Source organism: Pseudorca crassidens, chromosome 3, assembly GCF_039906515.1.
Source record: "Pseudorca crassidens isolate mPseCra1 chromosome 3, mPseCra1.hap1, whole genome shotgun sequence".
Classification (NCBI taxonomy): Eukaryota; Metazoa; Chordata; class Mammalia; order Artiodactyla; family Delphinidae; genus Pseudorca; species Pseudorca crassidens.
The window spans coordinates 162,172,966-162,317,144 of NC_090298.1; the positions used below are offsets into that span (position 1 = coordinate 162,172,966).

General features: G+C 44.1%; 3 protein-coding genes, 1 long non-coding RNA gene and 1 pseudogene across 5 annotated transcripts in view; 2 read left to right on the plus strand and 3 right to left on the minus strand.

Annotated features, from left to right (window-relative positions):
- Nucleotides 1-24,202: 24,202 nt before the first annotated feature.
- On the plus strand, nt 24,203-98,406 carry LOC137221063 (mucin-16-like). Its single transcript, XM_067730261.1, is given in 22 exon segments — nt 24,203-24,482; nt 43,824-43,934; nt 45,017-61,423; nt 63,062-63,166; nt 71,211-73,151; nt 73,250-73,948; nt 75,049-75,173; nt 75,267-75,334; nt 78,816-78,988; nt 81,115-81,150; nt 81,372-81,437; nt 83,853-83,888; nt 84,828-84,893; nt 86,118-86,248; nt 86,604-86,671; nt 87,497-87,645; nt 89,183-89,343; nt 90,261-90,328; nt 94,651-94,817; nt 96,551-96,592; nt 96,796-96,914; nt 98,241-98,406. Coding segments are annotated over 22 exon segments (21,123 nt in total). The 3' UTR covers nt 98,346-98,406.
- Nucleotides 98,407-100,071: 1,665 nt separating this feature from the next.
- MBD3L1 (methyl-CpG binding domain protein 3 like 1) lies at nt 100,072-100,644 on the minus strand. Its single transcript, XM_067730262.1, is given in 4 exon segments — nt 100,072-100,183; nt 100,185-100,556; nt 100,558-100,608; nt 100,610-100,644. Coding segments are annotated over 4 exon segments (570 nt in total).
- Nucleotides 100,542-103,642, minus strand: LOC137222334 (protein LRATD2-like; annotated as a pseudogene).
- Nucleotides 103,643-108,185: 4,543 nt separating this feature from the next.
- Nucleotides 108,186-110,584, plus strand: LOC137222335 (uncharacterized). 2 transcript variants are annotated; one of them, XR_010942412.1, is made up of 3 exons: nt 108,186-108,499; nt 109,339-109,577; nt 110,027-110,584. It is a non-coding gene; the product is annotated as an uncharacterized lncRNA (long non-coding RNA). The 2 variants fall into 2 exon arrangements; XR_010942413.1 differs by having other exon boundaries at nt 108,186-108,471.
- Nucleotides 110,585-139,041: 28,457 nt separating this feature from the next.
- The window catches only part of LOC137221065 (zinc finger protein 709-like), a 12,973-nt gene continuing 7,835 nt past the window's right edge, over nt 139,042-144,179 (minus strand). The window contains exons 2-4 of the mRNA XM_067730263.1: nt 141,523-141,649; nt 141,258-141,318; nt 139,042-140,860 (exon numbers count right to left, since the gene is read on the minus strand). Coding sequence (XP_067586364.1) covers nt 139,042-140,860; nt 141,258-141,318; nt 141,523-141,649 — 2,007 coding nt within the window. The remainder of the gene's footprint in view (nt 140,861-141,257; nt 141,319-141,522; nt 141,650-144,179) is intronic.

Consider the following 144,179-nt stretch of genomic DNA (forward strand, 5'->3'; position numbering starts at 1 on the left):
ATTTTCACTTTTCTAAAGTCACACAGGTTAGGAGACCCAAGACTCTCAGAAGAGGGGCTTTTTCATTTCACACAAATGGTCACTATCATAGTTCAGAGGAGGAAGAAAAGTTTTCTGGGTTAATGACACAGGCTCATTTTGACTATTTTTCTTCACCTGTTGAATAGAGGTCTCCATTCAAATGCACAACCCTAAAAGTATTGTCACGTATTCACTCAGCAAATGGGTACCGAATACTGAGTGGACTGATTCATTTATTCATTCAGCAAGCAGGTATTGCACCAGGCACTCAGCTCCACCTGGGGTAAGCTCGCCTTCAAGGAGTTTATGGAATTGAAAATCTAACCACTAAGAGAGAGGGAAAAAATCATAACCACACCATACAAAAGCAACTGACTGCTCTTACTTTTTATATTGTTCTTTTGTGGGTATTTACATCTTTTGGGTATTTGAGAGTGTCTTATTTTTCACCAAAACATTTACATATTTGTAATGATATTATAGAAATCATTCTGCATTTTTTCCTTTTACACTGATGACACAACTTTTCAAATTTCTCATCAGAGTTGTAAGGTACCTCTTTCCAATTAAAAATTAAACAGCTGTGGTTGCCAAGGGGGAGGAGAGGTGGGAGAGGGATGGATTGGGAGCTTGGGGTTAACAGGTGCAAACTATTAGATATAGAATGGATAAACAACAATGTCCTACTGTATAGCACAGGGAACTATATTCAATATCCTGTGATAAACCATAATGGAAAAGAATATAAAAAAGAATGTATATTATATATATATATATATGTATAACTGAATCACTTTGCTGTTCAGCAGAAATTAACACATTGTAAATCAACTATATTTCAATTTAAAAATTAATTAATTAAAAAAATTTAAATAGCAACTTTGAGCTTTTCCCCTGCTCCTCCTAAATGCATGAGGGTGAGCCTTTAATTACTCTGATTGCTGATCAGACCCTTTCTTCTGAATGAAGGAAAATTCAGTCTATCATGATCTGAAAATGATACTGATAATTGATCAAAACTGACTTTATTTCTTTTGGATGTATACCTGAAATGGGATTGCTAGATAATATGGTAGTTCTATTTTTTAATTTTTTTGAGGAACCACCAGACCATTTACCATAGTAGCTGCATCAATTTACATTCCCACCAATAGTGCAACAGGGTTCCCTTTTCTCCACATCCTCACCAACACTTGTCATCTCTTGCCTTTTTGAGAATAGCCATCTAACAGGCTTGACGTGATAGCTCATATGTGGTTTTGATTTGCATTTCTCTGGTGATTAGTGATGTAGAGCACCTTTTCATATACCTGTTAGCCATTTGTATATCTTCTTTGGAAAAATGTCTATTCAGGTCCTCTGCCCATTTTTTTTAAAATTTTATTTATTTATTTTTTTTGCGCTACACGGGCCTCTCACTGCTGTGGCTGAACTCATAGCAACAGAGAATAGACTGGTGGTTTACCAGAAGCTGTGGGATGAGGAAAAGAAGATTAAAAAAAAAAAGTAGCATGGAGGTTACAAGGGGCTTGCGGGAGGCGGTCATGGGGAGTTAGCGTTTAATGGAGATAGAGTTTCAGTTTTGTAAAATGAAGAGTTCTGGAGATGGATGGTGGTGATGGTTGCACAATAATATAAATGTGCTTAGTATCAATATACTGTACGCTTAAAAGAGGTTAAGATAGCAAATTTGTTACATACATTTTTAAATAAATACAATCAATAAAACATTGAAAAATAATTAACAAAATATTTTTAATATTTTGTTGTATTGAGCAGTGACTACACACCATATGAATGATCTCTCTCAATCCCCACAGACACCTCAGGCGATAAGCATTACGTGGAATCCCAGGAAATTGTCGATATTGGTTTTCAGCCACAAAAAGGACAATTTAATAAGGTTCCACCTATTACTATCTTCATTTTAAAGATAAGGAAAGTGAGTCATAGAGGCATTATGTGATCTGGTAAAAATTGCAGAATTTAGGCAAGGAGAGAGGCCAGGGTTTCAGCCCAGATTTGACTGATTTTAAAGCCCAAACTTGACCGTCTCCATGGCCTTTCTGCCAACAGCTGTTAGGAGGAAAAAAGGCATATATTTTTCCACAGAAGGGACAACCCCAAGGGCCTCCTACGTAACTAAGGGGTTTCACTGTCACATGTGACCCCAGCCTGGGGCTTGCTAGCTGCCCATGAAGAAAGGCTTGGGCAACACCAGGCTCTTCATTGCTCTGAGTGTCCTTCTTTTCAGTTTGCTCTGGACAAAATACTCACCCAGGAGTTTCCATTTCTCAGCTGCATGCTTGAGATCTTTTTTTTTTCTCTAGGTTTCTTGAGCTACAATGGACATATAACATTGTGTATGTTTAAGATGTGCAATGTAGTGATTTGATACGATATATTACAAAATTATCACCATCAGAGTTCAGCTAACTCCTCTATCACATCATATAATTACCATCTCTTTTTTTGTGTGTTGAAAGCATTTAAGATCTTCTATAGCCAAAAAAAAAAAAAAAAAAAAAAAGGAGTGGAACTTAATATACATTTTTCCAGACATACAAATGGCTGACAGGTGCTGGGCATCAGTAATCTTGGGGAAAATGCCAATCAAAACCACAGTGAGGGCTTCCTTGGTGGCGCAGTGGTTGAGAGCCCGCCTGCCGATGCAGGCGACACGGGTTCGTGTCCGGGTCCGGGAAGATCCCACATGCCGCGGAGCGGCTGCGCCCGTGAGCCATGGCCGCTGAGCCTGCGCGTCCGGAGCCTGGGCTCCGCAACGGGAGAGGCCACAACAGTGAGAGGCCCGCATACCGTGAAAAAACAAACAAACAAACAAAAAACCCACAGTGAGATATCCCTTCACACTTTATTTTATTTTTATTTATTTTTTAAACTTACTTTTGTCTTTATTTCATTTATTTATTTGGCCGGCAAAGCATGGCATGCAGGACCTTATTTCCCTGACCAGGGATCGAACCGGTGCCCCCAGCAGTGGAAGCGTGAAGTGTTAACCACTGGACCACCAGGAAATTCCCCCTTCACACTTTAGAATGGCTGGTATCAGAGACCACAAGTGTTGGCAAGGATACATGTTTGAGAACTTATCCTTTAGGGAACATTATGTGCCCCATTCCTGTGGCTTTCTCAAGGGCCTTGGGGGCCCATTCAATTAAACATTGAATGTTTAATTTTTTAAAAGCTTTCCACTTCAAAGCAGGCTTCTCTGTGTCTGCTGAGCCCATTAACCTCCCAGGTGTGTGTGCATGACCCTGGTCACTCATCTGAAGAGGAAAGTGGTGAGTTAGCCCCAAGTCAGGAGGGGCCCAGCCCTCTGGGGATGCTTTGCCCTAGAATAGGTTCTTTTCTTCTGGGCACTCACACCTGCTGTTTCCTCCCCCTCGGGTGTCATCCCAGCACTTAGCAAGGTGTGGGATGACCTGTCTGGGAAACACCTTTCCTCTGGTTGCAGGGAAATGAGTCTTGCTGGCTTTGAGAGATGGGCACTATATCTATTCCCCACATATTTCTGTATCATCAGCGTGGAGTCTGTTCTATTTCCTAGGATATGCCAGGCTGATCTGCAACTGTGATGCTTTTCTGGGAATATTACTATGTTACAAACAGCACCCTGACGTTTGCTAGCTCTGTGACGCTGCCACACCTTCTCCCTGAGCCTCAGTTTCCCTACCTGTAAGGTGTCTCTGGGTAACACCCACCTTGCTGGGTGGTTATGACAATTATTATAATTAAACAACAAGAATGACCTTTACCCAGATCCTGCTAGGCAGCAGGCAGGCCAGAAGGCTTTTCAAAGTCATGCTGGCGTTTAATAACTGGCATTTAGGAATTCCTGCATTAAAATTTTCTTTTTTGAGTAGGCTTAAACTGAGACAGGCTGGGACCTGAAACCTGGGACCTGGGACCCTTTGCTGCAGTGCTTGCACCTGGACACACATCTCCTCTCCTCCCGCAACAAAATACAAAGAAACTATAAGGGACTAAAAATAACTGCGTGCATGTGCAGTTGGGGCAATTTCTGGACAAAAGATACAAAAAGACCAAAAAACCGAACTGCCACTTCTGAGGAGTTGGGAGCAGAAGCAGGGTACTGTGCATGCACACTGCACACAGCACCACCAGAGGGTGGGCAGACCACCCCTCTGGCCTGACCCCTGGACCCACCTCTACCCTCACCCCATAAAAGGGATCAGCTTGCCCCCCTCAGCGAGCAAGGGAACCTGTTACCTGGTTTCACTCCAAGCCTTGCCTGAATTTCCTGTCTGGCCTCTTATCAATTTCAGTTAATTAAGGAGTGTAAGAACCCTGGTCGGTTACAAAACCATTTCAATAAATTCCCTATGGACTCAAATGTTTGGTCCTTGGTGAGCCTAAAATTGCACTCTGAGGAAATTACTGAAGAAAAAATGGGGAAGGGGAGAGAGAAAGAAAAATAGAGGGAAAATATTGGCCTCATCTTGGGGTATTCCCTTAGGACAATGGAACATATAAGCAGGTTACATTTCTCCCTTTACATTGGCTCAGAGTCAGTTATACCCAATGTTGACTTAATATAAGGCGCTTTGTTAACATGAAAAATAGGCATAAACGTTTTTAGACATTGCTTCATTTTTTTCCTCTGATCTCACTTAAGTTTTAGCTTGCTGTGTGTAACTCTATATTCCTTTTTCACTTTGAATGAGGAGGGGTCTACATGCATAAATACTATATTAATGAGAAAAATGCCTCAAAGATGCACAGACCATCCAATTTTTTTTAATTAGGGGTTTTTAGACTGAAGTCCATAAACTCCTGTGTAGGGTATAAATAAGACTACAGATGGTCAGTAATCTTCCTGAATATTTAGGAGGGGCTTGGGTATCTGTGCATCCCCTCTCTGCACCCAGAGAATTAATAGATTTCATCAGATTCTCCAATGGATCCACGACTCCCCTAGTTATTATGCACCTCTGCTGTAGATAGGATAAATATAATTCTTGGATCAAGCCAGACCACCAGAAAGTAACCTGTATCCCTCATTGGTATGGCCCACCATCAGCAAGCTTTAATCCATTGGGTCCAAACTGGGCTGATTCTGCCCCCAGGGGACATTTGGCAATGGCTGGAGACATTTGTTTGTCACACCTGGAGAGAGGGGCAGATGCTATGGCATCTAGTAGGGAGAGGCCAGGGAGGCTGCTGAACATCTTACAATACACAGAACAACCCTGACAACAAAGAATTATCCAGTAAGTTCCAAATATCCATAGGGCAAGTTTGAGAAAACCCAGCTTGAACAAAATCTTCTGTTGAAACCTCAATCCTGGTTTGCAGCCAGGGGCGTTACAGAATCTAATGCTTTGAAAGGCAACATTGCATTTATGGTACCAATGTCTCGGTGCACACGATCTGTTAGGCATCACTCAGCACCCCATCTGGCCCAATTGCAATGATCCATCTGAGAAATTTCTTTCAGAATCGGCGTCAGCCAAAGCTTGGGCTCTCTTGAGCAAGAAGTGTTACTAAACGCAATTTCACGTGCCTGATGCACAGTGAGCCCAAACAAACCTAAATGTCAGAGTTTGGAGCAGAGAAAGGTTTATTGCAGGACCAAGCAAGGAGAAAGGCGGGAAGGAGGGGTGTTGGGCAGGGGGGTGCTTATGTTCCAAAAAAACTCCCAAACTCCCCGAAGGATTTCAGCAAAGCATTTTTTAAAACATCTTTATTGGAGTATAATTGCTTTACAATGGTGTGTTAGTTTCCGCTGTATAACGAAGTGAATCAGCTATACGTATACATACAGCCCCATATCTCCTCCCTCTTGCGTCTCCCTCCCACCCTACCTATCCCACACCCCTAGGTGGTCACAAAGCACCGAGCTGCTCTCCCTGTGCTATGTGGCTGCTTCCCACTATTTTACATTTGGTAGTGTATATATAAGGCAAGGTGAGAGAGAAACGTGGTTGATTGTTGCAAACTTCTTGGTTCAGGAATCCGTTGTTCTTGCAGCTGCTCATGTAGGTCAGGTCATGATGTTCCTGTAAACCTCCCACAAAACAAATGCTATTCTCTGTTCTGCAACTTTTTTATCTCTACATGAATGGGAAAGTGTTATACCCTTGATGGTCAGAGCCTTGAGAATGAGCTATCCTGTATATTTCAGGCTATAGGCACCATTCTTAACTCAGAGCAAAAGCCATGGAATACTAAGGTCAAAGTAAAAGAAACAGATCTAATATGGAGTCAGATTTGTTCTATGACAGAAGTGTGACTGTAATTTCTAAATACAGGGCATTTGTTCATTCAATAAGTATTTACTGCCTTGCCTGTCCATTGCCAGCCACTGTTTGGGCTCTGGGGACAAGCAGTGAGCAAAATGGATACAATCCCTGCCTTCCTGAAGCTTTCACTCCAGTGAGAAGACAGACACTAAATGAGCTACATAATGTATGATATAATTACTGGCTACAAGGGAGAAGGAGTTACTTGGGTACAGAGAGACCAGTCTGTGCAAAGACCCTGGGGTAAGAAGGAGCACTGCAGCTTTAAAGAATCACTGGCTGGCAAAGTTGTGGGAGCCCTGAGAGCAAGGAGGTAAATAGTACAAAAAGCTAAGAAAATAGACGGCAGCCAGACCATGCACCCTGGACCTGGCTGGCTGAGGCAGGCTTTGATCTTTGTCCTGGAAATGGAACGTTAAGAAACACCTTAAGCTATTAGAAGGATGCACTGTGGAGGGCAAAGTAGATATAGAGAAAAAGGAGACTTTGCAGTTTTTTGGAGCTAATGATTGCTTTGGCATCCATCCATCCATCCATCCAAATCACTGAATGTCAGTTTTGCCTAAATACTCATGCTTTAAATCTGTGCAAGGACCGTGGAGAAGCAACAGCATCCGGGGGCTTGTTAGACATGAAGAATCTCAGCAGGACCTACTGTATTAGAATTTGCATTTAAACAAGTGATTTCCATGTGGATTAAAGTTCAAACAGCCCCACCATTAATATTACCAATACTGACAAGGGTCGTCATGAGGCGTGGGATTTAGCATGGCCAGTACCTGGCATAAGCTGGCAACTCAATAAAGGGTAGTGCTACCATTTTAAAATTTGTAATATTGCAGCTTCAAGAATTGGGCTGCGGGGCTTCCCTGGTGGCGCAGTGGTTGAGAGTCCGCCTGCCGATGCAGGGGATGCGGGTTCGTGCCCCAGTGCGGGAGGATCCCACATGCCTCGGAGTGACTAGGCCCGTGAGCCATGGCCGCTGAGCCTGTGCGTCCGGAGCCTGTGCTCTGCAATGGGAGAGGCCACAGCCGTGAGAAGCCTGCGTACCGCAAAAAAAAAAAAAAAAAAAAAAAAGAATTGGGCTGCAACTCTGGCTGCTTCTGGGTAGTTGTTTGCCAGGCTCACTTGTAATGATGGGTATTTGTTATTCAGGGAATGTTTATAGAGGAGTGCCTCATTTAAAAAAAATTTTATTGAAGTATAGTTGATTTACAATGTTGTGCTCATTTCTGCTGTACAACAGTGACTCAGTTATACACATATATACATTCTTCTTTTATATTCTTTTCCATTCAGTTTTATCACAGGAGACTGGATATAGTTCCCCGTGCTATACACTAGGACTTTGTTGTTTATCCATCCTATATATAATAGTTTGCATCTGCTAATCCCAAATTCTTAATACTTCCCTCCCCCACCCCCATCCCCCTTGGCAACCACAAGTCTGTTCTCTATGTCTGTGAGTCTGTTTCTGTTTTGTAGATAGGTTCATCTGTGATGTATTTTAGATTCCACATATAAGTGGTATCAAGGTATTTCTCTTTCTCTTTCTGACTTACTTCACTTAGTATGATAAGCCTCTAGGTCCATCCATGTTGCCGCCAATGGCATTATTTCATTTTTTTAATGGCTGAGTAATATTCCATTGTATATATATACCACATCTTCTTTATTCATTCATCTGATGGACACATTTCTTAACCTGTTGACCCTCAGCATCTTCATCTATAAAATGTGGTTGTAAGAGCAATGCCTCTCCTCTGGGTTTCTGTGAACGTGTAATGAGATAACATATGGCAAAAGCTCAGCACAGTGCCTGGCTCACAGAAATCATTAGCAGGAGGATGGCTCCCTAAAGCCATTGGCTGGGGACCCTCTAAGTCACCACCTCCCTGAGACTGAATGAGTTCTTCGTATATTTCAGGAGCGCCAGCACACTTTTGCCTAGGCTCTCCTGGTCTGGCTCCACCTGAACACTTCCTTACAGCCGTGCCCAGCTGCTTCTGTGGCCACTTGGGATCAGCAGCCCATCATGGTGTTACCTGAGCTGGCTGACATCCACAGGTGTGGCTGGGAGACCACGGAGGCCAGTGGGGCATGACAGTCACTAGACCAATTTTGCAGCCGGAGGGAGTCCTCCTTGCAGCTGAGAAATGCCACACAGCCTCTGCTAGGGATGAAGGAAGTGCACGCTGTCCCCTACCTGGCCAGCCAGCAAGAGCTGGGCACAGGGTGGTGCTGGACATTTGGGGATGAATGTGGCACCAGCTCCTGCCCTTGCTTTGTTTTCCAGCTCGAAGCACCAAGCAGACGTGTCTCGTTGACACCAGCTTCATTCAGTCATTCACTCTTTCGGCAAATATTTATTGAGCACCTGCTTTGTGGCCACACTGGTGCCGAGCACAAGCGATGCACAGCAAGCAAAACGATCAAGGCCTCTGCTCTCATAGAGGCAGAAAAAAGTGAACATGGAACTGGGTGAGCAAGGGGCTGGGTGAGACTTCAGACAAGGTGGTCAGGAAAAGACTTCGTAGCTCTAGAGGTCAGAGTTTGGACCAATAGAGGGATGTTATCATGATTAAGCATAAGAGTTTTGATATATCACGATTAATCATGAGTTGAATAAGGTAGTGAGCTCCCCATCGCTAGAGGCATGCAAGTGAGGCTGAAAGACTCCACATGGGGAATGTTGTAGCAGGTCCTTATAGGCTGGGCAAGACCTGAGCATTTCCATGTAATTAAAATCTGTCACTGTGGCACCATTGTAAAGACCACTCTTGGGAAGTTCTTCCTTAAAAGAAAATGGGTGAATAGTCCTGAATACCTAGGTGATAGTCTGGGCGGCTTCAACCTCTCAGATGTGGATTCTTTGTCCCCATCCCTGCATGTCCAGGCTCAAGGACTCCTCAAAGATTCCTTCCCAGAGATGTCAGTGCCACCACCTCCTTGAGGAGGGTCCCTGGGGAAGGACATCGCAGCTGCAGGGTTGTGGATGCCTTTGTGAGTACATTCATCTGTTTAACAAATGCACACTGAAGTACATGCATGCAGGCTCTGGGCTCAGACCTGTCTGGGTTCAAATCCTGCCTTTGCCTCTCCTCCACTGAATGATTGATCAAGTCAGACGATTCCTCTGAGCCATGGTTTCCACGTCTGTACAAAGCCGGAAATACTGTGTAACTGTTAAGTTTGTTGTGAGGCTTAAAGAAATAAAACAAGTTCCTGCCAGTAAGTGTCTTTGTATACGGTAAGTGCTCAAAAAAATAAAGTGGTGACGATGGTGATGAGGGTTGCCGACTTGTTTTTTTTTTTTTTTTTTTTTTTGTGCTACGCGGGCCTTTCACTGCTGCGGTCTCTCCCGTTGTGGAGCACAGGCTCCGGACGCGCAGGCTCAGCGGCCATGGCTCACGGGCCTAGCCGCTCCGCGGCATGTGGGATCTTCCTGGACCGGGGCACAAACCCATGTCCCCTGCATCGGCAGGCGGACTCCCAACCACTGCGCCACCAGGGAAGCCCCCGACTTGTTTGTTGACTCATCTGTTCACATGGTCTTCTGGCAAACATTTCTTGGAGGCTGGGCGTTCACATCCCTCTGTGCTGCCTGTGGGGAGCTGGCATCAGTTCTCTGAACCTCCCCGTGAAGTCCCTCCTGACTGGTCAGTCTCCTGGTGTATCAGTTTCCTATGGCTGCTGTCCCAAATCACCACAAATATAACGCCTTCAAACAAAACCAGTTAATTTTTTTCTTGGAGTATAATTGCTTTGCAATGTTGTGTTAGTTTCTGCTGTAGAACAAAGTGAATCAGCTATATGTATACATATATCCCCTCCCTCTTGAGCCTCCCTCTGACCCCCACCCCGTCCCACCCCTTTAGGACATCACAGAGCACCAAGCTGAGCTCCCTGTGCTATACTGCAGCTTCCCACTAGCTATGTATTTTAAATATGGTAGTATATATATGTCAATGCTACTCTCTCAATTCGTCCCACCCTCCCATTCCCACCCTGTGTCCACAAGTCCGTTCTCTACGTCTGTGTCTCTTTTCCTACCCTGCAAATAGGTTCATAAGTACCATTTTTCTAGATTCCACATATATGTGTTAATATATGATATTTGTTTTTCTCTTTCTGACTTACTTCACTCTGTATGACAGACTCTAAGTTCATCCACATCACTACAAATGCCCCAGATTTGTTCCTTTTTTATGACTGAGTAATATTCCATTATATATATATGTACCACATGTTCTTTATCTATTCATCATCTGTCGATGAATATTTAGGTTGCTTCCATGTCCTGGCTATTGTAAATAGTGCTGCAAAGGATATTGTGGTACGTGTATCTTTTTGAATTATGTTTTTCTCAGGGTATATGCCCAGTAGTGGGATTGCTGGGTCATATGGTAGTTCTATTTTTAGTTTTTTAAGGAACCTCCATGCTGTTCTCCACAGTGGCTGTAACAATTTACATTCCCACCAACAGTGCAAGAGGGTTCCCTTTTCTCCACACCCTCTCCTTGTAGATTTTTTGATGATGGCCATTCTAACGGGTGTGAGGTGATACCTCATTATGGTTTTGATTTGCATTTCTCTAATAATTAGTGATGTTCAGCATCTTTTCATATGTTTGTTGGCCATCTGTATGTCTTCTTTGGAGAAATGTCTATTTAGGTCTTCCACACTTTTTTTTTTTTTTTTTTTTTTTTGCGGTACGTGGGCCTCTCACTGTTGTGGCCTCTCTCGTTGCAGAGCACAGGCTCTGGACGTGCAGTCTCAGCGGCCATGGCTCACGGGCCCAGCCGCTCCGCGGCACGTGGGATCTTCCCAGATCGGGGCACAAACCCGTGTCCCCTGCATCGGCAGGCGGGCTCTCAACCACTGCGCCACCAGGGAAGCCCCCACCCATTTTTTGATTGAAACAAAACCATTTTATTATCTCACAGTTCGGGAAGTCAGATGTCTGGAAATGGGTCTCCCTGGGTTAACATCAAGGTGTCAGCAGGGCTGCATTCCTTCTGGAGACCCTGGGGGAGAACCTGTTCCTTGCTTTTTCCAGCTTCAAGAAAGTTTTTCACGTTCCTTGGCTCATGGCTCCTACCTCTATCTTCAAAACCAGCAGTGTAGGGACTTCCCTGGTGGTCCAGTGGTTAACACTTCGTCTTCCAATGCAGGGTGTGTGGGTTTGATCCCTGGTTGGGGAACTGGGATCCTACATGCCTCGAGGCCAATAAACCCAAAACATAAATAAAAAAAACCCCAGAAGCAATATTGTGACAAATTCAATCAAGACTTTAAAAATGGTCCACATTAAAAAAAAAAAATCTTAAAAAAAAAAAAGCAGTGTATCATCTTCCAATCTCTCTCTGACTCTCCAACCTCTGCTTCCCTCCTCACATCTCCTTCTCTGACTCTGACCCTCACGCTTCCCTGTTACAAGGACCCTCATGATGACTTAGAGCCACCTGGGTAATCCAAGATAATCTCTCCATCTCGAGATCCTTAACGCAATCACATCTTCAAAGTCCCTTTTGCCATGTAAAGTCACATTTGCACATTCTGGGGATGTGGACGTGGACATCTCTGGGAGGCCATGATTTTGCCAACCACATCTGGGTCCACTGCCTTGGCCCCCGCCACCTGGCTCTCTAGATTCCTTCCAGGTCTCTCTTCCCATGAAAGGAAACTTCTGCCCCAGGTCACTCAAGTCTTTGGGCTTTGGTATATCATCCCATCTGTCTAAATGCTCCTCTGCTCTCCCTTTGTCTGGTGTTTCTCACCCTTCACGTCTCCACACCACCCACTCCTTCCCCCCACCCCACCCCCAGTTTCACCAAGTTCCCAGATTAGACTAAATCCCCACCTTGTAAATCACCTGAAGTCACAATGGCATGCGTGCTATTCCTTACTGCCTGCCTCCTTCCCGTCACTCTAAAGCACCCTAGGGGCAGGGGCTGTGACTCTTGCTTACTGCTACATCCTCACACCTAGCACAGCACCAGGCGTGTCGCAGCCCCTGGAAACAACTTGTTAGTTTGAATTGAGTCGTTGCCCTTTCTCGTCCTGCCCCATGGCTGGCTTCCTTGTTGCTATATACAGGGGTATTCACTTCTTAGGGATGCTGTCACAAAACATCACAAGCTGGGTGGCTTCAATGACAGAAATGGATTATCTCAGAGTTCTGGAAGATAGAAGTCCACGACCAATGTGTTGTCAGGGTTGGTTCTATTTGAAGGCTGTGGTGGAGACAGAGTCTGTTTCATTCCTCTCTCCCTGCTTATGGTGGTTTGCTGGCAATCTTTGGCAACACTTGTGTTATAGATGTATCACCCTGATCTCTGCCTTCACCTTCACATGGCCTTCTCCCTGTGCATGTCGGTCTCTGTGTCCAAATTTCCCCCTTTTATAAGGACACAGTCATATTGGATTAGGGCCCACCCTCATGACCTCATTTTAACTTGATCATCTGGAAAGAACCTATTTCCAAATACAGTCCAAAATCCCATGCACAGGTACTGGGGGTTAGGACTTTTAACATCTTTGCGGGGGGGACACAATTTAACCCATAACACGAGGCTTCTGCCCTCAGAGTCACCCACACTTGAAACCTCAATCATCTTTGCCTCCACTTTCATATAATTCAGAAAATATGGGTAAAGGGACTTACTAAGTAAAAGAGACCTTAAGCTGAGTCTTTTTTTTTGGTCACGCTGCACTGCATGTTGGGGATCTTAGTTCCCCAACCAGGGATCGAACTCATGCCCCCTGCAATGGAAGCCTGGAGTCCTAACCACTGGACCACCAAGGAATTCCCTAGAAGACATCTTAATCCTGCTTTCAAGATCTGCAAGTGAGGAAGAGCAGATGTGCCTTTGGAATTCCTATTTCTCAGGCTGTATCACCTGGAGGAATGAAAATGAAGAGATTTTATTATTTATTTATTGCAAATAATTGCAAGAAAATATTTCCTTGGCTTGGCCCTGCCCTACCATCCTCTTCCACTTTTCTGAAGTCTCTCAAGTTCTCGCCCCAGGTCGATTGCAGGAGATGTCTCACAGACACTCCTAGATAAGTGTGCTTATTGCCACCTCTTGTACCACTAGCTTTGCCACACCGGGAAGAGGTTTCTCATTTCAGCCCCAATGGCAGTGTTGCAAAACAGGTACTTCCAGTTTTTTTGCCACCCACATGATTCTTTTTTTTTTAATTGAAGTATAGTTGATTTACAATGTCCTGTTAGTTTCAGGTGTACAGCACAGTGATTCATATATATATATATATATATATATATATATATATTCTTTTTCAGATTCTTTTCCCTTACAGGTTATTACAAATATAATATAGGTTATTATATTGAGTATAGTTCCCTGTACTATACAGCAGGTCCTTGTTGATTATTTTATATATAGTAGTGTGTATATGTTAATCCCAAACTCCTAATTTATATCTCCCCCTCTTTCCCCTTTGGTAACCATAAATTCATTTTCTATGTCTATGAGTCTCTTTCTGTTTTGTAAATAAGCTCATTTGTATCTTTTTCTTTTCTTAGATTCCATATAAGCGATATCATATGATATTTGTCTTTGTCTGGCTTACTTCACTTAGTATGATAAATCTTTAGGTCCATCCATGTCTTTGCAAAGGCCACTGTCCAGTTTGAGATGCACAGAATGTGAGGTCATTGTCCAAGGCTGCACACTTGCAAAGTGGTGGAGCCATGATTGAGCCCTGTGTGTCTGACTCCAGGACTTGCGCCTGTAACCCTGCCTTAATAAATCACAGCCCCAAGTTGATGGGAGGAAAAGCAGGTCCAGAGTAAGAAAGGGCACAGCATGGTCAGAGGTGAACCTGACCCCAAATCCATATAGACTATTATCTTTTCCCTTTTTTAAGGAATTAGAACTTATGCACAAAAACATGCATGGCCCAAGGCACTGTTTTCCAATACCTCCTTATGAAAAATTTCAAACATACAGCAAAGTTGAAAGAATGTTGCTGTGAACTCTCATATACCCACCACCTAGATTCTACTTTCATATTTTGCCATACTTGCTTTATCACACATCTGTCTATCCATCCATCATCCACTCATCGATCGATCGATCCATCCATCCCTTCATCCCACTATCTGTCGTATCTAAGCATCTTAATTTTGATGCTTCCAAAGAAGTTGCATTATCAGTACCATCCCCCTCTAAGTAGTTCATCACGCAGAGAGTTAACTAGAATTCAGTATTTGTATATAGATTTTTATCTTTTGAGATCAAATTGACGTTAAGTGAAATGCACAGATCTCAGGTGTAATTTGCTAACTTTGGACAAATGCCTACTTCGGTGTAACCCAAATTTCTCTTGAACTGTAGAATATCACCAACCTCACCCCACAGAGATATAACATATTACCCTCCATTTTTTTTCTTTTATATGGAAGTATAATGTATACCCAGTAAAGTCCACAAATCCTAAGTGGATAGCTCAATGAATTTTTATATGAACTCTAAGCTTTTAACCCCTGGGCTGCACTTGGAGTCACTTTTCTTCTTGCTAACTGGATTTTGTCTTTGGGGTAGATTCTTTGATATTAATATAAATCAATTAGGTTTTTCAATTAAGAGTGATTTTGCTCCCAGATGACAGTTGGCAATATCTGGTGGCATTTAGTTTGTCACCACTTGGGAGGTGCTACTGGCATTTTGTAGGTAGAGGTCAGGGAGGCTGCTAAACATCCTACAATGCACAGGACAGCCTCTTCCACCCACCGCCCCCCCAGCAAAGGATTATCTGGCTCCAAACATCAATAGTGTCAAAATGAAGAAACCCTGATATCAATAGACCGCAAATCTTCCAATCCATCCATCCTCCAGCATTACCCAGATGTGTCTGGATTTGAGACTGAATCAGCTTAGGCTCCATCAAGGGGTCCTGCACACCATATATAAATAACTGCACACCAAGATCAGAAGGGGGATGAAGCATCAAAGAGGCACAGAAACCACAGAGGAGGTGCAGTGGATCTGTTTCATTCACCTCTTTATGCACAGAGCTTGGTGCCTGGTGACTGGTAAGTAAATAAATGAATCGGTCAGGAAACTCCTTTACTGTTATTTTTTTGCACACCTCCTGCGTGTCAGGTACCCTCTGTGGTATTCACAAATCTAGGGACTGTAAGAGATCCAAACCCACATGTGTGATCGTGTGGTCAAGCTCTTTCACGGAGAAAGTTACAGAGTGCTCTGGAAACCGGAATGGCAGGTAAGCATGCTGTCTGTGGGAGGCGGAGGTGGGGAGCGAGGGCCCTTCATGAATCACAGGACCTGTAAACAAAGCATTTGAAGGAATGTGTCAGGTGAAGAGAGGGAGAGCAGTCCTGACAGAGGGAACAGCCTGGGCAAAGGCTTGGAGGGGAGAGATCATGCCAGATGTTGTGGGCATGGGAGGATGCTCTGGCGCTGCTGAATCCCTGGTTTATGGGGAAACAATGCACTCAGGCGAATGCGCTGGGGCGGGAGTGGGGCTGGTCCCAGATCAAGATGAGCCTTAAGAGCCAGGCTGGGGACTTTGGACTTGATCATGAGGGCAATGAGAAGGCACAGAAGAATTCAGACCAGAGGCGGGGCATGGACAGTTTTGCATTTTTGGAAGGTCATTCTGGGTGGGTGGAGGCAGAGGATGCGTAAAGAGGCCGTTTCAAAAAGTCAGAGATGACGAAGGCTTGAACTCAGGTGGGGTTTGGGGGCAGAGGGTCAAGAATGACGTAGAAGTTTCCGAGGATGGAAAGGGTCCAGGACAGGGTTTCACATAGCGCACCCCCAGAAGGCTGATTTCCCAAGGCTGCTAAGCCCTCATAGAGCTAAAATAAATAGAATAGGGTGCCCTTCTCAACTCCACTGAGGAAATCCTAGGACTTTATTTTTTTATTCAACAAGTATTTGAGGGCCCATTGTGTGTCATTCATGGGGGATAGAGCCATGACTAAGATAGACCCAGACCTGCCCCCCAGGGGGAAATGGAGACAATAAGCAAGTGAACAAATGGATGATACAATTTAGAAAATTGGCTTGGGCAGGAGGGGCATATAAAAAGAGGATGATGAAGTGGCACATGATGGATAAGGCAGGACAGTTTGGAGGGGTGGTGAAGGCAGACCTCTCTGGTGAGGTGATATCTCAATGGAGGCTTGAGGGATGGGAAGGTGCCAGTTGTGTAGAGTCAGGCAGAGGTAAGAGCAGGTGCAAAGGCCCTGAGGTGGGCCTGAAGCGTGAAAAGAAATTGTCCTGAGGCGAGTCAGGCACAGAGGCAACAGCATGTGCAAAGGCCCTGAGGTTGCAAAGCCCTCACATGTGCAACTTCCAGCAAAGAGACCAGTGTGGTAGATCAGAGAGAGAGGGGAGAGGAGAGGGAAAAAAAGACTAAGAGGTGGCTGGAGCCAGACCCGAGGGCTGTGGAGGTCTTGGTGAGGAATTTAGATTTTATTCCACATGTGGTATGAGGAGGACATTGGAGAGTCTGAACAGATGCACTGTGGAGAGTGATTTGGAGCAGAGGAAGAAGGGAGGCAGGGAGCCAATGAGCAACGTGTCCGCATTGTTCAGGTGAAAAACTATGGGCTGGCCCAAAAGTTCGTTCGGGTTTTTCCATGCGATGTAATGGAAAAACCCGAATGAACTTTTTGGCTAGCCCAATATTATTCGGACAGGCCTCAGTTCAGCACCGCCCTCTGCCAATTACATCTAAAAATTTCTAAATATTATATGATATCACTTATATGGGAAATCTAAAAAAAAAAAAGATACAAATGAACTTATTTACAAAACAGAAACAGACTCACTGACTTCAAAACACACTTATGGTTACCAAAGGGGAGAAAGGTCCAGGGGAGGGATAAATTAGGAATTTGGGATTAACGTATACACACTATTATATATAAAACAGATGATCAACAAGGACCTACTGTATAGCACAGGGAACTCTACTCAAGATTCTGTAATAAGCTATAAGGGAAAAGAATCTGAAAAAGAATAGGTATAGGTATAACTGAATCATTTCACTGTACACTTGAAACTAACACAGCATTGTAAATCAACTGTACTCCAATATAAAATAAAAATTAAATTAAAAAAATAAAAATTTTAAGTTAATTAAAAAAAACTTTTTGTTGAGGTATAACATCTACCCACTGAAGTGTACAATGCCCTGGTCATAAGTGGATGACTCAATGAAGTTTTACTTACGTGTAACCTCCACACCGCCCAAGGTATAGAACATTCCTTTCCTCTAGAACATGGTTTCTCAAGCCACCACAGTACTGATGTTTGGCGTAGGATGATCCTTTGTTGGGAGGGGCTGTCTTGTGTACTGTAGGATGTTGACCTCGACCCCAGCCAACACCCACTAGATGCCAGTAGCACCCACATCACACCTCTTACTTGTTTTTTTGTTCCCTGGAAGTTTGTGCGTTTTGACTACCTTCACCCATTTCCTGCACCCCTCCCCACCCTACTCCCCACCTCTGGCAACCACCAATCTGTTCTCTGTATTACTGAGTATGGTTTGTTTAGATTCCACATATGAAATCATACAGTACTTGTATTTCTCTGCCCGGCTTATTTCACTTAGCATAATACCCTTCAGGTGCATCCTTGTTGTTGCAAATGACAAGATTTTCTCCTATTTATGGCTAAATGATATTCCAGTGTGTGTGTGTGTGTGTGTGTGTGTGTGTGTGTGTGTGTGTGTGTGTTGCTTTCTTTATCCATTCATCCATTGATAGACACTTAGGTTGTTTCCATGTCTTGGCTATTGTAAATAATGCTAAAATGATGTGGAGGTGCAGATATCTCTTTGAGATCAAGATTTTATTTCCTTTGGATAAATACCCAGAAGTGGGATTGCTGGATCATATGGTAGTTCTATTTTAAAATTTTTAACTGTAGGGGCTGCACCAATTTACATTTCACCAACAGTGCATGAAGATTCCCTTTTCTCCACATCCTAACTAGCATTTGTTGTGTCGTCTTTTCTTTTTTTATAGCAATTTATACATATATATGTGTGTGTGTATATGATTATTTTAAGATGCTGAATAATCATATATATATGATTATTTTAAGGTGCTAAACACTGTTTTTCTTTACTTTCTTTTTTTATTGAAGTATCGTTGATTTACAATATCATGTTAGTTTCAGGTATACAGAACAGTGATTCAGTTGTGCATATATATATATATATATATATATATATATATATATATTCTTTTTCAGATTCTTTTCCCTTATAGGTTATTACAAATATTGAATATAGTTCCCTGTGCTATACAGTAGGTCCTTGTTGATTATCTGTTTTACATATAGTAGTGTATATGTTAATCAACCTCCTAATTTATCCCTCTCCCCTCCCCCTCCTTTCCCCCTTGGTAACTATAAGTTTGTTTTCTATGTCTGTGAGTCTCTTTCGGTTTTGTAAATAAGTTCATTTGTATCTTTTTTTATTAGATTCCACACATAAGCGATGTCATATGATATTTGTCTTTGTCTGGTTTACTTCACTTAGTCTGATAATCTCTAGGTCCATCCATGTTGCTGCAAATGGCATTATTTCATTCTTTTTATGGCTGAGTAATATTCTGTTGTATATATGTACCACATCTTCTTTATGCATTCATCTGTCAATGGACATCTAGGTTGCTTCCATGTCTTGGCTCTTGTGAATAGTGCTGCTATGAACTATCTCTTGTCTTTTCGGTGATAGCCATCCTAAGAGGTTGAAGCAACATCTCCTTATGGTTTTGATTTGCATTTTCCTGATGATTAGTGACGTTCAGCACCTTTTCATGTACCTGTTGGCCATCTGTATGTCTTCTTTGACAACACTTCTCAGTTTGGACAGCTCAGAATGTCCCCAGACAGTGCCAAATGTCCCCGGGGAGCATAACTGTCCCTGATTGAGAACTGCTGCTCTAGAAATTTCCCTCATGCTCCTTTTCCAATGTCCCCATGCCCAGCACATCATTGGCTTTCATTCCCATCTGTTAGTCTTGCCTGTTCTTGAACATATTATGAATGGAAACATAAGCTGCCTCACTGCAGTCTTGTGTGATTATAGAGCATCTTTGCACCTCAGTCTCTTTCTCTGTGAAATGGGTTGATGAATGCACCATCTCATAGAACCAAATGAGCCATTAAAGACTGTAAAGGAAGGAGCTCAGAGAAAACATTGAATAAATGCTGCTTGTTAATGCTGTGATTTAATGTCAGCGCCCTTAGCTCCTGGCACACTTCTTCTTCCTGTTTCCCTAATGGCTGGCATACAGTAGGTGGTCAGTAAACATTATTATTGTAGTCATTATCGCTGCTGTGGAGTGACAAGGATTTGAACCCAGGCTACCTCTAGCACCAGTCTCATACCCTCTTGACTTCTAAGCCTGACAACCTGGCCTTGCCCATTTTCCTGCATGGAAACAACTGTCTCAAGAATCATTGATAGCTTCTCCTGAGCTTCTTCTACCTCTGCTTTTTTTTTTTTTGGTTGCACGCAAGCAGGATCTTAGTTCCCCAACCAGGGATCGAACTGATGCCACCTGTAGTGGAAGCGTGGAGTCTTAACCACTGAACCACCAGGGGAGTCCCTACCTCTGCCTTTTATATGACATGTATATGGTACTCTCTCCCTTGCCCTCAAAACCCACTGCTCCTGCAGGTTCAGTGACGACCGACCGTGTGGGTTACTCCTCCTGCTTCTCTGATTGTGCCTCTACCACTAGCTTCTCTCTCCCTTTCTGCCCAGGCAGTATCCTCAGCCTTCTGTCTTGCTCAGGCAGCCCAGCCCAGCCCTGACGTTTCCCTTCTTCCCCCAGCAATGCCATCGGAAAGCAAGGCTGGCTCAGGCCACTCAGTCATTCTGGGTCCAGCAGAAGCCAGAGGTTGCTTTGCCCCTTCTCTGACCCTGCTGTTCTCTCCATGTCCCCACAGAAGGGCAGGCAGACCTCTGAGAGAAGAGCATCCAGAGACCTGCCCTCATCTTCCCCCATTCCCAAGTGGTCTTGTTGACGTAGCTCAGCATCGTCAAGGGTAGAGAAGGGAATATGGATCCCACCCCATCCTTGTCATTGGTGCAGGAACTGCCAAGCCGGGGGAGACAGAACAAAGAGAGGCAAAGGTATTTATAGTTAAGATGACTAAGATTAAATAATAAGAATAATATCTTAAATAATTAACATTATTTATAGTGGGGAGCACTCAGATCCCAGACCAGTGTTATCCAATAGAAAGAGAACCCAAGAACCCAAGTCACATACGTAATTGGAGATTTTCCAGTAGCCACATTAAAAGAGTAAAAAGACACTGGTGCTGTTCATTTTCATCATCTATTTTATTTAACCAGTATATCCAAATAGTTATCATTTCAATCAGTAACTAGTATAAAATGACTAAGGAGATATTTTACATTATTTTCTCATCCTACATCTTCTAAATCCGGTATGCATTTTAAACTTTATAGAGCATCTCATTTCGGACGCTAGATTTGTAATCTGAGCTCTTGATCTGTATTTAGATTTCATAAAACTCCAGTAGAAAAAGTACATCCGCTGATTATTAGGCACATGCTATCAAAACTACAATGAGGTACCACCTCACACTGGTTAGAATGGCCGTCTTTAAAATGTCTACAAATAACAAATGCTGGAGAGGGTGTGGATAAAAGGGAATCCTCTACACTGTTGGTGGGAATGTAAATTGGTGCAGCCCCTATGGAGAACAGTATTGAGGTTCCTTAAAAAACTAAAAATAAAGCTAACATATGATCCAGCAACCCCACTCTTGGGCATGTATCTGTAGAAAACCATACTTTGAAAAGATACATGCACCCCAATATTCATTGCAGCACTATTCACAATAGCCAGGACATGGAAGCAACCTAAATGTCCATCGACAGATGAATAGATAAAGATGTGGTACATATATACAATGGAATATTACTCAGCTGTAAAAAAAAATGAAATAATGTTATTTGCAGCAACATGGATAGACCTAGAGATAGATTATCATACTAAGTGAAGTAAGCCAGACAAAGACAAGTATCATATGATATCGCTTATGTGTGGAATCTAAAGTATGACACAAATGAACTTATCTACCAAAAAACAACAGACTCACAGATATAGAGAACAGACTTGTGGTTACCAAGTGGGAGGGGGAGTGGGGGAGGGAAGGATTGGGAGCTTGGGATTAGCAGATGCAAACTATTATTTATAGAATGGATAAACAACAAGATCCTACTGTATAGCACAGGGGACTATTTTCAACATCCTGGGATAAACCGTAATGGAAAAGAACATGAAAAAGAATGTACATATATGTATAGCTGAATCACTTTGCTGTACAGTAGATATTAACACAACATTGTATATCAACTATACTTCAATAAAATAAATCTAAAAAAAGAAAAAGTACATTCACATGCTTAAGCTCTTCCATGCCTACTCATAAATTTTCTAATAACTCAACTGAGGATTGCTCTTTTTAAAATTCAGATTAAACAAAATTAAAAATTCAGTTCCTCAGTCACACCAGCCACATTTCAAGTGCTCAGTGGCCACGCGTGGCTCATGGTGGGTGGCCCTGTTGGATGGCACAGATATAGAACATGAACATTATCCAGAAAGTTCCACTGGACAACAGTGTGGCTTTAGACCAGGTTTTTTGTTTTTTTTTTGGGGGGGGTTGTTTGTTTGTGTTTTTTTATCAGTGTCAGTATTGACATTTGGGGCTGAATTATTCATTGTCAAGTGTGTTTGTCTTTTGCACTGTAGGATATTCACCAACATCCCTGTTCACTATCCACTAGATGCCAGTAGCAGGCCCCCTTCCCCTCATGACAACCAAAAATGACTCTAGACATTGCCAAATGTCCTCTGGGGGGTGGGGGGAATAACCCTTAGGTGAGAAACACTGTTCTCGATCAAAACAGAGTTCAAATCCTAGTTCTGCTATGTGCTAGATGAGTGACTTTGGGCAAATCCCTAAGCCTCGGCATTCTCATCTGTGCAATGGGGCAATGAGTAGCAACCACCTTATAGAACCACTGTGAGGGTAAAACCTAGCTTCAGGGTCGTGGGGATGACTGGAAGCCATGCCCAGTGCATAGTAGGTGTTCAATAAACAGTAGTTGTGATTACCCATTGTGAACCTAAACCCATAAACCCCTGTGCACCCGTTGTAAGAGCAGGGCAGCTCCTGGACGCTAAAGCCTCTCTGATGGTGTTTGGGGGTGCTCGTTGACATGTCCTGGAGAGACAGGATTTAAATCCAGGCCTCACATGCTTAAATAGGCAGAGTTCGGAGAGTCCAAGGATCTGGGGTCTGGTCCCAGCTGTGTCACTGATCCTGCTGGTCCTGGTACTTTTTGGGTGCCCAACTTTCCCCTCTGTGAGGTGCGGGGAGCTGACCACCGTGATCTCCCACTGGACCCTCTAGCTTGGCCTCTATTTCTGATTGTTTCCTTAAGGAAGGGAAGAGGTGCCCGGGTAGACAACAAAGGGAGGGGGTTTGGACAAAAGCCAGACTCCACTTCCTGCTCCCCGCTGCCTCCAGTCTTTGCTAACACTGTGTCTTTTCCCTGGAACACTCCTTTCTCTACTCCCCACCTCCCCTGGCCCAGCTGGCTTCAGCTTATCCTTCAGGACTTGGTGTATGTGGCACCTCCTCCAGGAAGCCTTCCCTGATCCCCTGCCCCTTCCCAGCCTGGGACTGGTGTCTCCCACCGACTTCTACGCTTCTGCCACCCCACCTTGATCATTTGTCCATCTTGGCCAGGCTGCATGCCTGAAGTGTAGTAGGGGCTCAGCAGAGTGTGTCTATGCTGAGAGCGAGTGAACGGCATCCGGGCAAGAAAGGTGGAGAGTAGGTTAGCAGGACGCCGCATTGAGCATGAAGGACCGGGGGGCAGGGGGGGTGGGTGGGTGTTCGGATAAGCTCACCTTGGCTACAGGTCCATGGAGTTTGGCTCTGGGTACCAGATGCAGGAGAGATGTGAGGATTCGTGGGGTGGCCACTGCCTGCCACCTTCACACCTGCGTGTGCCGTTCCCTAGATGAGAAGATAAACCCACCTGTCTGGCTGTTAGAGGCTTGAGGGGTGGGCCAGGAGGGAGGGTGAGGGTCTCCTGAGTGCCTGGACGAGGGAGGAGCATGGGGGACACGGGGGATCACGTACCTAAGGAGGGTCGCCCTGGCAAAATCTGTTTGGCAGATGGCGGGGGAGAAGGGCAGCTGTTGTAACAGCCCAAGCCTGGGGTGACAAGAATCCCTGGAGGCTGCAGCCTTGTCAGGGAGGAAGCAGAATCCCACGCCAGCCCCTCCTGCTCTTCTCTGCCCCTGGGGCCGCTGAAGGGCTTGGCTGGGGAGTGAGCACTGCAGTCCCCATGCTGGCCATTTGGGGCCTGGAGGGGTACAGGGGGGGCACAGGGTGGCTCTGAGGGACTCCCCAAGCGGACCACAACACCAGCCCTCTGCTTCCCTGGCAGCCAGGGAGTTCCCACGTGGGAATGCAGTCTCCCACTCCGCACATTCCAAAACCCTGGGAGCCAGCCGTGCCTCCCCCAGGGAGGGTCCACCCAGCTCGGTCTGGTGGTGCCAGCCCCTGAGCAGGAAGTTGTCAGGTAGAACCCAGGGGACTTGAAAGATTAGGACAGATCTATGGTCAACCTCCTGTTCACCTTTAAGGCCAGCCGGACCCTTGGGTGGGGGGCAGGGGGAGGGGTGGAGTAGGAGGGTGTCTCTTGGTCTGGCAACAGGCTTTTCGGGAGCCAGGCTGAGTCTGGTGGGTGGGGATCCCCTGGGCCCCTCTTCACAGAGGGTATCAGTCGGCGGGCGTTAGTCGCCACGAGGGCACTGAATAATGCCAGCTGACCTTTGCCAGCCGCAGAGCCACTGCTTCCCCCTAGGGCAGGCCCTGCCCCTCTCGGGAAGCTCAGCAAGGCGTGTCCTCAACGCCCTCCCAGGAGCCTGGCTGGCTCGACTGGGCTGGGTTCAGTCACTGGGACTTGTTCGGGGTGAGGTGCACTTCCCCGAGCGGGTGGGCAGGAGCATGGGCAGGGAAAGCCCTGCACACCTGGGGCGCCATCGGCGAGGGCAGATGCTGGCTCTGACCGTGACCCTCCTCCTCACCTGTGGGCCAGGTAAGCCGGGCTGAGCTGGGGCCAGCAGAGGAGTCGGACAGATTCCTGGAAAAGAGGGGCAGATGTGACAGGCTCCTCAGCTTCCCAAGCACCCCTCCAGGGGCAGCCACAAGGGCTTTTGCTTTTCAGCAAAGGCTTCCATCACAGCCAGCCAGGTGAGGCTACGTTTTCCAAACTGACTGGGAAGACTTCACACAGTGGTTACATCATGAATTAAATATTGCTGGATCAGAGATACCCAGGCACCTCTTCTTTCTCTGGCTCACTTATACGTTCGTTCCCTAGGGTTTGGGTGCGGTTTTTTTGTTTTTTATTGGAGTATAGTTGATTTACAATGTTGTGTTAGTTTCAGGTGTACAGCAAAGTGATTCAGTTATACATATACATTCATTCTTTTTTAGATTCTTTTCTCATATAGGTTATCACAGAATACTGAGTTCCCTGTGCTATACAGTAGGTCCTTATTGGTTATCTATCTGGGTTTGTTTGTTTACTGACACCTCGGATCCCAGTACCTGTGCTCAGCTCTCAGGTGGGAAATGAGAAAGTCACAGCCACAGGCTTGCAGGAACTCCAGGCTGGTGGGCGAGGCAGAGGGGTGCCCAGGCTCTCTTGGTACAAGGCTGAGCAGGAGGTTTGCCACCTTAGGGGTTCTGGAGGTGAGGGTTTGCCTAAACTGCAGGGTGGTGTTTGGTTGGCAGGGATTTCTACAGGTGCAATTAGTGGAAGAAGGAAAAGGGCACTCCTGGCAGGGAGAATGGGTGGGCAGAGGCCAGGAGGCAGGAAGGCGCAAGGTGTGTTTGGGTCATTCAATGTGATGTGAGCGCATTTGGGCTGCTTGAAGGCGGGATGCTGAGGGGAGGGGTGGGAGCAGAAAGGCAGACTGTGAGGGTTAGGGGAGGTATGTTCTTGGCTCTCAAGGAGCACTTTGCAGGCCTGTTGGTCATCTGAGGGATCAGCTTGGGTCTGGCTAACCAGAGAAACTCACTGGCCTCAGGAAAAGCTGAGAGTCCAGCTTGGTGTTGGGCTCTCTCCCCTACGGAAAGAAGGTCCAAGATCCTCCACGTGTGGCTCTAGGGCTGCCTAGACCCCCGGACTGTTTTACTCCAGCTGCCTCCTTGGGCAGGAAGTCAGGGCTTTCCAGCCAAACCGCTCTGGTGTCCAAGATAACCTGAGAACGGGCATCTACTATGTGCCAGGTGCTTAAATATCTGTCCGTTTACTCCTCCCAGGAGAAAGGACTGTCCTCAATGCTTGTCTGGGAAATGGAAGCCACTAAGGCCTGAAGGAGAGTGATGGTGGGGTCATCCTGCTTCCCCATCCTGAGGACCTCAGGCCCTGGACACTGGCAGCCCAGGAGCCACCCAGAGTAGGTGGGCTGCCTCCTCACCCACTCAGGCCTTGCTGCAGCTCCTGAAGCAGGTGGAGAGGGCCCCCCAGCCCCCCAGCCCTGAGTCACCCAGGCCAGCTCTTGCCCCTGGAAGAGCTTTGCGGTTGGATGCCATTGTAAGGCACCCACACAATGGCCTGAATTGTGGGCGGGTTTGTATCAGACAATTCCACCACCTCTGATGGGGCGTGTCACCCTGAGCTGTCCCCAAAGCACATCACCACAAACAGAGGCTGTTTAACTGCTTTTGACCCCAAGGCTCCCTCAGAGTCTGATGCTGAGGGCTGTTTGAACTGAGCAGACTCTTGCTCCTGCCCAGTGAGGGCTGGTTGCCTGGACTAAGGGGTTGACACTCCTCCCCAATTCCCCATCAATTCCACAGTAAACAGGACGCCTGTCAGGGCAGGGATCCCCCTGGAATATCAATTCAGACACCCTTCAGGACTCTTGACTTTAACGCTGGGAAAGACTCCCTTAATCCCTGGGCAGAGATGAAAAGAAATCTAAATCCAATGCTGACAGGCTGTGTGTCCTTGGGCTTGACACCTAACCTCTCTGAGTTTCTATCTCCCCAAAGAGTAATTTAAAAAATTCCAGAGCCGGTGGAGATCCATTCCCCACTCACCTCTCCCTCCACCCTGGACTCATCTGGTGCATCTTCATCCACATCTGCATCCTGTGCTTTTTCCCTCTTTGCCCCTGCGGCTGAAACACCCCAAGATCCCAGAGGACTGCAATAATCATCATTTTGTATTGCGTGCCTACTATGTGCCAGGGCTTTTTTTTTTTTTAACATTATTAGAGGATAATTGCTTTACAATGTTGTGTTAGTTTCTGCTGTGTAACAAAGTGAATCAGCTATATATATATATATATATATATATATATATACTACCAAATGTAAAATAGCTAGCTAGTGGGAAGCAGCTGCATAGCACAGGGAGATCAGCTGGGTGCTTTGTGACCACCTAGAGCAGTGGGATAGGGAGGGTGGGAGGGAGATGCACGAGGGAGGGGATATGGAGATGTATGTGCCAGGGCTTTTACCTGCGTTATGTGGATTGAGCTTGTGTGGGTGAGAATAGGGGCATATTGCCTCCCATTTTACAGAAGAGGAAACTGAGGCTCAGAGAGGTTGAGCCTTTTGTTTAAAGTCACACAGCAGGGATCTGAACACCCATTTCTAGATGATTCCTAAGTCCCGACCTTTACCCTCTACCTGGGAAGAGACTGAGGGTTGAGGAGGATTTCTCCTCTCCTGCCTGTTTCCTGGCCCTTGAGTACCTCCCCCAGGGGAGACAGCTGTTCTCCATTGCCCCTCTGAGCAGTATCCTGACAGTATAAAGATCTTGCTGTGCTGTTGAGCCCCTTCCTGCGTCCCTGGACAACAGTCATTGCTCCAGTCCAGGCTTGGCTGAGATATCCGAGGTCCAGGGAGGGAGATTATCAAGGGACAGGGCATTGGAGGGAGTAGGTATGTGCGTGGAGGGTATCTGGAGCTGAGAGGTGGGTTCCAGAGTGTAACCTGCTCTGGCCAGAATTTCAGAATCTTTCACCACCTGTGACTCAGCTCCAGGAAAAGAGGAAAGGTTTGCTCATGTTTTCTCCTGATCACAAGGAATAGAGTCACCTTTCTTTCCAGTTACTGTGTGGCCTCCCCCAAAAGGAAGGTGCTGGATCCAGGCCGGCAGGGCAGCCCTAGGCTTCTTTATACCTAGGTTGTCCTTCTGGTCACTTGATGCTCCCAAGGTTGCCCCAGGCGAGCAGGTAAATGAATCCCTCCCGCCTTCAGGGAGACCCAAAGTTCCAGAGTGATGTGAATGGCCATCCCCATTTCAGAGGTGAGGGGACAGAAGCTCAAAGAAGAAGGTTTCTCATGTGACCAGGGTAGATCTGGGCTTCAAACCCAGTGTGTCTGACTCCAAACACTACACTCTGCATCCCACTATCCAGGTCTGGCTTCTCGGCACAGGTACCAGCCCGCTTCCTCATCTTCCTGCCCCTGCTCAGGGCTCAGAGCTGTCCCCAGGGGCCTTAATGCATCATAAGCCCAGAGCCGTGGGAGGCAAATGTCAGGCCAGCTGTGATCAAGAGAAAGATCCTTGCTGAGCTGATATTCTAGCAGGGGGAGACAGACCATAACCATAACAATAGTAAGTAAATTAGGTATTTAAGTATTAAGAAGGTGATAAGGAGAAAAATTTGGGACAGAGAATCTGGGGTACTGGAGTGTGTTGGGGGGCGGGTTGCTCTTTTCAATGGGGCGGGGTTGGGGGAAGGCTCCCTGAGAAGCGAAGACTTGAAGGGGGAGGACGTTGTTGCTGTGGGTCCATGACTAACACATCCCAGTGAAACCCAGTGCAACATGGGGATAGATATTCTCTGATGTTATTTCTGCTTTAAAGATGGTGTTATTTCTGCTTTAAAGATGAGCCTCCATGAAGTGAGCTGGGGCAGAACCAGGATGAAATCCAGGACTCCAGGACTTGAGTTCCAGCTGTGTGTGTGCGTGCATTTGTGTGTGTGTGTGTGCGCGTTACTGAATTTGTATGTGTGCACAAGTATGTGGGAGAGTGCGTGTGTGTGTGTGTGAGAGCGAGAGAGAGAGAGAGAGAGAGAGAGAGAGAGAGAGAGAGAGAGAGAGAGCGAGAGCTCTTTTTTTCTTGCAGGGGGTCCTCCTCTTTCTCTCCTGGCAGCATGTCCTCACTTTTCTCAGGTGGGAAGAAGAGCCCTTAGGTCTTTCCTTCCAGGGCACATAGGACTTCTGCCCTGGGGAACAGTTGGTGCTGAAATCCCCAAAGGACCACCCCCACCAGCAGTCCCTTGTGGGTGCAGGATGGGCCAGCAGGGCAGGGGAGCAGTGGGCTCTGCCCATTATCGGAGGCCCCTCCTGCAGGTGGGGATGGGATTGGCATTTCCCCTGCTGTCCTGGGCTGGGTGCCCCCTCCCTGCACCCCCCTGCTGGGTCCATGCCTGGGAGGAGATGCCCAAGGAGCTTCCCCAGCTCGTCTGACCCCATACCTGCGTGGAGCCGGGCCTCACAACGGTCAAGGGAACAGATATTGCAGTGGGGCATCCTGCCTGGCTGTCCCCCACCCTCTCTGGACCTCTCATCCCACACTGACCAGTCTCATCTACCTCCATTGGACCACGCTGCCCCTTACAAGGGCTGTTCTGGGACAGCTGTCCTTTGGGCGTCCAGCTTTGTGACTCCCCAACATACAGTGAATCTGACCCCTGCTTCCCATCATTGATTCTTATCCTGGTCCCCACTTTCTCTGATTCTGACCCACTCCCTAAGAGTAACTCTGATCCAAGTTACCTCCTCCTTCTAATAATAATAATATTGTGATAAGTGCTATGCTAAAATGAGTTGTAATAATATCTTTATTATTTTATATTTTATTTTGTATTTTTAAATTTTAATTCACATAAAGTTCAGTCTTTGGTGAATTTTGACAAATCATATTCATACAACAATCGAGAACACTGTCGTGTGCCGGACACTGTTTTAAGCCCTTTGCATAGATTAATTCATTTAATACTCTTAGTGACCTGATGAAGTACATACCATTATCGTTTCCACGTTGCAGATAAGGAAACCGAAACCGAGTTTCCTTTTTAGACTGGGATCCATAATAAGAAATACATTGTACCCTATGACCAGTTATGTGTAAGGCAGCCTGTCCCAGTACCTGGAACATAGTAGGTATGCAGTAAATATTCATTGCATGAATAAAGGAGGAGGAGACTACTGGTCTGCAGCCTCATTCCCCAGTCATGACAGATGCCCTGATAACCTGAGGGGATGCTAGTTCATCTGCACTGTCCAAAGTACAAGCTCAGGTTGCCAGCACTGGCATGAAGACGAGCAAAACATCTTTTCTGACAGCTGCAACCTCCTCTGAGAGCCCCAGGATGAACTCAGTCCTCAACTCTCCTGAGGCTCTTAGAGAAGCATCCAGCTTTGCCCCCTCTCCCTCTGTACCCCCCTCCATCCTCACAGGGCCCTCTGGAAGAGCCCTTCAGTTTGTGTCAAGTGGTACCCACATGCCCCCCCACTTCAGCCAGGGCTCTGTCCCCAATCCTGTCATGGGTCCAGCTTCTCCTTTTGGGGACATTCTTGGGGACAACGTCCAGCCTATTTTTTGAGTCCCTATCTTCTTCACAGCCTGTCTCTGAGAACATGGCTGATCTGGGGCATGAACCTTGGAGGACGCTTCAGGGACAAAGAACTGTCTTTTTTAAAATTTTTATTGGAGTATAGTTGATTTACAATGTTGTGTTAGTTCCAGGTGTACAGCAAAGTGAGTCAGTTATACATATACATATATCCACTCTTTTTTAGATTCTTTTCCCATATAGGCCATTACAGAGTATTGAGTAGAGTTCCCTGTGCTATGCAGTAGGTCTTTATTAGTTATCTATTTTATATATAGTAGTGTGTATATGTCAATCCCAATCTCCCAATTTATACCTCCCCCCCTTTCCCTGTTGGTAACCATAAGTTTGCTTTCTACACCTATGACTCTATTTCTGTTTTGTAAATAAGTTTATTTGTACCATTTTTTTTAGATTCCACATACAAGCGATATCATATGATATTAGTCTTTCTCTGTCTGACTTATTTACTCAGTATGACAATCTCTAGGTCCATCCATGTTGCTGCAAATGGCATTATTTCATTCTTTTCATGGCTGAGTAATATTCCGTTGTATATATGTACCACATCTTCTTTATCCACTCCTCTGTCGATGGACATTTAGGTTGTTTCCATGTCCTGGCTATTGTATCAATAAATAGTGCTGCAGTGAACATTGGGGTGCATGTATCTTTTTGAAGTATGGTTTTCTCTGGATATATGCCCAGGAGTGGGATTGCTGGATCACACGGTATCTCTATTTTTAGTTGTTTAAGGAACCTCCATACGGTTCTCCATAGAGGCTGTACCCATTTACATTCCCACCAACAGTGTAGGAACTGTCTCTTAGAAACACAATTGCCAGCAGCAAACATGCCTGAGCCTATGGCCCAGGCAGTTCACAGCCCCCCATGCTGGGGAGAAACCCAGCTGGATGAAGGAAAAGCCCTGGGCTTTGCCTCCTTCCAGCATCACTCAGTTTACAAGGAATGAGCCTCTGCCTTCTGTGGTGTCCTGGGCCGTGCGGGTGGGCAGCTTTCCCCTGGGTGGCTGAGCAGGAATTCTGAATTCTGGCTGCATTCCTGTTTCAGGATCTGTTCTGAGTTGTCTGAGACTCCCTACTTCCTAGATTTATTACCCTCATCATCACAGTCAGTTTCATTTTTGCTTTTTATTTTTTTATTCCATCCTCCTCATCCTTTTTTGGTTGATAAAAGTATGTTAGAAATTTATTAGAAATATAAATGTATTAATCTTACAAAAATAAGAATTGACACTTAAAATGTGTAACAAAACTCCATGTTTTTTTCTGGTTAAATATTCAGAATCCTAAGAACATATTTCCATACGTGTGTTTATTTAATGAATATTGTGATAGGGTTATCACAATAGATGTATTTACCTAATATTTTAGGTTTGCTGAATGAAACAAATGAAAGAAGAACAAGAAAAAGCCAGACTGACAGACTCTAGAAGAAAGAGATCAAACCTATCATTATTGTTAAGAAGTAGTGTAGCTGTAGGGTCATTTTTTTTTTTTAAACCTTGAGTCCCTAAGTTTGTAGGCTAGTCATCATCCCCTGGGTTATCAAGGGCAAACTCCTGCAAGATCCCCCGGAGTCTGGGGGTCTTGCCCTCAACCACCACCTCAAAGGAAGCCATTTATGTCTGATTGCACCCCTGCTACTTATAAGCAAGGCTGGCTCCCCAGCTCTAGGGGTGAGAGAGCCTGCAATTTGCCTGCTGGGGAGGAAGGACCAGGCCTCTGGTATCTGGGACCTGGCAGGGTGGATGCAACCAAACGAAGAGGTACTCCTGGCAGCAACCAGCAGTGGGATGGGGAGTCCAAAAAACATAGACCCAGTCATCAGCGTTGCCCTTCATTAGCTACATTACCTTGGAAAGTGTTGCCACTCTGTGCCTCAGTTTGTCCATCTGTAAAATGGAAATAATTTCACTGACTAACAAAGAAGGCATATGGAAAGCACCCAGTGCAGGCCTGTGACCCTCTGGAGCCATTCAGAACCAGTGACTAAAGATAATAACACAAGGAAGCCCCAGGAGACAATAAATTCTGGACCTGCAGGTCGCTGCATCCCTATTGCACTTTCCTTGTATTAATTTTCGAGTGCTAGTTTGCATGTTTGAGTGCTTAGCTCAGTGGGACCTGATAGCAGATGAGTGCTACCTGCATCTTAGAGGTCCCCTCCCCTCTACTGAGCTTTAAGGGCAGAAAGCACCCTAACCTGGATGCTGAGAAAGAAGCAGCCTGCTTAGGATAGGACAGAAGGCCCCAGAGAAGTCGGGTCACAACAGAACTGGATGTGAACCCTCACTCAGAGCCCTTGCCGCTACGGAGCTGAATCCCTGCTCACCCTTGGGGCAAGAGGAGGAGGCAACTTCTTGCTTCTTCTAGTTGAAGTCCTCAAAGGATTCAGACTGTGCATAAGGCCACCTCTCTTTAGGATATGTGCCTTCTTATTAGGGGTTCAGCCAGTCAGTATGAGGGGGGCTGGGATGGCCCTATCTTATATCACAGACTCTTCTCCTCCCTTGGGTTCTAGGAAGCTGGCTCCTTCCAACCCAGAAGCTTATAGGGTGGAAATAATGATAATGAATTATTATATTATGTGGATAACTTAGTTCCATTCAGCAGGGGTGTGTGTGTGTATGCTGGGGTTCTTGGCATTGGTGGCTGTGTGTCCTTGGGAGTAATGTCCCCAATGTTCTCCTTCCATTTGCTTCTCTCCCTCAGGGCTTCTGGGAGCATTTACACAGAAATCAATCCAACTCGATCATGGTGTATTATTCTGCCATTTGCAGCAACGTGGGTGGGCCTAGAGAATATTATGCTTAGTGAAATAAGACAGAGAAAGACAAATACTGTATGATATCACTTATATGTGAAATCATATCACTTATATGTGAAATCTAAACAAATATATAAATGAATGTATATGTGAAAGAGAAACACACTTAACAATATGGAAAACAAAAGAGTGGTGACCAAAGGTGAGAGGGAAGGGGGGAGGGGCAGGTTAGGAGTAGGCGGTTAAGAGATACAAACCACTGTGTATTGGGTTGGCCAAAAAGTTCATTCAGTTAATGAATACGTTCGATAAAGTTCTTGGTGAAACTGAAAAATGTGTCTTATTTTTGCTTAAAACCAAACGAACTTATTGGCCAACCCAATATAAAATAGATAAGCAACAAGGATATATTGTATAGCACAGGGAAGTATAGCTGTTATCTTGTAATAATTTTTTTTTTTTTTTTGCGGTACACGGGCCTCTCACTGTTGTGGCCTCTCCCGTTGCGGAGCACAGGCTCCAGACGCGCAGGCTCAGCAGCCATGGCTCACAGATCTTCCCGGACCGGGGCACGAACCCACGTTCCCTGCATCAGCAGGCAGACTCTCAACCATGTTGCCACCAGGGAAGCCCTCTTGTAATATTTTTAATGGAGTATATATAAGCTGTAGAAGTGCTGAATCACTAGGCTATACATCTGAAACTGATATAATATTGTAAATCAACTATACATCAATTTTAAAAGTCACCTCATTAACATGACAAAAGGCACCTTTATTGCTCTCATCGTGCAGGAAATTCCAAGGGTATTAGGAGCTCTTTGCCAGAAATGGGGACAAAGACCAAATACATATTTCTTATTATAAATTACAATATCACAGCTTTAAAGAACACTTTCCAGAGGAGGAGATACTTGAACTGTGTGGGTTTTTTTTTTTCATTTATTGAGGTAACATTGGTTTATAACATTATATAAGTTTCATGTGTACAACATTATATTTTGACTTCTATATACACTACAGCATGCTCACCACCAAAAGCTTAGTTTCCTCCATCACCATAGAGTTGATCTTCTTAACCCATTTCATCCTCCACCCATTCCATTTCCCTTCTGGTAACCTGTACTATGTTCTCTGTACCTATGTGTTTGTTTTTGCTTGGATTGGTTTGTTCACTTATTTTTTTTAATTCGGTTTTATTTATGCAGTATTTTATTTATATGTTTGTTTTTTATATTCCACAACTAAGTGAGAGCATATGGTATTTGACTTTCTCTGTCTGACTTATTCCATTTAGCATAATACCCTCTAGATCCACCCATGTTGTCACAAATAGCAAGATTTCATATTTTTTATGACTGAGTAGTAGTCCAGTGTGTGTGTGTGTCACACACATTCTTTATCCTTTCATTCATTGATGGGCATTTAGGTTGTTTCAATATCTTGGCTATTGTAAATAATGCTGCAATGAACAGAGGGGTGCATATATTTTTTTCAGATTAGTGTTTTGATATTCTCTGGATAAATGCTCAGAAGTGAAACAGCTGAATCATATGGTAGTTCTATTATTAATTTTTTGAGGAATCTTTAGACTGTTTTTCATAGTGACTGCACCAATTTACCTGAACACCAACAGTTTACGAGTGTTCAGTGCAATCCCTATCAAAATTCCAATGACATTTTTCACAGAAATAGAATCCAAATCGGAAAAGAAGAAGTGAAATTGTCACTGTTTGCAGATGACATGATACTATACATAGAGAATCCTAAAGATGCTACCAGAAAACTATTAGAGCTAACCAATGAATCTGGTAAAGTAGCAGGATACAAAATTAGTGCACAGAAATCTCTTGCATTCCTAGACACTAATGATGAAAAATCAGAAAGAGAAATTAAGGAAACACTACCATTTATGACTGCAACAGAAAGAATAAAATACCTAGGAATAAACCTACCTACGGAGACAAAAGACCTGTAGGTAGCACTGATGAAAGAAATTAAAGATGATCCAAACAGATGGAGAGATATACCATGCTCTTGGATTGGAAGAATCAACATTGTGAAAATGACTATACTACCCAAAGCAATATACAGATTCAATGCAATCTGTATCAAGCTACCAATGCCATTTTTCACAGAATTAGAAATAAGAATTTCACAATTGGTATGGAAACACAAAAGACCCCGAATAGCCAAAGCAATCTTGAGAAAGAAAAATGGAGCTGGAGGAATCATGCTCCGAGACTTCAGACTATACTACAAACCTACAGTCATCAAGATAGTATGGTACTGGCACAAAAACAGAAATATAGATCAATGGAACAGGATAAAAATCCCAGAGATAAACCCACACACACATGGTCACATTGTCTTTGATAAAGGAGGCAAGAATATACAATTGAGAAAAGACAGCCTCTTCAATAAGTGGTGCTGTGAAAACTGGACAGCTACATGTAAAAGAATGAAATTAGAACACTCCCTAACACCATACACAAAAATGAACTCAAAATGGATTAAAGACCTAAATGTAAGGCCAGACACTATAAAACTCTTAGAAAAAAACATAGGCTGAACACCCTATGACATAAATCACAGCAAGATCCTTTTTGAACCACCTCCTAGAGAAATGGAAATAAAAACAAAAATAAACAAATGGGACCTAATGAAACTTAAAAGTTTTTGCACAGCAAAGGAAACCATAACCAAGACAAAAAGATAACCCTCAGAGTGGGAGAAAATATTTGCAAACGAAGCAACTGACAAAGGATTAATCTCCAAAATATACAAGCAGTTCATGCAGCTCAATATCAAAAAAACAAACAACCTGGAGATTGGTTCAAGATGGCGTAGTAGAAGGACGTGCTCTCACTCCCTCTTGCAAGAGCACCAGAATCACAACTAACTGTTGAACAATCATCGACAGGAAGACACTGGAACTCACCAAAAAAGATATCCCATATCCAAAGACAAAGGAGAAGCCACAATGAGACGGTAGGAGGGGTGCAATCACAATAAAATCAAATTCCATAACGGCTGCATGGGTGACTCACAAACTGGAGAACACTTATACCACAGAAGACCACCCACTGGAGTGAAGGTTCTGAGCCCCATGTCAGGCTTCCCAACCTGGGGGTCCAGCAACAGGAGGAGGAATTCCTAGAGAATCAGACCTTGAAGCCTAGCTGGATTTGATTGCAGGACTTCGACAGGACTGGGGGAAACATAGACTCCATGTTTGGAGGACACACACAAATTAGTGTGCAGATTGGGACCCAGGGGCAGGAGCAGTGACCCCGTGGGAGACTGAACCAGACTACCTGCTAGTGCTGGAGGGTCTCCTGCAGAGGCAGGGGATGGCTGTGGCTCACTGTGGGGACAAGGACACTGGCAGCAGAGGTTCTGGGAAGTACTCCTTGGTGTGAGCCCTCCCAGAGTCTGCCATTAGCCCCACCAAAGAGCTGGGTACGCTCCAGTGCAGGGTCGCCTCAGGCCAAACAACCAACAAGGAGGGAACCCAGCCCCACCCATCAGCCGACAAGTGAATTAAAGTTTTACTGATCTCTGCCCACCAGAGCAACACCCAGCTCAACCCACCAGCAGTCCCTCCCATCAGGAAGCTTGCACAAGCCTATCAGATAGCCTCAACCACCAGAGGGAATAGAGCAGAACCAAGAAGAACTACAATTCTGCAGCATGTGGAAGAAAAAACACATTCACAGAAAGACAGACACAATGAAAAGGCAGAGGACTTTGTACCAGATGAAGGAAAAAGATAAAACCCCAGAAAAACAACTAAATGAAATGGAGATAGGCAACCTTCCAGAAAAAGAATTCAGAATAATGATAGTGAAGATGATCGAGGACCTCGGAAAAAGAATGGAGGCAAAGATCAAGAAGATGCAAGAAATGTTTAACAAAGACCTAGAAGAATTAAAGAGCAAACACCTAGAAGAATTAAAGAGCAAAGAAACAGAGTTGAACAATACAATAACTGAAATGAAAAATACACCAGAAAGACTCAATAGCAGAAAAACTGAGGCAGAAGAACGGATAAGTGACCTGGAAGACAGAATGGTGGAATTTACTGCCACGGAACAGAATAAAGAAAAAAGAATGAAAAGAAATGAAGACAGCCTAAGAGACCTCTGGGACAACATTAAAAGCACCAATATTCGCATTATAGCGGTCCCAGAAGAAGAAGAGAGAGAAAGGACCCGAGAAAATATTTGAAGAGATTATAGTCGAAAATTTCCCTAACATGGGAAAGGAAATACCCACCCAAGTCCAGGGGGCGCAGAGAGTCCCAGGCAGGATAAACCCAAGGAGAAACATGCTGAGACACATAGTAATCAAATTGACAAAAGTTAAAGAGAAAGAAAAATTATTGAAAGCAACAAGGGAAAAATGACAAATAACATACAAGGGAACTCCCATAAAGTTAACAGCTGATTTCTCAGCAGAAACTCTAAAAGCCAGAAGAGACTGGCATGATATATTTAAAGTAATGAAAGGGAAGAACCTACAACCAAGATTACTCTACCTGGCAAGGATCTTATTCAGATTTCATGGAGAAATCAAAAGCTTTACAGACAAGCAAAAGCTAACAGAATTCAGCACCACTAAACCAGCTCTACAACAAATGCTAAAGGAACTTCTTTAGGTGGGAAACACAAGAGAAGAACAGCACCTACAAAAACAAACCCATAAGAATTAAGAAAATGGTAATAGGAACATACATATCGATAACTACCTTAAACATGAATGGATTAAATGCTCCAACCAAAAGCCACAGGCTTGCTGAATGGATACAAAAACAAGACCCATATATATATGCTGTCTACAAGACACCCACTTCAGCCCTACGGACACATACAGACTGAAACTGAGGGGATGGAAAAAGATATTCCATGCAAATGGAAATCAAAAGAAAGCTGGAGTAGCAATACTTATATCAGATAAACTGGACTTTGAAATAAAGAATGTTACAAGAGACAAGGAAGGACACTACATAATGATCAAGGGATCAATCCAAGAAGAAGATATAACAATTATAAATATATATGCACCCAACAGAGGAGCACCTCAATACATAAGGCAACTGCTAACAGCTATAAAAGAGGAACTTGACAGTAACACAATAACAGTGGGGGACTTTAACACCTCACTTACACCAGTGGACAGATCACCCAGACAGAAAATTAATAAGGAAACACAAGGTTTAAATGACACAATCGAACAGATAGATTTAATTGATATTTATAGGACATGCCATCCAAAAACAGCAGATTACACTTTCTTCTCAACTGCACATGGAACATTCTCCAGGATAGACCACATCTTGGGTCACAAATCAAGCCTCGGTAAATTTAAGAAAATTGAAATCATATCAAGCATCTTCTCCGACCATAATGCTATGAGATTAGAAATCAATTACAGGGAAAACAATGTAAAAAACACAAACACATGGAGGCTAAATAATACATTACTAAATAACCAAGAGATCACTGAAGAAATCAAAGAGGAAATCAAAAAATACCTAGAGACAAATTACAAGGAAAACACGACAATCCAAAACCGATGGGATGCAGCAAAAGAAGTTCTAAGAGGGAAATTTATAGCAATACAAGCCTACCTCAAGAAACAAGAAAAATCTCAAATAAACAACCTAACCTTACACCTATAGGAACTAGAGAAAGAAGAACAAACAAAACCCAAAGTTAGTAGAAGGAAAGAAATCATAAAGATCAGAGCAGAAATAAATGAAATAGAAACAAAGAAAACAATAGCAAAGATCAATAAAACTAAAAACTGGTTCTTTGAGAAAATAAACAAAATTGATAAACCTTTAGCTGGACTCATCAAGAAAAAGAGGGAGAGGACTCAAATCAATAAAATTAGAGGGCTTCCCTGGTGGCGCAGTAGTTGAGAGACTGCCTGCCAATGCAGGGAACGCGGGTTCGTGCCCTGGTCAGGGAAGATCCCACAGGCCGTGGAGTGGCTGGGCCCGTGAACCATGGCCACTGAGCCCGCGCGTCCGGAGCCTGTGCTCCACAACGGGAGAGGCCACAACAGTGACAGGCCTGCATACTGCAAAAATAAATAAATAAATAAAATAAAATAAAATTAGAAATGAAAAAGGAGAAGTTTCAACAGATACCACAGAAATACAAAGCATCACAAGAGACTACTACAAGCAAGTCTATGCCCCAAAAATGGACAACCTGGAAGAAATGAACAAATTATTAGCAAGGTATAACCTTCCAAGACTGAACCAGGAAGAAATAGAAAATATGAACACACCAATCACAAGTAATGAAATTGAAACTGTGATTTAAAATTGTCCAACAAACAAAAGTCTAGGACCATATGCCTTCACAGGTGAACTCTATCAAACCTTTAGAGAAGAGCTAACACCCATCCTTCTCAAACTCTTCCAACAAATTGCAGAGGAAGGAAAACTCCCAAACTCATTCTATGAGGCCATCATCACCCTGATACCAAAACCAGACAAAGATACTACAAAAAATGAAAATTATAGACTAATATCACTGATGAATATAGATGCAAAAATCCTCAACAAAATACTAGCAAACAGAATCCAACAACACATTAAAAGGATCATACACCATGATCAAGTGGGATTTATCCCAGGGATGCAAGTATTCCTCAATATACGCAAATCAATCAATGTGATACACCGTATTAATAAATTGAAGAATAAAAGGCATATGATCATCTCAATAGATGCAGAAAAAGCTTTTGACAAAATTCAACACCTATTTATGATAAAAACTCTCCAGAAAGTAGGCAGAGAGGGAACATACCTCAACATAATAAAGGCCATATACGACAAACCCACAGTAAACATCATTCTCAATGGTGAAAAACTGAAAGCATTTCCATTAAGATCAGGAAAAAGACAAGGATGTTCACTCTTGCCACTATTATTCAACATAGTTTTGGAAGTCCTAGCCATGGCAATCAGAGATGAAAAAGAAATAAAAGGAATACAAATTGGAAAAGAAGAAGTAAAACTGTCTCTGTTTGCAGAAGACATGATTGTATACATAGAGGACCCTAAAGATGCCACCAGAAAACTGCTAGAGCTAATCAATGAATTTGGTAGAGTTGCAGGATACAAAATTAATGCACAGAAATCTCTTGCATTCCTATACACTAACAACGAAAAATCAGAAATAGAAATTAAAGAAATAATCCCATTCACCATTGCAACAAAAAGAATAAAATACCTAGAAATAAACCTACCTAAGAAGGTAAAAGAAATGTATGCAGAAAACTATAAGACACTGATGAAAGAAATCAAAGATGACACAAACAGATGGAGAGGTATACCATGTTCTTGGATTGGAAGAATCAATATTGTGAAAATGACTATACTACCCATAGCAATCTACAGATTCAACGCAATCCCTATCAAATTACCAATGGCATTTTTTACAGAACTATAACAAAAAATCTTAAAATTTGTATGGAGACACAAAAGACCCCGATTAGCCAAAGCAGTGTTGAGGGGAAAAAAATAGAGCTGGAGGAATTAGACTCCCTGACTTCAGACTATACTACAAAGCTACAGTCACCAAGACAATATGGTACTGGCACAAAACCAGAAATATAGATGAATGGAACAGGATGAAAATCCCAGACATACACCCACGCACCTATGGTCAACTAATCTATGACAAAGGAGGCAAGGATATACAATAGAGAAAAGACAGTGTCTTCAATAAGTGGTGCTGGGAAAACTGGACAGCTACCTGTAAAAGAATGAAATTAGAACACTCCCTAACACCATACACAAAAATAAACTCAAAATGGATTAGAGACCTAAATGTAAGACTGAACACTATAAAACTCTTAGAGGACAACATAGGAAGAACACTCTTTGACATAAATCACAACAAGATCTTTTTTTTTTTTTTTTTGTGGTATGCCGGCCTCTCACTGTTCTGGCCTCTCCTGTTGCAGAGCACAGGCTCCGGATGCGCAGGCTCAGCAGCCATGGCTCATGAGCCCAGCTGCTCCGCAGCATATGGGATCTTCCCGGACCAGGGCACGAACCTGTGTCCCCTGCATCAGCAGGCGGACTCTCAACCACTGCTCCACCAGGGAAGTCCAACAAGATCTTTTTTGATCCACCTCCTAAAGTAATGGAAATAAAAACAAAAATAAACAAATGGGACCTAATGAAACTTAAAACTTTTGCAAAGCAAAGAAAACTACAAACAAGACAAAAAGACAACCCTCAGAATGGCAGAAAATATTTGCAAATGAATCAACGGACGAAGGATTAAACTCCAAAATATATAAACAGCTCATGCAGCTCAATATCAAAAACACAAAACAATCCAATCCAAAAATGAGAAGAAGACCTAAATAGTCATTTCTCCAAAGAAGACACACAGATGGCCAAGAAGCACATGAAAAAAAAGGCCGCTCAACATCACTAATTATTAGAGAAATGCAAATCAAAACTACAAAGAGGTATCACCTCACACCAGTTAGGATAGGCATCATCAGAAAATCTACAAACAACAAATGCTGGAGCGGGTGTGGAGAAAAGGGAACCCTTTTGCGCTGTTGGTGGGAATGTAAATTGATACAGCCACTATGGAGTATAGTAATGGAGGCTGCTTTAAAATATTAAAAATAGAACTACCATATGACCCAGCAATCCCACTACAGGGCATATATCCTGAGAAAACCATAATTCAAAAAGACAATGCACCCCAATGTTCATTGCAGCACTATTTACAACAGCCAGGTCATGGAAGCAACCTAAATGCCCATCGACAGACAAATGGATAAAGATGCGGTACATATATACAATGGAATATTACTCAGCTATAAAAAGGAATGAAATTGGGTCACTTGTAGAGACGTGGATGGATTAGAGACTGTCATACAGAGTGAAGTAAGTCAGAAAGACAAGAACAAATATCGTATATTAACGCATATATGTGGAACTTAGAAAAATGGTACAGATGAACTGGTTTGAAGGGCAGAAATAGAGACAGAGATGTAGAGAACAAACATATGGACACCAAGGGGGGAAAGTGGCGGGGGTGGGGGGGTGGTGGTGTGATTAATTGCAAGATTGGGATTGACATATATACACTAATATGTATAAAAGAGATAACTAATAAGAACCTGCTGTATAAAATATAAATTAAATTAAATTAAAAACAAAAAACCAAACAACCCAATCCAAAAATGGGCAGAAGACCTAAATAGACATTTCTCCAAAGAAGATAAACAGATTGCTAACAAACAGATGAAAGGATGCTCAATATCACTAATCATTAGAGAAATGCAAATCAAAACTACAATGAGGTATCACCTCACACACATCAGAATGGCCATCATAAAAAAATCTACAAGGGCTTCCCTGGTGGCGCAGTGGTTGAGAGTCCACCTGCCGATGCAGGGGACACGGGTTCGTGCTCCGGTCCGGGAAGATCCCACATGCCGTGGAGCGGCTGGGCCTGTGAGCCATGGCTGCTGAGCCTGCACGTTTGGAGCCTGTGCTCCGCAACGGGAGAGGCCACAACAGTGAAAGGCCTGCGTATCGCAAAAAAAAAAAAAAAAAATTTACAAACAATAAATGCTGGAGAGGGTGTGGTGAAAAGGGAACTCTCTTGCACTGTTGGTGGGAATGTAAATTGATACAGCCACTATGGAGAACAGTATGGAGGTTCCTTAAAAATTACAAATAGAACTACCATACAACCCAGCAATCCCACTACTGGCATGTACCCTGAGAAAACCATAATTCAAAAAGAGTCACGTACCACAACGTTCATTGCAGCTCTATTTACAATAGCCAGGACATAGAAGCAACTAAGTGTCCATCGGCAGATGAATGGATAAAGATGTGGCACGTATATACAATGGAATATTACTCAGCCATTAAAAGAAAGGAAATTGAATTATTTGTAGTGAGATGGATGGACCTAGAGACTGTCATACAGAGTGAAGTAAGTCAGAAAGAGAAAAACAAATACCGTATGCTAACGCATATATATGGAATCTAAAAAAAAAAAAAAGGTACTGATGAACCTAGTTGCAGTGCAGGAATAAAGAGGTAGACATAGAAAACGGACATGAAGCTGGGAAGGCAAAGCTAGGGCGAAGTGAGAGTAGCATTGACATATATACACCACCGAATGTAAAATAGTTGGCTGGTGGGAAGCAGCAGCATAGCACAGGGAGATCGGCTTGGTGCTTTTCGATGACCTAGAGAGGTGGGATAGGGAGGATGGGAGGGAGGCTCAAGAGGGAGGGGATATGGGGACATGCATATGCATATGGCTGATTTGCTTTGTTGTACAATAGAAATTAACACAGTATTGTGAAGCAATTATATTCCAATAAAGATCTATTAAAAATAGTAATAAATAAAGAGACCTAGGAATGAAGGCTCCTGGTCTAGGAATGCATAAGAGTATGGCTGGTCAAGAGGGACCCAAGTCCTCGACTGCAACTGTCTAGAGCAACTTCAGTGTATTGGCTGTGCACAAAGTCTGGTGTGGGGAGGACAGATTTCCTATTTGAAGTTAATATCCTTGAGGTAATTGCCTATGGTTGGGCCTGAAAAATCACACACAGCTTTTTACCTAGGAGCCAGACTCCTCAATAACTACAATAATTCTGCTGGATTTAACTCATGTTATATATGAATATTTCAAAATGAATAAAGGTATAATAGAGTGATGAAGACCCTACTTGTTCTAAGGAGACAGATAGTTTTAAAAATTTATATGTTGAGACCAATCAGATCAGAAGTCCCCACAATTAACAAAAAGCTTTCCATCCCTTATGACCATCTTGAGGGTTTGATTTAATGTAAAAAAGACAGTTACTCTTTAAATGCCTTCTCAGAGACAAATGAGGGCATTGCTAAGCCAGTATCTAGTGAGAATGTTCCTTATAGGTCCGTATTCTTAGGGAATGCAAAGGTAACACCTCTATCTTTTACTTCAGGCCCTGATGAGTCTGTGGCAAGCACCACCAGGGAGCTGAGTCAAGGAGAATATGGAGGTACCACTTCGCCAACCAGTAACCCCTCATCTCTTACGACTATGATCAATGTGGGTAAGTAAGAGCATCATCTCTGTTTTCTTCAAGTCTAAGAGGACCCAGTTGGGTCCTCTCTCTTCATCCCTGGGGTCAAAAATTGGATTGTTTAAGGAAGTAAAATGACTAGGTTTGAAATCGATTTCTTTGGCTTCCTGTCACTCTAAAGATGTTGGTTATTTTTTTCCTAGAGATTGTATTAACGGAACACTGTTATTGCTTCACCTTAGTAATTTATATGATTAGTAGCCAATTAATTCAGCAGGAGAAAATGCCACAAGGTCAGTTCCCTCCACACTTTCTCTTGCACCAGGGTGAAGGATCTTTCTAAATCGGAGATCCTCACTGGAATTTTGTGTTGACAGGGAGGGCACAGACAGACTTGAGGTGATACAGTTTTCTTTTGTTACAGTAGAGGAAGGGATCATGGTCCTTGATTATGCCAAGTTGGTGAGGATAATGTAAAAAAGAGTGCTCTTAGGTCGAGCTTTCCTTATCCCTGTGGCAGTTACATGCCCTTTACCTCAACGATAGGAAAAGGGTTCAGAGAGGAAGATGAATTTGAAAGAGGATGAAGGTAAAGGAAAAGAATTTTATCACCCTTCTATTCTGTTGCTTCTCAAATATAAATCCTTAAGTGGCTTTTCAGTGAACTAAGATTTGGGGCATCTAGCGGAGGCTCGAAGTTATAAGCTGAAACTGGTTCCGCAAGGGCAGGCTCCAAGGAGAAAAGTAAAATAGGGTAGGGGAAGCCTCGTGCATGGGTAGAGTCCAGGTTCATCACATCCTTCCTTGTACAAAGAGCCCTTCTTTGTAGGGTATGTAGTACACTGAGTTCCAGGTAACAATTTCTTCTGAGTAAACAAGAGGGTCAAAGCCCTCACCCCACTAACCCTAACACTTTGATCCATCTTTGGGGATGGTCAGTATGTTCCCTGGTGTCCAGAGTCTTGAAATGTGGTATGAGAGGGTTAACATTTTCTTTTCTGGAGAAATAGGAAATAGTTTGAGTTGAAATCACAGGAAGGAACAAATGATACTGTCAATCAGGACTCCTGTACCTTTTGCATATCTCCTACCAATTCACTTTCCAATCACAGGTATGTCCACAAGAAGCCCAGAAATGGCTACAGCCTTCAAAATCATAAGCTCCAAGGAGCCCAGCACCAGCCCAGAAATGAAGTACACTCTGGGAAATTCTTGGAATACTTCAACAGCAACTGTCCCTATGAAGACCACAGTGGAACCAGTCACACTTCAGTCCACAGCCATAGAGAGTAGCGGCATCAGCCTCTCTCACCTGCCCACAGGATTCATGACACCAGCCAAGTCACCAACAAAAGGGACAGCAACTACAGAATGGGTCTCACTCTCCCAATCTGAGGTTGGGACCAACCCCCATCTTGGGACTCCAGAAGGGACCAAAAAGTCATTGGGCACAGTGTCCTCTGTCTCCCGAGAGTCAAATCCTAAAGGCAACATAGGGACTGGTCCACAAACAAGCCCAAATCTGATTCCAAGGACAACTGGAATGAATTTATCCATGTGGCTTGGCTCCACTGGAGGGACCACCGTGGACACACATGTCTCTCTGAACACATCTTCCACTGGTCCTGAAGACTCTGTGGCCATCCCGGACTCTGTGACAACCCAGATGGTAACCACGAGCTCAGTGACAGATAAATCTGAATTTATAACCAAGACAAGGGTCAACATCACAGTCATTCCTTTACAGTCCAGTATTTACATGGATACCAACTCAACCGCAGAGATAAGCAGTGTCCATTCCCTAAGTTCTTTTGCTATTACTAGGGTGTCCGGGACAGAAGTCACTACCTCTGACAGAATTTCCAGCCCAGATCTAGCTCAGTCCACAAGGTCATCAGACATCACCAGGCCCTCTACCTTCCCTGACATAACAGACTCTGAAAGAATAACCATCACCATGCAAACAGGTCCTTCTGGGACTACATTGCTGGGTGCACCTACCATGGACACATTAGCCACAGCCTCCTTGTCAGGGACTTACTTGGCTGTGACTCAGGGATTTCCACAGTCAAAGATAACCACTCAAACGAGCAAAGGTCCTGAAGGTGTGTCATGGACAAACCCTCCCTCTCTGGGAGAAACCACCTCTTCCTATTCCCTAGCACCTATCCCCGACACAACCTCATCTTCTCATGTTTTGCTGACATCACAGGGGCAAAGTACCTCCTCTACTCTATCTGTGACTTCAGGTCTCTTGCCTGAGAACTTCGGCTTGGGGAAGACCAGAGACATGTTGAGGACGAGTTTGGAAACTGATACCAGTTTACCCCCAAATTTGAGGAGTAGCTCAGATGAGATGTTTGTCACCACAGATATAGAAGCAATTCATCCTTCCACAAACACAGCAATGACACATGTAGAGACTACCAGTTGTGAACATGAATCACATTCTCCTGTCCTGGCCCCCACACAGCCACCCAAAGCTAAATCTTCAGTGGTTACCTCCTCCACCATGTGGGACACTACTGCCCCCACATCAATGTCTGGCTCATCTGAGACTATAAAGATTGAGAGAGAGTCAGTATCCTCTCTGAATACTGGACTTAGGGAGACAAGTACCTACCAGGAGACCAGCTCTGCTACAGAGACAAGCACTGTCATTTCCAATGTGTCCACAAATGATGCTACTACTGAGGTCACCAGGACACAAGTTACCTCCTCCAGCAGGAAATCTATCCCAAGCCTTGCTCACTTCAAAACTTCTCCAAACACACTTACAGAAAGCAGAACCAGCCCCTCTATATCCATGTTCATGACAGAATCTTCGGGGATGACCATCACTACCCAAACAGGTCCCCCAGGGGTTACATCACAGGACACACTTACCTTGGACATATTGACCAAGGTCTCTGGGGCAGGGACTCATTCGACTGTGAATCAGAGTTTTACGCACCCAGAGATGACCACTCTCAGCAGCAGAGGTCCCGAGGATGTGTCTTGGCCAAGCCCTGCCTCTGTGAAAGAAACTGGCTCTCCATCTTCCCCAGTGATTGTACCTGCCATGACAACACCCTCCCCTGAGCCACCCAAATTACTAAGGAGAAGCCCCTCCTCTCCTACTCCTGTGACCTCACTTCTCACCCGTGGTCTGCGGAAAACCAGAGACACATTGGGTACAAGTGTGGAACCTGTGCCCAGTTCACCTTCAACTGAGATGAGCACCACCATTGAGATACTGTCCACCTCTGAAGCCTCCACAGGTACAGATGCAATTCAGCCCTCCAGAAACACAGCTGGGACCCACCGGGCCAACACAATTTCTGGACATGAAGCACATTCCTCTGCCCCAGCTGAATCACAGCCATCGAATGTCACGTCCCCAATGGTTACTCCTTCCCCCTCTAGGGACACCAGTGTTTCTACATCAATGCCTCACTCTTTAGAAACTACAATGTTTGAGATACACTCCACATCCTCTCTGACTCCTCCACTGAGGAAGCCCAGCACCGTCCAGCAGAACAGCACAGCCACAGAGAAAATCGCCGTCCCTTCCAAAGTACCCACTGATACGACTATTGAGAACTCTAGGACCGAACCAATCTCCCCTAGCAGCACGTCCATCCCTGGCCCTGTTCAGTACACGTTGTCGCCAGACATTCCTGCAGGCATCATCACTGGGCCCTCTGCCTCTCCTGTGCCAAGAGAATCTGCAGAAGTCACCATGACCACCCAAACAGGTCCCATTGAGCCGACATCACAGGACCCACTTACCTTGGACACTACAACCAACACCTCAGGGGCAGAGATCCACTCGACTGTGACTCAGAGTTTTACGCACCCAGAGATGTCCACTCTCAGCAGCAGAGGTCCCGAGGATGTGTCTTGGCCAAGCCCTGCCTCTGTGATAGAGACTGGCTCTCCATCTTCCCCAGTGATTGTACCTGCCATGACAACACCCTCCCCTGAGCCACCCAAATTACTAAGGAGAAGCCCCCCCTCTCCTACTCCTGTGACCTCACTTCTCACCCGTGGTCTGCGGAAAACCAGAGACACATTGGGTACAAGTGTGGAACCTGTGCCCAGTTCACCTTCAACTGAGATGAGCACCACCATTGAGATACTGTCCACCTCTGAAGCCTCCACAGGTACAGATGCAATTCAGCCCTCCAAAAACACAGCTGGGATCAATGGGGCCAACGAAAGCTCTGGACATGAAACACATTCGTCTGCCCCAGCTGACTCAGAGCCATCCTATGTCACGTTTCCAATGCTTATTCTTTCCAACTCTAGGGACACCCGTGTTAGCACATCAGTGCCTAACTCTTTAGAAACTACAGTGTTTGAGCTAGACTCCATATCCTCTCTGACTCCTGAACTGAGGAACACAAGCACCGTCCAGCAGAACAGCTCAGCCACAGAGAAAATCGGCGTCCTTTCCAAAGTACCCCCTGATATGACTACTGAGATCTCTAGGACCGAACCCAACTCCTCTAGCAGCACGTCCATCGCTGGCCCTGTTCAGTCCACGATGTCACCAGACATCCCTGAAGGCCTGATCACCAGGCCCTCTGCCTCTCCTGTGACGACAGAATCTGCAGAAGTGACCATGACCACCCAAACAGGTCCCATTGAGGCTACTTCACACGACCCACTTACCTTGGGCGCTACAACTAATACCACAGGGGCGGAGATCCACTCGACTGTGACTCAGAGTTTTATGCAACCAGAGATGACCACTCTCAGCAGCAGAGGTCCCGAGGATGCGTCTTGGCCAAGCCCTGCCTCTGTGATAGAGACTGGCTCTCCATCTTCCCCAGTGACTGTACCTACCAGGACAACACCCTCCCCTGAGCCATCCACATTACCAGGGAGAAGCCCCTCCTCTCCTACTCCTGTGACCTCACTTCTCAACCGTGGTCTGCGGAAAACCAGAGACACATTGGGTACAAGTGTGGAACCTGTGCCCAGTTCACCTTCAAGTGAGATGAGCACCACCATTGAGATACTGTCCACCTCTGAAGCCTCCACAGGTACAGATGCAATTCAGCCCTCCAAAAACACAGCTGGGACCCACCGGGCCAACACAATTTCTGGACATGAAGCACATTCCTCTGCCCCAGCTGAATCACAGCCATCGAATGTCACGTCCCCAATGGTTACTCCTTCCCCCTCTAGGGACACCAGTGTTTCTACATCAATGCCTCACTCTTTAGAAACTACAATGTTTGAGATACACTCCACATCCTCTCTGACTCCTCCACTGAGGAAGCCCAGCACCGTCCAGCAGAACAGCTCAGCCACAGAGAAAATCGCCGTCCCTTCCAAAGTACCCACTGATACGACTATTGAGAACTCTAGGACCGAATCAATCTCCCCTAGCAGCACGTCCATCCCTGGCCCTGTTCAGTACACGCTGTCGCCAGACATTCCTGCAGGCATCATCACCGGGCCCTCTGCCTCTCCTGTGCCAACAGAATCTGCAGAAGTCACCATGACCACCCAAACAGGTCCCATTGAGCCGACATCACAGGACCCACTTACCTTGGACACTACATCCAACACCTCAGGGGCAGAGATCCACTCGACTGTGACTCAGAGTTTTATGCACCCAGAGATGTCCACTCTCAGCAGCAGAGGTCCCGAGGATGTGTCTTGGCCAAGCCCTGCCTCTGTGATAGAGACTGGCTCTCCATCTTCCCCAGTGATTGTACCTGCCATGACAACACCCTCTCCTGAGCCACGCAAATTACTAAGGAGAAGCCCCTCCTCTCCTACTCCTGTGACCTCACTTCTCACCCGTGGTCTGCGGAAAACCAGAGACACATTGGGTACAAGTGTGGAACCTGTGCCCAGTTCACCTTCAACTGAGATGAGCACCACCATTGAGATACTGTCCACCTCTGAAGCCTCCACAGGTACAGATGCAATTCAGCCCTCCAAAAACACAGCTGGGATCAATGGGGCCAACGAAAGCTCTGGACATGAAACACATTCGTCTGCCCCAGCTGACTCGGAGCCATCCAATGTCACGTTTCCAAAGCTTATTCCTTCCAACTCTAGGGACACCCGTGTTAGCACATCAGTGCCTAACTCTTTAGAAACTACAGTGTTTGAGCTAGACTCCATATCCTCTCTGACTCCTGAACTGAGGAACACAAGCACCGTCCAGCAGAACAGCTCAGCCACAGAGAAAATCGGCGTCCTTTCCAAAGTACCCACTGATATGACTACTGAGATCTCTAGGACCGAACCCAACTCCTCTAGCAGCACGTCCATCGCTGGCCCTGTTCAGTCCACGATGTCACCAGACATCCCTGAAGGCCTGATCACCAGGCCCTCTGCCTCTCCTGTGACGACAGAATCTGCAGAAGTGACCATGACCACCCAAACAGGTCCCATTGAGGCTACTTCACACGACCCACTTACCTTGGGCGCTACAACTAATACCACAGGGGCGGAGATTCACTCGACTGTGAATCAGAGTTTTATGCAACCAGAGATGACCACTCTCAGCAGCAGAGGTCCCGAGGATGCGTCTTGGCCAAGCCCTGCCTCTGTGAAAGAAACTGGCTCTCCATCCTCCCCAGTGACTGCACCTGCCATGACAACACCCTCTCCTGAGCCAACCACATTACCAGGGAGGAGCCCCTCCTCTCCTATCCCTGAGACCTCACTTCTCACTCGTGGTCTGGGGAAGACCAAAGACACATTGGGTACAAGTGTGGAACCTGTGTCCAGTTCACCTTCAAGTGAGATCAGCACGACCAAGGAGATACTGTCCACATCTGAAGCCTCCACAGGTACAGATGCAATTCAGACCTCCAAAAACAAAGCTGGGACCCACGGGGCCAATATAAATTCTGGGCATGAAGCACATTCCTCTGCCCCAGCTGATTCAGAGCCATCCAATGTCACGTCTCCAACGCTTACTCCTTCCACCCGTACGGAGACCAGTGTTTCCACATCAATGCCTCACTCTTTAGAAACTACAATGTTTGAGCTAGACTCCACATCCTCTCTGACTCCTGAACTGAGGAACACCAGCACTGTCCAGCAGAACAGCTCAGCCACAGAGATAATCGCTGTACTTTCCAAAGTACCCACTGATATGACTACTGAGATCTCTAGGACCGAACCCAACTCCTCTAGCAGCACGTCCATCGCTGGCCCTGTTCAGTCCACGATGTCACCAGACATCCCTGAAGGCCTGATCACCAGGCCCTCTGCCTCTCCTGTGACGACAGAATCTGCAGAAGTGACCATGACCACCCAAACAGGTCCCATTGAGGCTACTTCACACGACCCACTTACCTTGGGCGCTACAACTAATACCACAGGGGCGGAGATCCACTCGACTGTGACTCAGAGTTTTATGCAACCAGAGATGACCACTCTCAGCAGCAGAGGTCCCGAGGATGCGTCTTGGCCAAGCCCTGCCTCTGTGATAGAGACTGGCTCTCCATCTTCCCCAGTGACTGTACCTACCAGGACAACACCCTCCCCTGAGCCATCCACATTACCAGGGAGAAGCCCCTCCTCTCCTACTCCTGTGACCTCACTTCTCAACCGTGGTCTGCGGAAAACCAGAGACACATTGGGTACAAGTGTGGAACCTGTGCCCAGTTCACCTTCAAGTGAGATGAGCACCACCATTGAGATACTGTCCACCTCTGAAGCCTCCACAGGTACAGATGCAATTCAGCCCTCCAAAAACACAGCTGGGACCCACCGGGCCAACACAATTTCTGGACATGAAGCACATTCCTCTGCCCCAGCTGAATCACAGCCATCGAATGTCACGTCCCCAATGGTTACTCCTTCCCCCTCTAGGGACACCAGTGTTTCTACATCAATGCCTCACTCTTTAGAAACTACAATGTTTGAGATACACTCCACATCCTCTCTGACTCCTCCACTGAGGAAGCCCAGCACCGTCCAGCAGAACAGCTCAGCCACAGAGAAAATCGCCGTCCCTTCCAAAGTACCCACTGATACGACTATTGAGAACTCTAGGACCGAATCAATCTCCCCTAGCAGCACGTCCATCCCTGGCCCTGTTCAGTACACGCTGTCGCCAGACATTCCTGCAGGCATCATCACCGGGCCCTCTGCCTCTCCTGTGCCAACAGAATCTGCAGAAGTCACCATGACCACCCAAACAGGTCCCATTGAGCCGACATCACAGGACCCACTTACCTTGGACACTACATCCAACACCTCAGGGGCAGAGATCCACTCGACTGTGACTCAGAGTTTTATGCACCCAGAGATGTCCACTCTCAGCAGCAGAGGTCCCGAGGATGTGTCTTGGCCAAGCCCTGCCTCTGTGATAGAGACTGGCTCTCCATCTTCCCCAGTGATTGTACCTGCCATGACAACACCCTCTCCTGAGCCACGCAAATTACTAAGGAGAAGCCCCTCCTCTCCTACTCCTGTGACCTCACTTCTCACCCGTGGTCTGCGGAAAACCAGAGACACATTGGGTACAAGTGTGGAACCTGTGCCCAGTTCACCTTCAACTGAGATGAGCACCACCATTGAGATACTGTCCACCTCTGAAGCCTCCACAGGTACAGATGCAATTCAGCCCTCCAAAAACACAGCTGGGATCAATGGGGCCAACGAAAGCTCTGGACATGAAACACATTCGTCTGCCCCAGCTGACTCGGAGCCATCCAATGTCACGTTTCCAAAGCTTATTCCTTCCAACTCTAGGGACACCCGTGTTAGCACATCAGTGCCTAACTCTTTAGAAACTACAGTGTTTGAGCTAGACTCCATATCCTCTCTGACTCCTGAACTGAGGAACACAAGCACCGTCCAGCAGAACAGCTCAGCCACAGAGAAAATCGGCGTCCTTTCCAAAGTACCCACTGATATGACTACTGAGATCTCTAGGACCGAACCCAACTCCTCTAGCAGCACGTCCATCGCTGGCCCTGTTCAGTCCACGATGTCACCAGACATCCCTGAAGGCCTGATCACCAGGCCCTCTGCCTCTCCTGTGACGACAGAATCTGCAGAAGTGACCATGACCACCCAAACAGGTCCCATTGAGGCTACTTCACACGACCCACTTACCTTGGGCGCTACAACTAATACCACAGGGGCGGAGATTCACTCGACTGTGAATCAGAGTTTTATGCAACCAGAGATGACCACTCTCAGCAGCAGAGGTCCCGAGGATGCGTCTTGGCCAAGCCCTGCCTCTGTGAAAGAAACTGGCTCTCCATCCTCCCCAGTGACTGCACCTGCCATGACAACACCCTCTCCTGAGCCAACCACATTACCAGGGAGGAGCCCCTCCTCTCCTATCCCTGAGACCTCACTTCTCACTCGTGGTCTGGGGAAGACCAAAGACACATTGGGTACAAGTGTGGAACCTGTGTCCAGTTCACCTTCAAGTGAGATCAGCACGACCAAGGAGATACTGTCCACATCTGAAGCCTCCACAGGTACAGATGCAATTCAGACCTCCAAAAACAAAGCTGGGACCCACGGGGCCAATATAAATTCTGGGCATGAAGCACATTCCTCTGCCCCAGCTGATTCAGAGCCATCCAATGTCACGTCTCCAACGCTTACTCCTTCCACCCGTACGGAGACCAGTGTTTCCACATCAATGCCTCACTCTTTAGAAACTACAATGTTTGAGCTAGACTCCACATCCTCTCTGACTCCTGAACTGAGGAACACCAGCACTGTCCAGCAGAACAGCTCAGCCACAGAGATAATCGCTGTACTTTCCAAAGTACCCACTGATATGACTACTGAGATCTCTAGGACCGAACCCAACTCCTCTAGCAGCACGTCCATCGCTGGCCCTGTTCAGTCCACGATGTCGCCAGACATCCCTGAAGGCCTGATCACCAGGCCCTCTGCCTCCCCTGTGATGACAGAATCTGCAGAAGTGACCATGACCACCCAAAGAGGTCCCATTGAGGCTACTTCACACGACCCACTTACCTTGGGCGCTACAACTAATACCACAGGGGCAGAGACTCACTCGACTGTGACTCAGAGTTTTACGCACCCAGAGATGACCACTCTCAGCAGCAGAGGTCCCGAGGATGTGTCTTGGCCAAGCCCTGCCTCTGTGAAAGAAACTGGCTCTCCATCTTCCCCAGTGATTGTACCTGCCATGACAACACCCTCCCCTGAGCCACCCAAATTACTAAGGAGAAGCCCCTCCTCTCCTACTCCTGTGACCTCACTTCTCACCCGTGGTCTGCGGAAAACCAGAGACACATTGGGTACAAGTGTGGAACCTGTGCCCAGTTCACCTTCAACTGAGATGAGCACCACCATTGAGATACTGTCCACCTCTGAAGCCTCCACAGGTACAGATGCAATTCAGCCCTCCAAAAACACAGCTGGGATCAATGGGGCCAATGAAAGCTCTGGACATGAAACACATTCGTCTGCCCCAGCTGACTCGGAGCCATCCAATGTCACGTTTCCAAAGCTTATTCCTTCCAACTCTAGGGACACCCGTGTTAGCACATCAGTGCCTAACTCTTTAGAAACTACAGTGTTTGAGCTAGACTCCATATCCTCTCTGACTCCTGAACTGAGGAACACAAGCACCGTCCAGCAGAACAGCTCAGCCACAGAGAAAATCGGCGTCCTTTCCAAAGTACCCACTGATATGACTACTGAGATCTCTAGGACCGAACCCAACTCCTCTAGCAGCACGTCCATCGCTGGCCCTGTTCAGTCCACGATGTCGCCAGACATCCCTGAAGGCCTGATCACCAGGCCCTCTGCCTCTCCTGTGACGACAGAATCTGCAGAAGTGACCATGACCACCCAAACAGGTCCCATTGAGGCTACTTCACACGACCCACTTACCTTGGGCGCTACAACTAATACCACAGGGGCGGAGATCCACTCGACTGTGACTCAGAGTTTTATGCAACCAGAGATGACCACTCTCAGCAGCAGAGGTCCCGAGGATGTGTCTTGGCCAAGCCCTGCCTCTGTGATAGAGACTGGCTCTCCATCTTCCCCAGTGACTGTACCTACCAGGACAACACCCTCCCCTGAGCCATCCACATTACCAGGGAGAAGCCCCTCCTCTCCTACTCCTGTGACCTCACTTCTCAACCGTGGTCTGCGGAAAACCAGAGACACATTGGGTACAAGTGTGGAACCTGTGCCCAGTTCACCTTCAAGTGAGATCAGCACGACCAAGGAGATACTGTCCACATCTGAAGCCTCCACAGGTACAGATGCAATTCAGACCTCCAAAAACAAAGCTGGGACCCACGGGGCCAATATAAATTCTGGGCATGAAGCACATTCCTCTGCCCCAGCTGATTCAGAGCCATCCAATGTCACGTCTCCAACGCTTACTCCTTCCACCCGTACGGAGACCAGTGTTTCCACATCAATGCCTCACTCTTTAGAAACTACAATGTTTGAGCTAGACTCCACATCCTCTCTGACTCCTGAACTGAGGAACACCAGCACTGTCCAGCAGAACAGCTCAGCCACAGAGATAATCGCTGTACTTTCCAAAGTACCCACTGATATGACTACTGAGATCTCTAGGACCGAACCCAACTCCTCTAGCAGCACGTCCATCGCTGGCCCTGTTCAGTCCACGATGTCGCCAGACATCCCTGAAGGCCTGATCACCAGGCCCTCTGCCTCCCCTGTGATGACAGAATCTGCAGAAGTGACCATGACCACCCAAAGAGGTCCCATTGAGGCTACTTCACACGACCCACTTACCTTGGGCGCTACAACTAATACCACAGGGGCAGAGACTCACTCGACTGTGACTCAGAGTTTTACGCACCCAGAGATGACCACTCTCAGCAGCAGAGGTCCCGAGGATGTGTCTTGGCCAAGCCCTGCCTCTGTGAAAGAAACTGGCTCTCCATCTTCCCCAGTGACTGTACCTACCAGGACAACACCCTCCCCTGAGCCACCCAAATTACTAAGGAGAAGCCCCTCCTCTCCTACTCCTGTGACCTCACTTCTCACCCGTGGTCTGCGGAAAACCAGAGACACATTGGATACAAGTGTGGAACCTGTGCCCAGTTCACCTTCAACTGAGATGAGCACCACCATTGAGATACTGTCCACCTCTGAAGCCTCCACAGGTACAGATGCAATTCAGCCCTCCAAAAACACAGGTGGGATCAATGGGGCCAACGAAAGCTCTGGACATGAAACACATTCGTCTGCCCCAGCTGACTCGGAGCCAACCAATGTCATGTTTCCAAAGCTTATTCCTTCCAACTCTAGGGACACCCGTGTTAGCACATCAGTGCCTAACTCTTTAGAAACTACAGTGTTTGAGCTAGACTCCATATCCTCTCTGACTCCTGAACTGAGGAACACAAGCACCGTCCAGCAGAACAGCTCAGCCACAGAGAAAATCGGCGTCCTTTCCAAAGTACCCACTGATATGACTACTGAGATCTCTAGGACCGAACCCAACTCCTCTAGCAGCACGTCCATCGCTGGCCCTGTTCAGTCCACGATGTCGCCAGACATCCCTGAAGGCCTGATCACCAGGCCCTCTGCCTCTCCTGTGACGACAGAATCTGCAGAAGTGACCATGACCACCCAAACAGGTCCCATTGAGGCTACTTCACACGACCCACTTACCTTGGGCGCCACAACTAATACCACAGGGGCGGAGATCCACTCGACTGTGACTCAGAGTTTTATGCAACCAGAGATGACCACTCTCAGCAGCAGAGGTCCCGAGGATGTGTCTTGGCCAAGCCCTGCCTCTGTGATAGAGACTGGCTCTCCATCTTCCCCAGTGACTGTACCTACCAGGACAACACCCTCCCCTGAGCCATCCACATTACCAGGGAGAAGCCCCTCCTCTCCTACTCCTGTGACCTCACTTCTCAACCGTGGTCTGCGGAAAACCAGAGACACATTGGGTACAAGTGTGGAACCTGTGTCCAGTTCACCTTCAAGTGAGATGAGCACCACCATTGAGATACTGTCCACCTCTGAAGCCTCCACAGGTACAGATGCAATTCAGCCCTCCAAAAACACAGCTGGGACCCACCGGGCCAACACAATTTCTGGACATGAAGCACATTCCTCTGCCCCAGCTGAATCAGAGCCATCGAATGTCACGTCCCCAATGGTTACTCCTTCCCCCTCTAGGAACACCAGTGTTTCTACATCAATGCCTCACTCTTTAGAAACTACAATGTTTGAGATACACTCCACATCCTCTCTGACTTCTCCACTGAGGAAGCCCAGCACCGTCCAGCAGAACAGCACAGCCACAGAGAAAATCGCCGTCCCTTCCAAAGTACCCACTGATACAACGACTATTGAGAACTCTAGGACCGAACCGATCTCCCCTAGCAGCACGTCCATCCCTGGCCCTGTTCAGTACACGCTGTCGCCAGACATTCCTGCAGGCATCATCACCGGGCCCTCTGCCTCTCCTGTGCCAACAGAATCTGCAGAAGTCACCATGACCACCCAAACAGGACCCATTGAGCCGACATCACAGGACCCACTTACCTTGGACACTACAACCAACACCTCAGGGTCAGAGATCCACTCGACTGTGACTCAGAGTTTTACGCACCCAGAGATGTCCACTCTCAGCAGCAGAGGTCCCAAGGATGTGTCTTGGCCAAGCCCTGCCTCTGTGATAGAGACTGGCTCTCCATCTTCCCCAGTGATTGTACCTGCCATGACAAAACTCTCCCCTGAGCCATCTACATTAGCAGGGAGGAGTCCCTCCTCTCCTACCCCTGAGAACTCACTTCTCACTCGTGGTCTGGGGAAGACCAAAGACACATTGGTTACAAGTATGGAACCTGTGTCCAGTTCACCTTCAACTGAGATGAGCAGCACCACTGAGATACTGTCCACCTCTGAAGCCTCCACAGGTACAGATGCAATTCAGCCCTCCAGAAACACAGCTGGGATCAATGGGGCCAACGAAAGCTCTGGACATGAAACACATTCATCTGCCCCAGCTGACTCGGAGCCATCCAATGTCACGTTTCCAATGCTTATTCTTTCCAACTCTAGGAACACCCGTGTTACCACATCAGTGCCTCACTCTTTAGAAACTACAGTGTTTGAGCTAGACTCCATATCCTCTCTGACTCCTGAACTGAGGAACACAAGCACCGTCCAGCAGGACCGCTCAGCCACAGAGAAAATCGGCGTCCTTTCCGAAGTACCCACTGATACGACTACTGAGATCTCTAGGACAGAACTGATCTCCTCTAGCAGCACGTCCATCCCTGGCCTTGTTCAGTCCACGATGTCGCCAGACTTCCCTGCAGGAACCATCACCTGGCCCTCTGCCTCTTCGGTGATGACAAAATCTGCAGAAGTGACCATGACAACCCAAACTGGTCCCACTGAGGCTACATCACACGACCCACTTACCTTGGGCACTACAACCAACACCTCAGGGGCGGAGATTCACTCGACTGTGACTCAGAGTTTTACGCACCCAGAGATGACCACTCTCAGCAGCAGAGGTGCCGAGGATGTGTTTTGGCCAAGCCCTGCCTCTGTGAAAGAAACTGGCTCTCCAACCTCCCCAGTGACTGCACCTGCCATGACAACACCCTCTCCTGAGCCAACCACATTACCAGGGAGGAGCCCCTCCTCTCCTACCCCTGAGACCTCACTTCTCACTCGTGGTCTGGGGAAGACCAAAGACACATTGGGTACAAGTGTGGAACCTGTGTCCAGTTCACCTTCAAGTGAGATCAGCACGACCAAGGAGATACTGTCCATATCTGAAGCCTCCACAGGTACAGATGCAATTCAGACCTCCAAAAACAAAGCTGGGACCCACGGGGCCAATATAAATTCTGGGCATGAAGCACATGCCTCTGCCCCAGCTGACTCAGAGCCATCCAATGTCACGTCTCCAATGTTTACTCCTTCCACCCGTACGGAGACCAGTGTTTCCACATCAATGCCTCACTCTTTAGAAACTACAATGTTTGAGCTAGACTCCACATCCTCTCTGACTCCTGAACTGAGGAACACCAGCACTGTCCAGCAGAACAGCTCAGCCACAGAGATAATCGCCGTACTTTCCAAAGTACCCACTGATATGACTACTGAGATCTCTAGGACCGAACCCAACTCCTCTAGCAGCACGTCCATCGCTGGCCCTGTTCAGTCCACGATGTCGCCAGACATCCCTGAAGGCCTCATCACCAGGCCCTCTGCCTCCCCTGTGACGACAGAATCTGCAGAAGTGACCATGACCACCCAAAGAGGTCCCATTGAGGCTACTTCACACGACCCACTTACCTTGGGCGCTACAACTAATACCACAGGGGCAGAGACTCACTCGACTGTGACTCAGAGTTTTATGCACCCAGAGATGACCACTCTCAGCAGCAGAGGTCCCGAGGATGTGTCTTGGCCAAGCCCTGCCTCTGTGAAAGAAACTGGCTCTCCAACCTCCCCAGTAATTGTACCTGCCATGACAACACCCTCCCCTGAGCCATCCACATTACCAGGGAGGAGCCCCTCCTCTCCTACACCTGTGACCTCACTGCTCACTCGTGGTCTGGGGAAGACCAAAGACACATTGGGTACAAGTGTGGAACCTGTGCCCAGTTCACCTTCAGGTGAGATGAGCACCACCATTGAGATACTGTCCACCTCTGAAGCCTCCACAGGTACAGATGCAATTCAGCCCTCCAGAAACACAGCTGGGATCAATGGGGCCAACAAAAGCTCTGGACATGAAACACATTCGTCTGCCCCAGCTGACTCAGAGCCATCCAATGTCACGTTTCCAATGCTTATTCTTTCCAACTCTAGGGACACCCGTGTTAGCACATCAGTGCCTAACTCTTTAGAAACTACAGTGTTTGAGCTAGACTCCATATCCTCTCTGACTCCTGAACTGAGGAACACAAGCACCGTCCAGCAGAACAGCTCAGCCACAGAGAAAATCGGCGTCCTTTCCAAAGTACCCACTGATACGACTACTGAGATCTCTAGGACAGAACTGATCTCCTCTAGCAGCACGTCCATCCCTGGCCTTGTTCAGTCCACGATGTCGCCAGACTTCCCTGCAGGAACTATCACCTGGCCCTCTGCCTCTTCGGTGATGACAGAATCTGCAGAAGTCACCATGACAACCCATACTGGTCCCACTGAAGCTACATCAGAGGACCCACTCACCTTGGGCACTACAACCAACACCTCAGGGGCAGAGATTCACTCGACTGTGACTCAGAGTTTTACACACCCAGAGATGACCACTCTCAGCAGCAGAGGTCCCGAGGATGTGTCTTGGCCAAGCCCTGCCTCTGTGATAGAAACTGGCTCTCCATCTTCCACAGTGATTGTACCTACCATGAGAACACACTCTCCTGAGCCATCCACATTATCAGGGAGGAGCCCCTCCTCTCCTACACCTGTGACCTCAGTTCTCACCCGTGATCTGGGGAAGACCGAAGACAGATTGGGTACAACCTTGGTAGCAGTGACCACGTTACCTCCAACTTTGAGTAGTCCCACAGTTGAGATAATTTCCACCTCTGAATTCTCCATAGATACAGCGAAAATTCTTCCTCCCCTATACACAATAATGAGTACTGTGGGTTCCAGCAGTTCTGGACACGAACTAAGTTCCTCTGTCCCAATTTTTCCTGAGTCCTCCAGCACCACATATCCTATGGGTACTGCTTCCTCCGTGTATGAGACCACTCCTTCCTCATCAATGCGTTCCTCCTTTGAGACGAAGACACTTTCCCATCTGACTCCTAGACTGAAGGAGACAAGAATAGCCTTGGATTCCAGCTCAAGCACACTCACAAACACACCTTCATCGCCTCTGTCCACTCATGGTTTGAAGGGTCCCAGGACTGATGCTGCGTCTTCTGTGAAAGTATCAGCACCAGATCAGCCTCTGTCTACACAGTATACTGACATTCCAGTGGAAACAGTCACACGCTTTTACACTTCTCTCTCCATTACAAGGTCTGCTGGCATAACTGTCCCAGAATCCAATCTTTCTATGCCTGTATCAGAAAATACACGTTACCTAAGCACAGATATGCTGTCTTCAGCTGAGACCATTTTTGCTAATAACACACTAACACCTTATTTGTCAGAGGCCATGGCTTCCTTTGCTACATCTGGAGTTCCAGGTGCCATTTCAGTTAGTCCATTTTCTAGGACAGAATCAGGCCCTGGGGATGCTACTATGCCCACCACTGCAGAGAGTCTACCTTCTTCAGCTTCAATACCGTTCCCCTCTTTGACCTTCCATACCACTGATTCTTCAACCAGCCCACTCCCCCATTGGATTACTTCCTCACCAGCTACCCCAAGAATAGTAGACACCAACCTTGAGGCAGAGAGCCAAAGCACTGCTGCATTACCCTTGGTTACAGCCAGTACTTTGCAGACTTGGACGCAGCCAGTCAGGACATCTTTACCACCCATTACGGATACCAGAATGACAGAGAGTGTTGGTTTGGGAACAGTGACAAGTTCTTCTCAAGTTCTTCCACACTCAACCCAGTTGACAAGTAAGGACCCACTGCTCCTACACTCTCATTATTTGGGGCTCATAGAAAATGGCTTCTTTTCCGACAGGTAAAAAGGAGTTAATTAGGAGTTTATTACTGCACCAGAAATTCCTTTAGCAAACATATATGTTGATCTATTTTCATGTTCAGGCATTGAAATAAGCACTGGGGGAACAAAGCTAAATAAGCAAGTAGTTGAATAATTATAGTACCATGATGGATGTTGTAACATTACAGCTAATGTTGATGATGACAATAATGATAACAACAAACGTTTATGGAACACTTATTCTGTGTCAAATGCTGTTCTATTAAATTCCTCATTGGAACACAGTTTGAGAAGGGACTATTATAAGCCCATTCTACAAATGAGTCAACTGATACAGAGAGAGGTTGAGTAATTTGATTAAGATCATTAAAGCTGGTAAGTGATAAGAACTCAGATTATATGGGACTAGGAACCTATGTTCTTAGCCATTAGGCTAGGCAGGAGTGGTCCAAGAGATAGGAGGAAAAGCAAGAGATTCTGGCCTCACAGAAGCCAGAGGAAGAGAGAGTTTTAGGAAGGAGGGATGGTCAGTTCCATCAAATGCTACAGAATAGCCAAATTGAAATGAGGTGAGAAGTTCTCTGACAACATGTGGGTCCTCAGGGATTCTAATGAAGGGAGCATCAATGAGTTTTAGAGGACTGAAACAACAGATAAAATAATACATAGATAAAAGGAGAGATTCCTCCTTTAAACTGAGCATGTTTCTATATTGAGAAGAGAGTCAGCAAGGAGAAGGGAAAGAAAAAGGTGAGTGAATGAAAATCGAAGGAACAAAGTACCTATGGATGTGGGAAGTACTTAGGACCTAGGAGGAGAAACACCACCTCCAAAAGAACAGTAGATGAGGTAGGGAACTTCTTGGGAGGATTCCATTCCTTGGATAAGTTGAATTTGACGCCAGATTTTGTTCTGGACACAAATCCAACAAGGCCCTCCAACTACTCCAGCACCTGTTCACTAGACAATATGTACAGAAGGGTGATTTGATTATTTCCCAAACCAGTTTTAACAATTCACAATCAGGTTAGACACATTGATGGCTATTGACCCATGTCTTAAAACGTGGCTTGATAGTTCAGTGATGGGTGTTCAGTAAGCAAGTGATGAGTGGAATGGAAAGAAGGTAGGACTGTGGTTGGATGGGAGGAAGGAAGAAAGGAAGAATGGAGTGATAGATAAATGAAAGAAGAAAAGATGGATGTATAGAAGAAAGGATGAATGTATAGAGGGAAGGGTGAAAATAAGGAAGATGGATGGAAGAAAGGATTGAAGGAAATAAAGATTGAAGGAAATACTGTAGGGATGAAAAGTTGCAAAGAAAGGAGAGAGGAAATATGAAAGGAAAGATGCATGGTAGGAAGAAAGGATAAAAGGAAGGATGGATGGAATGGGTAGATATAAGGGTAGATGGACAGAAAGATGGATGAATCTCTGTGTGAATGGATGAACACAGCCCTGGTTCCAATCCATACAGATGGTTGAGAAGAAATGCATTGTGTAGTCAAATTAAGTGGATCTATTTAGACCATGTTATCCTTCTGGATGAGATGAGTTACTCTAGGTCTCTTCCCTACCCTCTCCTGCAGGGACTGACGGCATTGTGGAGCATATCACAAAGATACCCAATGAAGCAGCACATGGAGACACCACCGTCCATGTCCCCCTGGCATCCACGTCTGCTAGTCTTAGAGGTAGGTTCAACTTTGCTTACTTCCCAGTAATCCGACTTATGCCTTTATTTCCTGTTCCAGAGGGATGAAATGTTTGTTTCTTTAGAGAAAGAACTATGTGGAGTTGCCATGGGTTTCCCTGTCTCAACTGAATCTTTGTCAAGTTGTTACCAGGTAGATGTTACTTTTCATTCCCTCATAACATGCTGAGTGAGTTTAGTTCAAGGTTGGATATGTCAGCTTCACAAATCCGACCCAGTTTAACTTAACTCTGAAAGTGCTTATTAATAATTTACTGTGTGTTAGAAACTATGACATAAACTAAGGATGCACAGATGAAAATAGATCGGCATTGCATCCATGGAGCTCTCAGTCCAGTACAGGAGACAGCAAAGGAAAAAAATAATTATGATGCAAGTTTTAAAAAAATTTTTATTGGAGTATAGTTGACTTACAATGTTGTGTTAGTTTCAGGTGTACAGAAAAGTGAATCAGTTACACACATATACATATATCCACTCTTTTTTAGATTCTTTTCCCATACAGGCCTTTACAGAGTATTGAGTAGAGTTCCCTGTGCTATAAAGTAGGTCCTTATTAGTTATATGATGCAACTTTAAAGTACTTGAATGGTAGAAGGAAGGCTTCATGGAGGAGGTAACATTTGAGCTGGGTTTGAAACGATGAAGAGGAATTTAGCAGGAAGACAAGGAGAACTGATGAAGACATTCTGGACAGAAGGGAGAGTTGCATGCAAAGGCACAGGGAAGGGTAAAATCTGGACATATTTGGGAGGTACAAATAATTCACCTTTGCTAAACTATGAAATATACAGATGAGATGGTGAGAGATGAGACTGTAGACGGGCAGAAAACAACATTCAGAAAACTTTTTAAGCCCTTGTAATGCTTGGATGCCCTTTAACAAAAGGACAAAAAGTTTGTGGCCAAAAAAGTCTGACAAACATGTTGCTCCTGGAAATTCCCTGGCGGCCCAATGGTTAGGACTCTGTGCTTCCATTGCAGGGGGCACGGGTTCAATCCCTGGTCAAGGAACTAAGATTCCACAAGCCGCGTGGTGTGCCAAACAAACAAACAAACAAAAAAACATTGCTCCTTCCTAGAGGGTAATAACATGCATAAGCATGTTAAAGGCTCTGAGATATCCTGCTGTAAAGAAACTTGTTTAGCCTTATTCAACACAGGGTTTTACATAATTATTTGACTGTATAATTTTTTTTGCTGAAAAGCACCTACTAACATGTTACAGTATTATTGGTCTGCATGAGTGTTTAAGAGGTGCATGGTGAGGAGAGGGGTTCTCCTCACCACATGGCTAAAAGGTAAAGTTCCCCATACCCATTAAGTTTCTTCCAACATTTTTTAAAATTTTATTTATTTATTTATCTGTTTATTTATTTATTTATTTTTGGCTGTGTTGGGTCTTCGTTGCTGCACGCAGGCTTTCTCTAGTTGCGTCCAGCAGGGGCTACTCTTCATTACGATGTGTGGGCTTCTCATTACAGTGGCTTCTCTTGTTGCAGAGCATGGGCTCTAGGCATGCAGGTTTCAGTAGTTGTGGCACGTGGTCTCAGTAGTTGTGGCTCGGGGGCTCTAGAGTGCAGGCTCAGTAGTTGTGGTGCACAGGCTTAGTTGCTCCACGGCATGTGGGATCTTCACGGACCAGGGGTCGAACCCGTGTCCCCTGCATTGGCAGACGGATCCTTAACCACTGCGCCACCAGGGATGTCCCATTTTCCAACATTTTTAGAGACCAGACTATTTTACCAGTACATTTTGGAAGCTTTTTGCCAGATCCAGGCTTTGGACAGAGTCACTACCAGTCAGGTTATTAGTCTTATCCTGTGACCCAGGTATCTTTGGTTGGCTCCCCGCAGAAGCAGACATGAGTTAAGGATGTGGGCAAGTAGTTTATTTTAGGTGGGGGTTGGTCCCAGGAAGCGCTGGAGAAGAGAAGGAAAGGAAGTCAATGCAAGGTGCTTTCCTGAGCAGGTCACAGCTGTGGGCAAAAGAGTGTCAGTTCCACTCGGGACCTCTAGGAGACAGCATAGAACACCTCACCTAGCCAAGTGGCTGGAGTGTTTATCATCCAACTTCCTTCCATTGCTGGCCATGGGCTGCTTGGTCCTGGAGGTAACCCTCAGCACTTCCAGCCTGCCGGACACACAGGCTAAGTGAAAGCCCTTAGGTGCAGAGCTACAGGGGCTGCATTAGGATCCCGTTGTGATTACGTACTACAGCAGTGAGTGCTTGTGGGATATGAGTGAGGCATTGCCAGTTGGCTACACCAGATCACTTGGAAATGGATCACTGAGCTTCAGGTGATAACCAATATTTAGATGGCAAAGTTTATGAGGTATAGCTAACCATATTCATTGGCTTCTTTCAATATAGAGCGGGATTTCTCAACCTCAGTACTATCGATATTTTGGGCAGATAACTTCTTGTTGTAGGGGGCTGTAGGATGTTCAACAGCATCCCTGGCCTCTGCTCACAGGATGCCAGTAGCACCCTCCATATACACACAGCTGTGACAACCAAAAATGCCTCCTGACATTGCCAAGTGTCTCCTGGGAGCAAAACTGCCCCAGGCTGAGACCACTAAATTAGAGAATCCTTGAGGACCCCACCCCCATGGTCATTTTCTCCTTACATCCTTCCTTTCCATCCTGGCCCCCACAAGATCCTGAAACTCCGTTAGGGAATTAATAACCTGCAGTGGTTGAGAGCATAGGTCTAGGATTCAGAGAGAACTATGTTCAAATTTCCACACTATCAGTCAGTAGCTGTGTGATCTTGGCAAATGATGATCTCTGAGTTTCTGTCTTTTCCCTGGTCTGTAAAATGACAAGAATAATAGGATATACACTCAGTGTTCTTGTGAGGCGCAAAAATACAAGGCATGTTAGGCAATTTGCTCATCATCATCTTCATCATCAAATACATATTAAACACATTAGGATGTGTACTCTTGGAGATGTTTTTTAGGGCATACCCAGCAACACAAGGACATTGTTCCACCATCAGAGTCCAAATCCTCCTCCTTTTGTCCCTCTCCCTGCAGCAACCTCCAGTAGGCTTTGTGGTCTTTATAGAGAAGCCTCCCTGTAGTTCTTCCTCCTTCCTGGGGACCTTTTTCTGAAGGCCTGGTGAGTAGCTGCTGTCTCAGCCAATATCACTCTACTCTTCCTCAGAGACTGAATTCCAGTCACCTTGGCCAGCTAGCATGGTTCCTGGCAAATTCAATTCAGTAAACATTTATTGTATATTAGAAGTCCAAAGAGCAGGAGTAGTAATAATGTGTGGTTGTAGCTACTAACAGTAGCAATAACTCTAGCAATAGTAGGTAATAGCAGGCAGCAGCAGCAGTAGTAGCGATAACAGTAGTAATAGGTGGTAATAGTAGTAGTAGCAGCAGTAATGGTTGGTAGCAGCAGTGGTAGCATTTAACAGTATTAATAACAGCAGAAATGGTAGGTAGAGGCAGTGATAGTAGTAACAGTAGTAATAACTCTAGCAGTAGTAGATAATAGTAGACAGTAGTAGTAGTGGTGGTAGTAACAGTAGTAATAGGTGGTAATAGTAGTAGTAACAGCAATAACAGTAGTAATAGGTGGTAACAGTAGTAGTAACAGCAGTAATGTTAGGTAGTGGCAGTGGTAGTAGTAACAGTAGTAATAACAGCAGAAATAGTAGGTAGAGGCAGTGAGAGTACTAAGAGTAGTAGTAGTAGGTAGTAGCAAGAGTAGTAATAACAGTGGTAATAGTAGATAAATAGTAGTGGTAGTAGTGGTAACATCTTATTACAAAACAGGAGGCATTGTGCTTGGTGCATTTTTATCAAGACTCTGAGATGACCACTGTACTTATTCCTACTTTATAGATAAGAAAATGGAGGTCTAGCAAGATCTGACAACGTAAAGAGCCACACATCTGTTTAGTGGAGGAGCCAGAACACTAATGTGGCGTAAGAGCCCAAGCTCTTAAGCACAAAGATACATGATCTCTCTCAAGTCAGAGGAGACCTGCTAATGTGCATATTCATCCATGTATTTGTTCATTCATTCAACAAATATGTGTTGAGCCCCTACAATATGCCAAGCAGTCAGACATTAGTAGATATTACCAGGCAGACTGGGAGGGGTGGTACAGTGCAGGTTCAGACAGTATGATGAGGAAACATTGAGAAGGGACAGATGGATTCCTACATGGATTTGTAAAGGTAGATTTGAGCTAGGGTTTGAAGAAGGGCAGAACATAAAACCTGTGAGAGATGGGCATGGCAGGTAGAGAAAACAGCTTGAACAAAAGGCTCAGAGGGAGAGTACAGAGAACATCTGGAAACGGGGTGGTCAAGAATTCATGGAGGAGTTCCCACATCTACTTCTCTGACTGATATGCATTGAGGAGACAATAAATATATCAGAGAAATTTATAGAAAGTGACTAGAACTTTGAGGATTTTGTTTTATAAATACAAAAAAAAACAACCTGAAACCCATTTTCAAAAATCCATTTGTGGGCTTCCCTGGTGGCGCAGTGGTTGAGAGTCCGCCTGCCGATGCAGGGGACACGGGTTCATGCCCCAGTCTGAGAGGATCCCACATGCCGTGGAGCGGCTGGGCCTGTGAGCCATGGCCATTGAGCCTGCGCGTCTGGAGCCTGTGCTCCGCAACGGGAGAGGCTGCAACAGTGAGAGGCCCGCGTACTGCAAAAAAAAAAAAAAAAAAAAATCCATTTGTGTGGGACTTCCCTGGTGGCACAGTGGTTAAGAATCCACTTGCTAATGCAGGGGACACGGGTTCAAGCCCTGGTTCAGGAAGATCCCACATGCCGCGGGGCAACTAAGCTCACGCGCCACAACTACTGAGCCCACATGCCGCAACTACTGAAGCCTGCGCACCCTAGGGCCCATGCTCTGCAACGACATGCCACCACAATGAGAAGCCCGCGCACCGCAACGAAGAGTAGCCCCCACTCACCGCAACTAGAGAAAGTCTGAGCGCAGCAACAAAGACCTAACGCAGCCAAAAAAAATTTTTTTAATCCATTTGTAACCTCATTCCCTAGCGAATGGCAACGTTAACCACAGTCTTGTGGGTTATCCGTGCTTGGCCAAACTTCCCAGGATCTCCTTCTCACTTCCTGAATAGTTTATTGAAAAAGGTAAAGTTCTTAGACTTACATGAACTACAGTTTAAATCCTGGTCTTGACACTCTAGATGTAATTAAATATCAAAAATCTCTGCGGGGGCTTCCCTGGTGGCGCAGTGGTTAAGAATCTGCCTGCCAATGCAGGGGACACGGGTTCGAGCCCTGGTCTGGGAAGATCCCACATGCCGCGGAGCAACTAAGCCCGTGAGTCACAACTACTGAGCCTGCGCGACGGGAGAGGCCGTGACAGTGAGAGGCCCGCACACCGCGATGAAGAGTGGCCCCCGCTCGCCGCAACTGGAGAAAGCCCTCGCACAGAAACGGAGACCTAACACAGCCAAAAAAAAAATTAATTAATTAAAAAAAAAAATCCCTACGGGGCTTCCCTGGTGGCACAGTGGTTGAGAGTCCGCCTGCCGATGCAGGGGACATGGGTTCGTGCCCCGGTCCAGGAAGATCCCACATGCCGCGGAGCGGCTGGGCCTGCTGAGCCTGCGCGTCTGGAGCCTGTGCTCCGCAATGGAAGAGGCCACAGCAGTGAGAGGCCCGCATACCGCAAAAAAAAAAAAAAAAAAAAAAAAAAAAAATCTCTGCGTACTGGTTCCAGTAGCTACTTACTTCATGATCTTGGATATATTGCTTAAGCTCCTATCTGTAAAGTGTGGGGAGAAATATCTACATCAAAATAGGTATTGGGTGCATTAAATAAAGTCAAGTCTTCGGATGTACTATCTAAAAATTTTAACCTCCCCTGAGGATCGGCTCTTTCATCCATAGAATAAAAGTGATTACTATGTAATCATAATTTTAAAGGTTTAAAATGACAATTAAAATAGGATACTTAACAAATGAGAGGTCTCCAGTTATGATATTATTATTTGTAACCGAAAGTGGGGCCCAACTGCTTACCGCTCAAAAGCCAATAAAGAGGCAAGGTTGGTGGAAAGTTTGCTTTATTTTGGATGCCAGCAACTGCAGGGAGAGGGGAGGGCAGACTCCAGTCCAAAGGCCAACTCCCACCCCCACAACCGGTGGGCAAGAGCTTTTATAGACGGAGGGATGGGGCTACATGCAGAAACAGCAGAGTCAGCTCTCACAGTCATCTTGAAATTGGTCATCAGTGGTCTGACCAGCATCATCTTGATTGTTTTAAGTACAGTTTTAGGGCCAGTTTGTTTCCACTTCTTTGAGGCAAATTCTTGGAATTGTGTCAGCTTATGTCATAGCTACATGTTCTGGTCATCATGTAGTTAATTTCTTCCACCTGGTAGGGGTTTCAGTTTCTACAAGACAGCTCACAGGATACGGCTCAGAATATTATCTATAGCCCTTGAGAAGGACCTAAAGGTCCTTGACTTTGCTTAATGACTAAACTATCATTTAGTCTTGTTTGACTGCTTTTCTTTGCTTCTGCATTTTCTCACTTCTCTGATTAAACTTATTCTTTGGCTAAAGTGTTTCCACAGACAAAAGGCAGGCTGAGGACATGGGGGTCAGAGACAATAGGGTCCTGCTCCATTTCAGTATCATATTCTCAACTGTCAGTTCCCAACCAGAGATGCTTATGAAGAAACTGCCTGTGGTGATAGAACACTTGCCCAGATGATAGCCTGACTGACAGACTCAGGATCTCTGTGAGGGTGTGTTCAGAATAGATAGATATTTTTTTCAAAGCTAAACAAATAAATATCATCACAGCTCTGGTTAAAAAATGAGCAGTGGTCTAATTTTCTGGATCAATCTTTTTCTCTCTTCCTTCTCCTACTTTCACTCATTTTAGATTAATGATTATTCCAATATGGTCCTGAGGTATTTATACTCTCTTGAACTTGGGCAATATAGCTGCCACCTGTGTTTATAGTTAATAAAAAGAGCAATTAGATTTATTCGGATTTCAGAGAGCTCTTTCATTTTATGTGCATGGATCTTATTTTTTTTAAGATTTATTTATTTATTTAATTTATTTTTGCCTGCGTTGAGTCTTAGTTGTGGCATGCAGGATCTTCTCTGAGGCATGCAGGATCTTTCTTTGCAGCACACGGGCTTCTCTCTAGCTGTGGCATGCAGATTTTCTCTCTCTAGTTGTGGTGCGCAGGCTCCAGGGAGTGTGGTTTCTGTAGTTGTGGTGCGTGGGGTCCAGAACGCATGGGCTCTGTAGTTTGCGGCATGCAGGCTCTCTTGTTGAGGCCCGCAAGCTCAGTAGTTGCAGCACGCAGGCTTAGTTGCCTCACGGCATGTGGGATCTTAGTTCCCTGACCAGGGATCGAACCCACATCCCCTGCATTGGAAGGTGGATTCTTTACCACTGGAGCACCAGGGTAGTCCCATGCATGGATCTTTTTTAAGGAAAGTTTTACTCCATTATGTTTTTGAGTTTTGTTTCTGTTGTTATTATTCTGATTTCTACCTGAGAAAAAAATAATAAACCTTATGTCGGTTTCCATTTTCAGTTTTTTCACTGTTCTCTTTTTATTTTCATGCTCTTAATGTTTATAATAAACTCATAAACTGATTTTTTAATATATTTTCTTGGCCGCCGCACAGCATGTGGGATCTTAGCTCCCCAACCAGGGATCGAACCAGTGCCCCTTGCATTGGAAGTATGGAGTCTTAACCACAGAACCACCAGGGAAGTCCTATAAACTGATGTTTTAAAATTCTATTCCTGTTCTAAATAAATACTTTTAAACAGAAAAAGAATTCATGGAGGAGTTGCAGCCCAAGATGAGTCAGGTAGGGTGAGGGAATGCCAATCACAATTCCTTTTCCCATTCCAGAAGCATCACTGGAACACCCCAGGCAGACATTTCTCTCCCTTTCCTGATGTGGAGAAAAAATAAGCGATTGCCAACCCAGTAAGTAGTAATCATGTGTCCCTCCTACAATTCACAGGACTATCAACAGGAGGGAAAGAGAGGGCAGAGACAACTGCCATGGTTCTGAAGACCACTTCCACAGTGACTTTGACTACCAGAGTCTCTACTCCCACTTCAGGTATGCTGTCTCTCCTTAGGACAGCAGATAAAACAGCCAGCATAAGCACAACAGGAATGATCATCACAACCCCAGATGTTCCAAAGATGACAGCCTCATTTGTCACCAGACCTGGAGACAAGACCAGCACAGTAGTTCCCATGACAACCCCATCTATTTTCAATAGAGGACCACAGACTACACCCTCACTGGTCCCTAGTTCTGGGGCAGAGACCAGTGTAGCTGTTCCAACTCTGACTGTTTCCTTTGGTGAGCCAGAGACCACAACCTCATGGGTCACCCATCCTGCAGAGACTAGCCCAACTGTTTCCAGGGCAATCCTGAATGTTTCTCATAGTGAATCAGACAGCACACCCCCAACAGCTACAAGTTCTGGGGAAGAAGTCAGTTCAGCTGTTCCAACTCCGACTGTCTCCCCTGATGTACTGGGGGTGGTGACCTCACTGGTTACTAGTTCTGGGGCAGAGACCAGCTCAGTTGATCAAACTCTCACTGTTTCCCCTGGTCAGCCAAATGCAACAACCTCATGGCTCCATTCCACAGAGACCAGCACACCTGTTTCCAAAACAACTCTGAATTTTTCCCCTAGTGAATTAGACACCACATCTTCAGCAGCCACCATTCCTGCGGCAGAAGCCATTTCAGCCACTCCAGTGATGACTGGCTCACCTAGCATACCAGCGATGGTGACCTCACTGATCATTAGTTCTGGGACAGACACCAATATAATCTTTTCAACTCTGACTGAGTCCCTGCATGAATCAGAGTCAACAGTCTCCTTGGTCACCCAACCTGCAGAATCCAGCCCAACTCTTCCCAGAACAACCCCCGATGTTTCCCATAGCACACCCTCAATGGCCACCAGCCTTGGGACAGAAGTCAGTTCAGCTGTTCCAACTACATGTATCTTCTCTGGTGTACCAGATATGGTGACCTCAAAGGCCACTAGTTTTGAGATAGATGCTAGTACGGCTATTCCAAGTCTGACACTTCCTCCTGTTGAGCCAGTGACCACAGCCTCACTGGTCACTCAACCTGGGGTGCAGACCAGTCCAGCTGCTCCAACTCCAACTGTCTCCTCTACTGTGCCAGGGCTGGTAACCTCACTGGTCACAAGTTCTGGGGCAGAGACCAGTACAACTTTTCCAATTCCAACTGATTCCCCACACAAACTAGAGACAACAGCCTCTCACATCACCCACTCTGGAACAGAAACAAGTTCAGCTATTCAAACTATGACTGTTTCCCATGGGAAGCCAGATACAACAGTCTTACTGGTCACCCATCCTGAAGAGACCAGCCAAAGTATTCCCAGGACAATCCCCAATGTTTCACATCATTAATCAGACACCACATTCTCAATGGCCACCAGTCCTAGGGCAAAAGCCAGTTCAGCTGTCCCAGCTACGATTGTCACACCTGGTATGCCAGGGATGGTGACCTCACTGGTTACCAGTTCTGGGGCAGAGACCAGTACAACTTTTCCAACTCTGACTGATTCCATGCACAAACCAGAGACAACAGTCTCATGGGTCACCCATACAGAAACAAGTTCAGCTATTCCAACTATGACTGCTTACCCTGGGAAGCCAAATACAACAGTTTCACTGGTCACCCATCCTGTAGAGACTAGACTGACTGTTCCCAGGACAGCCCCCAATGTTTCCCATAGTGAATCAGACACCACATTCTCAGTGGCCACCAGTCTTGGGGCAGAAGTCAGTTCAGTTGTTCCAACTCCTACTGTCTCAGCCGGTGTACCAGATATCAGGACTTCACAGGTCACTAGCTCTGAGACAGACACCACTATGGCTATTGTACCTCTGACTCTTTCTCCTGGTGAACCAGCAACCACAGTCTTATTGGTCACCCATTCCAGTGCAGAGATAAGCACAAAGTTTCCTGCTTTAACTAAACTATTTTTCCCCATTTACCAGAGATCACAGCCGCACCATCCATCCCACCTGGGTTAGAGACTAGTACAGCTCTTCCAAATCAGACTGTTTCTCTCAGTCCACCAGAAACATCCTCTCTCTTCACCACAACTGTAACCAAGACAGCCAGAGTTAATCTAACTCCAACAGCTTCATTTGGTGTTCCTGCAGAAACAGCCTCACTCTCCACCCATCCTGGGACAGACATCAGCGCAACTACCTCAACTTTAGCTCTTTCCCGTGGTTTACCAGAGACCACAGGCTTACTGGCCACCAGGCCTGCAACAGAGGCCAATACAAGTACCCTAGCTCTGACTGTTTCCCCTGGCGTTCTTGGGCCTTCCAGGACCCCTGCAACAAATGTTGGGTTTTATCCTGTACCTTCCTGGAGCACAGAAACCTCACCACCTACAACCTCAGTTGGACTCCCAGAATTTCCCAAGACCGTGACAGGTGACACCGTGACCTTGATAGCATCAGAGACCCCAACACCACCTAAAACCAGTCATGGAGAAGGATTAAGTACAACCACTGTCCTGAAAACCACCACTGCTGAGACCACTCATTTAGCTGCCACAGGTTCAGGTCCCACTGTGGCCGAGACCACAATCACCTTCAATACACTGTCTGGAAGTCCTTTTGCCCCTGTGACCACACCTGGAACCTCTACCTTGGCCTCTGTGAGTGTGACTTCAGGAACAAGTAAGAATAACTTTATTGTGGTCAAATATAATTTATTTATATATATATATGAAATATTTGCTATTGTAACCATTTAAAATGTACAATTCAGCAGCATTAATGACACTGACAGTATTGTGTAACCATCTCTACTGTTCTCAATCACCCTGAACAGGGTATGTGAACCCATTAAGCAAGAATTCCCCCTTCCCCACTCCCTCTAGCCCCGGGTGACCTCTAATCTACTTACTGTCTCTATGAGTTTGCCTATTATAGATAATTCATATAAGTAGAATCATCCAAAGTATTTTTCCTTTTGTGCCTGGGTTATTTTGCTTAGCATAATGTCTTCAAGGTTCATCCGTGTTGTAGTGAATATCAGAACTTCACTCCTGTTTAGGAGGAATAATATTCCATTGTATGGATGTAGCTCATTTTATCTGTCCATTCATCTCTTGATGGACACTCAGGCTGTCTCCACCTTTTGGCTATGGTAAATAATGCTGCTATGAACATGGGTGTACACCTGTCTGAGTTCCTGTTTCCATTCCTTTTGGGTATACACCTAGAATAGAAATTGTTAGGTCATTTGGTGTATTAGTTTGTTAGGGCTGCCTTAACAAAGTACAACATACTGGGTGGCTTAAACAACAGAAATCTATCATCTCACAGTTCTGGAGGCTGGAGAGGGACCCTGAGAGAATGCACAGAACATGTACTTTGGAGTTATCCTATCTTGGTGGTGAGGCAGCTGGGGTATTTATCCACCAACTCCCATCAGTCATTGCTAGGTGGATGATCCCTGGGCCTAAGTCCCCTAAGACAAAGAGATGCAGGTGCTGGTGTGTGCTGAAATGGTAAGAGCCAAGGGGAAGTGGGAGTAGGGTGACCAATTCTGCATCCCAGGAATCCACATAGTCCCAGCAAACTGGGATGGCTGGTCACCTTATGTGAGAGGGCCCTGGACAGGGATTGCTACATGAGGTGTCTCAGGTAGGACAGCCTAGGCCAGACCCCCAACTGGGCAACAGAGTTAAGGTATGTCCTCAGAGCCTTACCTCCTGCCCCCAGACCAGGCTTGACTCAGGACTGGCCTCATTTTACTCTCCCCACCACTGCAGCTGCAATTCCTTTCTTGATGCCTTTTACTGTCAACTTCACCATCACCAACCTGCACTACACGGAGGACATGGGAAACTCGGACTCTGAGATATTCAATGCCACTGAGAGAGACCTGCAGCACCTGGTAAGAGACCCCCACCAATGCCCATCTTGCCCCAACACTACCACACCCTGCTATCTTGGTCCCTCCTGCTAATCCCCCTCTCATTCTTTCCAGCTCAGTCCTCTGTTCAAAAAGAGCAGCGTTGGTTCCCTGTATACCAGCTGTAGACTGACCTTGCTCAGGTGAGACTTCCTCCAGATCACCTCCAGAAACACCAATTCTCTCCTTTCTTGGTCCCCCACACCCTGGTCAACCACAGCTACTTGTGTATCATAGAGGATCAAAAGTGCCTGGGTTAAAAAAAAAAAAAAAAAGTGCCTGGGTTTAGGGGCTTCCCTGGTGGCACAGTGGTTGGGAGTCCGCCTGCCGGTGCAGGGGACGTGGGTTCGTGCCCCGGTCCGGGAGAATCCCACATGCCGCGGAGCGGCTGGGCCTGTGAGCCATGGCCGCTGAGCCTGCGCGTCCAGAGCCTGCGCGTCCAGAGCCTGTGCTCCACAATGGGAGAGGCCACAGCAGTGAGAGGCCTGTGTACCGCAAAAAATAAATAATAATAAAAATAAATAAAAACACAGTGGAAAGGAAAAAAATATAGAGAGTGGAAAGTTTCCTTCTCTGACTAGGAAGAAAAAGCAGTTTTTTTAAAAAAAAAAAAGTGCCTGGGTTTAAAGCCCTCCTCTCCCACCTGCTAGCTATGTGATCTTGGGCAAGTCACAGAACCTCCCTGTTCTTCAATCACATTATCTATAAAATGGTGATAATAACAGTACCTTACTCTTGGGGTTGTTAATTGTTCATCACAATACCTGACCCACTGTGAGCATTCTATTAATGGGATCTCGTAGTGCCAGCTAGTGTAACATCTTTGCCAACTGCGTTGCCAGAATCCCTGACACTCTCACTGCCCCCAGCTCATCTCTATCCTGCTGGGGACAAACTCTAGACACTGCAGCTCTTCAGTTTATTCCCTGAAAAGAGGTACTGAACCAAATGGGGACACAAAACAAATATAGATTACCAGTAGGATATACTGCAATTTTAAAACTCTCAAATGGGCCTAAACTCTGCAGAAATGGCCTCTCTTCTCCTCTCTGTCCCCTGAGGTCAGTGTGCTCAGGACCCATTTCTTACACTTCATGATGCTATGGCCTTTCCATGAGGTCCTTCATTCAGCCAATTCAGTCATCCTGCTGAAGAGGTGGGTTCTCTGCCCCCATCTCTCCATAAGATGGGAGAATTAATAATAATAATAATATTGCCCATACTACATACCACACAATAATCCAAGTGGTTTGCATGTTTTCATTCATTTCATCCTCACAAGAACACGATTATTATTCTACCTTGCAGACGGGACACTAAGGCTCAGAGTAGTCAAGTCACTTGCTTGAGAGGAGTCAGGGTTTGAACCCAGGTGTTCTGGTTCTTGAGTCGCTCCTTTTAACCACAATACCAGCAGTGCCCAAGGTTGGGCTGGGCTCAATAGCATTTTACATTCTTAAAAAGTACCCAGGGACTTTCCCGGTGGCAGAGTGGTTAAGAATCCGCCTGCCAATGCAGGGGACATGGGTTCGAGCCCTGGTCCAGGAAGATCCCACATGCCACGGAGCAACTAAGCCCGTGTGCCACAACTACTGAAGCCGGCGCGCCTAGAGCCTGCAAGCCACAACTACTGAAGCCGGCGCGCCTAGAGCCCGTGCTCAACAAGAGAAGCCACCGCAACGAGAAGCCAGTGCACCACAACGAAGTGTAGTCCCTGCTCACCTCAACTAGAGAAAGCCCGCGCACAGCAACAAAGACCCAACGCAGCTAAAAAAAAAAAAAAAGTACCCAGAACTCCAAAGAGCCTTAAGGGTTATATCTGTCCATATTTACTGTATTAGAAATTTAAATGGAGAAATTTTCATTTACTTCAACCAAAAGAGAGAGAGAGAGAAAACTCAGTAAGTTGTAAGCAAAGATTTTGTCTTTTCTGAAAATTGTATATATTCTTATTTGATACTACACCAAACTGCATCAAACTCAGTAAATGGTAATTATTAAAAGTTGGTTGCAATCTGGAATCTGAAACCATATTAAAGAACTTTATGTGCTTACCAAAAAATGGATAAATTTTATAAAGATTTATTCATTAATTCACTAAAAATGATAATCCCATTACAGGTTAGCATAAATAACATATTTTTATGAATAATAGCCATATTTCTCCTACCGCCCCCCCCAAAGAAAGTGTAATGAGAAGAGGGTTATTGCTTATATTTTTCCAAATTTTTTAAATGTCTGGCTTAGTAGAAGACACAGAAGGATATCTGCTTCTGCATTCCATATTTTACAATATTTCACCTGTAGCCTCTGGAAAAAATCTCACTGTATACTCCTGAAAAAGTGAGAGTGAAAATAATGTCTTAGTACTACTAAGAGATATTTTTCACTTGGTGGATGCCCTGTGAGTTTTGGGAACTTCAGGGGTCTTTGGGCCACGCTTTGAGAACCACTGTACTATGCTGTATAGACATATCATGGGAATGCTATGGATAGCATGGATAATAGCAAGTAGAATTCCCAGACAGGGGAGGGATGGGAACTTTCTTCCTACCTGCAAAGCTGGGTGAATCACTGTAGGGTCAGCTTAAATTCAGGACAAAGATATTTTTGAACCATCTTTCCCTTTATTACTTCTTAACTAATTTTCTCTGTTTCTCTCCAAACCTGGTTGCCTACCCAACATGTGTTCCCAAAGAGTTGACCTCAGCCTTTGGACTTTCCAACTTGAAATAAAGTCCCTCCTTTCAGGCTCCACAATAGTTGTCACACAACATCACAACCAGCCATGGGGGTGATTCACTCACATTCTCCAAGGTCTCTGGTCCTCTTGCTTTTCCCTTCCACATACTACCTGGCCCCAGGATTCTCAGGAGTTTCCTCCCTGGGAGCTTTACATCCCCAACCCCAGGGCCCAAGCAGGACTCAACTGTTAACTAGAGTGGACACTATCTTTATTTACCTTCGTGAGTGGACAGGGAAGGTACTAGGGGCTGGTAGTGAAACAATGAGCTTGAAGCAATTAGTAAAAAGAACAGGGAGAAAAAGAAGAAACTGAGCTAAGGAGTAGCCCTAGAGAGTACTCCACTTAAGGAGGTGAGGGGATCTGGATCCCCACATGAGACAGAAAAAGACATGTTCAAGAAAGCAGATAAAACCTAGAGAAGAGTGCCGATCTAAAGAAAAAAAAAGGGTACAAATGAACTTATCTACAAAACAGAACTAGAGTTGCAAATGTAGAAAACAAATACCTCTCAAACCAGGGAGTAAGAGAGGGGGCGAGATAAATTGGGAGATTAGGATTGGCATATACACACTATTATGTATAAAATAGATAACTAATAGGGACCTACTGCATAGCACAGGGAACTCTGCTCAATACTCCATAATGGCCTACATGAGAAAAGAATATAAAAAGGAGTGGATATATGCATACGTATAACTGATTCATTTTGCTGTACACCTGAAACTAACACAACATTGTAAATCAACTATACTCCAATAAAAAAATTTTAAATTAAAGAAAATAAAACCCAAGGAGTACAATTGAAGGAAGGTGTTGTCAAGAGTATCTAACCCTCAAGTGTCTTTCATGTTCCTACTCCCATGTCCCTCCTTCCCCAGGGCTGACAAGGATGGAACAAGCACCAGAATGGATGCGGTCTGCACCTACCGCCCAGATCCCACAGGCTTCAGGCTGGACAGAGGACGGCTGTATTGGGAACTAAGCCAACAGACCCATGGTATCACTCGGTTGGGCCGCTACACCCTGGACAGGAACAGTCTCTACGTCAATGGTGAGCAGTTCTGCTGGCTGTAGCTGGGGTCTCCTCTTGCTCCCTAGATGGGGTCTCCTTGCAGTGTAATTTCTCTTTACGCACCTTCATAGTTCTGGACCAACCTAGAATTTCCATGGAGGCTCAGTTCTCTCCCCTGAGAACACCTAAAAGGGAACTTCCCAGGTCTGGAAATAAAGGTTTCCTCCAAAGTTTACTTCATTTCAATGACCTTTCACAGAAGCCCAAATAGAACATGCAGACATCAAAGAAGAAAAACGGTAAATAAAGCAAGCCCATGGTGGCCATTGGGGTTAACTCTTCCCGAAGGGGCAATGGGTTCCCAATGCAGTGACTGCACTTCTTTCTCTTCCTTATGGCAGCTTGTGGCCCTTTACTCACTCTCCAAGGGCCAGCTGGAACTACACCCCACCTAAGCAACACACAACAAAGCTGTTAGTAATGCTTTTGGCAACAAATTCCTTAGCCACAATGCTCTTAGCAACAGCACCCGCAATACCACCTGTACTAAAGGCTAATATTTATTGAGGAATTCCTATGTTCTAAAGCATTATATGTATTACGTCTTAGTAATCCTGCCCAGCACTCTATGGGGTATTATGTATATTTTACAGAGGATCAAACAAAGCTCAGGGACGGGAATCCATTTTCCCAAGATCAGACAGCTAATACATGTGGTAGAATCGAGACTCAAACCTACATTGACTCGAAAATCTAAGCCCACCTAATTACTAGGCTACAGCTCAGACTAACCCAGCTATAACAAACCTCAAATCTCAGGATGGAAAAGTATATTAAGCGGCCCCTAATACAACAATTTAAACTAAGCAATTATGTCCCTACTATATCACCTTGGACAATTTCTTTCTACCTGGATTAAAATCTGTTTTGTATTTCAGCAGTCCTTGGGAATTACCTAAAAGTAGTAGTTAACCACTATGGGTTTTGGTGAATTATAGGTCTTGCTTTAATTTAGCCCTGGTCCTGCCTATTGCTTACTCTGTGGCCCTGGGCAAGTCATGACCTCTCCACACTTTGTCCATTTTTAGAATGGAATTTTTTAAAAAGTCACCTACGAACTTGGACTGGAACTACACCATTGACTCTCCTGGGTCGCCAGCTTACAGAGGGCAGATCTTGGGACTTTTCAGCCTCCATAATTACATAAGCCAATTCATTATTTAAAAAAAAAAAAGTCACCTAAGTGTGAGTCAAATGAGATGAAACCTGAATAACCCAAGTAAACCACAGGCTCCACTTGGTCAAGTCTCAGAGAAGAGTTTCATTTCAAGAAACCCAATGAGACTATTAAATATAAAATAAGTCAAAGTTTTACTTGCATTTCTTACAGAGCATCAAAGAGGATCCAATCCATTATCCAGAACCATACTTATTCAAATCCTCTTTCCTCCATTTTCTCATATTCTCCAACTTTATATTCTCTGGCTGACCCCCCAAGTCTGTCTCTCTCTCCATCTCCCTCACTATTCTCAGTCCAACATTACAGAAGTCCAAGAACTATGCTGTCAAAGGTCAAACTTTGTCTTTGGAGAGCTGGGTATTGGGAGAAACTCATCGAGCAAGGACAAAATTATATGTCATGGATGAAGAGAACATAAATAAGGCTGGAAACACACATAAAATTGCTGTCCTTATTATTTATTTGATGAGGTTGATATTATTCCAGGCACCTAGTAAATCTCCACAATATTGAGGGTGATTTGATCATTATTTTCTTTAAGGTTAATGGTTATGAGGATGAAATTATCAGGAGCATCAGAGTATGAGGCAGTTAACTCATAAAGAATAACCATCTTTATTTACTGATGAATCTCAAAGAAAGCACTCAGTAAGGTCTGCGAGCTTGTGTTTCCAGTTCTACACTTCATTCCTTTTTTTTGTTTTTAAGTCTTTACTGAATTTGTTACAGTATTGCTTCTGCTTTAAGTTTTGGTTTTTTTGGCCGTGAGGCATGTGGGATCTTAGCTCCCTGAACAGGGAATGAACCCGCACCCCCTGCATTGGAAGGTGAAGTCTTAACCACTGGACTGCCAGGGAAGTCCCCCTTCACTCCTTTCTTAACCTTCTCCCATCATCTTACTCTTTCTTTCTGCCTCTCTCTGCAGGTTATAACCATCAGTACTGGATCCCCACCACCAGCAGTGAGTAATGAGGGCTCAGATATTCCCATGACCCTGGGACCCTTCCTCCCTCAGCCTGCTCCCTGGGAGGAAAGTATGCCCCATCCCCCAGATACTCAGCCCCACAATAGCCTCAGACCAGCAAAAGTCTCAGGTTAAGCTAAGGTAGAGATGCAAGTTTCCATTAATAACTCTAGCCTCTCGTTGCTTCATGATAGGATCCAACAATTTTATTCTTTCAGCTCCGGTGACCTCTACATTCTCTCCAGGACCTCCAACATCTCTGACCTCCACCCCCAGCTCCACAGGTCTAATCTCTGGGTCATGAAATTTCAAATCCCATCTAGTGGCTGATGGATTCTTGCATGGTCTGGACCCTGATGCCCACACAGCCTCAGCCTGTCCCACTGTCTACCTTGCTCCCTAATCCAGCCTCACTTCTGTTCCTGCAGGGCCCAGACATCCTTCCATTCTCATGCACTTACTGTTTTCGGAACTCAGCTGTGCTTGGTTCCTCCTTGTCCTCCAAATCTCATCTCAGCACGTTCTTGCTCAGACCATCTCCTAGAAAACAGCTTTTCCCCATAGCTAATCTCTATTCTATTCCTATTGATATGAACATTTCCTTCCTGGAAATTACTGCTATTCTGTCGGCAAGGATGTGGATAAAAGGGAACCCTTGTACACTGTTGGTAGGAATGTAAATTGGTATAGTCATTGCAGAAAACAGTATGGAGGTTTCTCAGAAAACTAGAAATAGAACACTATATGACCCAGCAATTCCACTCTTGAAAAAAACAAACACTAATTTGAAAATATTCCTGTGCCCCAGCGTTCATAGCAGCATTGTTTACAATTGCCAAGATATGGAAGCAACCTAAGTGTCCATCAACAGATGAATGGATAAAAAAAGATGCGTGTGTGTGTGTGTGTGTGTGTGTGTGTACAATGGAATACTACTCAGTCATAAAAAGGACAAAATTTTGCCATTTGCAGAGACATAGATGGACTTGGAGGGTATGATGTTAAGTGAAATAAGTCAGACAGAGAAAGACAAATACTGTATGATCTCACTTATATGTGGCATCTAAAAAATACAACAAACTAGTGAATATAACAAAAAAGAAGTAGACTCACAGGTGTAAAGAACAAAGTAGTGGTTACCAGTGGGGGTGGGGGGAGGGGCAACACAGGGGTTGTGGAGTGGGAGGCATAAGCTACTGAGTGTAAGATAGGCTCAGGGATGTACTGTACAACACGGGGAAAATAGCCAATATTTTGTAATAATTGTAAATGGAAAGTAACCTTTAAAATTGTATAAAAGGGACTTCCCTGGTGATCCAGTGGTTAAGACTCCGAGCTCCCAGTGCAGGGGGCACGGGTTTGATCCCTGGTCGGGGAATAAGATCCCACATGCTGTGCAGCGCAGCCAAAAAAATAAAATAAATAAAATTGTATAAAAAATTTAAGAATATTTTTAATAAATGTAAGCTTGTTAATAAAATACATGAGATGCACATTTAAAAAAATTCTATTGGGGTATAGTTGATTTACAGTGTTGTGTCAGTTTCAGGTGTACAGCAAAGTGAATCAGTTATACGTATACATATAGCTAGTCTTTTTTAGATTCTTTTCCCATATAGGCCATTACAGAGTATTGAGTAGAGTTTCCTGTGCTCTACAGCCCCACTTCTCACTTTTGACCAGGATGGGTTTCTCTCTTGGTTGGGGCCCCTATGCCAGGAAAGCAGGCAGGCACTCTGCCTAGGGGATCCAAGCTTTGGACACACTGGGCATCAGCCTAGAATCCAGGAAGAAAGAGCATTTGGAAGGGTGACCCTTAACGGGGGCTCTGAGGGTCAATGCACAGCTGTGGTGAGGTTGACTGGAATTACTCAGCTTCCCCTCTCTCTGTCCCCAACCTAGGAATAGAGTTTGGCAACTCACACTTTCTTATCACCGTTGCCCCATCAGGCGGGCAGGAGACATCCTGGTCCTTTATGACTCCCATTTTAGCAAAGAGGAAAACAGAATTACAGAGAAGGGAAGGGAACTGTCCACACCCACAGTAGGTTTTTCACCAGTCTAGGTCCTGAGGTTCTTCTGAGTTCACATTTTTCCCCTTCACCTTGGCCACTGCAGGGGCCAGTTTAAGACTCCTCCTAACCCCTTGTAAGCTGCACAACTTATATGCTTCATTGTGTTCACTCATTCAGCATTTACCAAGCATCTACTATAAGCCAGGCCTTGTGCCCGACACCAGAGACAGACAGGCTACATGTACAACCTATCCTAATGTAAGTTCCAGTGGGGCAAAGACTGTTTGATTCGGCAGTATATTCCCCAAATGTAAATGGAACCTGACACATTGTAAGCTTTCCATAAATATTCACTGGATGTAGGGATAGATTGGAGGGAGGCTGGAAGGGCAGATGGCAGGGTGGATGGATATTTGGGGGCAAAAATGTGTGAACATAAATATTATGAGAGTCTCTTGTTGGGGACTTGCTGGTGAGGTGGGTAAGGAAGGGTCATTTCTAATCCAAAGGTCAGGAAAGCCTTTATAGTGGAGATGACATTTGAGTCTGATCCTAGAAGATGCATAGATGCTCACCTGGTACAGAGGGAATGACATCCCGAAAGAAGCCCCACATGGACAAAGCCCATGTATATCTGGGCTTGTTCCTCAGCCTCCCCTTAATGTGTGACTTTTTTGTTTCCAGGTTATAATGAACATGGTCCAGATGAGCCTCTTACAAGTATGCATCTTTTCATCCACTGTCCATTTCAGTCTCCAATGATCTTGAGCCAAACTTTTCTTCTCACTGACAAAGGGAGCTTGCCCCAAACTCAGGCCAGGTCTCCTGAGTGGGGGCAGGGTATCAGTGGGAGGAAGGATGCCGAGTCCTTTGTCTCTTTTTAGACCTGCAGCCATGGTATTGGCTTTCCGAATTTTCCACACCCTTCTGGGCTGGAGGAAGAAATTTGAACGAGCGTTCGCTACAGAAATAAGGGTTCAGGTCAGATAATGACCTTGTAGTCCATGCCTCCTGATAACAAAACCTTTAAATAGGGCCTGCAGAATGGGCCTCAGTGTCAAGTTGCAAACTCTGGTGGCTACTCAGTGCTTTGGCCAAATTTGTCCATTCACTCATCCAATGATCACTTCACCTATCTTTTCACCCATCCATTCTTCCATTCTCCTAGTTATTCCTTCTCTCAGACCTCTTCCTTCCTCCCTCCCTCCTTCCCTCCCTCCCTTCCATCCATCTATCCATCCATCCATCCAACCAACCATCCTTCTGCCTATTCACCTGTTTGTCTTTCTTTCCTTCTGCACTTCCATTCATCTCTCAACTTTTCTTCCTTGTGTTTATTCTTCTTTCCTTCTCTTTGATCCTCCTTGTGTCCATTCTTCCTCTGTCTGCCTGTATTTCTGCCCCTCCATCTGTCTGTCCTCTTTGTTCAGTCTCTCTCTTGTTTACCCACTCACACTCTCTTGGGTTCATTTCATTCACAGGCTTGCTCATCCCTCTACTCAAACAATCACTCCTTCGCTCACTCTCATTAATGGTAAACCTATGAATGGTTTCTAGAGCCCAGGTGAGCCTGGGGGCTTCTGGAGCCCAGGTGAACCTGGAGGCTTCTCCCACTCTGTGGGGGGCTCTGTTCCTCCCTAATGACTGCCCTTTCCATAGCTCCTGAACCAGCTACCACATTCCTGCCTACTTCATCATCATCTGTACAACCAGAATCCACCACAGGTATTGGGGGCCCCTCTTCCTTCCCAAGAGAAGCTCTCCAGCCCCACACATCCACCGGCCAATGTAACACAGGAGCTGGGAGGCCAGGGGGTGCAATTCTGATTTTAGGGCAATCATGCTGATCACAAAGATTATACCAATAATTCTGTGACCATTCTGTCCCAAGCCATGTTCTGGCCATGGAGATAGAATATACAGGTTCTGTCTCTGAAAAAGTCATAATCAAGTGAACTAAAGATTACTTAGGAAAAAAAAAAAAGATTACTTAGGGACACAAGTGAAGTAAGTCAGAAGGAGAAAGACAAACACCATATGATATCACTTATATGTGGAATCTAAAATATGACACAAATGAAACTATCTATGAAACAAACAGACTCAGAGAACAGACTTGTGGTTGCCATGCGGGAGGGGTGAGTTGGGAATTTGGGGTTAGCAGATGCAAACTATCAAATATAGAATGGATAAACAAGGTCCTACTGTATAGCACAGGGTACTGTATTCAGTACCCTGTGATAAACCATAATGGAAAAGAATATATATATATATGTATAACTGAATCACTTTGCTATACAGTAGAAATTAACACATTGTAAATTAACTATACTTCAATAAAATAAAAAAAATTTTTTAATATTACTTACAGGGACTTCCCTGGTGGTCCAGTGTTTAAGACTCTGCGCTTCCACTGCAGGGGGCATGGGTTTGATCCCCCATTGGGGAACTAAGATCCCACATGCGGCATGGCGTGGCCAAAAAATATATATATTACTTAAGGACACAAAAAAGGCAGAGACACTATTATTAACAGGGTGCCATGGGAGTGCAGAGATGGGGCAAGTCAAGGATTGCCTCCTGAAACTGTACTAGACACTGGACATGACAAGAACAAGATAGATGAATGTCTGCTCTCATGGAGCTCCACCTCAATGGGCTCCTGAAGCAAGAATAGGAGTTTTCCTGGAAAAGAAAAGGGTGGAAGAGCATTCCAGGAAGCGGGAACTGCATAAGCACAAGCAGAAAAGCTCAGCTTAGGAGATTCCTTATAAAATTCCAGTTTTCTCCCTCTACAGGGTGACTTTCCATTTAGGAGCCCTATAGTCCCCAACATGTGGACCTGGTTTTGGTTGATTATGACAGTAGGTAGGGGCCCCCAAGCCACCATGCCTCTGTCCTAAAACCTGAGAGTCTCCATCTGTCTTTTCTTCCTCTTGGTGGCTCCAGGCTATGTACCCCAGAGTTCATCTATCCAGAGCGAGTACCAGCTAAATTTCCACATCATCAACTGGAACCTCAGCAACCCAGACCCCATGTCCTTAGAGTACACTGCCCTGCTGAAGGACATCCAGGACAAGGTAGGGTCTCTCTCCCCTCCCATCTCTCCTTGCCCTGGGTGCCCCTCTCATTCCTCAGTCTGACTTACATCTGTTAAGTGATTGCTTAACTCCTCACTTTACCTACATGTTCTGGGTTCTTGCTGATTCCAGGGGTCATACCCTAGCTGCCTCCCCACTTCTCATATGGGCAAACTGAGGCTCAGAAAGGGGAGCACTGTGCCTAAGGTCACACAGTGAGTTAAGGACAGAGCCAGGATTGGAACTCAGGTCTCCCTTGCTTCAAGACCTATGTTTGTTCTTCCACTGGCTCCAGTGGCCCCCTCCAGCCCCAAGAGACCTCCATCGCACTCACTCTCCCTACCCTTTATTCCAGGTCACAAAACTGTACAGAGGCAGCCAGCTACAAGACATATTCCACTCCTGCCTGGTCACCAACCTGATGTAAGTTGAGATTGGAGGCATTGGCTGAGCTGGCGGCTTGAGGCTCTGACCCCCTGTTGGCACACCCTTGAACTGGAAGGTTCATTGACATGGTGCCCATTCTTCCCCATGTCCCTGACAGCTAATCTTACCATCTCCTTCCGTACGTCTTCGGGGTGCAGGAAAAGGATTAACCTCATGGAGCCACCAACCCCTTGCACCCACCTCCTTCTTGGGAAATACAACTTTCAGCTAATAATAGTCCAATAATAACATTCACCGTGGCCAGGCTCCCTGCTGAGTACTTTCATGCAAGATCACCTCATTTAATTCTCATAACATCCCCCAAGAAGTGAATGCAATGTTCATCCGCAGTGTTCACATGGGAAAACTGAGGCTCAGAGAAGTGAACAGCGCAAGAGCTGTCAAAGTTGGGTTTGAACCCAGGTCTCTGAGGGATGGGTAGAGGAACTAGGACATCTATACTAGAGAGAGGGAGGATCATGGGACACAATGCTGACTTTGAATGTTACCAAACTTCAGTTCCTTTGTCTTTAAAATGGGGAAAACTATAATAATAGCTTCCACCAGAGCAATGGGGAGGGAATGTGGAATTCACTTCTTAGAGATGCACAGTAGACATTCATTATTGTTACTGTTATTGCTTCTATTCCCAAGCCCTAGAAGTCTTTCCCTTTTTGGTCAGGGTCTCTTCTCTTGCCTGGGGGAAGAGGCAGTCAGATACCCACAGTGCTTGTCCCTAGGTCTTTGGCTCTATAAAACAGTAACTCAGGAGACACTGCTGGTGTTGGGTGCTGGCTGAGTTCCCATGGCCTCTGTTCCTAGGCTGGATCCCATGTCGGTCAGCATCAAGGTACTGTTCTCCTCCAAACTGGACTCCAGCGTGATGAAGCAAGTGTTTCTAGACAAGACCCTTAATGCCTCATCCCACTGGCTGGGTGCCACCTACCAGTTGACAGATGTGCATGTGACAGGTATGAGATAAGGTGGGGGAACAGGTTCATGGCTGGAAAAGATGGTTTTATGAAGAAGGATAGGGCTTCTGGGTAGCAGTGAAATGGATAGAGGCTGCAGAGGAAAAAGGGGGGCTTTCTGGAAGCCCATGTTGATGATTCATGGCAATGTGTCATCCAACAGGATGCAGGAAGAGAAAATGCAGCGATTGCAACCAAGGAAATGGTTATTTTACATGTCAGTTTTTCTAACCCAGAATGTAAAGGATCCTGTGTTTCCTTCTTAGGCTGCAGTTATGAGTCATGCATTGGTTGATTCATTCATTCATTCAATGTATACGCCATGAAAATAAATAGGCACTGATGATACACCGTGAAAACCACTATAACAGGGGAATTTCAAAACTCTGTGGGAACCCCCAAAAGGGATACACAATTCTCTCTTGGAAAGTTTTCTAGAGGAAGTAATGAAGAAACTGAGATCTGAAGGAGAACAGGACCTAGTTGGGGGAAAGAGATGGGCAGCTGTGCTACATGTGTCTATAACCTAGAATATAGAAAGAACATGTCATTGGAGGAGGCTTTAAGAAGTTTGGTGTGGCTGGAGCATACACCTTGACATGAGACATGGGAAAGCTGTAGCTGAAGATGTGGGCAGGGACTCTCCTGGGCACTGGAATGGTTTGTGGAGGAACAGAACACACCCAGAATTCTACTTTAGAAAGCGCATCCTCTCCGTGTTACAAGGACAATGATTGGGGACGGGGAGGAAGAACAGAGGCAAGAAGACACATTAGGAACCTAGGTCAACAAAGGTGTGTGATAGATGCCCACTGAGATGGTCAGCACCTGCACCTGCCAACTCTGCCCCAGAGAAGTCCAAGCTCCTCTTCACCACATCCTAGTGAACTCTCATAATGCTTGGTGGAGAGTTGGACAGGCAGACAGATGAATGGATTCAAGGTGGACAGGTAGATGAACGGTCTTCTGTAGGCCACTTTTTTTTTTTAATTTTATTGAAGTACAGTTGATTTACAATGTTGTGTTAACCTCCTCTGTATAGAAGAATGACTCAGTTATACATATATATATTCTTTTTCATATTCTTTTCCATTATGGTTTGTCACAGGACATTGAATATAGTTCCCTGTGCTATAGAGAAGGACCTTGTTGATTATCCATCCTATATATAATAGCTTGCCTTTGCTAATCCCAAACTCCCATTCCCTCCCTCCCACATCCCCCTCCCCCTTGGCAACCACAAATCTGTTCTCTATGTCTGTGAGTCTGGTTTTGCTTCATAGATATGCTGATTTGTATCGAATTTTAGATTCCACATATAAGTGATATCATACAGTATTTGTCTTTCTCTTTCTGACTTGCTTCACTTAGTGTGATAATCTCTAGGTCCAATCCATGTTGCTGCAAATGGCATTATTTCATTCTTTTTGAGTGTAGCCCACTTCTAAAATCCCACCTCAGTCCACATTGCCAGGAATAAGTAGACTGGCTGTAATGACTTCTTTGTTAAAAACTTCATACTTTCTTTTTATTCTAGAAGTGGAGCCATCAATTCATATACCAACAGACCAACCAACAATCAGTCCCAGCTTCCAGAACTTCCAGCTGAATTTCACTGTCACCAACTTAATCTATTCCCAGGACATAGCCCCAGGCACCCCCAAACACCAGCGGAACAAGAGAAATATTAAGGATGCGGTGAGAATGGGGTTGTTTGTCCACCCTGTTCCCATGTAGAGACTGACCTATGGACACTGGGTAGTCAGAGGGTGACTTTTTTTTGGTGTGCACATTTATTTTTTTTCAGTTTGGCAATCTGGCCTTTTTTTTTAACATCTTTATTAGAGTATAGTTGCTTTACAATGGTGTGTTAGTTTCTGCTTTATAACAAAGTGAATCAGCTATACACATACATATATCCCCATATCTCTTCCCTCTTGCGTCTCCCTCCCACCCTCCCTATCCCACCCCTCTAGGTGGTCACAAAGCATCGAGCTGATCTCCCTGTGCTATGCAGCTGCTTCCCACTAGCTACCTATTTTACATTTGGTAGTGTATATATGCTGCACATTTTTAAAAACTGAAGTATAGTTGATTTACAATATCATGTTAATTTTGGGTGTACAGCACAGCGATTCAGATACACATATATCCTTCTTCAGATTCTCTCCCTTAAAGTTAATACAAAATATTGAGTATAGTTCCCTGTGCTATACAGTAGATCCTTGTTGGTTACCTGGAGGGTGACTTTTTTTTAACATTTCATGAAGACAGGTTCTTATTCCCATTTTACAAACTAAGAGACAGCCATAGAGGGGTTCACTTGCTAGCCCAAGTCATACCCTGGAACAGGCCCTGGGTTAGTGTTTTCTTTTTCGTTTTCGTGTTTATTTGGGTTTTTTTTGGCCGTACCACTCAGCAAGTGGGATCTTAGTTCCCTGACCAGGGATCAAACCCATGCCCCCTACAGTGGAAGCACAGATTCTTAACCACTGGACCGACAAAAAAAAAAAAAAAAAAAAAAAGATGGGGAAGTGTGTTCTTTGGTTAATTGGCATTCTCCGATGCCACTGTGCCATGGATTCTGACCAAGGAAATGTTGCCCTGTCTTTCAGCTCAACCAGCTCTTCCGAAACAGCAGCATCAAGAGTTATTTTTCTGACTGTCAAGTTTCAGCATTCAGGTGAGTTCCAACTCAGGACCCAATCATTTTGGAGGTTTGTTCTGTCCTTTGAAAGTGTCCCACTGCCATAGTCTCTCAGTTCCTAGCTGTCACAGAGGAGAGCCCTAGGAATATAGAGCTGTTACCCAAACATCAGCTTGTTCCTGAACCAGCGAGTACAACTGGCTAGAAACTCAGAAGAGCTTGTGTCAACCTAGGTAGGCATGAAGGTGGCCGGTGCTGGGGGCCATGGAATATAGAGTGTAGCATTCATGTCTTAAGAAATCGGCCACTGAAGGCAGAATCCATGGGAGCTAAGGGTTAGAACCAGATGACTTGGAATCCAGCAGTCTAACCGTGCTGTCCAATACTGTAGCTACTACCCATAAGAGGCAATTAAAAACTTTTATACACCTCTTGGGATATGTTTCACATACCATAAAATTTACGTTTTTGATGTATGTAATTTAGTGGCATATTTATATAGTGCTACAACTATCCCACTACCTAATGGAGGGAGGAACATTTTCATCACACCAAAAAGAAATCTTGTACCCACCCATTAGCAGTCACTCATTTTTCCCTCACCCCCACCCCCTAGCAAACGATTTACTTTCTCCCTCCGTAGATTTGCCTATTCTGAACAATAGGCATTCCATTTGTATGAAATGTATATAAATGGAATCATACATTATGTGGTCTTTTGTGACTGATTTCTTTCACTCAGCATAATGTTCTCAGGATCATCCGTGCTGTAACATATATCAGTCCTTCATTCCTTTTTAGGACTGAATAATATTCTATTGGATGGCTGTACCACTTTTGTTTATCTGTACATCCACTGATGGACATTGGATTGTCTCCACTTTTTGGCTATTATGAATAATGCTGTTATGATCATTAATATCCAAGTTTTAACGTGAACTTATGTTTTCAATGCTTTTGGGCATATAAATAGGAATGGGTATTATAGGGTCATAGGGTAACTATGTTTAATTTTTGAGGAACTACTGAATTATTTTCTACAGAGGTTCCACCATTTTATATTCCCTTCAGCAATGTATGAAGGTTCCAAATTCTTCACATCCTCACCAACGATTATTATTGCCCTTTTTTTCCCCACTATAGCCATCCTAGTGGGTGTGAAGTGGTAGCTCATTGTAGTTTTGATTTGCATTTCCCTAATGATTAGTGATGTTGAGCATTTTTTCATATATTTATTGGCCATTTTTATATCTTCTTTGGAGAATTGTTTATTCAAGCTCTTTACCCATTTTTAAAATTTTGTCTTTTTAATGTTGGGGTATAATAGTTCTTAATATAGTCTGGATACTAGACTCTTACAAGATACATGGTTTGCAAATATTTTCTCCCATTTGAAAGGTTGGATTTTCATGTTCATGATAGTATCTTTTTTTTTTTTTTTCATGATAGTATCTTTTAAAGCACAACAGTTTTTCATTTTGGTGAAATCCAATTTATCTACTTTTTCCTTTGGATTCCTGTGCTTTTAGTACCATATCTAAGTAAGCAATGACTAATCCAAGGTTATGAAGATTTACTCTTATGTTTTCTTCCAAAGGCTATATAATTTTATCTCTTACATTTAGATCTTTAATTTATTTTCAGTTAATTTTTGTATATGCTGAGATAGGGGTCCAACTTCCTTCTTTTGTATGTGAATATCTAGTTGTCCCAGCTCTATTTGTTAAGTAGCCTATCCTTTCCCTGTTGTTTTGGAAACTTTGCTGAAAATCAGTTGTCCATAATTGCATGACTTTGCTTACAGACAGTAAATTTTATTCCATTGATCTGTATGTCTATCTTTTTGCCAGTGGCAGTGTTTTGAGTACTGTAGTTTAGTAGTAAGTTTTGCATTTGGGAAGTGGCGCTGTCCAGCGTTGTTCTTTCTCCATATTGGTTTGGTTATTCGAGTCCCTTGAAATTCCATATTAATTTTAGTATCAGCTATCAATTTCTGCAAAAGAGCCAGCTGGGATTTTGACAGGGATTGAATTTAATCTTTAGGTCAATTTGGGGAGTGTTATCATCTTAATAATACTAAATCCCCAATTCATGAACATAGGATGCCTTTTCATTTATTTAGGTCTTTTTAAAAGTCTCTGAACAAAGTTTTATAGTTTTGAATATACAAATCTTACATTTCTTTTGTTAAATTTATTCCAAAGTGTTTTGTACATTGTTTGATGCTATTGTAAATGGAACTGCTTTCTTAACTTTATTTTCAGAATGTTAATAACTAGTGTATAGAAATACAATATAGATTTTTGCACATTGCTCTTATATCCTACAATCATGCTGAACTAATAGGATTTAGTAGTGTGTGTGTGTGTGTGTGTGTGTGTGTGTTTCTTGGGATTTTTCTATATACAGTATCATGTCATCTGCAAATAGAGAGTTTAACATCTTCTTTTCCAACCTAAATGCCTTTTATTTCTTTTTCTTTCCTAATTGGCCCCATAAGAACCTTCAGTATGATGTGAATAACATATAAGAGGAGGGCAGACATACTTGTCTTGTCCTTGGTCTTAAGGGAAAAGTTTTCACTCTTCCACCATTAAGTATGATGTTAGGGGTAGTCTTTGCATGAATGCTCTTTATCAGGTTTGTAAAGTTTCTTTCTATTCCTAGTTTGTTGAGTTTTTTTAATCATGAAATTATATTTTGTCAGGTTTTTTGTGTCTATTGAAAACATGTGGAAAAAAAAGAAAACATGTGGTATTTGTCCTTTATTCTATTAATATGGTATGTTACATTGATCAATTTTTTTAGATATTAAGCCAACCTTTCAGCTAGAGGTAAGAGTTTAAGACCTTCTCAAGTCTTGCACAGCACTCTTGTAGTCTTCTGGATACCCAGGAATACACTGGAGCTTTTCAAAGCCCCCTGTAGACATCTCATTCCCCAATTTTTTCTTTTAAGTTATTATCTCACCTCTTGTTTGCCTCAACTGGTATTGCTCCCTTGGGCAGATATAGTGTAAAACAATTACCACTGACTGTGGCAAGTGCCATGGGGTTAGGCTTTCCTCTCTAAACAAGCTCTGAACTACCATATGACCCAGCAATTCCACTACTGGGCATATACCCTGAGAAAACCATAATTCAAAAAGAGACATGTACCACAATGTTCATTGCAGCACTATTTACAATAGCCAGAACATGGAAGCAACCTGAGTGCCCACTGACAGATGAATGGATAAAGAAGATGTGGCACATATATACAATGGAATTATTCAGCCATAAAAAGAAATGAAACTGAGTTATTTGTAGTGAGGTGGGTGGACCTAGAGTCTGTCATACAGAGTGAAGTAAGTCAGAAAGAGAAAACCAAATACTGTATGCTAACACATATATATGGAATCTAAAAAAAAAATGGTTCTAAAGAACCTAGGGGCAGAACAGGAATAAAGACGCAGACGTAGAGAGTGGACTTGAGGACACAGGGAGGGGGAAGGGGAAGCTGGGACGAAGTGAGAGAGTTGCATTGACATATATACACTACCAAATGTAAAATAGCTAGCTAGTGGGAAGCAGCTGCATCGCATGGGAGGATCAGCTCGGTGCTCTGTGACCACCTGGAGGGGTGGGATAGGGAGGGTGGGAAGGAGATGCAAGAGGGAGGGGATATGGGGATATATGTATACATATAGCTGATTCACTCTGTTATACAGCAGAAACTAACACCACATTGTAAAGCAATTATACTCCAATAAAACTCTGAGTCAAATAAAGACAAGCTCCGAAAATAAGGCTTTTTCAAGGAGCTGCCAGATAGGTCAAATAATGACAATTCAATGGTGATGGGTCTTTTGGGGAGCTCTAAACCCATTATGGTTTTCAAAGTTACTGAGCCCCTTGTGAGAGCAGGATGAGAACTGTGCAAGTTATAACACCATAACGTTTATTCCATTTACCAAGATTCAAACATTTTTTCTTAACTAAATGCTGTTTGAATTGTTACAAGCCTTCGGTTAATTTCTAGACTTCTGAAAAAGTTGATTTTGACCATGTTTGCCAGTGTTCTCATTGTTTTTACAGATTTTCAGAAGTCCTTACTCCAACATTTCAAAATGTTCTCCCTGCAGCTAGTTATTTATAAATTAATTCAATTAAATAAAATGAGACATTCAGCTTCTCACTCACACTAGCCATATTTTAAGTGTTCGATAACAATATGGGGCAAATAATGACTGTATTGGATAGTACAGATGCAAATGTTTACATCACTGCAGAAAGTTCTCCTAGACAGGACCAGAAGCAGGGAACCAGGAATCGGGGTAGAATTCCAGATATCCTTGTTCATCCCTTGTGTCCTTCCAGGTCTGAGCCCCGCAGCAACCACACTGGGGTAGATGCTCAGTGTAACTTCTCACCATTGGCTCAGAGACTGGACAGAGTTGCCATCTATGAGGAATTTCTGCGGCTGACCAAGAACGGTACCCAGCTGCAGAATTTTATCCTGGACAGGAATAGTGTCCTTGTGGATGGTAAGGCTCCCTGATCATTGGGGCAGAAGTGGGGGCTTCCAATTTCCTCACCTGAGGACTTTCCTGGGAATCTGGAGACTTTGGGATGAGTCAGCACTGAACTTTCCCAGGCTGGCAGGAGGTGCATACTCCCACAGATTTTACCCACTACTGAGGGAGAGGAAAGGACATTCAGTGGGATATAGGAGACGCTCGCCTTCTCCTAGACTGCACCATGCAATAGAACTCTCTTAGTGAAGGAAATGTTCTATATCTGTGCTATCCAGTGCATAAGCCACATGAGGCTCTTGAGCATATTAAACACGGCTATTGTGACTGGCTTTTATGGTTAATGATTTTTAATAGTACTGACTACCAGATTTTTAAAATTTCACTTAATTAAAATTAATTTTAATTTAAAAAGGCACTTGTTGAAGTAAGTCAGAAAGAGAAAAATACCCTATGCTAACACATATATATGGAATCTAAAAGAATAATGGTTCTAATGAACCCAGGGGTAGGACAGGAATAAAGACGCAGACGTAGAGAATGGACTTAAGGACACGGGGAAGGGGAAGGGGAAGCTGGGACAAAGTGAGAGAGTAGCATTGACATATATACACTACCAAATGTGAAACAGATAGCTGGTGGGAAGCAGCTGCATAGCACAGGGAGATCAGCTCGATGCTTTGTGACCACCTAGAGGGGTGGGATAGGAAGGGTGGGAGGGAGACCCAAGAGGGAGGGGATATGGGGATATATAGCTAATTCACTTTGTTATGCAGCAGAAACTAACACAACACTGTAAAGCAATTGTACTCCAATAAAGATGTTAAAAATTTTTTTTTAATTTTTAAAAAATTTTTAAAAAGTAAAAAATTAATTAATTAATCACAGCATATATTTTATAAACCTGGTCTGAATGGAAGTAAGAATAAACCTCCAAGTAGATGTAGAAAAAAAATAAAAAATAAAATTAAAAAGCACTTGTTCCTGCTCGTATCAGGCAGCACATCTTAAGAATTTGCCTGGGGTTGTACGAGCAGGGGGACCTGAAACCCTCTCCCATTGCCCAATGGGTGCTATGTGTCCCTACCCTCATAGAGTTTGTGTTGCAGTTGGAAATAACAATAGGCAATTTAAAATTATAAATTATTTGATGTGAACCAATCCATACTTGGGAGTGGTAATCAGAAGGCTTCCTGGAGGAAGTTACAGTATAGGTGAATCCTGGAAAATAAGCATTAAAAACTCAGTAAAGGAGAAGGGAGAGAATGTACTCATAGCCAGAGAAGAGAGTTTTGAGTGGGAATTTATAAATTTAAAGAGATCCCATGGTCTTGTCAACTGTGATGATCCATTCTCCCCTCCACTAGCATAAGAGGGTCCAGCCCATCATCAGTCATCCATTCCCAGAGGTATGATTTGAAATATCACTCTTGTAGTGTGATAATGGCTTTGTTATTATGTAGCAAAATATCCTCATTTTCCAGTGATGCAAACTAAAATGGAGTGAATCATCATTATGGCTACATGACTTTAATATTTCAATGGAATTATGGGATGATGCAAGGGTAGCAAGTGTTACTAATTTATACATTGGGTATGATACTGTTTTAACTGGATAAATTATATATTGTTATTTCTAGGTGATGGACGTTTATAATGTGGTTCTATTTTTCTGTGTATTTGAAAAGTTTTATTTAAAAAAGTAAAACACACTCACATGCATTCTCCATTTCATTCACTTTCAGGGTATTCTCCCAATAGAAATGCTGTCTTGACTGAGAATTCGGGTAAGCCTCAAAGACGCTCCAGCCCAGGATGGGGAGGGAATATTTTGATTCTCTGCCTCACTAAAGGGAACCATGTACCCAGGGTATTGGATGATGATGAATGTTGGCCAACCCATGCTAAGGACTTTGAGGCACAGTAGGGGGGGATCAGGAGCCCTAGGGGAATGATAGGAGGTGGCTCACACAAGCACTTGTCTCCCCAGACCTCCCCTTCTGGGCCATCATCCTCATCTGCCTGGCAGGACTCCTGGTTCTCATCACGTGCCTGATGTGCTGTTTCCTGGTTAGCAAGAAAATGCTGTTGTCTTCTTACTATCAGGTTGTAAGAGCCCTTTATATATTACAAATACCTGTCTTCTGCTGGGGATATGTTTTGCAAATATTTTCTCCTAGTCTGAGTGTAGTTTGCCTTTTCCTTTTCTTAACAGCATTAGTCATTAGGGAAATGTAAATGAAAGTCATAATGAGATACCACTACACATGAGAATGGCTAAAATTAAAAAGATAACAAGTGTTGGTGAAGATATGAAGCAACTGGAACTCACATATAGTGCTGGTAAAAAATAACATGGACACATCTTTAAAAGTCACATTGGGGTTAGTAGATGCAAACTGTTACATATAGAATGGCTAAACAAGGTCCTACTGTATAGCACAGGGAACTATATCCAATATCCTGAGATTAAACCATAATAGAAAAGAATATAAAAGAATGTATATATGTGTATAACTGAGTCACTTTGCGGTACAGCAGAAATTAACACAACATTGTAAACCAACTATAGTTCAATTAAAAAATAAATTTTAAAAGAAGTTACATACATCTATGCAACCACCCAGTCCTAGGAATTTATCCAAGAGAAATGAAAACATATGTCTACACAAAGACTCGTACACAGATGTTCATAATAATATCTGTACTAGCCAAAGACTAAAAACAACCCAGAAGTCCATCAACAGGTGAAGGGATAAACAAACTGTGGTATATCCACACAATTCAATACTATTTAGCAATAGTACTGGATTATTAACACATGCAATGATTAATCTCAAAATAATTATGCTGAATGAAAGAAGTCAGATGAAAAAGAGTACTTACTGTATGATTCCATTTATAAACAAACTCTTGAAAATACTAGCTAATCTCTGAGGCCAGAAATCAGATCAGTGGTTGTCTGGGAATAAGAATGTGTTTGTAAATAGCAGGGGAGGAGGAATTGCAAAAGAACATGAGGACGATTGGGGGGATAATGAGCATTCCTTATTTCGATTGTGGGGATGGTTCAATAAGTTTATAATCCAAACTTATCAAATCATTCACTTTAAATGTATGCAGTTTACTGTATGTCAGTTATACATCAGTTAAGCTGGGGTGGGGGGAGGAAAACAGAAGATATGAAGGGGATATCAGAGAGAAAATGGTAGAAAAAAAAGAGAGTTAAAAGGAAAAGAGAAGAAGAGAAAGAGGTGAAAGAGGGAGAAAAGAGACGAAAAGGGCTGGGAGAGAAAATTAAGAGAAAAAGAGAAAAAAGGAAGAGAGACACACAGGAACATCAGGTCTCTGTGGCTGTGGCCATGTCCCTCCCCTGTAACCCCCAATACTTGGCAATGACTGGTCCATTCTGATGCCCTCTGCTCACCCTCACAGGTCACTGTCTCCAGGCAGAAGGAGGAGGAAGACTGTGAGGCTCAGCAACAACACCTGGGCTATTATTACCTGGGACCTGAGGAAGCTGCAGTGACATCTGCTTGAGTCCCCTTTTCCCAGTCAGGTTCCAAAGGAGCTTGGCCGGAACAGAAATAAATCACATTGGTCAGACACAACCTCTGGGTCTTTCTTGACTTGGCCCCTACCTGGTTCACACTGTACTGAGATAAAATTCTTCCCCTTCATTATGTCCTAAAGACAACTGCAACTTCTGTCTTATGGTTTCACACCATATCAACCCTCAGGGACACAAGGATTGGTGAAACAGGCACAGACGTTGTCAATGAACAAAATCAACATCCCACTTAAGTGTGAGGTTTGCCTACCTAGTCACCCACTACACACGTCTCTCCTTGACTCCTGCGCAGCCATCACCCCATCTCTATTCCTCCATATTCTGCACCCCCTTCCCTGAAGCCCTGACAGTCTCAAGTTCCCCTTGAACTACTTCGTTCTCTGATGTTCAGATTCACCAGGACATCCAGAAAATCTGCCTTGGTGACTCCTTTCCCTCATCACAGGTCCTACAAGGTGGGAAACAGACCAAGAAGGAATGAGTGGGTCTGACATGACTCTGCAATCAGCCCTGGGACTTGGGAGCTGAAATGACTAGGTATCTGGGAAGACTGAATCCCTGAGTAATACCAAACTCTAGAGAGATAGGGTCTGCTTTGGATTTAAAGATTTATAAAACTCAGGGGAAAGGTCTGAGAGAAAAAAAGATAGTCTTTTTTTCATTTTTTTTTTGCACTGAATCTAACCAAACAGTTAAAGCAGAAACTCTCTAACAGGCAGTGTGAAGCATCCCAGGCATGAAACAAATACTACAGATGCTCTATTATTGTTTTACTACAGATGCTCTATTATTGTTTAACACCTCGCTCTCAGAAACTATAAATCCCTCAGACAAAAGTAAGTCATGATAAAGAGGATTTGAATAATACAACATGCTTGATGAGGCAAACAGGTAAATAAATCCCAACAAGCAGTGACTTATTGTTAGATTAATGATGCTGAAAACAGTCTCTTTTGATATCATGATACCCCAAATGGCATGTCAATTTTCATGAATCAAATTTTCAACACATAAACATCTTTAAAAGTAAGGAAAAGTTTGGTATCTCATTATATGCAACTCTGAATTAGCATGCAACAACACAAAAATAGAGACCTAGTAGTAGATATCTTATTTGAGAACATAATTATAACAGCTCTTTAATGAAATATTATTTTGGAATCTACTGGGTATTATACAAAACAGGATAATCTATTGTGAAAAGGTAGGTTTTATTCTGTGATTGTAAGGGCAAAAAAACTAAATAATCCCATAACTTTGATAACTCTCTATTGACTTTAAAATACAAATAAATAACATACATAGAGAGGAAAATGAGATAACAACATGAAGAGGAAAGATCTCCTCTTCTCACCAGAAACCAAATCACTCCCCTCAAAAAGATCACTGTCTAGGGAATTCCTTGGCAGTCCAGTGGTTAGGACTCGGCGCTTTCACTGCCGTGGGCCCGGGTTTGATCCCTCGTTAGGGAACTAAGATCCCGCAAGCTGAGGGGCCAGCAAAAAACAAACAAACAAATATAAATAGATCACTGTCTATATTTTCTATGCCACGCAAAAGAATTTAATGAGAGAAAAGTATTGGTTTATTTTAAAGTCTCAAAAGCTCAAAGCAAGAAAAACTTACAGACACTCCAGAGAGTCATTAATAAAGTGCTGTGGTGTACCATTTCATCTGCACCATTTTCTCTTTTTTTCAACAGTGTTTGTCAGGACATCCTTCTTAGCCCCTCACTTTTTCTGCCTTGATAGCTAGCCTGTCTGCAATCAATGCTATCCTCAGGCTCTCTCTTGCCATCTTCACTTTGCTGTTTCCTGATATCTTCCTCAGTCACCGGAAATTGTTTGCAGAGGAGCTGTGAGATACCCAGAGCAGCTCCTGGAATCATCTCTGCCAAATCTGAAGACTGGGCAGGGGTGGGCCTGGGGCTGGAGTTCAGACCACCTGTGAGAACTCCTGGCAGAGATTCACCTGTGCAACTAGTTGCAAGTTTTTGCAAGGCTTTGGCAAGATCCAAAGTACTTAAGCGTTCTCTGGTTCCACTGAAGACCTGGAATCCATGTAGTCTCTTCGGCCAGAGCACTTGCTGGGGCTTATCCAAAGTTTCCTCCCATTGATGGCATCTGATCTCATTGCCAGGATAGGATGTGATTCTAGCAACCAGCCTCTTGAATATGTACAGACATTCTCAGAGGGATGGAGGTGCTTAAGCCACGCTTTGGATTGGTTTCTACAATCACGTTGCTTCCTCTGTGAAGTCTTGACCATCATGCTTCTTTTCTTCTTATCCTATAAAATTAATCATGAAATTGTACAGGACAAAATAGTTCTAACATCTTATTCCTAAGGAGAAACAAATATTATTAAATATATATATATTTTTTTAACATCTTTATTGGAGTGTAATTGCTTTACAATGGTGTGTTAGTTTCTACTTTATAACAAAGTGAATCAGCTATACATATACATATATCCCCACATCTCCTCCCTCTTGGGTCTCCCTCCCACCCTCCCTATCCCACCCCTCTAGTTGGTCACAAAGCACTGAGCTGATCTCCCTGTGCTATTCGGCTGCTTCCCACTGGCTATCTATTTTACATTTGGTAGTATGTATAAGTCAATGCTAGTCTCTCACTTCGTCCCAGCTTACCCTTCTCCCTCCCCGTGTCCTTATATATATATTTTTAAGTGCCAATGTAGCCATTGCCCGGGCATTAAAAACTCTTATCCACAACACTGCCATTTTCAGGAAAGATCCAACAGTTGATGTGATTCCCTTTTTTGGAAGCTTCACTGGTGGGTTGTTGCTTTACTTTAAGCATGATAACCCTAAGAAAACTTCCAACGGAATCACCATTCTGAAGCATAACATATTTCACACTTCTGGTACCCTGTAAAAACGTTTGCATTGCACTGGAAAGCAGCATCTGGAGCAGATCTATTTCCTCTTCTAGTTCGTTTTCAAGCCCTATTATCAAAAATCTCTTCTCTAGATGGAGAATGCTACTCTTGGTATGGATTTTACAGGCGTTCTTCCCTCAAATTCAGATTTCTCACAAAGACGTTTGTAACAACAGCTGGTCACTGCTATGCCTCAGTGTGATCTGACGTTCACTTTCCATTTGAGGGCAAGGGAGGGAGACAGAGATGAGGGAGTGAAAAAGAGAGCTGGCTTCCCCAGCCCCCAGAGCTGCTAGACAGTGCTGCTCTGTTCTTCCCTACTGCTGCCTGCACATTGGTCATTTCTTTCAACTTTCACTACTGTGTTAAGCATAAAAGAAAATCCAAATCTGTTAGGTATTGCAGGCTCTCTGTTACATGTCTTTACCCACATTTATCTTGCTCCATTTCTCCACAACCAGGAGAATATAAACACAGAGCTTATTACTAAACTTTCAAGATTATTAAACACAGGAACTAGATCTACATTTCCAAAAGGAGACTGATATTTCTTCAAAGTCCCAGACCAGGGCTGAGTGTGGTACATCATTAACAGTCAATGATGACAGTGAAATATATATATTTGACCCTGTTTGGCTGCTTCTGTAGTGGATACTTTATGGGGTGACACCAGCCAACGTGTGACCTGGTGGATGAGCAGCCAAACAGGTTTAATTAGATCAGAGACACAAAGGGCTATTCCCTCCTTCGATAACAAATGAAGCAGCTGTAAGCGCCTACAATAGCAGTCGAGAAACAAAGGCAGCAAAACGGAACCATCATTGGTCCTTCTCCTAGCTGGCCTGTTATTTACCTGTAACCTGGGAAGTGACAGCTGGAGCAGGAGACTCAGCTAGAAGCCAGCTCCAGAAGATGAATTGCTTGGGGATGGGGAGGAGGGAGGTAGCAAAATCTCTGTTTTGTAGCCCAAATTTACTCAACTATTTGTTACACATCATAGAAGGCTGCTAGGTTTTAGCCTGCTGCTCCCAGACCTGGTCCTGATTTCACCAGATTTGCACGCTAGGAATCCCATAAAATAAATCACCCCCTACTCCCGGATCCCACAGACAGCTCCGCGGGGTTAACGCCACCACAAGCCGGCTCTGTCCTTAGTACAGGGCATCCTCCAAGCCCAGGGTGGGAGGCGAAGCGGGTAGGAGGCAATGGCAGGCGACGGTTCTCCGACTTTTCTCCACCCCCGCGCTCATTAGAAGCGTCGATTTTTGGATCCAGGTGTAGCAGGGATTAATTGTCAGGCAAGTCAACAGTTTACCCCACTTCAGAAAGGACGAAAGATTGAGCGGGCGGACAGGAATCTCCCCCTGCCAAAGGGCTCCTACCTGCTCCCTCTTCCTCCTCCGTCCAAGATAACAAGCTCAAGCCAAAGCCTGCGCATTTCGCCAACTCTCCGTTTTCTAAGTGGCCCAGGAGCCCAGACAGGGACCACAAGGTGGTGGAGGAGGGAGTGAAGGAAGGGAGGGGGCAGCAGGTGCTGCAAACAGCTTCGCCTCACAGCTCCGCACTCAGCTCGCGCATCAGCGCACCACCGCCTTTCGGTCCTCCTCCTCCCGGCCTGGCGCAGTCTGCGTGGCGTTGCGTTCGCCCTCCTCCAGCTCCGCGGGGTGCAGGTGCTTGGCGATCTCCCGCAGCGCCGCTGCACGTCCGAAGTGGTCGTTGTGCCGCTTCTCCATAATCAGGTCCTCCAGGCTCTGGAACTCGAGCTCGTGGCTGCGCTGGGCAAAGAGCTGGATCTGCACCCCATAGGGCTGTTGGCCGAAGCGCGGCTCGTCGCCGATCTTGAACCCGCGCTGGCCTAGGCGGCATCAATCGGGTGAAGCTCTCGGAGTGGCATCTGCTCAGCTCGCGCTGCGCACCGTGGCGCTGGGGCTCCGCGGCTCGTAGCTGTAGACGGTTCACCACACGGCTCGCGTCGGGTGGGAGGCTGTTGCTCACCTCCAGCCGATGCAAATGCACCTGGAAATAGCCCACGTATACAGTCCAGTTGCGGGTACTGCGCCTGCCACACGAACTCCCCCAGGTTGCCAGGTCGGCATTTTTGAGCAGGTTCTTGGGCGTGTAGGTGCTCAGCGCCACGGAGCCCGCGCAAAGCTTTTCTGGTAGATGCAGTCGTGGCGGTAGAACTTAGAGCGCCCCACCTCGCGCAGCTGCGGGTCAGAGGTCCACGGCGCGGGCAGCGGCTGCGGCTCCACGGCCTCATCATCATTGGAGAAGATGTAGGAGATTCCGATGTGGGGCCCGTCGGGTCGGCTGTGGGAACTTCCTAATAACTTAGGCGGGTCATTTTCTCCGCATGCTTTCCCATCACACTGCAGACGCAAGATCACACCGCCGAGGGAGAAAGCGGAACCGCCATTAGGGTCATTGGCACAGGTCTCCGGACAGGGACTGAGACCACCCGCGAGAGGTGGAGGCCGTGGGGAATTTTGGCGAGGGGGGCGCTGCACCCTGAGACTTCTAGGGGAGTTTGCAAGTGTGGGCTCCGCAGTTCCTCTCCTGGCGCGGTGGCAGCGAGGCTGGGCAGAGGCAAGGGACACACGTCTTGCCCTTACAGCTACATCGCGCCTCAAGACTTGAAGGTAGGAGGGCACTGCCTGTTCACACCGTCCCCTCCCTCCTGCTGGGGCTGCTGCTCCCCCCAACCTGCTCTCGGGGAGGTGGGGCTCCAGAAGGAGAAGGAAGCAGCCTTGCTGCCTACCATTGGCAGCTCCTGCTCAGCCCTGTGAGCAACAAGCACCAGATCAGGAGAGCTGGGGTTGTACGTAGATCCTGCTCCCGGCTTCCCCAGGGGAAGGAATACAGACTATTAATACAGGGAGGTCTGTTGTTCCTCAGCTAACAAACTGCCTAGAAGGTAACAATTGTATAACTTTCCCCCTCAACCAGACTCAAAATGTACTTTCAAAGGCCAAAGCGTTTTTCACTGCCGGCGCTCCTGTCCCGCCTCTTGCACATGTGCCTGAGAGGGCTGGGAGTTCTTGGGTGAGCTACAGACCTCCATCCTCCTGGTAGTTCATGGTGATGCCACTGACTGTCCCCTGTTGTTGCAGGCAAAGATGAATCAACTCTTAAACTAAATGAGGCCTGCAGGATGGGTACCCTCCAGGAAGATACAGTGTAGAAGCCTGTGAAATCCATGGTACCTACCAGGGAGAAATGTCTCCTACGTGGCCACATTGCTGTCCACCTACCCCACTTCCAACACCGCCCAACAGGTACTGGACCAGTGGTTCACTAGGTGAGTGTGGCCCCCTCCTCAGCACAGTGGTGACTTGCCCATTGCTAGCTGTGTGTTTGAGAATGTGACCAAATCTCTCTGAGCCTCAGTTTGCTCCTCAAAGTGGGGTGGTAGAGGATAAACCTCATAGAGTCCTCCTTGTAGGGACTACTGGATCACCTATGGCAGGTGCCTGTCTGGTGCAGAAAGGGCTGCTTGACGTGCCGGGGTTGTTCCTCGTTATTATCCTCCCCTCCCCCATGAAAGGCCATCTGCCACACCCCACTGGTCTGTGGCCTTCCTGAGTTTAGAAAAGCACATGGAAAGCAACCTGCTATTCCAATGCAAAGGTTTGAGATTCCATCTTGCTGATCCTGGTCCTTGTCCTTGGTGAGGCCAGAGTAGGGATCTCTGTGGGCAGGATGAGAGGCCCCAGGCCCACTCAGATACCTGGCATGGTTCTGGTTGAAGTTCATTCATTCCACAGTATATATTAAGCATCTACTACATGCAGGCACTTTCTGAGACACTTAACAAACTCAGTGAATGAAGCAAACACAATACCTAGGCCTCAATATAGCAGAAGAGTCACAGTCATACTAGACATCATTTGCAGGTCCTGCCCACTGTACATCAGATGTGATGCCCTCATCTAGATCTGTAAGCACCCTCCCATATTCTAACTGGGATGATGAACCACAGGACCAACTAAAAACCTGAGTGGTGTCTGGGCCCAGAAGAAGGGCCTCCTGTCCCCACAAAACAGATGGGGAGAGTATAGGGGCTGTGTGTAGGGAGTGACTGGCAGAACCTTGGATCTCACACGATCTTTTGATTTCCCTGGGAGGGCTGAGGTCTGGAAGCTTCTGCTTCAGAACAGGAGGAAAGAGAACTGTATATGGGGTCCCAGGTCCCTTGAGAATCAAAGGGGAGGATGGGTTGAGCATCCCCTGAAATAACCATCCCCACCACAGTCCCATCTTGATCTACCTGGCCCCCTCCACATCCACCACTCCTGACACCCACCATCAGGCCCAGGACAGGAGACGTGGGAGAAATGTGCTCACGGGTCTGCCTCAATCCTCAGTCCTGACTCCCAGATGCATGGAGGACTGAGGTGGGCATGCATATTTGGTCAATAAGCACAACAAGAAAGGCCTCAAAAGATTCAGGCCAATGTTTCCAAGACAATGAAAATTAATCTGTACAGAGGCCAACAAGGTGCTCATTAAGCCCAAAGTAGTCAAATACAAGACGTTAAAAAGTGCCAGCCCTAAATTAGACAGTCTCACCCATATCATCCACCCCAGTCTCTAGAAGTATGTTGTTTTTCTTTTCCCATATAGTCAAGAGTACTACACTTTGGCAATCACAGACCATGAGTGAGGCCAAGGTCAAAGCAAAGGCCAAGGTCCCAAAAAGTTCCCCCAAAGACTCCAGGAAAAAAGCTTTTGTCTATCAACTTTGAGGATCAAAAATGGTACAAAACTTGGACTACTGCCCACCTGGGCAGGTATCTCCCTATGCAATTTATAGAAATACAATATAAATTCCACCCCCTACCCCCCACTTACCATAAAAGAGAGATAATCATATAGTTTTTACCCTGAAATATGTTAATACAATAAATCATGTTAATATTTAACTGTCCTTGCCGTTATGGAATAAACTCTACTGGATCATGATGTATGTCTTTTAAATACACAGCTGGATTTATTTTGCTAATATTTTATTCTGAATGTTTACTTCTCTAATCATGTGTTAGAGTGGGCTAATGTTTACAATAGCAAAAAAAAAGAAAACAAACAACATCCATCAGATGGAGAACAACAGAATAAATTATGGTGTAGTATACTATGGAATGTTACTCAGCTTTTTCTTAATTTTGAGAGGTCCATTGACTAACCCAAAGAGATAGCCATGATATACTCTTAAATGAATACACCAAGTTACAAAAAGTCTATATATGTTTGTATATATGCTTATATATTTTTGAGCAAAGAGAAAGATGTCGAAAAATACTCAAAGTGTTGGTTAATGTTGGCTACCCCAAGGAGTACAGTGGAGAAGGGAGAGACCTGAGAGGGGAGGAATATATTAACTTTTTCTTTATTCACTCCTGGTTTGTTTAGTGATTGCAAGCAGAGTATTCCTTTTGTAATTTTTTCTTTTAACAAAGGTAGGATGGTGGTGGGGGGAGGAAACACCAGTTATCTATTAAAAGTGATGTCAATTAACATCTGTTGAGAACCAATAAATAGCTACAATTAATACATCCAAAAACGAAAATAGAATAAAATTATCAAAAGCAAGAAGAAGAATCATTATGAAGTTCATTTACCTGAAAATACAAAGCAATCAATCTGGAACCAAAGTTACATAGACGTGGTCTTTCCCAAGTGTATTAAGCAAGACATCTTCAGGAAGAACTAGTTTTTCATTTACAACTAGCACAAAATTATCGGTTCATGGATATGAGGACAACCAAGGATAAAACAAAGAGAAAATGAGTCAAGTCCATTTAAAGGAAAATATTTAAGGAATAATTGTACCCATCATACATACACAGATTAGCTGAAAAAGGCAAAATATTACAGAAATCATTGAAGCTTGGGGAAAAAAATGACATTCTGAATAGTCAGCTTGTCATCTTCACTAAAGAAAGAGGGGCAAATTTTTTCCTAGTGTGTTATTTTATATTTTACACCGTAAATAGACAAGTCCTTTTTACTAAATCACAAAGGAAAACCAACCACCTTGACCGATCGCCACATATGAAACAATTTAAAATGAAAACTTACAAAAAGCTATCAACATGGAGCATGGGGCCGGGTGGGGAGGGAGCGATAAAGTTCTCACACTCAGAAAGTTGCAGTTACTCACAAAAGTAAGAAATGTGTGTAAAATTTGAAAATATTTACATAATCGAATTTTTAAAAATTGTCAAAGGTCTCATTCTCTCTAGAAAAGCTGTGGTTTGCTATTTCACCGAGGAGATAAAAATTTAATTTTTGTCAGCTCTGTGGTGGTTAAAGGAGAATAGTACAGAAAGAAATGCGTACTAGGAGTCTGCCCAACAGAATTTTTGTCCTAAAAGTTTTTCACTAAGTTTACGGTTATTCAAGTACTCTTTCTCTCAGCTCTTATCAAATCCTTCATAAAAGAAAATTTCAGGACACAAATCAGTAGCCGAATCGCCATGGGCTCCGTTGGCTGCCCACTTCGCCGTCTCCCGCTCGCCCCGTCCCTCTCCCTGGAGCTCAGGCGCTGGAGACGAACGCCCGCCCTTCCCGAAACCACCTTTCCCGCCCAGCTCGCCAGTCTCTTACCTGCCGCTCCGAGTTGCTCTTGGCACGTGGGGGTCAAGCCCCAGGTCCCGGGGTCTCCCGTGAGGCTGGCGCCGCCCGCGATTCCCCGAGCACCTCGCCGCGCTTCGCTGCCTGAGGTGAAACTGCGCCCGGCAAAGCGCTGCGGCCCTCTCCTGTCAGCGGCCCTCTCCTGTCAGCGACCCTCTCCTGTCAGCGGCCGCCTCACAGACACCGGCTCTCCGCCTCAGCTCGGCGTCAGCTCTCCGCTCTGAAGTGAGCGCTCAGCTGGGATGCGAACGCGGCCGGGGGCGGGGCCTCGCGGAGCATGCGCGGAGGGCGATGCCGGAGGCCGTAAGGGTGACCCCTGCCCTGCGCTCAGAGAGCTCCCAGCTTCCCCAGCGGGGGGGTTGGGTATCACTGGCCCGCGTTGCCAGAGCCCAATTGAGCGGCACCCGGGAACCCGCAGTTCCCGGCCTCCCGGTGGCGCCGCCTTCGCGACGGGGCTGTTGCACCCTCCAAAGAACGGGCAACCCTGCCCTCTCCACAGTTTATGGGTGATGAGCAGCTTCGAGAGAGAACGGAGACCAAACCGTTCTCTGCGCGGAGAAGGTGAACCCTGGCTCTGCCGCCCTGTGAGGTTTGGGCATTCCTCTTTTCCTCAGGGGCCTCTGACTGGTGGGGTCCTTGGTATTTTGTGAGGAAGAGGAAGGGGAATTCAATAGATCTCCAGGCCCTAGATAGTTCAGCTCTGCCCCCAGGGGTGAGGTCGCGCTGGGTGATGCTGTTGTCACGTGCGCCCATTTCTGAGCCAGTCCTCCTGCTTTGAGGGCCGGAACGTTCCTTTAGATGCCCCCTCCCCCACCTCAGTCCCCTCACGCACAGGTGAGTCATTGGTCCTTATAAATGTCAGTTATTCTTTCCTTGATGCTGAGCTGTAATCTGTAGACTGTTTGAAACGCCACAATTGGCTGAGGTGGGAATCGGGGATGAGGTGCAAAAAGCAGCCCTGGGGGGTGGGGTGGGGAGGGAAGAGAGAGAAGGCCGACTGTGTTGTCTAGAATCACCGCTGAAATTCACCAACGCCAGCCCGAGAGCCTGTGGTGAAGCTGTGACACTCCTTCTGTCACTGCCAGGTCGGACAAGAAGTAATGCGGGGTTTTTTTGTTTTGTTTTGTTTTCCTGTACGCGGGCCTCTCGCTCCGGACGCGCAGGCCCAGCGGCCATGGCTCACGGGCCCAGCCGCTCCGCGGCATGTGGGATCCTCCCGGACCGGAGCATGAACCCACGTCCCCTGCATCGGCAGGCGGACTCCCAACCACTGCGCCACCAGGGAAGCCCAGGAATGCGGTTTTGAGAGCTAGTCAGCAAGGCACAGAAAGCCCCCATATTAAAGCCTCCTTGAAGGTCCTATTTCTCCCATTTGCCTCCACGTAGATCCTCTTCCCTTTGACTCTTCTTTCCCTCGCATCACACAAGAGGAAGCCAACTGTGAAAGATATCTGGACATACGTTTTCCTCATGGGCTGTAAGATGACGCAAAGCAATCACTGTCACATACTCTTCCTGGTTTGTCTTTCCTTCCATCAACTGAGACGACCTTTTGTGTTCATCCTGTCCCTAATGAGAAGCCTAATGAGAAGTGACTGGAAATAGATAACCCAAATTACTTCAGTCAAGCAACCTGTTCCCTGGTGTTTCTAGGAGAGGTTGGTTTGGTAAGTCCTTTGAATCTACTTCAGGACTTTCTTTTATTCCCCCCCCCCCAAAGTTGGTATGAATTTCAGAATAATACAGGAGATTGAATATGAAACCATTTCCAAAAGCTAGTCTCTACAGTGAGTGCTTGAAAAGTTAGAACTAGAGCAGCTTTGAATACTATGGCTAAAATGGCAGGGTGAAGGATTGGTAGATGGAACTTTCTGATGATAACTCCAAAAACTTAGATTACTCTAAAACGGATCTGTCTATGGTGATGGAGGCAGAGTAGTGATTACTTTGGGGGAACTGACTTGAGAGGGGACAGGAGGGAGCCTTCTGGGTTACTGGAAATGGTCAGTATCTTGATTTGGTTAATGATTACAAAGGTTAACATATGTGCAAAAAGATTTGTGTGCTTTACTGCATATCAATTCTAAAACTTTTTTTTAATTTTATACACACAAAGAGGCATTACAACATGATCATGATTGGAATCTGGAAACTTGGGTTTGAATCTCAGTGTCACTCGCCAATTACCAGCTATGTGAACTTGAGCAAGTCTCTGAGCCTCCTTTTTTTCATCTAGCTAATATGGGTGATGTTACCTCACAGGGTGGTTGTAAGGATCAAATCAAATTATGTTTGCAAAATACTTAGCACTAACCCTGCTAAATAATAAGTGCTTGGGAAACAGTAGCCATTGTTACATTATCTTTCTTACACTCACATTTACTCTACTCCTCTGGTCTTTTTAATTTATTTTAAATATTACTTTGTACCACTGAAATAATAACATTCCTTTCCCCCAAAATAACAAAAGGCAGTCAGAAGTGTCAAGTGTTGGTTTTCAAACTAGCTCAGGTGGCAGGACTTAGAAATTAGGGTAGTCATTGTGGAACCCTATGAAATGTTGATGGATTTATTTCTTCCACATGGACTTCACACAAATTTACTAACACTAAATTTGGCTATATTTTGTTTATGCAGATCTCCCACATATTAAAAAATGTATTTTAAGAAATAATATGTCTGCCTTTTCCCTTTTTTTAAAATTTTATTGAAGTATAGTTGATTTTGCTTTTTTCCTTTAAAATTTGTTGGCAACGCTTCACAAGATAGAAAGTATCAAACATTTAGGAACAATTCACAAAATGCAAACCTTTAAATCCATTCTTCCTGAAAATTAAGAAACCACTGTAATTGTTCAGTTTTAGCAGCAGACCTCTTTAGTGGGCAAAAGCAACAGGCAAAAAGCACATCTGTTTGTCTGGCACAGACACTTTTAGGCACAGACCTCTTCCTCAGTTCTCTACAGAGTTTGAAGGTACTTGGTATTGACAATGTAAATTCTGTAAAAGACATTTCGACTGAGAAAGGGGGGAAAATTAAGTTCCATTTGGAACTTTCTACAGGTGGAACCCTAGTTTATTTCCAACCCATTCCCTTCTAGTTTATTCATATACTCCTGAACACATATACAAAAGTTGATTATGAAAAAATTTAAATGCACAGTATATTACAAGAGCATTTTTCCCCGAGAGAGCTGAAAATCACTATTCAATTCCTAATTGCAACTCACCTTTAAGATCTGATCTTTGAAAAAGTACTTCCAGCTTGTATTATATTTTCTGATTTTGTCCTAGAGTCATTGCTTTGTATATAGTTAATGACTCCATCTTTGCTCAGTTGTATTAAGTTTAAGAAAACTATGTTTCTTATTACTAGTATCAGCATTTCCATTTTCTATTCATATTTATAAATGGTAATAAAAATGTAATGAAATGTTCAAACAATCATATAAACAAATACCCGTAAATGAAGATGCTGCCAAAAATAAACTCTTGACTGGTAGGCTGTGCCACTGTGTAAGAGCTTAAAACGTTCATTCACCAGCAAATGCAAGTATGTCACAATTCCATGTATTAAAAGATGACTAAGCAATGGCACTGTAAGAGAAACTCTAAGTTGATCTAAAGTTGAAACCACAAACATTGATGAGCACCTATTTTGCACTCATTGTTGACGCATTTTTTTCAAAGACAGTATACTAAAGAAATTACAATTCTGTCATCATCAAGGGTATTTACTGTACCCAAATACAAACATGACACCACTGACCCACCACTAATAAGAAGTTTGAGTCGATTCTCCAGTGTTGTATGGGTTTTATTGAACCTGCAGATCCCCTTACTCAAAGCACCTAAGTACTTACAAGGGAGTTAAATATTAGGAGGAGCCATTGGCAGCAAAGGGAGCATGATTGGCCTTTACAGAGAATGACCACACAGTCATATGGTTTGGTACCATAGCCCTTATCAAGTAGCAATGAGTAAAGGGAAGAATACAGTAGAGTTGTGTAAACTGTCTTTATTTTCTTTCATATAATGGAATACCCCTAATTTCTTTGAATCCAAAATGGCTTCAGACAAGAGATGAATTTTTTTAATATAATTGAATTATAGCTTTGTTGATGTGAAATATAAAGAGTTTTCAATTATAAAAAAAAAAAGAGGTGAGAGGAAGAAAAGTGAGGGGAAATAAAGGTTTCAATTGGACTTTATCCCACACATCTGAAGCCCCTGTCACAGTTTCTCTAGGTTGAGTGAACCAAGCCTGATGCGCAGTGTGAAAGGAACAAAAAAGGAAGTCGAGAGTCAGAATTCAGCAGAAGAAAGGGAGCGGGGCATTTTCATGTTACGTTGCCAACCTAATAATTGTAATGAAACTTCATTCAGGTGTAATTTGGCTATCTGAGAATCTCATCTATCTAAAGTACAGCAAAGAACCAAGGAAATAAAAGAGATGGAAAAAGCCCTCTTCAGAAATAAAACAGAGATCACCAAAGTCCATGCCCTAAAGATCAAGCCCATTACTCCTAGAGATTCATCAAAGCCCTTTCTCATAGGTTATTAATGTTTACTTGGATTCAATTTTAAAGGACCTGGCAGTCCGGTTTCCAAACTCATAAAAAATTAAAATCGGTAAACTAGAAGTGGGAGGAGAAACTATCCCATGTGGGCATGCAGATAGCAGTAAGAAGACTGGAAGTCTATAAGCAGGACAGAGATAAAAAAAGGCATAAAAATTGACTTAATGATCAAAAAGCACTGCAATTTAGTGTCTTTAGACTAGGGGGAAAGAGTCTTACACCTCTATAGGCCTTGTGGAAGAAATATTAAAATCTGATTCTATATTAACCTTGAGCAATCAAGAAAATTAAATTATATTCACTATACAGACATTCTCTGAATTACGCAGCACTCAACTTTATGTAAATAGCTCTATAAGGCACACAATAAATTTTTGAAATTTTGAAGATGATTTTATATGACACTGAGAAATACAAAGAAGTCAAGTGTATGTTAATGGTTAAATAAATTATGACATGAAAATTTGATGGGCAATTATGAAATCATAAAAACTATTAGTGAAGAAATGTGTATGACACATGAAGTTAAAAAAACAGGATACAGAATTGTATACGCAGCATAATCTTAATAATGTGTAAAATACGTAGAAAGAAGATCTTTTGATCTCATTAATAACAGCCACAGAAAAAATTTTTTAAACCTCAGAACAAACTCTATGTGCAATACACACACAAAAAAAACTATAAATATTCACTGAAGGAAATTTTAAAAACTGCGTAAACAAAAAGGCATACCACATTCCCTAATGGGAAGACTTGATCTGGTAAAGGTGCCATTTTACCCAAATAGTTTACAAATTCAATGTAATTCCAATCAAAATTACAATAGGATTTTTAACAAAATTGATATGCTAATGCTAAAACTCATTTGGAAGAATACATACTTAAGAAGAGCTAAAAAAAAAAAAAAGAAGAAGAGCTAGACATTTTTTAAGCATACTGAGGGGCCTCTAACTACCAGGTATCAAAATATACAATCACAGTCATTAAAGGATGATAAAGAAAACAGAAAAAAAAGATTAACAGAAGAGAAAAGATCCATCAGCTACTGACACAAAATTGTGGATAGAATTTCAAGTAATTGAGAATAGGTGTTGGGACAATTGGTTATCCATTAAAAAAAAAAAAAAAGCTATATCTCTACATCACACTGTTCAAAAATAAATTAATTAACTTTCCCTTCCCAGCAACTGGCATGGTCAGGGCCAAGGCCTGAAGAGGCAGCAGCCAGCACCGTGGAGGCTAACGGGGACTGGGATGGGCACAGCTGGACCAAGCAGCAGGCAGCCACAGGGGTGGGGAAGAGGGGACAACCAGCATGGCAGGGAGATCTGTTATCCACAGGGGTATTGGGAAAATAAGGAAATACACGGAGGATGGTGAGAGCAGGTTTCTCTCTGTCATAGGACGGAGTTACAAATATGGAAAGTGAGAAGCTTAAAAAGAACTCTGTGAGGTTGGACTGGAGAAATTGGTGTGAACTCAAAGTTTTACATATCTATGTTCTGATTTGGATGCTTGTGCTAAGGTTATGTAGCGGGGGCAGAAAGAGGTACGGATACTCGGGGGGAGAGGAAGAGACTGCTGAAAGGAGTCTGGAGACATTACAGTTGCTTGTCCCATCCATAGAATAACACACACACACACACACACACACATATAAATGTGTGTGCGTGTTTATATATACACATACAATTACATGCACATGAATGTGTATGTATGTATATGTACAGATATATGTATATATATATGCCTGCTTGAGGCTGCAGGTTCCACCTCTGCTCCATCCACACCTCACAGACTTAGGGCTTTGCAGATACTTCTAAGATATTCCCTTTGATTTTCATCTTCCTGTTCCTGCATTTTCCTTTGTCTGCACTTTGGCTGATCCCAGCAGCTTTCTGAGAATAAACCCAGTGTATACAAAGAAGGAGACTGGTTATTGGTGTTTTCTTCCCCTTTTTTATATTTCTCCCATAGAGTGGGATGTTATTTTCCAGCAGGAAGTGCCTTTCTATTTATTCATTTTCTGCTTGATTATTATGATGAATGATGCCAAGGGGATCTGTGGATGGATGAACCAAGGCTCTCTGCATCACCTGTCCTGTCCTTTCCCCTGCACCCCGACTTCCCCACAACTGTCCATAATTATTTTGTCTCTTTCCACCCACTTCACTGTTTCCTTCAAAGTGGGAGATGAGAATTTTTATGTTTTCTGATTTCCTTCCTTTTCACATCCCCTTTTCAGGGCTTAATAAGACAGCACAAGGTACCCAATGTTAGAGGCCTAATATTCTAGAATATTCCCTCCCCGGCTGGTGGCTGAACAGTTGACTTTGATGGGTGCGGTGAGCAGCTGGCTCTCAAGGAAGGCTGGGTGGACCCAGCTTTCTCATCAGCTGCCCCACACCTGCCCTTTCCTGATCAAGAACCTGATGATCTTGGTCCAAAGCCCTATTCCCCCCACTTCCCACTGCGTGACCTGAGCAACTTTCTTTTTTTTTTTTTTTTTTTGTGATACGCGGGCCTCTCACTGCTGTGGCCTCTCCCGTTGCGGAGCACAGGCTCCGCACGCGCAGGCCCAGCGGCCATGGCTCACGGGCCCAGCCGCTCCACGGCATGTGGGATCCTCCCGGACCGGGGCACGAACCCATGTCCCCTGCATTGGCAGGCGGACTCTCAACCACTGCGCCACCAGGGAAGCCCCTGAGCAACTTTCTTAATCCCCAAATCTTCGTTGTCCAATGTGGACAGTAGAGGTGGACACTGAGAGAGCCTGCTGCACAGGGTGGCTTTGCAGATTAATGAGGAAGAACGGATAGTACGTTGGGTGGGGCTGGTCCTTTAAGGGTGGGAGGTGAGCTCACTGAAGTGCTTCCAGGTCCTGGGATCAATCATCCATTTGCCCAGGAGGCCTCAACAGCCTCAGCATTCATTAGGCACCTGGTGTGTACTTGTCTTATGGGAGACAAAGACCCTGGTTGTAGCAGCCATGGGAGAATGTGCATCTGAATGGGGAGTCAGACCCAAGGGGTGATCAGAATGAGTGGAAGATGCCCCTTGAGATGGGCAGGTGTGAGTCATGTTTCTGGTGCTTGGAAGAAGTGAAGCTGGGCTGGATGCAAATGCCACTCCCCCCTCCCCAGTACTGTGTTCTGTGTCATCCTGTGCTGGGCATCTTCATTGGACATAAACAAACCCAGGGACTCCAAGAAGCTTCAGGTCACGTCCTCAGCTTCCTGAGCTCCAGCTCTGACCAGAGACCCCGGTGTAGAACCGTGAGGAACTGCAGATGCTAGCTGTGGTGTGGAGGCTGAGTGACACTCTTCATCCTCCCCAGGAGCTGTTCAAGAAGGTGGTGCCCCATCACTGCCTGGGCTCCATCTGGTCCCAGGGGACCAAAAGGGGCCATGAGCACCTGGTGCCCACTGTCCACAACACCGTCACCCACTTCCAAAAGGTGGTCAACTTTATCACCACCACCTACCTTGGGAACCCAATTATGACAGCCCAGAACAGGGCCGAGGTGGTGGAATTCTGGATCCAGGTGGCCAAGGTATGCTGTAGGAGGGCCCAGGGAGCACTCTCTGGAGCCATGGGCATTGCCCCTTCTCCTTTCTCAGCTCTCAGGATTGAAGTCTGGGGTCTGAGTTCCTACACAGTCCCTAGGCCCCTCCTGCCAGGGGCACACTGACCTTGACATTCAGATCCCAGTGATGGGCTGCTCACTTCCTCCTTGGGTTGAGCTAAAACCCTCGGGTCCCAGGTGCACCCTCCCCAGGGCCACTGGGCATCTTTCTCGGGGACAGAAGCCAGAGGAGCGGGGTTCCAGCTCTCTCCTCACTGACCATTCCCTTCCTTCCCCAAGTGTGCAGAGGCCTGAGGAATTACTCCTCTCTACAAGCCATCATTTTGGCTCTGCAGAGGCCTCCATTAAAGCACCTCAGAAAGACATGGGGACAGGTTTCCAGGTGAGTAGGCTGCTTTCCATCTGAGCACCAGAGTAGACAAGACACTACCCACCATGTTGCTGGCTGTGTCCCCTCCGTCAGCTGGGAGCTCCTGGGAGACAGTGGACCCTGGGGACAGGAAGCCACCTGGTTGCTGGGACTCTTGAGTCTCTCTAGGACCTGAGGCCTGTGGTTCTGCTTAAAAAATTAGGATCTTTAAATGTCAGATCCTGCATTGAACCAAATGGGAGATTTGAACCAATGGGAGATTTTCAAGTGACAGCGACAGAACTCTCCATCCAACTGAAACCAACACCGGTCAAAACAGATCTGCTCAGGAGTGAACGGAACAAAGGCCCCAGGAGACAGCCTCCTCCCCAGTCCCACAGAGACCTCTGGGCCCAGACGACGCAAGGGATACCCTCATGAGGCCTGTTAATTTTCCAGGTACTCATAAAGGATTTGCTCTCAAATCCCTGCACATTATTCCCCTGTTTTCTTCCTTCTTTCCCATCCCCTCAGGAAGAGCTCCCAACAATTTGAAAAGTTATGCCGGAAAAACAAACTGCTGAACAGGACGATCATTGAGGTGACGTGGAGGCTGTAGATCTGGAAGGAGGGGGGACCAGGCAGGATGTGGTGTGGGCAGCTTATCACAAAAAGTTCTCCGAGAAATTCAGTCTGTCTTGTCCAGGTTGACAGGAAGAGGGATGTGTGAGCTCTACAGGCACGTGGGGGCAGTCTGGGGCAGGAGGCCTTGGTCATGGGATGTAGCAGTGTTGGCTGGACTGTTTCAGGAGGGTGAGAAGCTGGTAGAATTAGTAGTTCTCTGGATTCCTTGCTGGTCCATCAGCTGCCACTCATCTTCCTACAGGCTGTTGGGTGGACGGTGCAGGTGGGGGTCCTTTCTTCCTAAACTAGCCCAGACTGTCCTCACTAAGCCAGGCCACTGCTGCTCCTTCTGTCTTCACTGTACCTCGCAGAAGAAGGGGACCCTGGCTGCAACAGGGATGGACACAGTGAGAATCCCAGGGACCAGGGGGACGGGGGCGGGGGGCGCTGCCCAGCCTAAGACAGATTATGTGTGCTTTCTGAAACTCCCCACTCTGTCCTACAGAGTCACTGCTAATCGATCCCAGAGGGATTCTTGCCTGATGCCTTTTTAGCAATGATAGTTGCCCCAGATGGTGATGAGAAGTATCTGAGGAACTGATAGATTCCTAATGGATCCTTCCTGACTGGACTTCAGAAGTTGCCACAAAAAAGGTGGAAGTTATGGGCTTCCCTGGTGGTGCAGTGGTTAAGAATCCGCCTGCCAATACAGGGGACACGGGTTCGAGCCCTGGTCTGGGAAGATCCCACATGCCGCGGAGCAACTAAGCCCGTGTGCCACAACTACTGAGACTGCGCTCTAGAGCCCACAAGCCAAAACTACTGAGCCCACGCGCCACAACTATTGAAGCCCGCGCACCTAGAGCCCGTGCTCCACAACAAGAGAGGCCACCGCAATGAAAAGCCCGCGCACTGCAAGGAAGAGCAGCCCCCGCTCGCTGCAACTAGAGAAAGCCCGCGGGCAGCAATGAAGACCCAACGCAGCCAAAAATAAATAAATAAAAAAGCATTTACCTGCTTCTGGCCGGGAGGTCTGGAGTCGTAGGTGTTTCAGGGTTCCTATTTGTAAGTAAATGGAATCCTTAATCTTGAAAGTGTAGTGTTTAAAAAAAAAAAAAAAAAGGTGGAAGTTAGTGCTCTGATCGCCCACTGCCCTGTCAGTCAGAGCACCTCAAGGGTCCCCTTTCTGAGTACCTGAAAAAGGATTTCTGTGCAAGGGAATGTCATGAGGGGTTCTTAGGGAAGTGAGGCTTTAGCATGGCCTCGGGTCAGCCTAGGGTCAGAGGACAGGAGGCTAGGACAGTCAGGAGCCTCTCAACCAGGCCCCCCAATATACCCTGTTAATTTTCCTCCATGGCTCAGCTCCTTGCTGGGAGCCTGGACACTCATTAGTCCAGAGGTTAGGACTGTGGTCAGTGGTGGAGCCGGGGGTGGGGTGAAGGCATCCAGGACAGGGCCTATGGCTGGGAGGGGTAGTGGCCTCTCCTCTGTGGACCCCTCTGTAAGTCACTCACCTCTGAGGGCCTCAGTCCCTTAAACCGGGGAGATCTGGAGAGAGATGATTCTGTACTTAGGCTGCACAAGGAGGTTCAGTGAGTAGGATCAAGGGAGGAAGAGAATGTGTGGAGCTTTGTGATGGCTCCACCTGGACGGGTGAGGGCAGTGATGACAGTCACAGGACACTGAGCGCTCAGGAGACCCAGGGACGCCGGCAGAGTTCTCACACGGTCCAGATGAGGATAGAGGCTCAGGGTGGCCAGGTCACACAGCCAAGGTCACACACAAGTGAGTGTTAGAGCTGGGATTGTTCTAGAATCAGAGCTCACTGGAGGTTGGGGCAGCAGAGGTACCAGGTCACTCAGGCCACATGTCCAGGGGTTGAGATCAGGAGCCCTGGGGGGAAATGTGGGAGGGTAGTATGGCCACAATGACACTGTCCTCGACCCTGCAGGAGGCAACCTCCTTGTTGGCCACTGTGGAGGTGGACCTCCAGGGAGCTCAGGAGACACAGCAGCAGCAGGTGAGACTGCCTGCGGAGGAGGGGCCCAGGGGTCCGAGCAGAGGGTGCTCCTCCCTCCCAGCTGGAGGCATCCACCGGGAGAGGGGCGCTTTCCATCTGCAGACCTGCCCCCGGTACCACAGGACCTGAATTGACTGCAGTGGAAGTGACCAGGAGGAGGGATTTGGGGAGGGATGGGCCAGGGACCACAGAACCTGGGATTTGCCAAATGCCAGCCCCAGGAGGTGACTGGAGGAAGTTTGGTGCTCCTGAAGGGGAAGGGAGGGGCTTCGGAGGAGGCTGCTAAGAGTCCTGGGTTACTCCGTGTGGGGTCTGGGGGTGGGATAGGAAGCTGAGAGTGAGGGGTTTCAGGGGACCTTCAGATGGCCCCTGAGAGGGGGGGCTCATCACCATTCCTATCCCGATGGCAGAGTGTCGTCCCTTTCCTCAACACCTTCCTCAGTCACCTGCTGCTGCTGGACTACATAATGGACGGTCATGAGAAAGTGAGCCTGGAGTGGGGGGCTGGGCAGGATCCCGAGGCTGGGAAGGAGACAGCCCTACCCTGAGCCCTTAGCTCTCAGCACGTGGCAAACCTCCTCTCATGGGAGCCTAACAGCCGCCCTTGGGAGCAGGGACTTAGGCCCGTCCTAGTTATGAGTGAAAGGAGCCTCCGAATAAGCCGCCCTCCCAGTTCCCTGGGCAGATGAAGCTCAGAGCTGCCTGACAGCAACGCTACAGGAGGTTGAGTCTGAGCTGGACTCATCCACTCCCTCAGACCCTGCCCGTGACGGGGAGTGAATATCCTTCCAAGTCAAAAAACACATCCTGGGCTTCCCTGGTGGCGCAGTGGTTGAGAGTCCGCCTGCCGATGCAGGGGACACGGGCTCGTGGCCCGGTCCGGGAGGATCCCACATGCCGCGGAGCGGCTGGGCCCGTGAGCCATGGCCGCTGAGCCTGCGCATCAGGAGCCTGTGCTCCGCAGCGGGAGAGGCCACAACAGTGAGAGGCCCGCGTACCGCAAAAAAAAAAAAAAAAAAAAAAAAAGAGCATACTATAAACAGTTATACACAAACTAATTGGACAATCCAGAAGAAATGGATAAATTCCTAGAAACAGACAACCTAATATGACTGAATCATGAAGAAACAGAAAATCTGAATAGACTGATTACTAGTAAAAAGATTGAATCTGTAACCAAAACCTCCCAACGAACAAAAGTCCAGGACCAGACGGCTTCACTGGTGAATTCTACCAAACATTTAAAGAAGAATGAATGCCAATTCTTCTCCAACTCTTCCAAAAAATAGAAGAGGAGGGAACATTGTAAAACTCATTTTACAAGGCCAGTGTTACCCTGATACTGAAACCGTAACAGCCAATTTTGACTATGTGTTGGATCTGTTTCTTTGACTTTAGTCTTTGCTTTTCGTTGCTTTTGTTATTATAATCACACATGATGGCCTGCCTCAGGGAACCCTACCCACCTGTGAATGGCTTCAAGAAAGAAGAAATTAACACATCCCCCTCCCCAAGTCTGGCCATCCCAGATATTTGCCCTTTTTACTTTACTTCCTCTCTGCCTCTCCCTCTCTATTCTGCCTTTTCACTTTACTTCCCTCTCTGATTCTATAAAAGAAACTGACATCCAGACCCCAATAGGATGGTTATTTTGAGACACTAGTCTGCCATCTTCTCGGTCTGATCTCAGAGAGGCAGCAGTGAGTGGTGGCGTGAAGCAAGATCTTAATTCCCTGTCCAGGAATGGAACCTGGGTAGCCTGGATGAAAACCAGGAATCCTAGCCACCATACCCCCTGGCTCTTGCACCCAGTGAAAAATGCATTTCTCACAGAGGCAAAAACTGTAAAAACAGGTGCAAAGTTTATTATTAGAGACACAGCACAACAAGTGGGAGAGCACACAGAGAAACAGTTTGTTTAGTTAAGATAGAAGCAAGGCAGATGCACACCCAGAGAGAAAGGGTGTGGGGTTCTCTCTAAGGAGGAGGAGGGGTGCAGTAAAGAGGTGGTTAAGTCATTCATATAGGGCAGTTCTTCCGGGTCTTTACCTTTGGCCGATTATCTGGTTTCTTTTTCCACACCTGACCAGCCCTAGGACCCTCCCTAACATGTGTGCGCACCTTTTTTCCACGATGGATTTCAGCCCAGAGGCCTATGGGACAGCCTTAGCATCACGTATTATGGGTGGTGCCTCCTCCTTTTTGACCCCCAAGGAGCCTTTCTGCACATGTGCAATGTTTCCCTTGCCCCAAGGATGGGAAATGTATGACCTCTTGACCTTTTCCTCAAACAAGGTTTAGCCCCTCTCTGTTCCTGCCATGACTGTTATCTTAAGGCGTCCACAGGAGACAAAGCCTGCCTATTTACCCTGTTTCTCTTGTTACTTCCATTTGGAGAGCAAACAGGAGGTTGGTTTTTTTTTTTTTTTTAACATCTTTTTTGGAGTATAATTGCTTTACAATGGTGTGTTAGTTTCTGCTGTATAACAAAGTGAATCAGCTATATGTATACATATATGCCCATATCCCCTCCCTCTTGCATCTCCCTCCCACCCTCCCTATCCCACACCTCTAGGTGGTCACAAAAGAGCTGATCTCCCAGATACACGTAAAAGAATGAAATTAGAACACTCCCTAACACCATACACAAAAATAAACTCAAAACGGATTAAAGACCTAAATGTGAGGTCAGACACTATAAAACTCTTAGAGGAAAACATAGGCAGAACACTCTATGACATAAATCACAGCAAGATCCTTTTTGACCCACCTCCTAGAGAAATGGAAATAAAAATAAACAAATGGGACCTAATGAAACTTCAAAGCTTTTGCAAAGCAAAGGAAACCATAAACAAGACCAAAAGACAGCCCTCAGAATGGGAGAAAATATTTGCAAATGAAGCAACTGACAAAGGATTACTCTCCAAAATTTACAAGCAGCTCATGCAGCTCAATATCAAAAAAACGAACAACCCAATCCAAAAATGGGCAGAAGACCTAAATAGACATTTCTCAAAAGAAGATATACAGACTGCCAACAAACACATGAAAGAATGCTCAACATCATTAATCATTAGAGAAATGCAACTCAAAACTACAATGAGATATCATCTCACACCAATCAGAATGGCCATCATCAAAAAATCTACAAACAATAAATGCTGGAGAGAGTGTGGAGAAAAGGGAACCCTCTTACACTGTTGATGGGAATGTAAATTGATACAGCCACTGTGGAGAACAGTATGGGTTCCTTAGAAAACTAAAAATAGAACTACCATATGACCCAGCAATCCCACTACTGGGCATATACCCTAAGAAAACCATAATTCAAAAAGAGTCATGCACCAAAATGTTCATTGCAGCTCTATTTACAATAGCCAGGACATGGAAGCAACTTAAGTGTCCACCAACAGATAAATGAATAAAGAAGATGTGGCACATATATAAAATGGAATATTACTCAGCCATAAAAAGAAACAAAATTGAGTTATTTGTAGTGAGGTGGATGGACCTAGCGACTGTCATACGGAGTGAAGTAAGTCAGAAAAACAAATACCGTATGCTAACACCTATATATGGAATCTAAAAAATAAATAAAAAATGGTCATGAAGAACCTAGGGGTAAGATGGGAATAAAGACACAGACCTACTAGAGAAATGACTTGAGGATATGGGGAGGGGGAAGGGTAAGCTGGGACAAAGTGAGAGAGTGGCATGGACATATATACATTACCAAACATAAAATAGCTAGCTAGTGCGAAGCAGCCGCATAGCACAGGGAGATCAGCTCGGTGCTTTGTGACCGCCTGGAGGGGTGCGATAGGGAGGGTGGGAGGGAGGGAGACGCAAGAGGGAAGAGATATGGGAACATATGTATATGTATAACTGATTCACTCTGCTATAAAGCAGAAACTAACACACCACTGTAAAGCAATTATACTCCAATAAAGATGTTTTTTTTAAAAAAAGCACATCCAGCTGTAGTGTGCAGAGCAAGCAGATCATGGGGGCAAGAGCAGCAGTGGGAAGCCAGTAGGGACGCTATAGCAAGCAGCACAGGCAGGGTGAGGGTGGTTTCCAAGACCAGGGGAATGGCAGTAGGGCTAGCAGTATGGAGTTTTTTAGCAAAAAAATTACATATAAAAATGTAAATATTAAAGAAAATCATGTAAAATCTCAAAAAAAGAAAAAAAAAAAAAAAGACTCCACGCTTCCACTGCAGGGGGAGAGGGTGCGTGGGTTCAATCCCTGGTCAGAGAACTAAGATCTTGTATGCCGTGTGGCGTGGTAAAAAAAAAAAGAAAAAAATTTACAGGACAATGTACTGATGAACATAGATGCAGAAATTTTCAATAAAATATTAGCAAACCAAAGTCAACAATACATTAAAAGGATCCCAATTCCAGGGATGTAAGGATGGTTCAACATCTGCAAATTAGTAAATGATACACCACATAAACAAAATGAAGGGTAGAAATCACGTCACCTCAACAGATATAGGAAAAGCATTTGACAAAATTCAACATCCACTTATGATTAAAACTCTCAACAAAGAATAGAGGAAACATACCTCAACATAATAAAGGCCATCTATAATAAGCCCACAGCTAACACCACCCTCAATGGTGAAAAGCCAAAAGCTTTTCCTTTAAGATCAGCAACAAGACAAGGATCTCCACTCTTGCCACTTTTATTCCACACAGTATTGGAAGTCCTAGCTAGAGCAATTAGGCAACAAATAGAAATAAAAGGCATTCAAATTGGAAAGGAAGAAATAAAAGTGTCACCATTTGCAGATGACATATTATATATAGAAAACCCTAAAAACTCCATCAAAAAATTGTTAGAGGCATTCCTATATACTAATGATGAAAAATCTGCAAGTGAAATCAAGAAAACACTCCCATTTACCATTGCAACAAAAAGAATAAAATATCTAGGAATAAACCTACCTAAGGAGACAAAAGATCTGTATGCAGAAAATTATAAGACACTGATGAAAGAAATTAAAGATGATACAAATAGATGGAGAGATATACCATGTTCTTGGACTGGAAGAATCAACATTGTGAAAATGACTCTACTACCCAAAGCAATCTATAGATTCAATGCAATCCCTATCAAACTACCACTGGCATTTTTCACAGAACTAGAACAAAAAATTTTGCAATTTGTATGGAAACACAAAAGACCCCGAATAGCCAAAGCAATCTTGAGAACGAAAGAAGGAACTGGAGGAATCAGGCTCCCAGACTTCAGACTATACTACAAAGCTACAGTTATCAAGACGGTATGGTACTGGCACAAAAACAGAAAGATAGATCAATGGAACAGGATAGAAAGCCCAGAGATAAACCCACGCACATATGGTCACCTTATCTTTGACAAAGGAGGCAGAAATGTACAGTGGAGAAAGGACAGCCTATTCAATAAGTGGTGCTGGGAAAACTGGACAGCTACATGTAAAAGTATGAGATTAGATCACTCCCTAACACCATACACAAAAATAAGCTCAAAATGGATTAAAGACCTAAATGTAAGGCCAGAAACTATCAAACTCTTAGAGGAAAACATAGGTAGAACACTCTATGACATAAATCACAGCAAGGTCCTTTTTGACCCACCTCCTAGAGAAATGGAAATAAAAACAAAAGTAAACAAATGGGACCTAATGAAACTTAAAAGCTTTTGCAAAGCAAAGGAAACCATAAACAAGACCAAAAGACAACCCTCAGAATGGGAGAAAATATTTGCAAATGAAACAATGGACAAAGGATTAATCTCCAAAATTTATAAGCAGCTCATGCAGCTTAATAACAAAAAAACAAACAACCCAATCCAAAAATGGGCAGAAGACCTAAATAGACATTTCTCCAAGGAAGATATACAGAGTGCCAACAAACACATGAAAGAATGCTCAACATCACTAATCATTAGAGAAATGCAAATCAAAACTACAATGAGATATCATCTCACACCAGTCAGAATGGCCATCATCAAAAAATCTAGAAACAATAAATGCTGGAGAGGGTGTGGAGAAAAGGGAACCCTCTTACACTGTTGGTGGGAATGTAAATTGATACAGCCACTGTGGAGAACAGTATGGAGGTTCCTTAAAAAGCTACAAATAGAACTACCATATGACCCAGCAATCCCACTACTGGGCATATACCCTGAGAAAACCATAATTCAAAAAGAATCATGTACCAAAATGTTCATTGCAGCTCTATTTACAATAGCCCAGAGATGGAAACAACCTAAGTGTCCATCATCGGATGAATGGATAAAGAAGATGTGGCACATATATACAATGGAATATTACTCAGCCATAAAAAGAGACGAAATTGAGCTATTTGTAATGAGGTGGATAGACCTAGAGTCTGTCATACAGAGTGAAGTAAGTCAGAAAGAGAGAGACAAATACCGTATGCTAACACATATATATGGAATTAAAAAAAAATGTCATGAAAAACCTAGGGGTGAAACAGGAATAAAGACACAGACGTACTAGAGAATGGACTTGAGGCTATGGGGAGGGGGAAGGGTAAACGGTGACAAAGCGATAAAGAGGCATGGACATATATACACTACCAAAAGTAAGGTAGTTAGCTAGTGGGAAGCAGCCGCATAGCACAGGGAGATCAGCTCGGTGCTTTGTGACCGCCTGGAGGGGTGGGATAGGGAGGGTGGGAGGGAGGGAGACGCAAGCGGGAAGAGATATGGGAATATATGTATATATATAACTGAATCATTTTGTTGTGAAGCTGAAACTAACATACCATTGTAAAGCAATTATACTCCAATAAAGATGTTAAAAAAAAAAAAAAAACAGGAACAGGAGAAGTGTGGGGGTCAAAAAAAAATTGTTAGAACTAATAAATGAATTCAGTAAAGTTACAGGATACAAAATCAATAACACAAAATCTGTTGTGTTTCTATATGCTAATAATGAACTATCAGAGAAATTAAGAAAACAATCCCATTTACAATTGCATCAAAGATAATAAAATACTTCGGAATAGATTTAACCAAGAAATGAAAGACAAGACAAAAATACAAGAAATTAATTAAAGAAACTGAAGACACAAATAAATGGAAAGATATTCTGTGTTCATGGACTGGAAGAATCAACATTGTTAAAACGTCTACACTACCCAAGCAATCTACAAATTCAGTGCAATCCCTATCAAGATTCCAATGGCATTTTTCACAAAAATAGAACAAACAATCCTGAAACTTGCATGGAACCATAAAAGACCCAGAATAGCCAAAGCCATCCTGAGAAAGAAGAACTCGGCAGGTGGCATCTCATTCCAATTTTAAAGCTATACTAATTAAAATTACAATATGGTATCCAGGTAAAAACAGACACATAGATCAATGGAACAGAACAGAGAGCCCAGAAATAAACCCACACATAAACCTGGTCAATTAATTTATGACAAAGGATACAAAAACATACAATGGAGAAAGGACAGTCTCTCTAATTAATGGTGTTGGGAAACTTGGACAGCCATATGCAAAAGAATGAAACTGGACCACACTAACACCATACACAAAAATCAACAAAATGGTTCAAAGACTTGAACATAAGACATGAACACTCCCAGAAGAAAACACAGATGGCAAACTTCTTGACACAGGTCTTGGCACTGAATTTTTTAATCTGACACCAAAAGAAAAAGGAAAAATAAACAAGTGGGGATACATCAAATTAAAACCTGCTCAGCAAACGAAACCATCAAACAACATGAAAAGCAATGTACTGAGTGAGAGAAAATATTTGAAAATCACATATCTGATAAGGGGCTAATATCCAAAATATATAAAAACTCACACAACTCAATAGCAAAAAAAAGCGATTAAAAAGTGGGAAGAAGATACATTTTCCCAAAGAAGACATATATATGGCCAATGGTACATGAAAAGATGCTCTACATCATTCATCACCAGGGAACAGCAAATCAATACCACGATGAGATATTACCTTTTTCATACCTGTTAGAATGGCTATTATCAAAAAGACCAAAAGTAAAAATGTTGGCAAGGATGTAGGAAAAATGGGAAACCCTGTGCACTGTTGGCGGGACTGTAAATTGGTGCAGGCACTATGGAGATCTGTATGGAGGTTTCTCAAAAATTAAAAAGTAGAAATACCACATGACCCAGCCATTTGACTTCTGAGAATTTATCCAAAGAAAATGAAAAAACTAACTTCAAAAGATATATGCACGCCCATGCTCATTGCATCATTATTTACAATAGCCAAGATATGGAAACAACCTAAGTGTCCCTTGATGGATGATGGATAAAGAAATTGTGATGTGTGTGTGTGTGTGTGTGTGTGTGTGTGTGTGTGTGTGTGTGTGTAACGGGATATTATTAAGCCATAAAAAAACTTACCATTTGCAACAACATGGATCAACCTAGAGAGTATTATGCTAAGTGAAATCAGTCAAAGAGAAATACTGTATGATTTCACTTATAGGTGGAATCTAAAAACACAAATGAAGAAACATAACAAAATAGAAAGAATTATAGATACAGAAAACAAACAGGTGATTGCCAGAGGGGAGGAGAGGGAAGGGAGGAACGAAATAGGTGTGGGAGATTAGGAGGTACAAACTTTCAGTGTCAAAATAAATGAGTATGAAATGTACAGTGTGGGGAACATAGTAAAAACAGGGCCCTGTTAGAGCACATGGCTTTGTGCCCATGAATATGTTATGACTGCTTCTGTTTCCCTCTCGGCTCATAGTCCCATGGTGTTGTCTCAGAGAAACTTTCCAGAATGGGGCATACATAGATTTTTAAAGATGTTCAAGATAAGCAGAGACAAGTAGGCTTCAGTTAAAAACAAATTGCCAAAAATACTCTGAAGATGGCAATGGAAAGAAATTACGCTGATGCTCGTGAATGAGGATACCCCTAGGCAGATTCCACTTGGGATACACCTTTATGTTTCAGAACTGCAGAATTTCCAAAGATCTGTCCAAAGATCCTGGTTTAAATTCAGATTCTAAAAGCACTCTCACTCCATTCTTAGTTTATGTGATGAGATGTAGACAGGTGCAGCCCTAGAGGGTGTTTTCTCAGTGCAGGTTGGGCTCCAAGAAAGGCCCGTTGTGGCCCATGTTCTTCTTCCCCAGTCCTGCAATTCTTCCTAAGGATCCCACAGTGGTGAAACAGAGCTGAACACATAAAATTCAAGGTTCAGGAGCTTAACACTCTCTTATCATACAAAAGCACATCTGCGGTTCTGCATCTTTGGATTCAACCAATTGTATAGTATTGAAGTACATATTTAATGAAAAAATCCTCGTAATAAGTGGACCCGCACAATTCAAACTCATGTCGTTCAACGGTCAGCTGTAATAGCCTCTCTCTACAGCTCATTTCAATTATTCCTCAGATGATAGCCTCTAAGCATCAACTCTTTTTGGTGTTTCCACTGAGAAATCACAGTAGGTTTGCATAGGTAACACTCTATTCACAGAATAAACTCAGAATGAGCTGGAACTGTGTAGATGAATGTAACCATTTCCCTAAATGGGAGAAACTCCATGTTTAATGCAGCAAAATGAAAAAGCCAAATACTGTAACATTTAAAAATTTTAAAGGGAAATGAAAATCCTCTCAAATGACATTAAACACAAATAGGTACCACAAACATCTATGGCCCAAATCAATAGGCAGTCCCAAGCCCTAGAAAACAATATCCAAGATCATGACTATATATTCTACATACAAAATGTATAACAATTGCAAAAATGAAGATGAACCATGTCTATACTTTTGGGTAATCTTGACTGTGAATCCAGAATGCAGGAATTTATTGTTGCACTCTATTTACTTCCACATCCAAGTTTTTCCTCAACCAGTGTTCAAGATGTACCACCTGGCACAAATTCAAGTGATCACTGACATCATCATTCACTGAGGCTCTTACCCTCACAGAAAAGATTTATTAACACCGCAGCATCTCTATGAGCTAATGTTTTTTTGGGGGGGTGGGGGACCTCGACTCGCAGCATGTGGGATTTCCCCAACCAGGGAACGAACCCATGCCCCTGCAGTAGAAGCAGAGCCCTAACCACTGGACCTCCAGGGAATTCCCTCATGGTATTTTTTAATATTCATCTATCTTATACACCAAAAGTTTTACCATTTGTTAATTGTCTTTCTTTTCTCACAAAAATGTAAGCACCTGCACTGCTTGAACCTGTTTTCCTAATGTTACTTTATCCAAATCCTACAACGCCTTAATTATGTGTGCTGAGTTTGGTAAAGTGCATGGCAATGAGGAATACTGAAAAATCAGCAACAAGACTATAGTATCTGAGAAAGAAATGCTTGACTAAAATAGTGGTCCATGGGAATTCCCTGGCAGTCCAGTGGTTAGGACTTAGTGCTCTCACTGCCATGGGCCTGGGTTCAATCCCTGATCAGGCAACCAAGATCTCACAAGCTGCACAGCACAGCCAAATAAAAAGAAATAATGGTCCTGTCTTTCTCCCTTGGTAGGTTTGCATTCTCTCACAATTTATCTAAACTTACAGGCCCCAGTTGAGTCATAAAACGGATATTAAAAATATTACATAGTATAATAAGAAGTAACTTTACATATTTAACTTTACATATTTTAACTTTACAAAAACAGTGTCTAATACACTGAGAGAAATGCATCAGTGTTTAGAAAACAAGTAGGAAAGGCAAAAGCTCTTCCAGAGGACCAGGACCTGGCCTGCATTCATTGCAAGGGTAAGTCTTTTCCTGTTGAAGAGAAAAATGCCACACAACTTCAGCAAATAAGATAATTGGTGACCATGATGGATCAAGACATTTATAAGGGGATTATAAGCTATGTAACCATAGCTCTAAAAATGGTAAAAGATAAAGTTCAAAAGCATTAAAAAGACCAGTATTCCTGTCTTCTTACTGAGGCTTCTTAAGTTTAGCTTTATCACCTTTGTTTTTTGCCTTCTAGAAAATGATTATGATTACCACGGATAGTTTCCCTCCTCACAACATTCAATACAGAAAAAAATCTTGTTTCCTTGAGTGGTAGTCAAATCTTCCAACACAAGCTAAAATGCTATAAGAATTCCTTTTGAACATCGTATTACAATTATACTCCACAGTCCTTTACAGTTTGTGGTCATTCTTATTTGAATTCATTACAACCTTCTCTTTGACTACTGGTGCAATCCTGTGAGGCACTGGAAAGAGGATACTGAAAAAACATGATCTAACTTTTGGGTATTAAGAATGATTAAGAAATTAGCTACATGACAAAAATTGCAACTAAAGCAAAAATACAAAAAAGAAAAAAGAAAGAAAATTTCCTGGAGGAAAAAATACCTGAACTCATATGCACATAATCTTCACTCATAATGTATAATGAATAAATGAAGAAAATTATAAAGTTTACCTTAAAATTGATAATTATAATGGCATATTTTCATATATCCTCTCAGGAAATAAAAAACCCAACATTTGTTAGCACTTGATGGCTTAGAGAACAGTTAATAAAATGTTTCTATGAAACAACTACAGAAGCATTCCTGTGACAAAAATATAGACATACTTCTACTTACATATGAACATAATTTAAAACATATTGAGAGATTACATTCAACTGTAAGAACAAGACACACCAACACAAGGAAAGAGTTTATTTTCACATGGAAGGATCAGGTGAAGGCAGCCCATGTACAATGCAGTAGAGAAACAAACTCCCCTGTTGTATTTTCACTGCACCATTGCAGGCGTCATGGTGAATCAGGAACATACTCACTAGCACCATTAGCAGCATAAGGTGTTTGTTACACATTTTAGACTTTAAATGGATATAATCTAGAGAAGAAGGGTCTCAGACAATACTCCCAAATAGTGAAGTCCAAAGTAGCTTCCTGGTGCATACAAGAGGCCTTAAAGAAAAATCCAAACTCTGATGGATCTTTGAGGTGCATCTTGGGAAGACAAAAGTGGAAACCTACAACTCCAGGAAAATGGAAATCAAACATTGGTGGTGGTTTTGAGGTACTCTTGATTGGAAGGTCAAAGAATCCAAAAACTGGGCTGGAAGATGATATCCTTGAAGTTCCTATGTATTGGTCTCACTTCCTGTATGGTGCCTCCAAACTCTGACTAATGCCTTGTTTACTTCTCCTTTCCAAATCCTAGGCAAGTGAGGCTATTGGTGAATTTTAATGTGGAACCATAAAACGTACGGATTCTATAAAATTTAGTTTCTAACAGAGTCAAGATGGCAGACTAGAAGGACACAGAGTTGGCGTTTCCACACAACTAGGGCACCTACCAGCACTGGAGGGGGTCCATGGACACCTAAGGGGACGGAAGGAACCCCCAAGCAACTGGGTAGGATGTGAGGGAGGAGAAGCAGTGGAGGCGGGATGGTACCAGCACCCCTGAGGGGCAGTTGGGGGAGGGGAGGGGTTCCTACACCCAGACGGGGAACGGGGAGAATGCTGGGAGTGCGGAGGATCAGAAGGGAACATGGCCAGTGTTTCCCCTGCCCACTTGGGCCCTGGGGAGCCTGTTGAGGTGCTAGACCTGATCCTCTGTCTACTGAGCCCCCCTCCAACCACCTGGGTCCTGAGGGAGTGGGAGGGAGGGGGGGAGGAAAAGTAAAGCCCAGAGTGATGGGATCAGCGCCCCCCAGGGGTGGCTAGGAGAGGGAAGGGGTTCCCACACCCAGTTGGGCCCACCCACGGTTAGGGGATCAACAGGGACAGGGGAGACCCTCAGGAAGCAGAGGAAAGGAAGGGAGTGCGGCCACCGTTTCCCCTGACCACTTGGGCCCTGGGGAGCCTGCTGAGATCCTGGGCCTAACCCTCCACACTCAGAGGCTCCCTCCTGCCACTGAGCCTAAGCCCCACCCCCACCCCCTCACCCAGGGCCTTACCTCCAAACTCCAGCTTCAAGGCATTCGGAAGCCCCTTGAGGCCTCCTTCCTTTCCCCACTGCACAGGCCCTAAGCCTAGGCCCCACCCACAAGGCCTTTTCCAGCTGCAAAGGTCCTGAGCCTAAGCCACAGCCCACGCTTAAATGTCATGCCTGCCTAGGCCCCACCCCGCCTAAGCTCCGCCCCCCACAGCCAAGGTCTTTTCCAGCTTTTTTTTTTTTTAAGGTTGTGATTCTGTTTTACCTTGTTGTTGTTGATTCATTTATATATATATTTTCTAATAAATTTTTTATTTTTCTAACTTTATTTTATTCTTTATACTCTGTTATTGTTCTGCTCCTTTTGGCTTGTTCCTTTTTTTTTCTTCCTTCTGTTGTGGTTCTGTTTTACCTTGCTGTAGTTGTTCCACTTATATTTTTATTCTTCCTAATATACTATTTATTTTTTAAATTTAATTTTATTTTTTATTCTTTGCTATTGTACTGCTCCTTTTTTTCTCTCTTTTCTTTGCCACGACATGCAGCTTCCAGGATCTTGGTTCCCAGGCCGGGAGTTGGGCCTGAGCTCCTTTGGTGGGAGTTCCAACTCCAAACCACTGGACTAACAGAGAACCTCAGACCTCAAGGAATATTAATCAGAGTGAGGTCTCTCAGAGGTCCTCATCTCGGCACCAAGACCCGCTCTACCCAACTGCCTGCAAACTCCAGTGCTGGACACCTCAGGCCAAACAACCAGGAAGAAAGGAATACAGCCCCTCCCATCACAAAAAAATGAGATGACAAAAAAATATGTTACAGACAAAGGAGCAAGGTAAAAACCTACAAGACCAAATAAATGAAAAGGAAATAAGCAACCTACCTAAAAAAAGAATTCAGAGTAATGATAGTAAAGATGATCCAAAATCTCGGAAAGAGAATGGAGGCATGGGTCAAGAAAATACGAGAAATGTTTAACAAAGACCTAGAAGAACTAAAGAACAAACAAAACAGTGATGAACAACACAATAACTAAAATGAAAAATACACTAGAAGGAGAACAACTGAGGCAGAACAACTCAGCAGAACAACTGAGGCAGAAGAGTGAATAACTGAGCTGGAACATAGAATGGTGGAAACAACTTCCAAGGAGAGAATAAAGAAAAAGGAATGAAAAGAATTGAGGACAGCCTCAGAGACCTCTGGGACAACATTAAATGCACCAACACTTGAATTATAGGGGTCCCAGAGGAAGAAGAGAAAGAGAAAAGGTCTGAGAAAATATTTGAAGATATTATAGTCGAAAACTTCCCTAATATGGGAAAGGAAATAGCCACCCAAGTCCAGAAAGCACAGAGTCCCATACAGGATAAACCCTAAGAGAAACATACCAAGACACATATTAACCAAAGTAACAAAAATTAAATTCAAAGAAAAAATATTAAAAGCAGCAAGGGAAAAGCAACAAATAACATACAAGGGAATCCCCATAAATTTACCTGCTGATTTTTCAGCAGAAACTCTGCAGGCCAGAATGGAGTGGCAGGATATATTTAAAGTGATGAAAGGGAAAAACCTACAACCAAGATTACTCTACCCAGAAAGGATCTCATTCAGATTTGACGGAGAAATCAAGGGCTTTACAGACAAGTAAAACTAAGAGAATACAGCACCACCAAACCAGCTTTACAACAAATGCTAAAGGAACTTCTCTAGGCAGGAAACACAAGAGAAGGAAAAGACCCACAGAAACAAACCCAAATCCACAAGAAAATGGTAATAGGAACATAACATATCAATCATCACGTTGAATGTAGATGAATTAAATGCTCCAACCAAAGACACAGATGGACTGAATGGATACAGAACCAAGACCCGAAAATACGCTGTCTACAAGAGACCCAGTTCAGACCTAGGGACACATACAAACTGAAAGTGAGGGGATGGAAAAAGATATTCCATGAAAATGGAAATCACAAGAAAGCTGGAGTAGCAATACTCATATCCGATAAAATAGAGTTTAAAATAAAGACTGTTACAAGAGATAGGGAAGGACATTACATAACAATCAAGGGATCAATCCAAGAAGAAAACATAACAATTATAAATATTTATGCACCCAACATAGGAGCTCCTCAATACATAAGGCAAATGCTAACAGCCATAAAAGGGTAAATCGACAGTAACACAATAATAGTGGGAGTCTTGAACACCTTACTTACACCAATAGACAGATCATCCAGACAGAAAATAAATAAGGAAACACAAGTTTTAAAAGACACAATAGACCAGATAGACTTAATTAATATTTATAAGATATTCCATCTGACAGCAGAAGAATACACTTTCTTCTCAAGCGCACACAGAACGTTCTCCAGGATAGGTCACATCTTGGGTCACAAATCAAACCTTGAAAAATTTAAAGAAATTGAAATCGTATCAAGTATCTTTTCTCACAACAAAGCTATGAGATTAGAAATCAATTACAGGAAAAAAACTGTAAAAAACACAAACACATGGAGGCTAAACAGTGTGCTGCTAAATAACCAAGAGATCACTGAAGAAATCAAAGAAGAAATGAAAAAAATACCGAGAAACAAATAACGAAAACATGACAATCCAAATCCTACGGGACGCAGCAAAAGCATTTCTAAGAGGGGAGTTTATAGCAATTCAAGCTCACCTCAAGAAACAAGAAAAATCTCAAATAAACAATGTAACCTTTCACCTAAAGCAACTAGAAAAAGAAGAACAAAGAAAATCCAAAGTTAGTAGAAGGAAAGAAACCATAAAGATCAGAGCAGAAATAAATGAAATAGAAATGAAGAAAACAATAGCAAAGATCAATAAAACTAAAAGTTGGTTCTTTGAGAAGATAAACAAAATTGATAAACCTTTAGCCAGAATAATCAAGAAAAAAAGAGAGAGGACTCAAATCAATAAAATTAGAAATGAAAAGGAGAAATTACAACTGACACCGCAGAAATACAGAGGATCATAAGAGACTACTGAAAGCAACTATATGCCAATAAATAGGACAACCTGGAAGAACTGGACAAATTCTTGGAAAGGTACAACTTTCCAAGACTGAACCAGGAACAGTTAGAAAATATAAACAGATCAATCACACATAATGAAATTGAAACTGTAATTAAATATCTTCCAACAAACAAAAGTCCAGGACCAGATGGCTTCACATGCAAACTTTATCAAACATTTAGAGAAGAGTTAACACCTATCCTTCTCAAACTCTTCCAAAAAATTGCAGAGGGAGGAACACTCCAAAACTCGTTCTACAAGGCCACCATCACCCTGATAACAAAACCAGGCAAAGATATCACAAAAAAAGAAAATTACAGACCAATATCACTGATGAACATAGATGCAAAAATCCTCAACAAAATACTAGCAAACAGAGTCCAACAACACATTCAAAAGATCATACACCATGATCAAGTTGGATTTACCCCAAGGATGCAAGGATTCTTCAATATACGCAAATCAATCAATGTGTTACACTGTATTAACAAATTAAAGAATAAAAACCATATGATCATCTCAATAGACAGAAAAAGATTCAACACCCATTTATGATAAAAACTCTCCAGAAAGTGGGCAGAGAGGGAACATACCTATGTATGAACACACCGTACATAATAAAGGTCATATATGACAAACCCACAGCAAACATCATTCTCAAAGGTGAAAAACTGAAAGCATTTCCTCTAAGATCAGGAACAAGACAAGGATGTCCATTCTTGCCACTATTATTCAACACAGCATTGGAAGTCCTAGCCACGGCAATCAGAGAAGAAAAAGAAATAAAAGGAATACAAATTGGAAAAGAAGTAAAACTGTCACTGTTTGCAGATGACATGATACTATACATAGAAAATCCTAAAGATGCCACCAGAAAACCACTAGAACTCATCAATGAATTTGGTAAGGTTGCAGGATACAAAATTAATACACAGAAATCTCTTGCATTCTTATACACTAACAACAAAAGATCAGAAAGAGAAATTAAGGAAACAATCCCATTTACCATCGCAACAAAAAGAATAAAATACCTTGGAATAAACCTACCTAAGGAGGAAAAAGACCTGTATTCAGAAAACTATAAAACACTGATGAAAGAAATAAAAGATTACACAGATGGAGAGATACACCATGCTCCTGGATTCAAAGAATCAATATTGTGAAAATGACTATACTTCCCAAAGCGATCTGCAGGTTCAGTGCAATCCCTATCAAAGTACCAATGGCATTTTTCACAGAGCTACAACAAAAAATTTTACAATTTGTATGGAAACACAAAAGACCCCTAATAGCCAAAGCAACCTTGAGAAAGAAAAACGGAGCTGGAGGAATCAGCCTCCCCAACTTCAGACCATACTACATAGGTACAGTAATCAAGACAGTATGGTACTGGCACAAAAACAGAAATATAGATCAATGGTACAGGATAGAAAGCCCAGAGATAAACCCACTTACCTATGGTTACCTAATCTATGAAAAAGGAGGCAAGAGTATACAATGGAGAAAAGACAGCCTCTTCAATAAATGGTGCTGGGAAAACTGGACAACTACATGCAAAAGAATGAAATTAGAACACTACCTAAAACCAGACACAAAAATAACCTCATAATGGATTAAAGACCTAAATGTAAGACTGGACACTATAAAACTCTTAAAGAGAAAACATAGGAAAAACACTCTGACATAAATCACAGCAAGATCTTTTATGACCCACCTCCTAGAGAAATGGAAATAAAGACAAAAATAAGCAAGTGGGACCTAAACTTAAAAGCTTTTTCACAGCAAAGGAAACCATAACAAGATGAAAAGACAACTCGTAGAATGGGAGAACATATTTGCAAATGAAGCAGCAAAGAAGGGATTAATCTCCAAAACATATAAACAGCTCATGCAGCTCAATGTCAAAAAAACAAACAACCCAATCAAAAAATGGGTGGAAGACCTAAACAGACATTTCACCAAAGAAGACACACAGATGGCCAAGAGGCACATGAAAAGATGCTCAACATCACTAATTATTAGAGAAATGCAACTCAAAACTACAATGAGAAAAAAAAAAAAAACTACAATGAGGTATCACCTCACACCAGTCAAAACAATCATCATCAAAAAATCTACAATAAATGCTGGAGAGCGTGTGAAGAAAAGGGATCCCTCTTGCACTGTTGGTGGGAATGTAAATTGATACAGCCACTGTGGAGAACAGTATGGAGGTTCCTTAAAAAACTAAAAACAGAACTATCATATGACCCAGCAATCCCACTACTGGGCATATACCCTGAGAAAAACATAATTCAAAATGACACATGTACCCCAATGTTCATTGCAGCACTATTTCAATAGCCAGGACATGGAAACAACCTAAATATCCATTGATAGATGAATGGATAAAGAAGATGTGGTGTGTATGTGCACGCACACACACACACACACACTATATATATATATATAAATATATATATATATATATATATATATATATATAATGGAATATTACTCAGCCATAAAAATAAATGAAATTGGGGCTTCCCTGGTGGCCCAGTGGTTAAGAATCTGCCTGCGAATGCTGGGGACACGAGTTAGAGCCCTGGTCTGGGAAGATTCCACATGCTGTGGAGCAACTAAGCCTGTGCGCCACAACTACTGAGCCTGCGCTCTAGAGCCCACAAACCACAACTACTGAAGCCTGCGTGCCACAACTACTGAGACTGCGAACCACAACTACTGAGCCTGCGTGCCACAACTACTGAAGCCTGCACACCTAGAGCCCATGCTCCACAACAAGAGAAGCCACTGCAATAGAAGCTCGCACACAATGAAGAGTAGCCCCTGCTCGCCACAACTAGAGAAAGCCCACGCGCAGCAACGAAGACCCAATGCAGCCAAAAATAAATAAATTAATTAAAAGAATAAAGAAAATAAGCCTTAAAAAAAAAAAGAAATGAAATTGGGTCATTTGTAGAGATGTGGATGGACGTAGAGTCTGTCACACAGCGTGAAATAAGTCAGAAGGAGAAAAACAAATATTGTATATTAACACATATATGTGGAATCTAGAAAAGTGGTACAGATGAACATATATGCAGGCCAGGAATGGAAACACAGAAGTAGAGAACAGACGTGTGGACACAGAGGGGGAAGGGGAGTGTGGGATGAATTGGGAGATTAGGTTTGACATAAATACAGTACCGTGTATAAAACAGATAGCTAGTGGGAACATGCTGTAGAGCACAGGGAGCTCAGCTTGGTGCTCTGTATTAACCTAGATGGGTGGGATGGGTGGGGAGGGAGGTCCAAGAAGGTGGGGATATATGTATACATATAGCAGATTCACTTCACTGTACAGAAGAAACTAACACAACATTGTAAAGCAATTATACTCCAATAAAAAATAAAATTAGTTTCTAACATTACCCACAGGCTCAGATATTTGTCCCATCACAGGTCTCTCTTCTTAAAATCTATTCACCAAATAATAGTCATTGGAAGAACAACAAGCAAAGACCCAAATATAAAAACAATTATTCACATGAAACTCCAAAAAAGGAGCTTTGTCATTAAGAAAGGTAGAATACATAAAATAGACTATAAAGATATCCAGGAACTGTCCAGTATCCAGATATCCAGTAGGAAAATCCCAACAAATACCACATTTTCCAATTGTCCCTTAACACAGAATAAACCTATAAAAAATTAAACCTGACTATGCACATATCAGAAATACAGTTCAATTCACCCACGGATCCAAAAGACTTCAAAATGGGGAGAGAAAATATTAACTGATTCAAAGAAAAAGCACTGCCTTTTAATGATATGTACTACTGTAGAAAGATGACTTGTAGAATTATATCACCCCAATATTCATTTTTGAAACTAGTAGAAACCCACACTCCAATGATATACTTTAAGAAAGAGGCTTGATAAACAATATATTTACAACTTGTAAAAAACAATTCTTTTGTGTTGAAAGTTTTTTGGAATGTTATACATGGATTAATTTTCATCAAGCTTTCTCATGTTACTTACATTTATAATTTATTTCTGGTGGGAGTTTTAACATGTAACGATGAAGGCCAACTGAAGTCTTTCCCACGCTGTTTACATTCAAAAGGTTCTACCCTGTGAGTCTTTTCATGCCTTCGGAAGGAAGTGGGATGACTGAAGGCCTTCCCACATTCTTTACATTCATAGGGTTTCTCTCCAGTGTGAGTTCTTTCATGTCTTCGAAAACTCTGATACCACCTGAAAGCTTTTCCACATTCCTTACATGCATAGGGTTTCTCTCCTGTGTGAGTCCTTTCATGTGTTTGCAAGGAACTGTAACCTCTGTAGGCTTTACCACATTGTTTACATTCATAGGGTTTTTCTCTAGTGTGAGTTCTTTCATGTGTTCTAAGATAACTGGGACACCTGAATGCTTTACTACATTTTTTACATTCATAGGGTTTTTCTCCAGTGTGATTTCTTTCATGTCTTCGAAAACTTTGATAACACCTGAAGGCCTTTCCACATTGTTTACATTCATAGGGTTTCTCTCCAGTATGAATTCTTATGTGTGTTTCTAAGGAAGTGTAATCTCTGCAGGCTTTTCCACACTGCTCACATTCATAGAGTTTCTCTCCAGTGTGTGTTCTTTCATGTTGTCGCAGCAAAGTTGAACAACTAAAGGCTCTTCCACACTCCTTACATTCATAGGGTTTCTCTCCAGTGTGAGTTCTTTCATGTTTTTGAAAGGAAGGGTAATACCTGAAAGTTTTACCACACTGTTTACATTCATAGGGTTTCTCTCCAGTGTGACTCCTTTGATGTATTCGAAATGAACTGGGAGAAATAAATGCTTTCTCACACTGCTTACATTTATAAGGTCCCACTCCAGTGTGAGTAATCATGTGCACTCGAAGGCTTGCAAGAGCTCTAAGGGCTTTCCCACATTCCTTACATTCATAAGGTTTTTCCCCAGTATGAGTTCTTTCATGTTTTCGAAAAGAACTGGGACAACTGAAGGCTTTACTACATTTTTGGCATTCATAGGGTTTTTCTCCAGTGTGATTTCTTTCATGTATTTGGAAACCTATATTAGAACTGAAAGTTTTACCACATGGCTTACATTCATAGGGTTTCTCTCCAGTATGAACTCTTTCGTGTGTTTGGAAGGAAGGGTAATATCTGAAGGTTTTACCACATTGTTTACATTCATAAGGTTTCTTTCCATTGTGAGTTCTTTCATGTATTCGGAGGGAACTGGGACAACTGAATGCTTTACTACATTTTTTACATTCATAGGATTTCTCTCCTGTGTGAGTCCTCTCATGTATTTGTAAAGTTTGATGATATCTATAGGTTTTTCCACAATGTTTACATTTATAAGGTTTCTCTCCAGTGTGGGCTTTTTCATGTATCTGAAGTGAAGCTAAAGAACTAAAAGTTTTCCCACAATCCTTACACTTATAAGAGGCACCTCCAGTATGTGTTACCATGTGTCTCTGAAAAGTTTCAAGCTGCATGAAGGCTTTCCCACACTCCTTACATTTATAGGTTTTCCCTCCAGTGTGATTTCTTTTATGTTTTTCAAAACACTGCAGATAACTAAAGGCTTTCCCACATACATTACATTTATATGGCTTCTCTCCATTTTTCTGATACTCATATGGCTTGTGTCCAACGTGATTTCTGGTGTACCTATTATGGGATGAATGATGCATGAGGACTTTTCCACATACTTTGTGTTCCCATGGTTTTACTCTGATAAGAGTTTTCTTGTTCAGATTGAGATTTGGAATAAGGCTGAGGTTTTCTCTACATGGACTATCCTCTTTCCCTTCACATATTTTCCCTACCTTACGACTCCTGCAAAAAACAAGGAGGAATTATTAATGATCTCTTTATTAATGATTTCATACTTATTACAATATTTCAGCTACAATTTTATTATTTGTAGCAAAACTATAGGTATTTTTCTATTTCGGGTGAATTGTTCAAAACTGAATATACTGAATGCTCTGCAAGAGGACTCACCCTTGCTCACCAAAACGGTGATATTTATACATAGGGCTTATTAATGCTGTTTCCAAGTGAACTATTTTGCAAACACTGAACATTATGTCATATGTAAGAAAGTAATTTGGTGAAAATTTTCTGAGAAGCAATAAATTTGAAGCATGGATTTTCTTGTTTCTTTTTAAGATCTGGTACAATAATATAATTCTCATGTGAAACACTGCTTTCTGCTGGGAGTACCACTCACCTTAGTTTTGTCCCCTGGTTTTTGCATTTATCTTCAATGTCATGATCTTTCCATGTTTCTCCTAAAATGCAGACACAGAAAAATGATTCCAAAGTATTAGAAGTTATAGAAAAATTATTAGATTCTAGTGCTACAGTGAGCTGTGACCATACCTAGTTTATTTACCAATGTCCTCCCTGTACACATTCCACCTCTTAGAATAATATTGTAGGGCAGAAAAACTTGACCTTTGACTGACAAGGTGAAGGTAAGTTGTCATCCTTACCTACTGAGGCCAGGTTCCTGAAGGTTTCCCCCATCACATCTCTGTAGAGTTTCTTCTGTGAAAAATCCAGTAAAGCCCACTCTTCCAGGGTGAAGTTCACAGCAACATCCTCAAAGACCACTGCGTCCTACAACATCCCATATATATGTATGGTAGGATGAGTAAGACTGACAGCACTGGACATCTATACTCCATTTATAAGGAAGGTTACATATGATTCTGCTATCTCCCAACATTTATTCTCTGACTTGATCATCAGAAACTAATTCTCTGTCCATACTTACTTCCTCATAAATTTAACAGCATCAGGAACACATGAACATTATTTACATAGTTTTACTGCGATCACATTACAAATCCTATTGCTGTCTAATGGCAGGGTCCAAAGCATGTTGGGAAATGTCAGAAATGCTATAAAAATGAAATAAATATTATCAATTTAAGACCATCCATTGGTGAGAAAAACTCTTTCCTCCCGTTTCTTATTATCCACCATTTACACACTCTATGATGCAGAGTGTGTAATATCCTGTAATAAACCATAATGGAAAAGAATATGAAAAAGAATATGTATATATATGCATAACTGAATCACTCTGCTGTATAGCAGAAACTAACACAACATTGTAAATCAACTATACTTCAATAAAATAAATTTAAAAAGATAAAGAGGGACTTTATCATAATGACAAAGGTGTCAATTCTCCACGAAGGCATGACAATCATTCATGTGTACATGCATCACAACAGATGGGCAAAATATATGAGGCCAAAACTGATAGAATGCAAGAAAGTAAGTGAATCCACTACTAGTTGTAGACTTCAACACCTCCTTACCATGAATTATCAATTGCAGCAGGCAGAAAATTAGGAAGGACAGAACTGAAATCAATAGCACCATGGAACAACTGGATTTAATTGTAATCCATGGAAATCATTCTTCTCAAGTTCATAAGGAACATTCACCAAGACAGAACACATTCTGGGACATAAAACATACTTTAACAAATTTGAAAGGACAACAGTCATTCAAAATATGCTCTCACACCACACAGGCACTAGCCTAGAAATCAGTAACATGAAGATAGTCAGAAACTCCCCAAAATACGTGAAGATTCAACAATACGCTTCTAAATAATACGTGGGATCAAAAAAGAAGTCCCAAGAGAAATAAAAAATTATTTTGAAGTAAATGAAAATACAACTAATCAAGGGTTGTGGGATGCAGCAAAACAATGCTTAGAGGGAAATTTATGCCACTGAACAAATACACTAGAAAAAAAAGAAAAATCTATAATCAACAATGTAAATATCTACCTTTGGAAGGAAAAGAACAATTTAAACCCAAAGTAAGCAGAATAAAAGAAATAATAAAAATTGGGGGAAAAATCAGTGGAGTATATTAAAAGAAAAAAAGCTGGTTCTTTGACAAGATCAATGAAACTGATAAACATCTTGTGATCATAACTAAGAAAAAGAGAGAAATTACAACACAAGACCATCAGGGGTGACCAGAAGGTATGGGAGGTGGGTGCTGAAGCCTCTTCACTATAGTGAAGGAGTCTCTGAGGACACTACCAGGTGTGCCTGTTGTATGGCAACAGTCTTGAGCCTTCTATGGTAGGGCTGTCTATTCAAGGTGGCCCAATTTCCAAGTAACCGCATAAATGGGCTCCGGTAAATTAATAAACAAGGGATATGTTGCCTCCCAAACATCACAAGAATCTAGACAATGTTGTGAGTGCTGAGACGGACTATTGGTATTTCTTCATGGTGCCAGGAAGGGGTGGGCTTCTGTTTATTAATTTTTTTTAATGTATTCATTAAAGGTATCCAGGCCTCATATGTTTGGAGCAATGCCCATCCACTTTTTACGAGCCCACCTTTTTCAATACTGTATGTCCTGAATATCAAATGAACTTCCTCAGAAGAGATGTCATTAATGTCGTATCTCTGCTCGTGGCACAAGGTGGATGCAGTTCAGATCCTGCCTGCAGAGACTGTGTGTTTTCACAGTGGTGTTGAGGTTCCCTGACGGTAACCAGTTAAAGGTGTATCATGTCCTTTCAGAGGTGAAGGCCAAGTGCAGCTGAGAGGCTGTTGAAACAGGAACTGAACAGAACAGACGTAGCCAAATCTGTGAGAGTAGAATGTTGAGCAGAATGTTTAGCAGTTGCTGAGTAGATGGAGTCAGTAATTTCCATAATGTTGGGGACTAGGAATAAGGGGTTTCTGTGATGGGACAACAGCCTCAAGGTTGTAGCATCCACTGTGAGGTGTTTTTCACTCTTTCCAGGTTTAATAACAGGTCAAATTAGGCTGTTCAAGGCAGAAGCCCTAGGGATAATCACTTCTTCCCAAAATAACAGGTTTCTTAAAGTTTTCAATCCTCATAGGCCCTGTTTAACTTATACTGGATCATATAACTAATTTAACTAAGGGGTAAGGACCATGGAGTCTCATTTTGTGAAGCCAATTTGGAAGTGGCAAGAACTTAATTTAACTTAATTTTAATTTATGATTTATTGGTTCAGAGCTTTCCTGCTCACTATGGGACATTTTGTGACAATGGGTGCTATGATCGTAAGGAGAGGCAAAGAGTTCTGATGGTTATAGTGAAGTATACCAATCTGCCCTCTATATTATATTCCGTACTT